We start from the raw sequence: 102,447 nt of genomic DNA, 5'->3' as shown, positions 1-102,447 counted from the left end.
AAACGCAGAAGGCAGATGCCCATACCACGACATCCAGACAGATCGCGTTGAAGGTGGCCTGATGAGCGGAAATTGAGGGACGTGTCCCTTTCTCGAAGCGCAGTTCCCTTTTCAAAGGGTTTGTTTGAACGATTTCGCGGCTTTTTTGACTCTGCTTTGCTGCGGCATTCGCTCCACACCCCATGCGGAATAAATAAGCCCAAAAAGGGAGCAGAGTGCTGCCCGCTTGTGCGCTAGCCGCGACTTCTCACAATGTCGGAGTCTCCGGTACCTTCTGCGCCACGATATCGAATGAGACTCAAAAACAGGGCTGGATTTCCTGCGTTCTTTGTAGACAAAGCAATTCTCTCAAAAGGAGAAGAAATCCCAGATGTCCAGCGCTGCCTCAAAGCGCGACAGAGGGCTGCGCGTGTGCCGCGGAAGGAGACTGGCTTCGTCGTGTCAACGACAGACTCGTGAACGACGAGTTGGGCGCGTTCTCGGCGCCGAGAGGAGACGCCCTGCTGCGCCACACACTTTTATCGCTTAACTGTTTGTTGAGTCTGTTCTGGGGCGCTGCAGCTTGCTTCTGCCGCCCTACGGTTTCGAGAGTCATTGCCAGTTGCGAACTCGCGGCGTTCGTCACATCCGAGAAGGTATCACGCACACTTCGTGTCTCTCTTCCCCCCCCCCTCTCTCTCTCTCTCTCTCTGCCTCCCTCTCTCTCTCTCTGCCTCCCTCTCTCTCTCTCTCTGCCTCCCTCTCTCTCTCTCTCTGCCTCCCTCTCTCTCTCTCTCTGCCTCCCTCTCTCTCTCTCTCTGCCTCCCTCTCTCTCTCTCTCTGCCTCCCTCTCTCTCTCTCTCTGCCTCCCTCTCTCTCTCTCTCTGCCTCCCTCTCTCTCTCTCTCTGCCTCCCTCTCTCTCTCTCTCTGCCTCCCTCTCTCTCTCTCTCTGCCTCCCTCTCTCTCTCTCTCTGCCTCCCTCTCTCTCTCTCTCTGCCTCCCTCTCTCTCTCTGTCTCTCCCTCCCTCTTTCTCTCATGCATGTCGAATCATATCTGACGCATTCTTTGGGTTTTTTGCGCTGTATGTAGTTGCTGTTCTCCATCATGTTGCGCCGAATCCGTACGGAGCTCTCTGGAAGTGTTCCCGAAATTACTCGAACGGCGAGGGTGTTACTCTACAGGGCAGGGGCGAAAACGATTGTCTCACACTTCGTTCTGGAAGGGCATTGCAGGCAGCCATGCACGACGTAGCGGTCAGCGAGGCCCGGAGCACTGCTCTAGCTTCAAACCTCGAGAAGTGTAGCGATTCCAAGTTGCATTTTCGAGAAGGAGTCGCAAGAAGCCGTTTCTCAAACCTGACCGCCGCAGAAGTGTTAACGGGCGGATGGTTAGCTTCATCCCAGTATATTTGTTGACTGTCCCACATATACTCGCGAATTTATAGCTAGTATATATATACATATATATACGTGTATAGATGTGTATATTTATCCGGTAGGAGTGAAGACCTCGACAGGTGCGCAGCCTGCTACGGTGTGGTCGTTGGTCAATCATGCCATTCTCTGCTACGATTGAGCAGCGCATGCAGCTAGTTGACTTGCCTTGCTATTTGAGGGTATTTATGGCTCCAGTAAAAAGCTCACGTCAGGCCTCTTTCGTAGGTCGGCTCGCAGGCCCAAACCCAAAAAATGAAGAACACCCGGGCCCGCGCGGGATAGCGCTGCCCACGGCGCTGCGAACTGACGACGAGTTACCCCGGTATTGTTAGCTCTTGTGGCGCCTGCGACGCAAGCGAAACATGCTGAGATTCTGCGGGCATTCACTGACGCCAGTCTCGTGTTGCAGGCACCTCGCTCTGTCCGTTGGAAAGGCACAGCTTTTGTTGAGCCTCGTCGTGGAATTATCAGAGTGTCCGTTGAACACATCACGACTCAAATTCGCTATGGCGTTCGCCACGATTGTCGTGGAGGGTAGCAACACTGGATATAGGGCCATCTTTGTATATATCGCTCTACAAGACGAGCATCTCGGTGAAGCGCTTCCGATCTCGACACGTGCATCATGACAACTCTTCAGCACGGATCTGAATTATCATGTACATGCACGACGAGAGGCCCGCGAATAAAATGAGGTCAGCCGCCGGAAACCTCGGGGTCCTCGGCCGCTGAGCCCAAACCTCTCCAAATATGCCAGAGTCGCTTCGTGAGGCTCAGTATCGAGAATGCCTCTGGGTCTGCGTTCTCCAGACGTGGCATATCTTCGTCTCAACCCTGAGATCCGTCTTCGTCCGCTCGAGCGGGAATATGCACTATTTTAACGAACTAGGTGTAGCCACGCATACACTCGAGAGGGCGAGTTTGTCAACTGAGTAGCCAAGCATACGTATCCGAGGTTCGAGTGTGCCACAAATTGGAGGGACTTTGCTTCTCCGTTCCGGTGGGGTTTCGACAGGAGCGTTCGCCGCTCTAAAGCAACCGCCGACATGTAGGAGATACAGAGCGAAGACGCATGGGCAAATGATGGACTGACAGTACGTCAAGAGACAAGGGTGAGTGTACAGCGCCAGTGTGTTCGCGCGACAACAGATTTGCCCGAGTCGCTCCAGACGCCTCGCACGAGACAAGAGAAAAGACCTGCTGAATCTATCAGCGCTCCTCTGGCGTCGATAGTGCCTCCCTACTCAGCCACCTTTGCCGAGACTCCCGCCACCTCTCCGCTGCCCCCTCCCCCCCGCCAACGTTTCCTCGTCCCAACCACTTGGACTCCTTTTCGCCTGGCTCGGGCGGCGCGGCTTGCGACCTGACCTCCCAGGCCCGCACCCGAATCAACGCGGAAAAAGCCCGCATGGATGCACATGCCGAGAATAAAATAGATCCCCAAAAACCACGCCTCCGACGCACTCGAGGGCACGAGGCAGCGCGAGAAGACAGACAACTGCATGCAGGCAAACTGCGTTTCGAAATTCGCGGAAATGCAAAAACTTCACGTAAACGTCGAGAGACTCAGCACCCGGCCGAGTCGTAGCCCGAGGCCAGGCAACGGCCGCTCAGCTAGTAGGCCCCGAAGGACTCTGGCGTCACTGCAGCGACGGCAGCTGCCCGCGCAGCTGCGTTCAGTTGCACAAGTTTCTCAGCCGTGCGCCTTCGGCCTCGAGGGTAGAACAGCATCCTTTCTGCCGGCGAGAGCTTGGAGTAGTGATCGTCCTCCTCCGGCCCTGACTGCGACCCGCCGTCTGAGGTAGAAGAAGACGATCCCGGAAACTCGTCTGCTTCCAGCTTGCCTCTTCGTCGCATCGTTCGCCGTCGGCGATCTTTTTCCTCCTCGCTTGGCAGCGGCGTCTCGCCTTCCTGAGAATACAAGAAAGACGACGACGACGCGCTCGCCGCGGCCGAACGCTCGCCTTCGGCCGCAGCGAAGACCCGTCTTCGCCGCGTCGTCTGCATCCCATGCAGCGCCACGCCAGCGTCTCGGGCGCTGCGCTGGTTGCGCTCGTCGTCTTCCTTCTTTTCCCTCTCCATGCGCCACATTCGCTCTCGCCTCTCGCGCTCTTCCGGCGAGAGGAAAGCAGCCTGAATCTTTCTCCACAGTGCCAAAGCCGGTCGCGGCGCGCCAGGCGCAGCCTTTTTCCCGATAAGCATAGAGATCAGGGGCAGGCGGGCGAGCGCGTCGAGCAGTGGAAGCGACGATAAAAAGGAGGAGTCCGGCGTCGAAGCGCGCGAGGCGTAGACGCGCACACCCCGCAACAGCCTCTCTTCCTCTTCGCACACGGGATGCCGCCTCGGCCTTCGCACTTGATCCTCCTCTTCATCCTCCTCGTCGGGGAAGAAAAACGAAACGCGCGACGCCCGTTTCGTCTCCTCTTTTTGCCTGCGCTGCTCTTCAGTCTCCACCCACGCGTGGACTTTCTCGCGCAGTCGTCCCCACGCTCCCATGAGAAGAAACGCCAGTGCGTGCGGCGTGGCTCGCAGATTCGCACGGAGCTTCTTCCACGCAAATGCGGCCGCAAACGCTTTCGCCTCTTCGCCTGCCTTGACACCCTCCACGAGGCACGCCGACCGCCACAGCGCAAACAGCGTTGCGCGCTTCACAAAGCACGCGAGGAGAATCATGGCCGTAAGCGCGCCTGCGAGAGCGGCGAACCATGTGTGCGACTCCGCCCCCGGAGAAGGCAAGGCGCTCGATTCAGCCTCAGAAAATGACGCGGAAAACGCAGGCAGAAGGCGACCCGAGCGGCGGCGGCCGTGCAGCGTCAACATCGAGGCGCCTGTGGCACACAAACGGAAAAAAAGGCAAGGCAGCATGTCCTCAACAGCGCCGAGACGAAGACGGCGGCAAGAGACGCCATGCACCTAGTCACTGGAGCGAACGAAACGGAGACAGAACAGGACTCGTAATGTCGCAGCGGAATTGTACAAAAAGCAAGTATGAATCTGAGACCCCAGCTACCCAGCGCTGATGTCGTCTCTTCTGTTAGCAGATTCACAGCAACGATATACGTACATACAGATATAGAGATAAGGTTTAGAGTCGTATACACAAATATATATGTACATATATGCGCTGTGACCCCTGGAATGGCAGCTACCTTGGGTCTCTGCCTTATATATAAGGCATAAACCTGTCTTTATATTTGTCTATATATATATATATATATATATATATATCTATATCTATATATATATATATATATATATATATATACGGTGTGAGTCCCTGCAGACCTGGCCACGTTTCACTTACTGGCGTCGAGAGTCCCGTCTTCCTTGCGGTCTGCGTCTGGCGAGCCACCCGCAATGAAGGGAACGTACTCGTCGTCTGTGGATGCGCGGCAAAGCATTTTCGCACCCTTATTGCAAAACATTCGCCCCTCGAAGATGTTGAACCGCGTCCAGCCGCCGGTACAGTCCAAATGCCACAAGTTCGCCAGGCCGACGCGCACGAGGTAGCCGAATGGATGGAAGCGCAGCGCCTGAGATGACAGACGCAGCCAACACGCAGTCCGTGCGTTTTGAGCCACAAACCGGCATACCGGCGCTATCCACCAAAGACGGCGTGCTACGACACCTACAGTGAGACCCTACATCGATACGCAAGTATTGCTGCATCCATACATGGGCGCGGAGAGGACCGGACACCTACACACGCTTGTCTACAACGAACAAGCGTTGCAGTCTCGCTCTACAACGACGCGCTGGCGTCTGCTCCTTCGCCCCCTTCGAGGCCTGGCACAGCACTCGCCTTCTGTTTACCAGTGCATTGTGACGTCCAAGCCCGAGCATCGAGTGACAGTATTTGCGCAGGTGGGTTTTCCAGCTGTCCATCGAGGCGAGTGCCTCTTCCGGCGTGCAGGGGACCATGAGGTCGCCTTCTTCGAGGTCCGCCTCCTCGTCGCCACTCCCGCATGTGCAGCTGCCTCTCTTTTCATCGAATCCGTTGTTCTCGCTGAACCGAAACAGAGACAGGAAACGGCGGACATGTCGAGCGACCCAGAGACGCAGCATCCCCCGTCCGCGTCCTCTTCAGCCGCGCAACTTATTTACTGTGCGCAATGCAGGGCTTCGAGAGCAAAGCGTGCGCCCTACTCGTCACCGCAGCAGTACACAGGTTCAGGAGAAAGAGACGTCTCCGTAAGTAGGAATACCGACAGAAAGAGCCACGGAGCTGTGTGAACAGTTGAGATGTGTGCAAAGGCCGAGACGCCATGTGCCACAGCGGCAAAGAAGTGAGGAGTAACGACACGGTGAGAGCTTATTCGGATTTGCATTCCCATGTGCGCCTATCTCGTCGCTCACAGTCGCTCACACACGTCGCCAGAGAGTGGATCCCCACGACGTCTACTTTCGCGGTGAAACGCAGATACACATATACGTGGACACTCTGAATGCAAATCGGCAGTCACCAGCCTCTCCTGGTCTACGCACCCAAGCACTCCCTCCGCAAGCATGCGTCCGGAAGATGGATATAGCAATTTTCATAGACACATATATAACTACATATATATAACATATATATATATAACTATATATATACATATATGTAGGGAGAAGTCTCGTGTGAAGTCATGCATGCAGGGCTGCAGCGGCTGCACTCACTGGTTGACTTGCACCGTAGTCCACAAGCACTGCGTGTTTCGCACGGTTTTCGGGCACGGCCCGCGGCTGCATTTTCGTCTCTCCTCCATGTGGTACGGCGCACAGGCGTCTTTGGACACGCCGCGCGCACTCTGAACGCTCCCTGCCGAGTCGCTCGTCGCGCCGGCGGGAATGCGCCAGCGGTACTGGTAGCCCTCGCCACACGGAACAGAGCAACTTGTCCACGCTGACCTGAAAAACGAGACCAAACGCACCAAGCAACCTTCCACTGCGCCGCGGTATACACACTGCGAACCCTGCATATATATAAATATAGATACATATATTCAGTTAGATAGAATGACACACAGATCACACGACTGTTGCGATATCTATCTATCTATCTATCTATCTATCTATCTATCTATCTATCTATCTATCTATCTATCTATATATATATATATATATATATATTCTACGACTGACGAGAGCGAAAGACTTTGCGAGGCGGGAGAAGGCACATGAACTCAGCATGGCTCGCAGAAGGGCTCTGACTTCCCTCCGACTCGTATTACGTTTCACGGCCAGCGGCCTCTGTCTCTCGCAGGGGGGGGTGTGAGCGGCTCTCCCGCCTCCGTGAATCGTTCCTCGCGTCTGTAGAAGCTGGCGCGCCTCCTTCGGCGCATGTCGGTCGCGATCGCGCGTCCCGCCCCCATAAGGAGAGTTTTTTCGACTCCGTTGACGGAGTTGCACATCAGATTCTGGTTTCCTCAGCGTCGCTACTTTCGAGTCTCCAGCAGAGGAGGGGGGTGTGCGCGCCTACCAAGGGCCGGTGATGCACGTGGACTCTGCGGCGCGGCAGAGGACGAAGCCGGCGCGTCTGCACTGCTCGTTCCGGATGGTGACGTCGTTCGGCCCGGTGTAGTCAACAAAGTCTTTCAGCGGACAGGAGTAGAAGTTCATGTGCTCGAGCATGACTGCACCGCGCTCGCGCGTGCATCCCGCATCGGCGTTTTCTTCCCAGACGACCGGCTCCCACGCGGACACGTGCGCCTTGGCATCTGCGACGCCGCAGGGAATCCAGCCTCTGGGACACTTGCAGCTTTCTGTCTCCTCGTCGTAGCCGGGGAAGCTCTTAGGGTAGTCCGCGTAGCGAACCGCTACGCACTCGTTGACCGTGTACACACCCGCGGTCTCGCCGTCCTCAACAAGCGGCCGCATGCGGCCGAAGCGCAGGCTGTCTGCCTGTATATTCAGCAAGTGGCGCCGATTGAACTGCGCCGTCAGCGCCGCGCGCTTCAGCGCCTCGTGCTCTGTCGCAGTCAAGGGGCGGCCGCCGCGGACCCTGACGTGAGACCGCGACGCTGCAAAGGACGCAGGCGCCGGCGCGGGCGACGCCTCGGCTCCCGTCGCAGACACGTCTCCTATCGCCTCTGCGGAGCCTCGGTTCTCGCGGTGAGCCTCGCGCGCATGGCGATGGTGGCGACTCCGCTTGCCGAGGCGACCCGGGTACAGGCCGCCCCGCCCCATGGCGTAGAGGCGGACGCGCGCCCGCGCCTGGTGTTCATCAAACGAGAGGCCGAAGGCCCGCAGATGGATGAGCTCACGCGCGAGCGAAGAAGAAGAGAGAAAGTGCCGAAGCGACAGCGAGATCTCCGCAGGGTCGGGCCGGCGCCAGTGGCGTGCGCGACCTCGCAGCCCTTCCACCTCCTCCTCGTCCGCCCCCTCAGACCCTGTGGGCGATGCACGCAGCGAAGGCAAATCGGGCGCGGCTGCAGCGGAGTCGGCCGCCGCAGAGTCCGTTGCCTCAGAGGCGGACGGAAGAGCGGAGGGCGAAGCCCGCGAGAGAGAGGAAGTGTGGGAAGACTGTCGAGCGGAAGGTCCATGGCGGCCCCCAGGCGACGCGGACTCTGCTGCATATGTGTCTCCGCGTGTGCTCAGCTCCTCGTCGCTGGCTGCGTCGTGTCTCTGGTGCGGCTGGGCACGCGTCTTTTCTGCGGAGGGCAGAGATCGCCATCCACCGGTCTTCTCTCGCTGAGCTTCCGAAGTCTCTCTGCGGTGATGCAGGGACGAAGCGTGCGAAGCTGAAGAAGCAGCGGAATCTCCCGACAGAGAGCCGTGAGGAACCGAGGCATGAGCAGACGAGGCACGAGAAGGAGAGTCGAGGTCAGCGGCGGAAGATGAGGGCGAGGCCTCGGGCGACCGCGTCTCCGCGGCAGCTATCTGGGTGAAACTCAGAGAAGAAAACGAGCGTGCTGCGAATTCTTGATGGCTGAAACCGAGGGACAGAAGACCGACGAGAAGGAGAAGAGAAGCGGGCGACACGGCAGAGGGCATGTCGCGCCAGGCGAACCGTCGCGTCTTCCGGCGACCCCGTGCAGCGAAATCCCTCTGTGTCGGTTCTGTGGTCTTTTGCTCAATGGTAAGGTCTCTGTAGACCTTCTGTTCACAGATGCGGCTGTGATGCGTGTCCGATGCGTCTAACGCCGCCGACGCGGGGGCCTGGTATCCCCGCCCTTCTTCAGCCATTGTCGCACTGAAGGGCGTCGCAGGACTCTCTGGACTGAGAGGCATGCACCGCTGCGAGCGGCGTGTTCTGTTTTCTGTCGCCTGTCGCAACCGAGTCCCCTCGGAGCTTGCCATTGCTGAATGAGCTTCAGTGAAGCTCGCCCGTCCTCGAGCCTGCTTCTTAGGGAACCCCGACGGCTCGATGCCAACGCAGTCAGGAGCCGCCGGCGACCGCGGGAGCGCGATTGCCTTCTACGAAGGCTTTGAAGCACAGAGAAGAGATCTAAAGACGTATGACGACCCACGCACTGTGGCGCAGGCTGCACATACAGATGGTGATGAGAAGGGCGTCGAATGAGAAGAGGGGCGGCTCCGCGACGATATCGTGTCGTGCGTTCGCTCCCGCGACACGTGGGGATCCACAAAGGAAGAACAGGCGAGAGCGAAGGAGGGCGGAGACAGAGACGCGACGCCGAAGACCGGGAAGAAGGAGGAGCAAAAGGGAGGGGCTCTCTTCGCTTCCGCGCACGCGTCATGGCTCCTTGGAGAGAGACAGCGGCTCACAGCGACGGTGATGAGGCCCCCAGGAATACGGCAGTCAACTTGGAGAATCCTCTCTTACCGTCGCCGCAAAATATGGCAGATTAGGGGGCGATTCACGCGCCACTGGCGGCGTTCGCGCCGAGAAACCGGCGCTCAACTGCTCGGAAGCTGAGAGGTGGAGAGCGCTCCGCCAAAAGAAAGCGAAACGAGGGCGGCTCGCTGCACCACGGCGCCGATCTGTTGCGAAAAAGAAGGCGGTAGGGCCATGCCGTTGAAAGAAAGACCCGGCGCTTCCACGCATTCCTGCCGCCGCTTTCTCCAGCCGCCCCAGCTCTCAGTGCCGCCGGCCAAGCGTGGAGAAACGCCCAACGCAGGAGAGGGGATGGAAGCGAACCTGGTGAAAGCAAAGGAGAAAGCGATCCCGGCGCCGAAGCAGCGAAAAAGAGACTCGGACGGGCACCGAGAACCTAGGAAGCGAGGAGAGGCAAGCCAAGGTTGTGGTAAAGACACCCCAAAGCCGCTTAGCTAGCGCCTGAAATCAGCATCGATTCGCAGGCGATATCGGCGAACAAATTCTCCGTCAACGTTCATTCCATTCTCTTGTTCCTTTGCGCGATCACTCCCAGAATCCGGGCTCCGGTATGGTACTCGCTCTGTTCCGTTTCCTCGCCTCGTCGGGTCGTCATCAGCTTAGCCTGGGCTTAGTGAACTTTATTCAGAATCTCGAAATCGGCGCATGCCCAGTGGCTTGCCAGAGACGGAACAGAGCGCGTTTCTCCTCTGCGCAGAGACGGCAGGGAAATCTCGAGGCTCTCGCTGCAGTCACTCGCACTCTCTTCGCCGCCCGTTTCATGTGAGTGGTGTTCTAACGGCGCCTTTCTCTCTTAGAAAAACTCTCAAAAACCTTCGCAGACCACCATCTAGCGTCTTTTCAGATGATTTTCTACTAACTCAACCACGCACACACAAGAGATGGCAGCGGCGACGGCCCTGGCGGCACACATGTCCTCGCGAGCCAGTGGCATCCGAGTATAAGCCGCATGACGAGCGGCGCTGTCGTTTTTCAACGGCGTGCTGAAGGAGATTCTAACCCCGCACGCACATGTAAAAAGGCCAACTGAGAAAAAGGTAGGTCGATATCAGACGGTGAGGAAAAGGCTTGGCTACCACCTCAGTCTGTGTTCAGCCACGAATCGGCTTTATTTTGCTCATCGGTTGTCTCTGTGCAGAGTTTCTGTGTCTCTCCGTCCGTCTGGATCTCGGAGAACACACGGAGACTGGCGTGCCTCTTGACTTTGACTGCCACTGACGAGCTCCCGTAACTGCTCATCATATCTTGCCCCCTTTTCTTCCCTGATTCGTGTACTTCTCCGCTCTCTCTTCTCTCCCTTGTGTGTCTCTTGGGTTGGTTTTCCGACTCGCCTCCAGCTGGATTGAACGCGCAGCCGCCACCCCTCGCCAGTGTTCGCCGCTCGGCAGACCCCTTCTCTCCGCTGTTCTACTCAAGATGATGTTTCCTGGCATGATGCGCGAAGCTCCGAAGGAGTACCTCTCCCCGAAGTGGAGACTGGTGCTTCGCGTGGCGGGCTTCGTCGGCGCGTGCATCCTCATCGCCAAATACGGCGACTTGGTGGACATGCCAGAGAACAACCGCCTCGGCTAAGCAGATCACCTCAAACGAAGAAAGAAGGAGCTCGGTGGGACGCTTGGGAGAAAAATTCTCGAGAAGGCGCGCCCTCTCACACGTGCGGCTGACATGCCTGAGAGCCACCGTCCCCGAAGGTGACTGCGCAGCGGGGGGAGGGAGGGGGCAGAGGAAAATGGAGGGTGAAGTCTGCGCGTGTCTCTCTGGTTCGGGGTTCCGCAGCGGCAGACGAGAAGCGCGACGAGCGCGCCGCGGCGACTCCTGAAACGTCCCTAGTAGACCCGGAGACGTCGTCCGCAGCAGAGGAAGAAACGAAGAGGGAGACCGGGGAACGAGCGAGAACGTGGAAAGAAGGGAGAGGAGTTAGACGATGCAGAGTCCAGCGGGGCTCATCGCTTTCCGGTCTCTCTCGGCACCGGTCACCTCCTGCGGCACGACAGTGGAAACGTGTTTGTGCGAATCTAGCTTCGTCTGCTCACTTAGTCGTCAGTCATCCAATTTGTTTTTATGTACGTTAAGAAGTGTCAAACGACTACAAGAACATACGGAGCGTGTCTCTGATGTTTCTTCTCTCGTTTGTAACTCTCAAGGAACTGTCAGCTTCAGCCTCTCTGCGGTTACGGATTTGCGCGTAAGCGTGTAAAAGCCCCTACCAGCTTCGACAAGCGCTAAACTCACCGTTTTACTCGGCCGGGGTTTTCAAAGCACGACTGTAGGCGGCCTTCAACACGCTAGAGTGTTTCAACTCCTAGGTATGGTCGCGTGCGTTTGACAGTCATTTTCCTGTAGAGCAGCGTTTTGCAGAGTTGCAACCATCGTCAGATCACGGACACAATGCCTCCGCAAGGCGTGATGTCGCCGCATGCGCGTCTCCGCGTTCGATTCTGCGCTGTCGCGGACGTATTCCTTTAGTTGCCACGCAGTTGGAATGCTCTTACGCCGCTTGTAGTTTTATGAACTTCCTTGGTACCTGCGTTTTCACGGGTTCCTCTGCTGGTGCTAGGAACTCTATTCCATGCTTCTGGGCTAAGAAGATCTATTCGGTGCAACAACTGCGAATGCGCCAAGGCTTAACGCGGAAGCCGTGGGACGTATCCTGATGCGGTGCCTCGAACGCTGCGCGAGACTGTGACAAGATCAACTTGCGTACGCCTACGTGGTTCCGATTGTAGATCTTTACAGAACCATTCACTATTTTATACACACTTTGTAAAAAGATAAAAAAACTTTAAATAAGGGTAGCGCTCGTAGCGGGACTATTAATAATATATATTAGATATATATCTTCATTTTACCAGATATTAATATTTTAATTCCTTTAATATGCGTTTTTTTTTATTTAATATTAATAAAGAAAGCTATTTTGAAATTATAGTATTCACGCAAAATATCTCGCGCTGGCATTCTGGTGCTCTGAGCGTAATGATACGTGCACGTATACCGAAGCAGCGGAGAAAATCGCCTGAGAGATTCCTGCACTACCGTGTATAACCTTTCCCCCGATATTTCCCTTTTACCGTTTCTGTAGCATGGAGACTGCCACCGCAGTGTTTTAGATGCCTTGGCTAGCCATAATGAAGAAGAGCTCTCAAGCCGCATCTCGGCACGCCCGTTTAGCTGTTTCATGTATGTCCCCCTTGCCGGAACGGTTCTGCTCGTGGGTAAAAACAGCTCATTCGTTCCCTCCCTCGTACCATTTTGTCAAGAATGTGCATTTTCTTTAATGTATCTCATCATAATCGCCTCATTCCGGGTTCCTCCGGCTAGTTTGACGGCTACGTGGGCACAGCTTGCGTTTGAATACATGTTCGGCGCGCTGAAATTCAAGGCAACGAGAACGAAGTGGCGCAATCGCTCAGGCAAGTGAGTCGAGGACAGCAGGCTGGCGTTGTTTCAGCCGTCCTCGCTTTGCCTGCCAAAAGTCGAACTACGCCGACCACCAACGGCTAGGGTTGCTTTCAACTCCGAAACTGCTGCCATCTCGGGCGGCTGCTCCGCCAGTCTAAGCTTTCGTCCGTCTTTACGTCTCTACGAGCCGATCCAAGCTTGCGTTCGTCTTCAGCTCTCTATGGGGATCTATTCATGTGACAGGGGTCGTACACAAGAAAGGCGCGTCATCGGCGGTTCTTGGTTAGACTGCGCGAAGTGCAGAATCACAAATCGATTTTTTTCGAGGCACATTCGGAGAATTCGCAAGTCTGCGTCGAACGCCTGGAGGTGAATAATGTACAGAAGGCGTTTGTGACCTGAAGATTCACGTAGTTAAACCTCTCAGTCTGCCGACCACGTTTACATCTGCCGCTCCAGACTTCACCGACAAACCTATTGTCAGTGCGCGAGTGCGGCCGGAGTCAGCATAGGCGACGCAGTACGCAGTTGAAGGTAATCTGGGGTGTGCGCCTAAGCGTCGATTTAAACATAGCCCTTCGAGTACACATGTGCACCACAAGGCTAATTAGAGCTGGTCAGCTCGTTTCAAGCGGGGCTCCTTTCGCGCTGTCGATCCTTCCGTCCCACAATTGGGGACTCTCTTTTCGTCTGAAACCCTCACCACGCCTCCGCGCATTCTGCAGTCTTGCGTGGAAACACGCCCATTCCTGCAGCGTAAGATGTCACTGCCCGCTTTAGTGATGGAGGGCTCCTTTATTCCGATTGTTTTCGGAAGGCACAACCGAGTCCTCAAGCGTCCGTGAACAGTTTCATTCTGCCTGATCAACGCGACGAAAACAAGCCGCCCGACAAATGTATCCTTCAGCCAACGGAAATACAAGATGTTGTACACGATTTGTCACTTGCATTCGGGAATCACCGGCACACAAGGCCGCTCCGGCGTTTCTCATTTTGTGGAGAATGTACGCTGAGGAAACATCCAGGAGTCACTGTCATCTGCGTCGGGCACAGAGACTGAAAGACGTGCGCATGCGCTGGGACGCCCAGTTGGCTGTACAGTACCGCCCTTTCTGAGCTGTCTGAGTCGATACTCTAGTTCCTACCGCCCACGACGCACATCCTGAGGAATGTTGTCCACCTCCCTAGCTGCGTTCGGCAACACCTCGTGTCTTTCCTTCCTGTTGACTCTGTAGCCACTAACTCGCCCGCGGCAGACGCGGCCATGCCTCCTTGAGATGAGTCAACAGAGTATCAAGCTGCGTGCATCATGGAGAAAGGACGCGGCAGAACTTCGGGGCGGGCGGAGGCTCTCTGCCTGAGCTCTCCAGAAGCTCCGTTCGCCCCAGAAGTTCTCTACCTAGAAGAGTCCCACCACTCGCCAGTTCAGTTCCTCGACTGCAACACTCTCTGCTCCTGCGTTGGGAGTGCACTTTCCCTGTGGGCGCTCGACAGCGGCCGGAGGCGTTTGCTCAGCTTTAGCGTAGAGGGAGATAGAAGGCTGGAAATCCTCGCTGAAGACGAGGGCAGCGAGACCTCGCCTGCGCATCCATCAATTTCCGCACCTGCGCCGCCTGCCAGGAGGGTCACAGACCGGCCAAGCAGCGCAGCGACCGCGGCGGCGATTGCGGCGGAAAAAAGCGGCGGGCGTGTGGCGGCGCCAGGGAAATTGCCCTCGTCAGCGGCGCTCAGCAAAGACCTGAAACACAGATTTCCCGGCGTAGAGCTGCGGGCCACCGAGGCGGCGCGCCCTAGAGGCCGTCATCAGGCCACAGCCTCGCCGTATCGAGACGCCCTAGATCTCTTGCCTTGCCTTGCCACGTGCCCATCTCGAGGCCTCGTAGCATGCAGCGGGCGAGTGGCGCGGCGAATGCCGCTTCCGAACGAGGAAGAACCGACGAACTGCGTCAAAACTTTCCTGCTGCGCAGAGTGACTCGAAAAGACAAGAACGACAAAAACGCGCCGCTAGACTTCTGCCCGCAGGTGACCGAGCTCCAGCCAGACGCGTCGCCGGCAGCGATCGACGTCGTGGATCTCGCGTTCAGCGCCTGCGGCACAAAGCTGTACAGACTCTCTATCGCCCTCTCGCAAGCCCAAGGCGCCCGACGAGACTCTGGGCTCCTGGATGAGGCCGCCATCCTCGGCGCTCCCAGCCTCGTCGTGGAAACCTCCAGCGCCTTCTTGGCGTCGACCGCAGAGGCGGAAGATGTCGGCAAACCCGAGTTTCGCGCCGCTGCGCACATCACGGTATTCGACTCGACAACGGGCGCTCTGCAGACGCGAACGAAGCTGCACATCTCTGATATCTGTGAGTGCAAAAGGAATGGAGGGCCTCCCACCGCGCAGGCCTGCGCGTGCCCTACATTCTGCGAAGCAAACGTCGCCTCGGCTGTCGCATTTCGAGGGTGAACGTTGAAAAGGAATCCCTACTACATACGCATGCGAGCATTGCGGCCGGAAACAACGCAGGGCCCCGCTGGAAGCCTGACTATCAGTTCAGGCCGGAGGCAGCAGCGACGGTCATGAACTGCAGGAAACCCGGGGCAAGCACGGGCGAAGGCGCGGAGACCGTCCTTGACGAATGCCTCGCCTGCATCGCTACACACTCCCGCGAAAGTGTTGTCGTAGCCATGGCAACACGAATCTCGTATAAGAGGTCGTGGGTGTTGCCCCCTTCTCACTATGCATATGTATAAGATAAACAACCACACAGATAAAGAAAGACGTACCTCATACATACACACCTGTATATATACCTGCTTGTATGCCATCTGAGGAACCTTACGCTGGATACGTTTCAATGTTAACTTGCTAAATACCTTGGGAGCGAAGCTAATCTATGTACCTTCGTTCATGGAAGTCAAAGGGCTTGCACTGTTTGTATTTATGAAACGTGATTAGTTCACCGAGCCAATACGACTCAGTTGTTTTGGGACACTCTCCCTGTCTAAGAGATTGGTATGCGCTACAGTACCACTCTCGCAACAAAGACGAGACGAGGTAGTTGATGATGAACAAGCGACTGACTTTGAGAACCGCGTTACAGTGTGCGAATTTCAGCACGCTGTCGTCTGCTCTGACCGTGAGACTGTGAGTTGCCTTTCCTTTCTCTTGTCGGAGGCCAACAGACCTGCGCCTTCGATCCAAAGCTAAAGATGAGCAGATTTCGCAGACCAGCATGAACTTGCTCCGGCATTGTCACTGCTTACGCGGAAACGCGGCATCCAAACCCAGCCTCGTTCCTCTCTGTGGATCCTCACGACTGTCGATTGCGTCCTCGTGTTCCTTTGTTGTCTGCAGCGGCCAGGCCGGCGCGTCTCTGTGTGTGCCCTCGAAACTCGAATCTCGTCGCTCTCTGGTCTCGCAGCGCTGTGAGCTTCGTGGAACTCCTCGCATCAGGCGGCGAATAGGCCTCTGTGAACGTCATGGAGGCGATAGGGTGCGAGGCGGGGATCGTCGTTGCCGACGTCATTTGGTTTCCTCTGCTCCTGAAGAAGAAGGAGAGCCTGTGCTGCTGCGTGGCCTCGGCCTCGGTGAACTTTGTGTTTCAGTTCGCCGAAGAAAACAACGCGACGACTGCCAAGCTCCTATGGACATTTCGCACGCTGTCGCCCGTTACCTGTCTGCTCTGCGCCGACGCGTCCCTCGTCACGTTTCACAAAGACCTCTCCGTCCTCTTCTTGGCCTTCAACGAGGAATTCAACGCCCTTCTCAATCAGACAGGGTTTCTCCAAGCTGAAAAAACTGATGTACGCAGGCACACATGTGTGCCTCAGCTTCGCAAACGCAGCATTCGCTGCTTCGTTAAAAGCGAACTAGGCAGGCATGATTCGTCGAAACAAGCCTTCAGCTCACGCACGCGCTTCACAGTACACACTGTTTGACGCTCAACGCCGAGATGACCTAGATGCGCAAGCATACTGATACATGCATATACATGTGTGCTACGGAGATATATATATATATATATATATCTATGTATATTGCGTGTGTATATGCATATCTGTATCCGATGGGTATAGATAAGTATACTACAAATATACAGGGTATACACTTTGTCTGTCTTCAGTTTCAGTGCAGTGCTGTCACCTTTTTCGCTCGAACGCGCATTTTCACCTGCTTGTGCGCATGCAAGTGAATGTGCGTCTTTTCAGCCTCTCATGCCGTCGCAGTCTGCGCTTCGCGCGCTGACCTGTCAAGCGGTTGACAGCCGCATCCGCCATCCTCTCCTCGCTGCGGAGGCTCCCTGCCAGGCGGTCACCTCGATGCTGTTTCTGGTGAAGACCAAAGGGGCTCTTGACCTGGCCGCGAGAGAAAACGCCACAGACTCAAGCACCGCTTTGCAAGCTGAATCTAGCCAGCTACCAACTGATCTGCAGGTTCGGAGAGATGTTTCCACCCATTGTGTCGATTCGACAACATGGATGCAAGCGTTGGGGAAACTCAAAACTACGGCGTCCGATGCGGTGCGACAAACGCGTCAAGGGCTTTTCTAGCGCGAGCCACGCAATCAGCACGATTTCGGTTTTGCCTTCTGTCTGTGATTACCCATTGAGTAGCGCTAAACCTCTTTGCTGAGCGTTCAGCGGATGTAGCTCAGGTCCATGTGTGGCTCTCCTGAAGTCTAGACCGAGCTCGAAGTCCTGAGTATACATTCTCCACGCAACTCTGTCTTTCACGCCACCACACATGGAAGAAAATACACTTCCACTTTTTCCTGTGTCACCGTCGTTCAGCTAAGGCCGCCGACTCTGTGAACTCCTTCCATCGCGCACTTCGCCTACGCTGTTCACGAATGCGGAATTACACGAAAAGATGCCTGTTTGCGTAGGGCTTCGCACTCAGAGAAATTCAAATGTATACATGAATGTATGTAAATATAAATGTACATATATATATATATATATATAAGCATATGCGTACGTATAAATACGCATCTATACAAATATATATGTATGTGTATCCTTGTGCTCGTGTATAATAATGTGCGGTGGTTTCGGAAGCGACGACTGTAGCATTTCTCTTTGCGGGGAACCGTCAGTCTCTCCGTGGAGTCTCTTCTGTCCTGCGAAGACTGCAGATGAACAGGAAGCCGGTCGCAGAGATCTCTCTGTGCTCAATGCGGCGATCTCGCGCGACTCGATTTCGCTCCTTATGTCTGACGGATCCCTGCTGAGAACTCGCCACCGGCCGGCGGAGGCCAAACCGCAGCCGGTGAGGTTACGTTCAAATGAGAAAGGGTGTCTTAACATGACGCTCGATCGCCTCGTGTGAGGCTGACGCTGAGCGAGAAAGAGACAGCACTTTCCACATTCCAGGGATCGAGTCTGAGCGAGACAGAGCAGCACAGCAAAGCATGATCTGTCCCCACTGATAGACGTATAACGCCACTTCGCAGCTACGTGACTGTGCGGAGGCGCCAGACAGCCTGGGCGCCCTCAGCTTTCCTCCTTGCCGCCGCTTCAGAATTCTTCTCAACTGCGCCTCTGATCCACGCTACTCGCGTGACGAGTGGATCTCCGCTCGCCATGTCGGCCTCCACCGTGCTCCAAACTCCTCGAGTTGAGCTTTTGGCGTGGCGATGGGCGCTTCTACAAGAGCGCGCCGCCTACGCACGCCAATGCTTCGGAAGTTTTTCTGCGTACAGGATCCCTCGCGATGCGCATCGCAGGGAGCAGCCAGCCAACGGGCTTCTACGCTGAGTCTGCAGGAAGGCGAGGATGAACTCGATGGCGAGGACGCAGAGTACGTTTGGGCTTGCCACAAGACTGCGAAGCCGAATCGCAGAGGCTAAAAGAGAATCGCGCGGCTCGCCCAAAGACTTCAGTGGATTCCACGATGCACGCAGAAACCGGTACTCACCAGCAGCGAAGCGCTCGAACTAGGAACCCAAGAACGACGCCCACCTGTGGAAACAGTTATCGCAATGATAGCTCTACATACGCATGCGCTGTGTCGTATATCTGAACACGGAAGGATGAAGATACATGCGGTGATTCAGGTTTTTGGGACGCAGGAGCGCGAGGCGTGGTAAAGCGCGATCTGTCTCCTGCTGTGAAGAACGCAGCCGCACCCACGCCTTGGGAGGTACGCGGAATCTCTTGACCGAACACGCTCTTCACGCGGCGCCCAAGCTCCCGCGCTTATATCCTGCTTCTGCTTGTGCAGAACTGTGAATCTGGAAACCGAGCTCGTGGGGATCGTCGCGGCTCGCCCTGTTGCTGGGCTGGTGCTCGAGGCGCTTCAGACCTCCGCGGAGACATACGAGATTCGCATCGTGACGGCGACGCGCACGGGGGTCGTCAGGTAAAGATCGGATAATGGAATCAATTCCCGCATACTTATCGACCAGTGAAGTCGCTTCTCGGCTCGCCCGAGGCGTCACGTGCAGCCGAGTGCAAGAGGGAAAAGCAGCAACAGGATCCTGGCATCTGAACACGAAGAAAAGAGATCGGCTGCGGGCTGGCGATGCCGATTAAAGGAGAGGCGGCGAGGCCTTTGTGGCCTTCGCCTCTTCGTCTCGAGTGTCAGGCACGTCTCTGTTTTTTTCCTGCGTCTGATTATTTTTCTTGTTGGCATCTGTTTTGTGCGAGCTACGTGTTTGACTCCCGAGCTCGTTTCTTCCCCGCTTTCGGTGCCGTCTTGCCTGCGGCGGCTGCCCTGATTCTCCTTTGCAACCCCCGTCCTCCTGCGCAGCTCGTTTGCCTGCTTCTCCGCCTTCTTTCCCTGTCTTTCGGCTTCCTTTTCTCCGCGCACTTACCTCCTCTCCTTCCAGTGAGCCTGCCGCATGCCTTCGCCCGATCTCGACAGGCTTCCGCCTCCCCCGAGTCTGTCTCTTCTTCAGATCATGCACCGTGCAGGTCCCTGCCACCTCCGGGCTGCCCGCGGCGCCCTCGACGACTCGCTGCGTCCTCGTGTCTCACTTACAGCTTCCCTCGAGCCTGAGCTGCCTCGCGTCGGGTCGGCATCCAGCCCTGGGCACGGTGATTCTCTGCGGAAGTGAGAACGGCGTCCTGCGGTGGCTGGACCTCGACGCGACGAGCCTCGTGAAGGAGATCAGGTTCGTCGGCTGAGAATCCTCCCACGTCATCTTTTTTCATGTGCTCTGCTTGCCTGCTGGGCGTCGCCCAACCCTAAACACTAAACTCGTCCTGGGCTTCGTCGGGGCGTATGGCGAGCGGGGGGGGGAGCGGGGGGGGAAGGCGCACTCTGCTCGGGGTGATTCACTCCCAGCCTGACGGACGTTGCCAGAGCGGCAGCACTTCTCTCGCTTGCTCTCGCCTTGCTTGCGTCGCCTCGCGTTTCACTCGTTTGCTGTCTGTCGGCGCCGGGGGGCTCTCTCCGTAGACTCGCCCTCTTCAGCGGCGTCCTTCGCTCCCTGTTGCTCGCACGGGGTCGTCTGGAGGCGCAGATGTCGGTGTGCGAATGGGAAATGAGTGGCGCAAAAACACGCCGCTCTCGCACCATCTAAAACCCTAACCCCTAAGCTCTATCAGCACTGCTTTTGAATACGAGACGCGATGCGTGATCTCGCCGGACGGTTGTCTCCCGAGCACGCGGCCGCGGCCGCAGCGGCACCACAAAATTATGTGGGAATCTCTCCATCGAAATGCACACGCGCAGGTGTGCATCATTAGCTCTACCGTGCGGAGTCCACGTGCGCGACTGCGTCTCGCGCCCGCGATGTCGAAGGGAATCGTTTGCGTCGCGAGCGCGCTGCGCCACCGTGCGCCGGCGTGTCTTTTTTAGGGTCGCCACGGACCCCGTTATAGCTCTTCTGGCTTGTCCAGAGCCCCAGGAGGCTGCGGAGGCGTCGCTGCTCTGGGCGGCGCTCTGCGGCGAGGGTACCCTCGTCTTCCTGCGTGCGGCAGACCCGCGAACTCTCTGCTCAGGAGGCGCAAGAGACCTGTTGCCTCTCGGCATCGTGTCTCTCGCCGCAGCGCTGGAAGGCGAACAAAAGGTACGCAAGCCAGCAGAAACCCGCAGACGGCGGCGGTCGCCAGGCGCCTTCTCTGACGCTCAGAGCGCGCTCTTCTGTCTTGTAGACCTCGCGAGACCGCTGCGTATCCTGCCTGCCGCGCCGAGCTAGGCGAGTCCTCCGTAGCTCGGCATTCGCCCCGGAGAGCGACAGGCTAGCACCGCGCGCAGGCACAGAACGGGGGGTAGGATGGCGGGAATCTCCACGGAGACGTGGGCAACAAAGCGATCGAGCGTGCAGGCGTTTGTCCACGCTTGCGGCACTTCGTCAGTTATGTTCAAGTCGTCGTATACGGCCTCCTGTCCTCAATACGCATCTCGACAGCAAGCCAAACCCCTACTCGAGGCGCTTCATGCCTCTGCTTTGCTGTCGCACTTGGCTGACTCGCTTTATAGGACGCAGGCGCCGAGGAGGCGGCAGGGAGACGCTTGTATTCAGAGGCGGCGAAGCGGCATGTGGGCAAGCGACTGCTTCTCACTCGCTCGCTCGGCTGGATGCAGCACGCGAGCCTTCTCAACGCGGAGCCGCCGCCAGGCTCCGCCGCTGGATGGATTGTTTCGTGCGGAAGCGTATTGAGGGCAGAGGCCGAGGAGGCGCCACTGAATGCACTATTTTTCATCTGTGCCCCCCCCGCCGCCTTCCTGCCGCACAACGCAGATCTCGCAGAAGTTGTGAGTTTCACTTCTGGACGCTCCCACCTCCTCGTTGGATATCACTAGCCCTTTCCGCCTCTGTGCAGGTCTGCTTAGGCGCGCGTCAGGCGACCGGCCCACTGTCGCGGCGAGCTCGCATTGCGTGTGCGCTCAATTGATTTTATATCCACACTAGTTGTCCTCTTAACTTCACTCTGCCATTCATTTAACTGATGAAAAGCCCGATTCCCTGCGGAAGAACCTGCGGATCGGTTTCGTCTCACTTGTGCACCACTTTCTCCCGGCCCTCTCTCTCTCGCTTTGGGTTGCAGAGGAGATTTCAGGGTTTCTTCCCCTTCCGCCATGTATGCATTTCTCCATGCCGCGCCGCGTTGTGCCTTCGAGTTTTCGTCTCTCCAGTGTCCGCTCAGGGCTGTAAGACTCGCCTGCGTGCCCTCCGCTCTCTGCGTCGTCGGCAAGGCGCTCTTCGTGGCGACGGCCGCGGGCGAACTCTTGGGATTTTCTGGCGCCCAGTTTGTCTCGGAGTTGAGTCACCCGCGTCGCGGCACTTCTCGTCCCCTCGCAGACAAGCCCCCCGCCGCGCCACTGTTTTTAGTCCGTGTAGCCTCGTCGCCTCTCCGCACGCTGGCGGTCGCGACTCCTCCCTCGTCGTCGGCATCGCGGCGTTCTTCTCATCCCGATTCCGCATCCGCGGTCGCTATTGCTACCTCGATGGATGGAAGCGTCTACGGGGTCCAGCTGCCGCTTCTGAGGCCGAGAAAGGCCGCGCAGTTCGAGGAGTCTCTTTCCGTCGCGGAACCCGTAGCTGGCGAGGGCGATGCGCCCCGGCCGTCGCGGCCGTCTTCCTCAGAGACGGAGTCTCGACACGCGCTTCCGCAAGTCTGCTGCAGAGTCCTCTGGTGCCGCGCGTCTCGCGCCTGTCTTCCGGAATCTCTCACTGCTGCCGTAGGAGCGGCGCTCCCTGCTTCTGAACGCAACGCCGAGGCGGTTGTTTTCGTGGCAAGCGCCGGCGACGACGGGCTCCTCCTTTGGCGCGAGCGAGGAGGCGGCGGGGCGTCTGAAACACACGCAGAGACAGAGCCGCCTTCCGGCGCTGAGGCCGCGCAGCGGACACGCGGGCGACAAGGCGGCATTAGCTTCCAGTCGCAGATCGCAGCGACGGTTGAATAGTACGTCGGAATCCCGTAGCCAGGGTTGACGCCAAAGCGACAGTTGCATGCTCCTGCGACTGAGAGCTCCGCGGCAACAATGGCGGGTGACACCAAAAATATTCCTTCGGTGGTGACTCATCTCCCGCAGACAGAGGGAGGCGCGCGCGGCCTGCAACTGTGTGTGGCGTCGTTTCGCGGCGGACCGCGTTTTTACTTTTCAACTCATTTGTCATTGCAGCTCGAGCGATGTCGGTGCGGCGCCCGCGGGGGATGATGTGGTGAAACGGCCGCGGACTTTAGGCACTCCAGATGCTTCTCTGGAGGTCTCGAAGCCTGTGAAATTGCCAGCCGCCTGGGAGGAGCTATGGGCCTGCGGCAGGAATGAGAGATTGGCGAGGGAAGTTCAACGCGACAAAGAAGCTTTGCAAAGCGAGATGCAGAGTCTGCGTAAGGCGCTGAGGAAGCTGATTGAAGAGAACGAGGTGCGTGGAAGTAGGCGGGGTTCTGTCAACATCGACGTCTCCCGCTCTCGCTTTCACCGCCGCTCTGGATTGGCCTTCGCTCATAGAAGCCTGTGAGCAGTAAAAAACAACTGCGAGAAGGCAGCGTGTTTAGGTTTGATAGGTGTGTCGCCTTTATTCTCCTCTTCCTTTCATATCTGCAACAACCTGCATTTTCTGTCCTTTCAGATTCTAATCGTGACTTTTGTCCACCCGGCTCCTACGATTCTTCATCGTTTGTCTGGAAGGCCAGCGACCCACGTCTCTGTTGCGCTTGTGCTTCCTCACTCTTTTGTCCTCGACGCGTCAAGGTTCCTCGTTTTTTAGGGATTCGCTTCTTGGCTTTCCTCAAACTGTCTGCTCTCTCTGTCTCCCCTTTCGCCGGTCTCTGTCGTCGTGCCCATATTTCTCTGTGTCTCTTGAGGTGCTGCTTCCTGCGGCGTTCCCGGCTTGCTGATAGCTCCTCCTCCGCGCCACCGCCGGCTAGGGGGTAGGTTTTAGTTTACGCCTCTGCATGAGTCGAGTGCCTTCTTTTTATGCCGTAGAGCCTCTGTCGCCTCTGCGTCCGTGTTTCCGCCGCAGAACCTCCTTCGCGCATAGTTGATGATTTCGGTTTTCTGCAGCGGCGGTCAGGCGCAGAGGCCGTCCCACGCGAGGCGTTCTGTCTGGATGCGGACGCCCGTCGGCGAATCCAAGAGACGCTAGAGGCTGACCTCGAGCGCTTTCAGAAGGAGACCGAGCTGCAACGGCTAGTTTGCAGCGCCCTCCGCGAGCGCTTGACTGAAAAAATTTGGAAAAAGATGCGAAGACCGGGGCGGGCCCTGGCGGCGATCGCAGATGCTGACAGTGCCGTGGAATTCGTCAGAGACTATCCCTTGCAGGCGACAGATGCGACCCGACTGGACGAAAAGCTTGTCTTTCTGAGGTATCGCCAAGGCACTGTAACCATGACATACCTCCCTCACGCAACGGCATGGTGCAGCGAGACGCAGTGCGGTCTCCTCTGCGCGCAGGCGTCGGAATACTTGCGCACTAGAGCGCTACTCGCAGTCATATCTAGGAATGTATACCCAGGTACACAGGTAGAAACATACATAGATATAGCTTCTGGTGTAGGTAGCCGGATGTGGATAGAATAGTGGATACATATATATTTATAAATGCGGGCAGTCTGATATGGACGGACAAGCACATACATGTATGTACAACCTTTGTAGCTTTTTTTTGCATGGGTGGCGGGCTGCTCCGTGGCGACGAGTTGCAGCCCTTCTCCGTGTCGCGCTATGCGTTCACTCTTCCTCGTCTTGTTCGTTGGCGCCGGAAGAACGAAGCGCGTGCCCTCGACAGCGACGTGAAGCCGCGCATCCCTTTTCACGTCTACGTGCTAGAACGAATCTCCATCTCTTGTTGGTGGAGACGCTGGGGCTTCTGGGTGGGGTCACTTTTAACACCGTATAATAGGCTGAAAGTGCCGTCCTTCAAATACACGCTGGAGATCGCTGTTGTCAATGTGCTCGACATGATGATCATGAAAGGCAAAGATAGTTTGGATCCGCTAAAAAAGACCTTCGAGATCGAAGCATGCCGCCCACACTCGCCCTACGTCTGTCTCACGCTTTAGGAAACTGGAAAAGAGAGAGGAGGAGTGGCTTCGCCGCGCGGCGGCCGAGGACCGTGCGCTCATGCGGCTGCGGTTCGACGATGCGGTCGCAACTGCGTCCACGCAAAACCTCGAGGAAGAATACATCACGCACGCCAGGGCAGGCGACGGTGAGCAGGCGCCGCTAGCCAGCGAGATAAAGAGAGAAGAAGAGAGAGAAAGAAAGGCAAACAGAAAGCCCGCGTTGCAGAGCGGGCGGGGCGGTGCGGGGTATTGAGAGAGAGGCGGGTAGACGCACGTGGCCGTGGGAGGCGGAGCTGCGTCACGGCGTCGGGCGCATTCGTGTTTCTCTTTTCCGCGTGCAGATTCGTTCCGCGCTGTTCTGGGCGAGGTCGCGGCGGGGGTGCGCGGCGCCGAGGGAGACTCTCTCGCTCGGTGCGGGGGCTGGCTGGCGAGCGCGGAGAAGACCTTCGCGCGCGTTACGAGCTTGCGTCGTTTGCTCTATCCGCCGCTGGAGGTTCTCTCGACGTCGCGCCGCCGAATTCAAAGCTGCTTGCTCAACCGAGTCGCTGGCGCGGTAAGCCAAACGCCTCCTCTCTTAGCTCCCGTCTCCTCTAAAGCGTCTGGGTTTGTCTCATCACGCCATCGTCCCCTGAGAGAGAGTGATAATTATACATATATATCGATGGATAGGTAGATGGATATAGATACAGATATAGATGTAGATATAGATATAGATAGGTAGACAGATAGATATATGTGAATATATGTTTGTATATACCAGTGTTTGTGTATGTTCATATACATGTTTTATGCCTTTACACGTTTGCATGTGTGACTGTAGTTAGAAGCGAGAGTCGGTACATGGACGTCTCTAACCCCGCGATTAATCCGTGCGAAGCGGTTCGCGCTCCACAGCCTTCTCCGGCCTCTGGCGTGAATGCGTTGAATTCTCTTTTTCAGTTGCGCGAGGCCTTCAACGCGTTGTTCGACGCTGCCGTGAGCGACAAGCGAAGAACTGTTGAGCAAATCAACCAGAAAGTGAAGCAGGCGCACGCAGTTGCGGAGGAACTCAAATGCGACCCCGGCGTCTCGTTCTACGCGGCTCCCAGCTGTGAAGACCCAGAGGCGATTCTCAAGGTAGGCAGAAGCCAGGCCTGGCTCCGTGCTTCACAGACACACGCGACGAGACGCGCAGGCGCCTGCTGCGCAACGAGAAATTGCTGCACGAAGGAGCTGTGGATTCGAGTCTGCGCGCAACGCCGCAACTCCCCCACCCTAAATGCAAACGCTTACCATGAGATGTGTCAAAGCTCGGAGCTCGAGAGCGCCCCGCTCAGAGTCTGACACAGAGAAAGGGTGATAAAGAGAAAGCCGAACTCCGGAAGTGGGAGATAACGGGCTACAGAAAGGACACCTGAGATTGCGAAAACGACTGCTTGTGAAAGACGGCCTTGCGCGCGCATTCCAAGTTGCTGCGCATGTTGAATATGCAACTGCCATCCGGACGCACGCATAGGGAGACTTCTGTGTCTCCCCATGCTCTTTGGTTATATCGCGCTGCCGCCCAGCACTCTGTTTAATCCTTCGCATCTGTCTCTACTCCGCGGAGCCAATCGCCTCCGCCGCGACTGACTATGAGGATTTGTGATCTGCCCGACTGGGGGCCGTGTCTGCAGACGCGTTTCCTGTCTTGCGGTTGCTTCGCAGGTCTCCGCGGAGGAAGTGCGCGCGGAGTTGGGCTACCTGCCCTCTTGGTTTTCTCTCGAGGCGCAAGAAGAGGAAGCCGAGCAGAGAGAGAGCGTCGTGGACGAGGCCGCCGCGCGAGCCCTGCAGCAGATGATGGGCGGGCGTCTTCAGAACAAAACGGACACGAGCACACTCGAAATGCAAATCGAAAAGTGCGTTTCGCCGGAGGCGCCCCGAGACGAAAAGGCTGGCGCGTCATGCTTCCAGGCTCAAACGAACGCCGCGCAATGCCGCCGCTGCTCTTCGCTTGTGCGGCCTCTCCGCTGAACCCGCTGTCGCCCATCGAGTCCGGCGCACACACACTGGGGGCCGCGTGCGAGAGGAATGGAAAGACACGTCGCCTCGCACTCTCGCTGAGACTTTTGACGCTTTCTGGGGGAGGCGCCGCCCAAAATGCGTCAAGCTCTTTTTAAGGGCGGTCGCTTGTCTGTCGGTCACTGGGGACTGAGTCGCCTTAAGCTGTCTACTGTACAGAACGTCCAGCTCCGCACCAGCGCGTGAACCACTGAGTGTGAGCGACCACGTCCCGGCCGCGACACGTTCGCAGCGGAGCCTGCCGGGTAGTTTCCTAGATATTAGGGAATTTACGCCTCATATAGCCACGCCGCGTTACCGAAAGAGAGATACCAATTGGCCTTAAGGCGGCTTTCGGGTCTAGAAAGCCGTGCGCAAGCCACGTCTGAGAGCGCATCCAAGGGGGATGAGTATCTGGGCGGCGCCCACATGTTGTCAGGACGCAGCGCCTTCGCTGCTGCCTGTCGGTGCGTCGCTCTTTAGAGAGAGGTGGATGAGCAGCGTCAAGCCGGAGGAGATGACTGAAGCCCAGAAGAAGGCGGTTGCCGACTACGAAGAGAAAGTGGCGCAGATTCAGGCCCTGCAGGACGCACACAGAAAGAAGCTCGAGGCAGACCTCCATCGGCTGAAGTGAGGGCTCAGTCCGATGAATACAAACGCCGCGGCAGACCGGAAGAAGAGCCCCTGTACAGACGACGCGCGGTCCTAAGGAGACGGGCACCATGTTTACACACATGCTGCGTGCCATATTCACATATATATACACATAGATAGATCCATACATACGTACACATTTGTCTGCGTATCTGTTTCAAGAGCGATTTCCAAGGCATCTGGAGAAGCCGCATGTGCCCACTCGGCCTGAAAACGCATAGAGAGGGTGGGCGACCCCCTCATGCGTTGACTGGCGCACCGGATCTCTCATGTACTGCAGTAGAAGCTCAATGCCGCAGCTGCCGGAGAGGCGCAGGGTCGCGGCAGCTGTTGGCGGCTGGTGGGCGGGAGCGCAGATGTTTGAGACCGAACCCAAGTCATACACCCTTTTTTTCTCGGTTGCCCCCTGTCGTTCAGAGAGGAGATCCGCGAGCTGAAGCAGACGTTCGGCGTGCGGTTTCAGGAGCTTCAGGCGAAACAGTGAGCGCCCTCCGGGTCGCTTTGAAGCCGCTCCTGCGCCGTATGCTGCGCGGTTCCAGTGCTTCGCGACTCCCTAAGATGGCGTGTACGCAATTTTGACCTGTCGCCCTTTCTCAGGAGACAATTCGACGCCGAGATCTTGAAGCAGGAGCTCTACAGCATGCGGATGGCAACCTGGATAAACTCGAGCTCAGATCGAGCAGAGTCGCTGGAACGTCTCTTGCGGCGCCTGCATCTGCACTCGCGGCAGTCCACCAAGACGCGCAAGGCGCTCGCGGAAGCCGCCGCGAAATGCCAAGCCCTAGAGAAGCAGCAGCACGAGCTTCTGCAAGAAGGAAAAGAAACTGTTGCGGCGCTGCGGGCCTCTCTGCTCCAGGCGCAGCTTCCGCCAGAGACCTACAGCGCCTTCATGGCGATTTTCAGACAGAGGTTGGGAGCAGCACCCGAAGCGGATTCTGCCCTTCAGGGTATAGGTGTGAACCGGCACCGCGTTCATGTTCGAATGTGTACGCTAGCGGGCACGCTGAGTCTGTGTGGCAAAGCTAAAAGAAAAGCTTCGACGCAAGGGGCAGGCACGCGTATGCATGCATCTACATGAGTAGATAGCTATTGGCATTTGAAGTTCCGCGGAGCGCGCGCATGTCTGCCTCTGCTTCCCACACTCGTGCAGCACACAGGCCAGCTCCAGGGGACCTGAGTAAGGATGACTCATATGTTTATTCATAATCGCGTTCATATCGATACATCTATTATGTATATTTGCATACGTTGATATCTGCCGTTCACCTGCGGGTGTTGCGCTTCAGACGGATGCTATCTGAGTTGCCTTCGTCGGCGTTGAGTAGGACGTCTGCCTCGGGAGACGTGACGCCGCGGAGTGCAGCGGAGCGCGAATCGCTCCATGGCGCTGAGGCGGCCTCTGACGCGCTGGACGTCAAGGTGAGGGAGCCGATATGCTGAGTGAGAGAGCCTTTCGCTGAGATTCCCGGTATTCACTCACATAGAGAGAGGAAGGGGGGGGAGAGTATGGATGCAGCTGTCTAGAGCGAGTCGCGAGAGCAGGCCGCGCATGCATCGCAGAGAACGTTTTTTGGATAGAGGGAATACGCGACACGGGCGCGCGGCGCTAGAGCCGAAGAGGCTTCCGCTGCCTCTGTTGGGATTTCCACGCTGCCCTGACTCTTCAGCGCCTGTCACACACGCCAGCCGGCATCGCTGCGATCGTGTGGTGACGTAGTCGAGCTGCAGCAGTTCCCCTCTCCCGCGAGAAATTCTTGTTTGTTTAGTTGATTTGCGCGCACCTCCCGCTGCGCCACTCGGATGGGCTGAGGCCGCACGTCAGCGGAGTTCCTCCGCAGCTCCTAACGCAAACGAGATGCAGTTCTTGAGACGGCCATTTCTGAATGGACGCAGCTGCTTGCGTTGTGCTCGAGGTGTATGCCGCAGTGTCCCGAGGGAGGTCCTGAGTCGGTGTTTAGGAACGTCCTCCAAGCGCGCCAAGAGAAGAGCAACGCAGAGAGCCGCTTAGCCGCCACGGTCGCTGCATTCGACGAGCGGCGGCGCTACATGAGCTACTTGCAACAGGTACAGCTTGCATTCCGAGTTTCACCCTCAACATTTCACGTTTGCTCACAGAATATATATGTAAAATATATATATGTGGCAGATATATTACATTCCACGCGTAGAGGCAGAGCTGTATGACTACCACAACCTCCTAGAGTGCCCTTCGTGGAACATGCTGGCGAGGAGGACACCAGGGGAACAGACAAGTCTAGGTATGGCTGAGAAGAGACGACACTGCGTAGACACAAATGCATGGTAACAAAACGTCATGCGGATGTGAAACAAATAATGGAGAGGAATTATGCGCAGGTGAATGGGAATACAGCCAAACCCATGATCAAATGGTAAAATTACATATATGCATATATATATGTTCAGAGACCATCCAAGGGTATCTGCAGGCATCTGTCTGCCTAAGCTCCTTTCTACTTTTGTGATAAGCAACTGCCTACGACACGTGTTGCCCTGGTCTTCCTCAGTGCCAGAATTCTCTGGTTTTTTGATGGGCATGACAGAAGTAGAAATGCATGCTGAACACGCAGCAGTTAGTTACAAGCATGCGAGATCCAGTACCGTATCGTTCCCTGAAATGAACATAAACATATGTTTATATTATATAGTGTAAACGTCTGTATAGTATATAGATATGTATATATATTTCTATACTATGCACGTGTATACACACATATCTAGATGGTATACATATATATACATCTATGTATATATTCATGCGTAGTTTCGCGTGGCAGGTTACGTCGGCAGAAGTGTGTGTTTTCCTGTGTTCAGAAACAGGAACGGGAGTCGCTGGTTGAAGCAGCCCTAGTTGAGAGAATCGCAGAGGAGCGGCAGGCACTCGAGATCCTCGAGCTCGACGTGAAGCTCCTGATGGAGCTGAAGCAGGGCCACGTGGAAGTGACTTCAGGGACTCCAGTGACGACGTATGAAGACGCATGCGTTGTCCATAAGGAAGCCATTGATCGCTGCAACAACGCAATTCTCGCCATAGGAAAACAAAAGATCCATACCCTTGAGATGATCAAGGTAAGCCGAAGCGTTGGCGGGACGTGTACATACAATTGTACCTGTGCATGCGTAGCATATATATATATATATATATATATATTGTTGTTATATATAATGATATATATAATATAAATATAATTATATATATAATATAGATAAAATTATATATATATATAATGAAAGTATAATTATATATATTAAAAATATAATTATATATATAATAAAAATATAAATATATATATAATAAAAATATAAGTATATATATAATATAAATATATAATCTTTATATATATGTCGGTGTATGCATGTATTCAGCGGATACCTGGAGAAGCAGCGTAGCGCTCATACCCCTGCAGCCAGCCTTCGGCGCAAACTGTGAAGTTTCCGTGTGTCTTGGCGATACACGTTTGCTATTCTCCTGCACTACCGCTGTCTATTCCCTGCATGTCGCTTTAGGCGTTCCGCAGAAAAATCGTTTTGCTCGACTGGGAGAAGCGTGTCCTCGATGCGGAGGCACGCGACGTGGAAGAGCGGACGAGGGATGTGCATATGCTGAGAATCACGAAAGCAATCCAGAAGTACCTGACATCTGCGGGTAAGCGCTGTGCATCACGTGCGACGATGAGCAAAACATGCTACTCACGCGCCTTCCTAAGCGCGCGCAACCGCCATTTATACACAGGCGCACCCAAGATGACGAGATATGACTCATGATGCCGCACCGCGGCAACAACATTCCCTTTGCTGCAGGCGACAGCATAGACGAGCAAATGTGCACCACACACTACTCCGTCTCGGCCTTTAAGCCTGCTCCCACCTCCAGATTTGCATGCATAGGGAAACTCTCTAGGCCAGCGTTAGCGCGCCGCAGATGAACGAAGAATCTGCCCTGAACCTGACTATCCATGCCTGCAGCTCAGCAGCGCGGGAAGAGGCTGCAGGACGAGAAGGAGAAAAACCCGAAAAAGAAGACTTCGGCAAAGTTCGCGACACCCGACGCCTCACGGGCTGAGCTGCCTCTTGTTCCGCCGCCCCCCGCGCCAGACGCCACGCAACGCAACTCTCCGCTTGATATTCTGGATAAGAAGATACGCGAGTTGCAGAAGGAAATCAAGAGAAAGGTAAACGTAAAAAAGAGCTAAGAGCTAGGGAATTCTCACACACGCATCCACGATGTCGGAACGACCGAACTTCTGCACCATACCCTCCCCCGCCCCCTCCCCTCGCCAGCACAAACTCGCACAGTCCCTGTGCGGAGCTGCGACAGCGAACTACTGTGTGATTCAAATTGAGCGTGCTAGACTTGTTTTCGCGGATGAAGGGAGATCTTCAGCGTCAACCTTTCTACGAATCGGGCACTGCAGAGCAGGTAGAGAGTCTCAGTCCGCCAGCAGATGCCTCGCCTCGCTCAGATGTGAGCAGACGGTGCGCCGCCGCAGCGCACGCATCCAGTCATGCCGCGACAGCGGGTTCATGCAATGTAGGCGCGAGAGTGAGTCACTAAAGCGTTGATCTCGTCTGTGCATGCCTCGCAAGAGGGAAACTGCATATGCTGTATAAGGTCTGTGTGTCGACTCGCAGGCATCTGAAAATGCTAGCCTCGAGCAAACCGCGAAGGAGCTTCAGCAACGCGCCCTCAGCAAGAAGCTGAAGCTTACGAGAGAGACTCTCATTCCTCGGACTAAAGAAGGCAGTCCTGACGAAGGTAAGAGTGCTCAAGGCGAACTGGCCCGCTCGAGCCCCACGCGTAGCCCCTCCCACCAAGTCGAGAGGCCTGCATCGAGCGACTCTGCCGCTCTCACGACTTTGTCTCAACCAAATCGGTGTTGAAGTCCGGCAGACGAACAGACTGAGGCGGCGTACAGAGCGGATCATGAGTCTTGTTTTAGGAAAGCGCAGGCGCGGGGGGTTAGGCATTTTGAACATGCATATGACTGCGGATTTCAGAGGTGACTTCGAGCGAGGCGAAGCCGCTCCCCTGCGTCTAGAGTTTAGAGCCATCAGCCGTCGTTCCCGCTGGCGCGAGTCCTTGCCGTTATATAAAGCTCGTACTCTTTCTTGTCGCACGCATTTGTCGTGTGTCAGCGAAATAGACAGCCTGGAAAAACTGAGGGCATTTACCTGTTGCCGGAGAACTGTTGGAAGCCGCCCAGGGCTGGAAGGCTGTTGGGGGGTCTAAGATCAGATTTGCGCTGCCCGGTTTTCTGTTGAATCTCACGCGGTTCCCAGGTGCGTCGGAAATCCCTCAGCGAAATTCTCAGTTTTGCGGCCTGCAGTATGTACGCCGGCTTGAGAATGCCGCCCGGCGTTACACAGACGAGATCGAAGAGCTCCGCGACGAGCTTAAGAGACTTCGAGCGCGCACGATTCCCATGTTTGAAGTGGAAAAGTAGAACACGACGCTTGTACCGAACCAGAGCGACGCGGAAACAGACCTGGTTCACGTTGTTTCGAGTGTTGCGTTCTGGGAGAATGGACTCGTGAACAAAACGCACGCGGCTTCCTTCCCAAGGCCGTGGGAGCAGTCTCCGAGCCCGAAACTGGGATGTTCCCTATTACTCGCTAAACATGCGTGCCGAGTGTCATTTTTGTTTTCCCCCGCAAAAGGTGATAGGACTCGTGACACCACAGTAGCCACGCGCAACGAAATGAGTGAAGATCACGAACAACAAAGGTCAACTTACGCTACGCAGACGCGGATTGGACACTTGAAGCCTCCACCAGCCGCCACTGAGCTATATAATATATGTATCATAATATATATATATATATATATTTATATATGCATGAGGGTGGGAAACACAGCTACTCATCGAATGCGCGGTTTGTAACCCCAAGTGGATAAATCAGAACGCCTTAGAATCCAGCACATGGCTCTCTAGGCTCTGTGCATTCTTTTTCAACTCCGTTTCACCTAGAGACCTCACTGCCGACTTTGGACTATGAACTGTAGAGAGCGACTAGAACGGCGGTCGTCAATACAAGACCCCAGGGTTCGGGACTAGCACTGCACGCGTGGCACACGGCGCACACACATTGGCGACCATTGCCGCAGCAGTGGTAGGAAGCAAAGGAACGATATTCGGGTTTAGATCTGCCAGTCCACGTTTTCCGTAAACCGTGTGACATATTGAGGCAGTTCTTGCATTCAGGATAGAATTATTCTCGTGGGTCATTCAGCCCGCTATCAGCTAGCAGAGGTCTTCCTCGTGACCACCAACGGTGCACAGCCTGTCCCAGCGCATGGGTGCGGACGACCTGCTGATCGCACCGCACCGGCTGTCTTTGCCGAACCCTCGCGCTCTTACCCAAGTCAGGAAGCAATAAACAGTCGTATATTTTCGACAGTAGTCGAGAAGAAACTCGTTCGAGAGTCACAAACGGTGACCAGGCTAAAACCGCCACATGCAGCGTGTCTGGAACTCGAGAAGACCCACCACGCTTTCACCACCCCTCCTTGCAGTGCGTGCATGCTGCCGGCCGCCGGCACAGTGTACGCTGATGACAAGTGGAGCAAAAGAACAACCTTCTTTTCCACGTAGCTTGTTAGATTCGATCCTCTTTCATGCTTCTCTACTCGGTTTCATAGGCTCTGACACCTGCCTTCTCGGGTGTACATACACCTGCGGGTGTTGGCAACCCTCAGTGGCTCCTTACCTGGCCAGAACCATCATTCAGCAATTATCCTTGGGCATCCAGCGTCAATCGTCCACCATCTTTTCGTTATGTTTGTTCTGCTGGGCCTTCTCTGTCCGTGTCTTCCCGTGGCATTAGTCAAGGCGAACACAATTCGTTACTCGAGTCCAATTTCCTCGTCTTGGCGTTCCTGATGGACCGACACTGGTCGTCGCCCGCCGCTCGACAGGCGGCGTCTGCCGCTCGGTCTCCCGCTTCTCGTCCCCCTTCTTCTTGTCACCGCACTTTATCACCGGGGAAGAAATTTCCTCAATCACCTGTTAGCCAGACGGCAGGCCTTGGATCTCCCAAAGCTACCGTCTTTCCGCAGCCTACGCTTTACGCCAACGGAGGTATCACGCCTGTGTCTTGCGAGCGGCCGAACCGGAGACGCACTGCTGGCAGTCGAGAAAGCATTTCTGGCGCAGGCCAGCCTCGATCGTCACGCACCTCTCCTGCTTATTCGGAGCTCCATTTTCCACTTTCTTCTCCTCACGCTTCGTTCTACCCCCAGGAGGAGGCATCGTCAGCCTCGTCTTTGGTGCCGCCCACGTGGAGCAGTCTCAGCGATACCGCCGCCGAAAGCAATACCCATGTGGCGATAGCCTCCGCCTCCCAAGCAGATCATTCCTCCCAGCCTTATACCATCGTTCAAGCACCGGCTCCATCTCATCCGCCGGGAGGAACTACACAGATTACAGTGGAGAAGAGGCCTCGGCGGTTGTATCCCACTCTCACTCCCCCCTCTTCTCCGCCTGCCGCTCATAAGCTAAGGACTTCACAGACGATTTCCGCTCACATCCGATCCCAAGATACTCTCAAAACGGCGTCCTCCAGCGGCCCTTCAGCGGCTCATAATCCAGGTATGGCCAGTAACTGGCGCGAGTGTGCAGCGCCTCAAACAGACGCAGTTTTGCAGCAGCGGGACGGCAAAGCGATGGGAGCTGTCGAGGCGGTGTGTGGCTCTGCTGTGTGTCAGTGGAACCGAGCGCTGGATGCTGACGATGGAAAGCACGAATTCAGTGCGGGGAACAAACACCATGGGGAACACGGGAAAATTCCGGCTCCAGGATCCCAGCAGATACCGGTTTTACCTGCCATCTTGACGGTTTTCCAGAATGCTTCTTCGCGGAGCCACGCGAGTGACAGAGGAGCCTGGAGCCAGAAACAGGGAGCACATGTTTTTCTCCCCTCCTCGCCGCTGTTCTGCGTCTCAGGAGTTCCTACGCCTCTGCGCGGAGATGGAGGTGAGGACCGATCAGCGTCCCCGGTGGCGCTTCCCGCCGCGTCTCCCTCTCCCTTCTCTGTTTTGAAAGACAGCCTCCGCAGGCTCTCCCCGACCTCTGCGGCTTCGCTGACGCCTGCTTCTCTTCAGCGTCCCCAGGCAAGCCTCGCAGAATACCAGTCGGCCTCAGCCGAGAGTTCCTCTTCACAGAATCCTCCACAATCGAGCGTCTCGCGCGCTGACGAGCTCACGCCGCAGCGAAACGGTGCCGGTCTGGACAAGGAAGAGGGTTTCTCTCCGTCTCGTATCCTTGCCGCAGCTAGCAGCGCGGAATCGTCCTCTCTAGCAGCTTTGCCGCGCGAGGCGGCCGCTGCAGAACGGCGCACGAATGACGCCGCAAGCACGCCTACTGGAGCCTCGTCCGCGAGGCGGCCGGAGGCAGACGAGGAGTCTCTTTTCTCGGTCCCGAGAGGCGTGACAACGCCCCTTCGTTCGGCAGCAGGAAGTTCGTTTTCCTCGTGCAGCTCTCCCCTTCTGCGTTCGCCGGTCTCGCTTCCGCAGGCTCCCTCTGAGTCTTCTGGTTCTCCCTCGTCGTCTCGCATGCGTCCCTCGAGCTTCTCTTCGCTTCCGCCTCCTCTCAACTCGTCGGCGTCTCTCGGAGCGCAGGAGGCGGAATCTTTGGCGGCCTTTTCGCAAGAAGACAGCGCGCGTCTGGCTCCTTCCTTGGGGGGGAATGAGGAGCTCAGACCGCTCTCTCAGTTGGCGCCGCCTGCCTCTGCGGGAGGCCTCGAGCGGCGGTCCGAGCCGCCCAGCGAGGATGCGCCTTCGCGCGACGCCTCGCCCGTTCGACAGGGTGGCGGTGGAGCCGAAGGAGGCCAGGGGGAGGGAGAGAAGACTAGAGACGAGGCGGCGTCCTGCTCGAGTCCGCACTACTGCCAGCCGGGGAGTTTGTCGGCTGCCTTCTGCCAGCTGCAAGAGAAGCAGGAGACCGCGCGAAGCGTCCTCTCGCCTTTTTCCTCCGCCTCTGACGGCAACTCTAGCGCGAGTCTTCTCCTCACGCAGCCGCTCTCTTCGCCGCTTTCGGGGGCAGACACCCCTGGTGGCGCGGCCGAGGCTGCGGAGGCGACTCAGAGCAAGGAAAGGGGGGGGGAACCCGCCCGCGGAGGAGCCGCCGCCTCAAATCTCGCAGAGGAACGCCGGGAAAAAGAAGCCGACTGGGAAGACGAGCAGTCGCGGGCGAGAAGAAACGGAGCCGACACAAATGGGGGGATTGAGGACGCCGGAGGCCAGGTCGTGGTAGGAGTTAACGAGGTCTCAGAAATGACTTATTTGCATGTCCAACTGGCGAGTTCCGCGCAGGCCGCAGACGGAAGCAGCCAAGTCTCGGTTGAGAGCCGCGGCGAACTGTGGTACGCACAGGAGACGACGGCCTTCTCTCCGCGCGTGGAGGGAGGCGATAAAGGGCACAAGGCGGAGGAAGAAACGAGGAGCCACGCGGCGCATGCAGAAGGCTTAGAGGGAGGTGACGCAACACGAGAGGGCGAACAAGCGGCTGAGATCGAGAGACGTCCTGAGGATGCATCGCTCGCAGATTTGTCTCAACATCTCGATGCAGGAAGAGTGAGAGAAGCACCGGCGACGGGCCAGTTGGAGGCCGATCTGCGTGAGGGAGAGAACGACGCGGCAGGGGGGGTTCGCGAGGGACGCGAGTTGTTTGATGACTCGCTGGACGAGACGACGGCGTTGAACACGCAGAGAAATCGATCGCCCTTCACGCGCAGGCGGCGGCATCTGTTCCTTCGGCAGGCCGGGTCAGCCAGCGGCGTGTGGACCCTGCACGCTCCGACAGCTTCTCTCGACGAGGCAACGCACATCGGCGGAAGGAGCGGCGCTGAATTAGATGAGGAGGAAATGGACATGGTGCAACACGCAGAGAGGACGCAGGAAGGGTCGCGCGGAGTGAGAGCCGAGGGAGACGAAAGCGAGGAGAAGCAGAGTGCAGTGACGCCGAGTCCCCAGGCTGCTGTCTTCGTCTCCAGGGGTGCTCAGACGCATGACAGCGAGGTTGACGCGGAAGGCCGTTTGGCAGAGCTGGAGCTAAGGAGGCGAGCGAGCGCGCCAGCAGACAGGCGGAGGGACTCTTCGTTGGAGATCAATCTGGCGTCGCCTTGCTCCTCCTTGCCTCTGCCGCCGCGCAAGCGACCGACCCCTGCGCTACCTGCCTCTCCGTCGCCTCTTTGTGCGCGAGAGGATGACGAAACTGTGGAGAGGAAGAAGAGGAGAACGGCGCCTTTCTCGCCTCTCGTGGCGCTTGCGCCTTCGTCACCTTGCAGGGCGAATCTTGATTCGCAGGATAAGGAGGCCAACCGGGAGAGGCCGATGTCTCCTGAGGTCTTCCTCACACCCCCCTCCCGCCGCAGCGCGCAGCAGAAACAGGCGCTGTCCAGCTTTGCCTCGCCTCTGAATTTCTCTGCCTCCGCGTCTGCCGTCGCGGGCGGCGATGAAGAGGCTGCGAGCAAGAAGACAGGAGAAACCGAGATCGGAGCCGCCGCGAAGCAGCAAGATGGGACCCCGTGCAGCGCGAAGAAGAAAGTCGAGTTTGGCTCGGCTTCAGTGGCAGTATTTGAGGACAGGTAAGGGCGATGCAGAACAAAAATGGGATGCCGGGAGTTCGTGCGGAGTGCATCTTCTCTGTGGCCTCGGACGGCTGCGATGACGCCTGCTGTTTCATCCATCTCGCTCTCTGTTACCTGCGGTGGTGCTTTCTGTTTTCATTCCTCTCACGCGGTTGTGTAGTCACCGGCGTTTTGAGCGGCCCTGGCGCCGTGGCTGTCACATTCTTTTCTTCCACGTCGCAGTATTCGCCATTGAGACGAGTAGAGAATTTGCTTTTCTTGCCTTCCTTTCTTTCCAGATCCTGCGTGTTTCTTTTTCGGTGTTTACGTTGTTTTGTCTGTCTGGCGGCTTGTGTGTGTCGTTTTGATGTGTCGTTTTCGTCTCTTCTGTTCTTCGTTTCCTCGATGTTGGCGGGATAACTTTTTTCTCTGCGTTCAGTCCGAACAGCTACCGCAGCCCGATGCTGCCGGATCGAGCGATGCCTCTCAGCGACCATGAGAGAATCGAGAAGAAGCACGCAGGCCTTTCGTCCCCTCCTTCGAAGGCTGCTGCCTCAGGGGCTTTCTCTTCCTCTTCCTGTCCTCTCTCCGCGCCGCCGCCCCGGCCTTCGCCCCTCGAGGAGCTGAAGGAGGCTGAGCGGTGTCTGCGGCCGGCTAGGAGTGCATCGGTGCCTTCTCCGCTCCCGTCTCCTTCTTCTGTGCGTTCGGCTCTCGCGGCGTCCGCCTCTGCGTCTTCTCTCTCCTCTTCCTTCACGTCCTGCATGTCTGCTTCCCTCGGCTGCGCCTCGCCCTCGTCTGCTGCTGTCCTTCGCTCGGCGCCCTTGGGGGCCGCCGCCGCGGCCGCCAGAGAAAAAGCCGTCCAGCAAATCCAGGGAGGTCGCCAGGCAGGGGAGGGAGAGGGAGGCGAAGTGGATAATGTGGCGGCGAAGGCGGGTGAATTTGCGGGAGAGGAGGCGTCCAGCCCGATGACGAGGAAGAAGGCGACACTAGAGAAAGGCGTACAGACGCCGGAGAAGATTCAGAAGAGCCTCGAGTTGGAAGGCGCGCGTAGCGCAGAAGGGATGTCCCCGAGCGCGTCTTGTCAGCGACTTCCTGTCATTGTCGTGCCGGCTGCTGCGGAGCCGGACCGGGTTCAGACTTCCTTTTCCTCGGTGTCGTCTTTCCTCTCTTCTCTCTCGGCTCCTCTCCAGGTCATTTCGGTCTCCTCTGAGCTTCTCACAGTTACAGACAAGCCGCAGCAGCCGGACAGCGGTCCATCGGCGCTCTTTCGGCCGTGCCCGCCCGTCTCGCTCCCTACCTCTCCTTCGCTGCTTCTCGCAGAAAACTCGCCGTTCTCTCTCAAAGCCGTGTCTGCCTCTTCGCCGTTTCGTTCTTCTTCGCTTCCGCCGACTACCTCTCCTGCGTGTCCCTCGTCCTCCTCCGCGCTCTCCCCTCGCAGCCCGGCGCGCGTCTCTGCCTCGCGTCCTTTGCTCTCGTCTTCTCCGCTGCGCGCCGCACCTCCTCCTGCCCCCGCAGGCAGTCCGCTGCCTTCTTCCGCTTCCGCCGCTCTTCCCGCTGACACATCGTCACCTCGCGCCTCGCCTCTGGCTTCCGAGGCGTCTCCGTCATCTGTCGCAGTAGTGGAGATCGGCACCCAGCCTTCTCCGCGCGCTGACACTGCGGGGGGCGGGGGCGCGGAGTCCTCGCCTCGCTCCTCTGTATCGTCGGCGCCGCTCTCTCCCTTCGAGGCCTTCGATCCTCTCAACGGCGACGAGCCGCTGTCTCCCCGCGTTCTCGTCTTCTCCGGCGAAGGCGGGCAGCGCCTGGCGACGCTCTCAGGCTTCGGCGCGTACCTGTCGTCGGTGCAGAGTCGGCTGCTGCTGTGCGGCGGCGAAAAACGAGAGGAAGCGAAGGAACACGACTCCCAAGAACAGCCGCCGCGCGGAGAGTCAGGGGACGCTGCAGAGGCGGAGACCGACGTGCTCACAGAAAGCGCAAAGCAGCCAGCTGGTCAGGGAAAAGACAGCATAGACGCAGGTAGGGAAGCGGAGGAAGACGCGAAAGAGGGAGAAGAAGTCGACGGCCCGCTAGCCAAAGCCGCAGACGACGAAGCAGGACTCGAGAAAGACGGAGCAGGCGCTGAGGAAGAAGAAAAAGATGCACCAGAAGAGGAAGCAGCGGCTGAGAAGCCGGCAGAAGAAGGCTCAGAGAAGGCAGAGGACGCCCGCGTAGAAGAAACGGAGATATGGGACACGGCGCTGTCGGACATTCTTGAGAATGCTGCGGAGGCCGCAACTCTTGCAGGTCTGCAGCCGTCGGCCTCGGACAGTGAGGCGGAGGCACGGCCTGCGGCGCCAGAGGAAACAGAAGTGAGCAGAGAAGAAGATGAAGGAGAGAACGAGTTGCAGCCTGTAGAAGCGCAAGCATCTCTCTCTCCCACGCAACGTCAGAATCCGTCGCGACTTTCACTCTCAGCCGCCTCGCCGCCTCCCCCGCCCGACAGGGAAGCTGACACAAGGTGCTCAACCGAGGAGACGCGCGCGGAAGGACAGCAGCTCCCGGCGGAGCGTGTGCAGCCAGAAGACGAGGCTCCGAAAGACAAGCTCGTCGGCGCCGCGGAGAGCGAGACAGAGGAACGCAGAGACGCCAGCGAGGCGGCGGCCGCCGAAAGCTCTGGCCAAGACGTGTCGCCTGCACGAGGCGTCCGTGCCCTCTCGGCGGAGGCGCCGAAGGACGCGCAAGCGGAGACTCCGCGCGCGGCTTCCCCCATCGCTGAGAGTCGTCAGAGTCGCGCTGCGGCGGCGGAAACGGCCGCGCAGAGTCCGCTACTGACTTTCTCGCAGCTCGTTGAGAAGACGCAAGTCGGTCAAGGGCTACTAGCGTGGCGAGGGCAGGTACGTGCGGCTCGCAGCCATGGGAGTGAAGTGTTGGTTGACAGGGACAACCAACACTTCATCGGAAAGGCCTGAGGACATCAGTATTATATGCAGACATTTAGCTGCATATCAGTAGAAACCTATACACATCCGTATTCTATCCAAACACTTATGTGCATTTAAAGAGAAGCGGTCTTGCTTGGCCTCGGAAGCTGAATGGAATTGACCTTTGGTTGAGCTTCGTTTCCGTGCGTAGATGAAAATGAGCGATTTTCTAGACACTGCGTCCGTATAGAAAACGACGCAGGCATCTCTGTGCGCACCGCTGGGCGCCTCAGCTGCCCTCTACGCGGAAAATGCTTCGGCGAATCGCGTCTTTTAATGAGAAGGCGAGCTCCCCACAGCGTCTATATGCATGTCCATCCTTGTTGATTGTACGTGTTTACATTCATATCCATCAGAATATATATATCTACACTTATATCTATATGTTATATATATATATGTAACTCCTTGTGGTTCCTATTCCGTTCGCATGTGAGGATGGGTACATCTGCTGTCTGTGCTTTTGCAGTTTTTTTATATTCGTGTTCAGGAAGCCGCGCACGCAACTCTGTCGTCTTCTTGCGCGAGCGAAGACTGGAGCGTCTGCATCCGGCGACTCGCGTCTTCATTGGCGCGCGAAGCTTTCTCGCGACAGAACGCGAAGAAAACGGAAGAAGCCTGGAGGGCGTGTTGTGCCGAGGCGTTGGAGCAGCTTCACCACACGGAGGCGAAGATCTTCGCAGAGGCATCTCGCCTGTGCGAGGTAGGTCGGGAAACGAGCTGAAGGCTGAGTCTAGAGAGCAAAAGGAGCTGTGTTTGCGACAGAATGACACAAAGGGGAATGGACACGTGTCTGATTTTCTTGCGGTCGTCTCTTCCACTGAAGTAGCCCTGTGCCTGTCTCTCGGCCGTTTTACGCGTTTGATTTGTCGTGTGGCACGGTGTCGACATTTTTTTCATTTTCTGTGTTCAGGCGTCACACGCCTTCCTGGATTCTGCCGCCCCGCGCCCCCCCCGCGAGGAAGACGTTCGGCGCCTGGCCACGGAGCCCTGGGGTTCGGAGATTTCGTGAGTTTCTTTTTGAAAACAAAACGTCTTTTCGTGCTTAACGTAGAGTGGTCATGTACATGCCCCCCTGCTGTGTTTTCTCTGTGTGAATTTGCGCGTAGATGCAGCTCTTTACCACGGCTTGTTTGCCTCTTTTCGAGTTCTTCTGTGTTGCCGTGCCCCCCCTCCGTCTGCGATGTTCCTTCTCCGCGGCTCGCGTTTTCTCTCTCGCATCCCGTGCGACGGAGTCGCTCTTGCTCGCCGCGCGTGGCGCCGTTTCTCAACCTCGTCAGGATGCTCGCTTTGCCATGAGATGTGCGTTTCGCCCTGTTTTCGATCGGAAGCGTTTCCTCCGATGCGGCGTCTTCCGCTTCTCTGCGCTGTTTTCGTCTCTGCTCTGGTGCAGACTCGCGGTTGAGGACAAGGAGAGGAAGCTTCAGGAGAAGGCGCAGCGACGCGAGGCGAACGAAGAAGAGCTCAGGGCTCTTCAGAGGCAAATTGAGCATGTGAGTCTTTTTTGTGGCTCCCCTCTTTCTGCGTGTCGTCTTCTTGAGTTGCCTCTGCAGTCTCGTCTCTCAATTTTTGTCGCCTTGTATCTCCTTTTGCGCGCAGGCTGAGGCGGAGACCGACGCGAAGGCTCTGGAACTCTCTCACTTCTCGTCTTCGAACCAGGATCTCCAAGTGAGTCGCGAATTTCTGCTTTTTCTCTGGTTGCTCACATCTCGCTTTTCTTCTGCAGTGCGGCGGGTTCACGGAAGCAAAATTTTTTCCAAATGCCACGCGCTGTCCGTATGCGTGGACGCGAGTGTGTACGCCCTTTGGAGTTCGGAGGTGGAGCGCGGAAGGTTTCTGCGGCTTGTCTGTCGCGAGGACGCGCTTGCTGTGTTCATTTTTCGCCTTTTTGTTTTTCAGCTTTTAGCTGAGATCCGGAGGAAGCAGGGCATCGTGTTGGCCTTTGAGCAGATGAGCTGCATGCGCATCGTTCACTTTAATCCCCGCGGACTGCTGGCCTCCCTGGCGTGGCCGCGCAGCGCGCCGCCGTCGCTCTCAAGCTCGCGTCGGGTCTACCTAGCCGCGGAGAAAGCGGCAAAGTATCCATTTCCGCTTTCATCTTCTGTGTTGAATCTCGCGCGGCTGGGGTCGGAGACGCGCGTTGACGACGCCGACGCGGAAGGCCCCCAGGCTGCGCGCCGGCCTGACAGAGAGCGGCGCCAGGCGTCGTCGCTCTCTTGCCTCCCAGCGAACTTCCCTCTTCCGCTGCTTCCGGAGGGCCTCGTCGCCCGCTCGCGCGCCTGTCTGCCGCTCTTCGCGTCACCCTCGTCGCGTCTGCCTTCCGCCTCTTGTTCCTCTTCTTCGCTCTCCGCTTCCTCCTCCTCGCTGTCGTGGCCGCCGCCAACGAAGATTTGCATCCTCTGGCGGGCGCCGGCGGCAGCTGGAAAGGAGGCAGGCGCGGGCGCGAGAGCTCCGCCGCCGCCGCTGGCCGCGGCGGGCGAGGCTCCAGCCCGGCCGAACGATGGCGCGCTGCAGAGGGCGGCGCCGAGCGGCATTCTGCGAGTGCAGAAACTGGGGGTCGCGAGCTGGAAGAAGCTGCGCGAAGCCGGGAGAGGCGACGAGGGCGCGGCGGACGCGCCAAAGGCCGGCGAGGCGCGCGACGACGCCGTTGGACCCTTCGCCGCGCTGGCGGCGCGCAGTCCGGCGGCCCTGCCCAGCCCCCCCTCGAGGCATAAACAAGAGCGAGAGAGTCTGCAGGGGGAGAGAGCCGAGGGCGAAGAATCGAAGGCGGCTGAGCTGTACGAGGCGCGCCTGGTCACGTGTTTTCCGTATCTCGCGGCGCACGAAGAAGAAAAAAACGCGATCAAGAAGCGCGGAGCGACGGAGGACGACAGAGACGCGAAGCGCCGACGTGGCCCGCGAGGAGGAAAACTCCTGGGGTCTGCGGGCTCCGTTTTCTCTGAGAAAAAGGTCGCCAGAAAAACGGAGGACACGCCCAGAGGGGTGCCGATCCAAGACCGATGGAAAGTCGAGATGGACCGATTCCGACGAAACACTCTGCGCATCGCCCAGATAGGCCTGACAGAGGTCTTGCATGTAAGCCGAGATCTTCACACGAGAAACGCGACGAACTCACGTGGAAAAAAAGATGCCACTTCAACACACGCATACACTTCTGCATGTCCTCTCCCCGTCTGCGTCGTCTGCTGTCCTCTCCAGTGCCTCTATATTCTTCCTCAGTGCCTCAACGTGATGGAATCAACTCGTTCAAGGCAGCGTTGAAAACGCTGCTCGTTTCCATGCAGGGTTCTGTGGCGTTGTCCGTTGCCAATGTGTGGTATGAGCGCTCGGTTATATTTGTTTGTCCGCTCGGAGTCTTTCTTTCTTAGGCTTTGCAGCCGTCGCTCTCTGCAGCGCTCGACTCTATGCGGGGGGGCTCAGATCTCGCTTCCTTCGTCGCCTGCGAGGGCCAGCGTTCTGCTTTGGCGCGAGACTTCGAGGAGAAGGAGAACTTTGATAGCGGAGGGCGCAGAGAGTCTGTTTCGTCGTCTCTCGCTGCGTCGGCGAGTCGGCGCACGAGTGTAGGCACAGTCGGGTCCTCGTCGTCGGTGGACTTGTCTGCGTCCTCTTTCGCTTCCTTGGCTGCCACCGCGAATCTGCCTCTCGCTGTCCAGCAAGGAAAGCACTCGCTTCCGGCAGGTTGTGGAGGTCTCTCTGCGTCTGCGCCGTCCTCTTTGGCGAAACAGAAACAGAGCTCTCCGCGGTTCTTCCCAGACATGTGGAGTGTACGTACACTGCTCCTGCATGCGCACACCGCCGTTGGCCGCCTCGCGCTGCTGCATGACCAGCTACTCCTGTTTCTGCGCCGATTCCGCACTCTGACGGAGCTCTCCTACTCCTTTGAATCACGAGGCTCAGATTCGAGTGCGTCGGCGGCAACAGAGGACCAAGCGAAGTCGCAACAGACAAGAGACAACGAGAACGTCGCTCTCGTCACCGTCCGCACTGCACTGACCCCCCTCCATGTCGAGCTGCCTTCGCTTCGGCTGAGCATCGAGGTATGCTTTCACCGTTCTTCTTCGCGTCTACTGGAGGTCGGCTCAGGCGAGTTTTAATCGAGATAGGGTGGCGGGGGGCGCGAGTAAACGCCGCGCGAATGCATGTGCGACGAGTGCGTAGCTAGCTCGACACCCACTGCATTCACTTCGTTCCAGCGGATGCCCATGAATCCGATTATTCTCATATTTTAAGCGCCAGAGACTGCTGGTAGCGAAGGGGTGTCTCTGTGTGCCGTGCTGCGCGGAGAAAATATGGGAAGTTCATTCAGAAAAAGAAAGTGATTTAGCCGGTCTACGGAGATGTGACAGTGTGAGGAGAAGCGTGGATGCAAGCTTCAATGCTTTTCGCGTAAATGTCTCGCCCTGTCTCGCGCAGATCGACTTGAACGAGGCGATTCATCAGGGCTCTTTGCTTCTCGGCGTGCGAGACGTCCGCGTGGATCCAATCGATGAAGAAGACCGGGCCTTCCCCGATACAGGCCGCGCTGCTGGTGCCTTGCTCCAGCGTCTGCAGGATTCGCTGAACTCCTTGTGGTAGGCGCACAAGACAAAGAGCGTGAAAAAGCAAAATGCAACGAGAAAGGGGGGAAAAGAGGACGTGCAGTGCGACCAGAGAGAGAGCGAAAGGCAGGGCGGTTGCATCATGCGAAGCATGTTGAAGCAGAGAACGAACATCTGAGCGTGCCGCGAACTCTTCTAGGCTCAGAGTGCTTCGCCTCTGGTGGAGAATGAAAAACGGCATCCCACGCAAAACCGAGCCCTTCTTTGTCTGTGTATTCCTGTATGGTCGTTTTCGCATGTTTCGAGGGGGGGGGGGGGGGGGTGGCGCGAGCCGCTGATGTGGGGCGGTGTACAGACAGAGAGCTGCTTCGTGAGCGTGTGGTCGGTTTCCAGCAAATGCAGGGTTTCTCGTCTCCAGGTTGTCCTGGGAGTTTGGCTCTTTCTCATATTATCTGTACTCGCGCGTCCTCCCTCGTGGATGCGTGTCTAGGCGAGACTGGAGGGCGTTGGAAAAAATTCTGGAACGCCGGTTTTCTGGCTGCTGAAAAGTCGGACGTGTTTTGAATCTCTCTTCTCAGGACCGTTGATGGAACGCTGTCTTCGGAAGGCGCGGCGGCGGCATTCAAGGATGAAATTTTTCTGCAGTGGATTCTCCACGCGGCGATAGAATGTGCGTGAGAAAGAAAAGGGCAAGAGAAACGCAATCCACTGGCAGGCGATGAAGAAGAGTGACTCGCGTCTAGGCGCGTGCGTCGGATTTGCTGTTGCAGGCAGGGTCCTGCTCACCTGAGGCGCTGGGAGACAGACGGGTTTGTTGCGTCGACCTATTGATGAAGAGCGGTTTTCCCTTAACTCTTGCTTTCCCCAGTTCGCCGCGAGACAACAGAACGTCCACGAGGCGTTGAGTTTTTTCTCCCCTCGCGCCGTTGTATTTCTTTTCTTCGCAGGTGGGTACGATCGCACACTGTGGCTCGACGGCGGGTTATCTGCGCTTTCACAGGGCGTGGGGCTTTCAGGCTCCTCTGTCTGTTCGCTCTTCGAGAAGCTCGGTGCCCTGGAGGCGCTGCAGCGGGAAAAGCGCAGGACGTGCAGCCTAGCAGTCGAAGGCCACGAAAGCGCGAAGAACCAAAAAAAAGGTTTTAGAGCGGAAAGGGTTTAGGAGGGAAAGGTGCAGCGTGGAGACGCGGCGAAGCGTGCCAAAGAGAAATGAGGCGCGCGATCTTCTCAGGCAAAAAGAGAATGAAGGCCCCGCCGCCAGCGCACTCCGGGTTGAAGTCGTTCGACGGCGAGGCTGTCACGCTGTGCGAGGAGACTGAGCGGCGAGTGAAAAAATGAAAAAGGAACGCAGCAAGGGACAGGTCTGCGCGAAAAAGTCTCAAAGAGAAGGGAGAGAGAGGAGCTGAGATGCGAAGTAGACTCCGAGATCGGGGGCGATGTTCGTTTCGCACGGGAGTGAGTTTTCGAGGAGAGAAATTCTCCTTTTGAGACGCTATGCCATGTTTTCTTTCTACAAGCGACTTGTATCGGGCATGCTGCGTCCGCTTTGAATTGATTCGTCTGGCGAGTGCATCGCTTTTTAGTTTTCGTGTGCCGTCTTCAGGTGTGTCGCGACGTCGCAGTTCAACGGGGTGATCAACGCGCCACGCGGCTACGCGCAGGCGGCGGCGGGCGGCGTCGTGAATCTCTTTGAGAATCCATCTTTATCTCGGTATTGGTGTCTGTTTACACACCCGTCTACAGATGTTTTTGTCGAATAGGGGTTTCTTTTCGCTGGAAGTCTCCGCGCTGTAGAGAACGGGGCCTCTGCGTCGGAGGCAGTCGCATTTGAAACGACACTGTTTTCATCGCATCGCATGAGCGCGGCGCAGGCGCTCTCTGAACAGCAAGAGTCCCACGAGCCTCTGAAAGCCGCTCGGCGTTTTGACCAGCGGTGGGAGTGCTTTGAAAAGAACGACTCAGCACTCTCCCTGGGAGGAGCTCCTTACTTGCATGTGCTGCCTCCTGTGGATGTCACGGTTCACCGTGACAGGCGCTCGCAACACGCCGCGCTGTTTCGCGATACGGAAACTCTGAGGGCCGAGGATGCGCACGCGAGTTTGGAAAGCAAACGTATCGCACTCGGCGACATGCGCCAGGCCACTGTCGTTGATTCAGCTTCTATCGAGCCTGACTCGCCTCAGCTTTGGGTGAACGAGTCCAAACGCGTATCAGTAGAGAGTCTGCAGACTAGCCCACAAGTGGATGGAATCTTTCCTGTGTGCTTGCTGCGCTGAAATCCCGCGCGAGCCTCACACGCGCCGAGGCGGACACGCGAGGGCGCTCGAAGCAGCGCATGATCGGTATTGAAAAGAGAATGTCGAAGTCTTTAACAAGAAACAAAGCGGCGAGGACAGCGGTCACTCTCCAATGTGCTCGATCACCCCACTCGTGGCTCAGGGCGTCCCAGCGGAGACAGCTGCGGTCACTGACTCTGCGATACTCTATAGAACAGTGAAAAAAAATTGGAGTCCATAAACATGCGACACGCATTGTCTCTCCGCTCGTCGCTCGCCTTGTGCCTCGTCGATTCCGCGTCCTGCGCTTGCTCCTCTCTCTTCTCTCTCGAGAGACACCTCTGAGAGGGATCTGTGCAGCTCTAGCCGCCACGGCCCCTCGTTGACGCCGAAGGGCTCTCTGCGGGCCTAGCTCGCGGGAGTCGCGTGTGCTTCGTCTGCAGATCGCAGGGACCGCACGGCGTCCGCTGAGTCGAGCTGTTCACCCTCCGCCGTGGACTGCCAAGCCTTCGGGAGGCGGAGAACTCTCAGCCGCGCGCCGGGCTGTCTCGTCAATTCCTGAAAACGAGGTGACACAGCGAGGAAGAAGCTGGCGGCCGCGAGTGCGGGGGCGGAAGAGAGCAGATACGCGGCGCTTGTCTGGAGGCTTTCCAACGGGATTCTCTCTCATTCCCTGAAGCTTCCTGCGTGCTCCGGCAGAATGCCCAGCGAGTTTCGCTCTCTGGGCCTGGCGCCGACTCCGCGCCTCCTCGGGGCTCGCCCTCAGGCGACGGCGGGGCAGAGGGCGGGGTCCTCCAGGGCGCCGTTGGACAGGCTGGCGAGGCTCGGCTCCTTGTTGCATTGCGTGTGCGGATTCGCTGGGTTGAATTTCGAGTTCAGCCAGCAGGAGTACGCGCAGAAGTGATTGTACTTGACGTGAAGCGGATTCTGCGCCTGCGGATTCGGCAGGTCGCGCGCCGCGAATACCACCGCGTGCGGGTAGTCTGCGTACCGGAGCGCGTTCGAGGGGGGCCCCTCGCGCCGCGAGCTGCCGTCCGCGCTGCGGTCCCGGAAGAGCCCAAAGAGAGGCACGAGGGAGTCGCCGACCCATTCGCGGCCCTTGGGCGTCGCCGAGGCGGAGTCCGAGGCGCCAGGCCCCCCCCGCCCCTGGGCTCGGCCGTCGGAAGCCTCGTTGCCGCGGTGGAGGGGCGGCGGGGTCTGTGGAGCCGGGCCTTGGGCCCCGGGGGTGAAGGCCGCGGACGCCGGTGGGGCGGCGGTGGTCGCGGGGGCCTTTCGGGCGCGGGCCTCTGCGTCGTCGCCGCAGAGGGGCATCGACTTGCAAGGCACCTGAGTGACGGCGTCCAACGCGAACCTGACCGCGCGCCCGTTGACGCGTCGGCTCCACGCCTGCATGAAGGGCTCGTCGCCGGCGCGCGGGGGAGCAAAGAGGACGGCGTCGACGTTCGAAAACGAGGCCGCGAGCGAGTAGGATAGAAGGCAGCCGACGGCCGCGCCGAGCGAGTGTCCCGAGACGAGGATGCGCTCGAGCTCTCCGCGCTGCTTCAGCTGACCGAGATACACCTGGATCGCGGGCGACATCGCAGCGAAGACGCGCGAGAAGCCCGCCTCCACCTTGCCGTCCCACGCGTCCATCCACCCGAAGGTCAACTCGTACTGCGCGTTCAACGCCCACTCGAACTGCGTCTGCGTGCCGCGAATCAGAATCAACACCGTCTTCTCTCTCCGCACAATCACGCACAGCGGACTCCGCGGCGTCGTGCCAGGTTGGACGGCGTTCAGAATCATCTCCGTTGTCCAGCCTGGCAGGAATTCGGGCGGCGCCGGCGAGGACGCGGGCGGTGCATGCGGCGCTGCGGCCGAGCGCGCCGCGAGGATCTCGGTCTCGCAGACACGAAAGTCAAAGTAGTCGTACAGACGCCGCAGGCCCTCCCACAGCAGCACGTAAGTCGGTCCTTCCAGCGCGACGAGCTCCTCCGGCAGCGCGTCCTCCGCCGCCCCAGACGCCGCAGACGCTGGGTGCGCGCCGGCAGCGCGGCGCGCCTGCGTCAAAGCCTGCAGCGACCTCAGGGGCACGAGCGGGAGATCACGCGCCGAGGCAGCAGCCGGCAGGGCGGCCGCGAGATTCCGCGGCTCGCGCGACGGCGCCGGCAAAGCGGGCACGACGAAGAGGCGGCTGCTGCCCACTGAAGACAGTGGCGAGGCGGCGAGATTCGCAGCAGCATTCGTCGTCTGATCCCCCGACGCCAGCAGCGCCGCAGCGATCGCCGCGCAGTTTGGCGGCCGTTGCCTGCAAGTCACCTCGCGCTTCATCACGTCGAGGAGTGCGCAGAAGGCGCGCGAGTCGCCCTCGGGCTCAGTCATCGCCTGACACACCGCAAGCCCTAGATTGCCTCGCTCCGACTTCACGAAGAGATTCAAGAGCCGCTGCGCCGTCGACGGCCCCAGCGCGCGTTTGGGCGGAGACGCGGTCTGAAGGCCCGCGTGACGCGCCGTGGCCTCAGCATCAATGGGCGCCAGACGCAGGTTTGTTGAGCTCTCTGCGGTCGCCTGCGCGTCGCCCGAAAGCACATCGGCAGGAGACGGAGGAGACGCTGCGGGGGGGGAGGAAGGCCGCGCGGGCTCTACAGGGCTTCTGGGCGGCCGCAGAAGCGGCGAGCTGCTGCGCGCCTCCGGCGAGGTGTCGTCGTCTTCTGCTTCATCAGCTTCGACTTCGCTGCGCCCTTGATCTTTTCGCTCTCTCCACCTGCCGCCCCTCGCCGCGGCGCGCCCGTCAACCTCTTGCTCAGGGCCGCGGGTGAGCTTGTGAAGCCGCGGCAGCCGTGCGAGCCTCGGCTCGCGATCCGTAGGCCCACCTCCCCCCGAGGGCGATAACGAAGGAGACGAATGCCGCGAAGGAAAGGACAGAACGGGCGACGACCCTGGGGACTGCTGCTGGAGCTGCTGGCGAGGCGCTGCGAGCGAGGAGAGGCGGCGAAGGAGCGCCACAGCCATAGGCCACCTCGAGAAGTCCGACGTGACGTCCACGAGGGACTGCAGAATGCCGCCCGCGTCGCCCCGCTTGAACAGGGACGAAACCGGCTCGCTCTCCCGGAGCCGACACTCGCCGTCGTCCTCCTTGTGCCCCAGAATGACTGAAATGCTCAGAACGCCATCCTCCACGATCGGCGACACCAGCGCACGCTCGGCGTCCTCCGGCGGCGGAGGAGACACAGCAGACGCGGAAGAGGAGAAGGCGTCAGACAGAGGCGTCGCGGAAGCAGCCGACTGCGACGTAGACGAGCCGAGAGGCGATGCACGCGATGCGGAGTCCGGAGAACACCCAACAGGGGGACTGACAGAAGAAGACGATGGGTGCGGAGACTCCGCGGGCGACGAGGAGGCCGCAGAAGGCGCGTCAGCAGGCGCGGAGGCCGCGTCCTCGTCGCGGGGAGATGGCAAGCCCGCCGGCGCCAGGGGCGGGAAAGGCGCCGAGTATGGAGGACGATGCGACGCTACTGCAGAAGAGGAAGTAGGTGAAGAGGCTGCAGCCGCTGTGGGCGATTCGTGCAGCGCCTCAGCTGCCTCTTCCTCCTCTGTCTGGCTGAGCGGGGTCTGGGGCGTGTTTACTTGAGCTCCCTCATCCGACTGAACATCGCCCGCGCCCTCTGCGTATGTCGCGCCGTCAGCGTCAGCGCTCTCTTCCTCGTTTGCGGATTTGAAGGGCGAAGCGAAATTCCACGCAGGCAGCGCGAAGACGTCCGCGAGGCTCACTGCATTTCTGCGATGGGGTTGCAAAAAGCTGGAAAAATCGGGGAAAAAATTGCTCTCCGCTCTCAGCGCGTCAGCGAGGACCCCCGGGGAGGCGCTCGCAGCTCCTGAGATGGCTAGCCAGGAGGGCGACAGGCAAAGGAAGAAGATAGAAAGACGCGATGAGACAGACGGCACGACGCCGCGGGCGGACGAGGGCAAAAAGTTAGATGGCAACGATGTCGGGGCGGGATGTGGAGTGACTGAGCAGCCGACGCGACAGGTTGCTTGCGCACACTCCCCCCCAGCGGGTCGTCTTCGCCTGTCAAGTCCTTCCATGGTTTCTCTACTCCTGAGACGGCGGCTCTACAGAAGGCATCGCAAGGCAGAAACGCCACGCTGCGGCTTCCTCAACGGCAAAAGGACGTGAGGGCGCGCCAGGCAGATGGACGCTTGAATAGGTGTGCGAGGGAGGAAGTCGATGCGATAGGGTCTCGCAGAGGGTGCCAGAAACGGAACGTGACGCACTTCTTTCAAGAGGCAGACTTGGAATTGAAGAGACGATCCTAGGCAAGAGCGATCTAAACGTGAGTGCAGCGAAGGGGGAAGGCGCAGACGACTCTGCCTCGCCTCTAGTATAGCAGTCGAAGCGACGGACACGCTCGAGAGGTATGAAGCGATAAAAACGTCATCTGAAGAAGGCCGGCACGGCTTCCATGGGCGCTCACACTCCGCACCTTTGACCGGCGCCGACAACAACTCGAGAGCTTTTTTTGTTGTAGACGTGTTTACAGACTCCGACGGCTGCACAGCGCGGGCCGCTCTCGACGCGAGAGAAGAAACGAGAAGGGAGAGGCAAACGAAAAAAAAATTGGGAAAGTGCGAATGGCCTCGGGAAATGGAGACTCAGAGGCGGAGCGCGAGACCCAACCTATCCAAAAACCGCAGCCGACAGACACACAGTGTCGCCGCCGAATCTATTCACTCGCGTTTGCCTTTTCGCACGCGTGCAGTTGCCGTCTCCGCTGCTCTGAGACCAACCTCACGAAAAGGCGCCGAATCTGTGCGTTGAGGCGCTACAAGCTGTTTTTTCCGCAGCGAAAAGGTTGCTTCCGGTGCTTCCAAGCGCCCTTCTGCGTCGAGGGTGGAAAAAAAGCAGCAGGTAGAGGGGGGTTGCCCGCGAAGGGAGGGCGGGGGATCGCAGGGAGGCCTAGTCAGCACTCATGGGAATTTTAGAAGAAGTAAGACAATTGAACAAACTGTGTACAGAGGAGGCGACATTGATTTATCCGAGCAATACAGCCCCAAAACTGTTGGTCACTTCACGCGCTTGGGTTAGCTGGTTCAACTGGCTGTCGGCCGTTTTCTCGAAATTGCGCTTAGAACCGAAAGATAGGTAAGGGCGCACATGTCACAGCCTCCGGCTGTCGCTCAGAAGGAATGCCTACTAGAACAAAGCGAAAAGCAGAGAACGCGTTCGACGCCTAGTCCCTACCTAGGTGTCGAACTCAAACGGCGGTACTCGAGACTAGGCAGGGCTCCCCCGCAGTGGTTTTGAAGCAGCCACTCCGCATTCTAATGGACACTCGGGTCTCGGCGGTAAGCTGCGGGCACTTTCGTAACGACCCCCGACTCGCAGATTGAGCGGAAGAGTCTTGGCCTTCGTGAAGCTGCACTTTTGTTTAGGACCAAGAGGCAAGCGGTATATCCAAGAAGCTCTCGTTTGGCGACTGTAGCGGTGGACAGATGATCAGAGAGGGGCGATCCCTGCCAGAGGGTCACTTCGGAGCGTTATCTATCCTGTTTTCTGTCCTTATTCCTCTGCATATGCCAGGAGTTATCTTTCTTGACAGTTCGGGGGCGTCAGCGTCGGCGGCATGCTGCTCATCATTGGCGTCGGTCTTTTCGTCGGGTTGTGTAGTCTCAAGACGATGAGAAGCGACCAGATCGACGCAAAAGACAGTAGCACCGAACACTTCATTCTCCTCGCCGCCTCCCTCCGGCTCTTCGCATCTAAATTGAGCTCGAGGAATACGCTCGCCTCACTGCGAAAAACAGGCGCCGGAAGCACAGGGAGCCGGCTCCGCGCGACCAGCAGCTACATGGCAGCACCACACTTTACACGACTTTTTTCGCCAGTTCCCCCGTGTTTGTTCTGCTTTCGTTTCGCGCTACTCTCCCGCGCTTCCATCTGAACACCAGCCGCCGCCGACAGGGTAGCGCAAGCCTGAGGCCTTGCTCACAGAGTCGCTCCACTCAGGAGTTGAAAGCAGCTCTAACTTCGAAAGCAACAGGCTCGGGAGACAGGAATGGAAAACAGCACAAGCCGACAGACAGCCCTGGGAGGCAAACAAAGCCCAGTTCGCACAGGGAAAGGCGACCGAGGAAGCTTCCAGAGGCGTCAATAGTCCAACGGTTAGGATACCTGCCTTCCAAGCAGGTGACCCGGGTTCGACTCCCGGTTGACGCACACTTTTTTTCTTTCTTTCGTCAAGTAGCTCTTGAAGCAATTTGATCTTTGTTGACTTGTTCTTGTTGATTTGCTGGTGTAGTCCACGCACTCGCTCAAGCATTCTTCTCGATCTACGCACGAAAAGCGTCGTTGCTCTGTCTCTGCGGCGGGCTCGTCTCAGCTTCCGACTCTCCGCGCGTCGGCGAGGCGAGGCCCTCTGCTGCGTGTGCTGTCTTCTCGCCGCTCCCATTTGTTTTCGCAAGCTGCATGACCGCCTCGGCTGCGTTGTCTTCTGCATGCCCTCGAGCTGACGTCTTTTATGTTCTCCCTTGAGCTTTCTTTTCTTCCTACACTGGCGCGTGCACAACTACTAGCGCGTTGCGTGTTTTTTTTCGGAATCTCCATGCTCTCAAGTTGCGGTTTCTAGACGAGATAAAGCCCTTCGCCTACATCGCCACGCGAGAAGGACTTCACAACGATTGTTTTTCTTCTCCCGAGCACCTTTTCTTCCGGTTTTTCACTCCGTGCCTTCGTCTTCCACTCTGCTGGTGTACGTCGCCTTGCTTCTCGCTTTCGCGCTTTCTTCACTCGGCGGCGGTTCGCTGTTCTTGCCCTCCTGGTTCGGAAGGCAGCGCAACGCTTCCACGCGCCGGGAATTTCCGCAGAAACGTTTCTTCTGGCTTTATCTCTCAAGAGACTCTCTCTTTCCTCTCTCGCATCTGCTTGTCGCCTTGTGCTGCGAGTTGGAACGAACGCACAGTCGCCGGCTTTGCGCCTGGTGTCCCGATTCGGCCTCTCGGTTCGCGGCCCTTTGCTCGTCGTCACGATGGCGCGTTACTCCGTCATTCTCCCGACTTACAACGAGAAGGACAACATCCCTTACATGATTTGGTTGCTCGTGGATACCTTCAGAAATAAGTACGCACGACCCACAAGGGTTTTTTCTCTCACCCGGCTCGCCTTCTTCCCCTCTCTCTGTAGTCTGTTGTATCCGCTCCCGTTCTCCTCATCCGCTGTTCTTCGGGTACGCGACATCCTTTCCTCCGAGCTGCCTTGCCTTCTTTTTTCTCTCTTTCCACTTTTCTTTCCTCTCTCGCACCCGGTCGCACACTCGAGATCTGCGCTGCGCCTGAACCTGAAGTCGACGCGCGATCTCTCTGCGATTCTCTTTTTACAGCAACATCGACTTTGAAATTCTCCTGGTCGACGACAACAGCCCCGACGGCACAGCGTCGGCGTACAAGGAGCTGCAACGAATCTTCCGCGGGGAGAGACTCGTGAGTGCCCTCCATCTCCCTCGTTTCGCCTGCCTCTTTCGTTCTTCTTCTCTGGCCTCACGGCCAAGTTCCGCTGTCCTGCGCCGACGCATGAAGAGCTTTATCTCACTTCTCGGCGTTCATCTGCCTTCTGCGCTCCGTATCAAAATCGCTTAGTTGTCTGGGTATTTTTTTCCAAGGTCCTCCGCAGCGGTTATTTGCGAAAGGCAGATTGCTTCTCGTCCGCCGGATCTCGCGGCTTCCTCTGTCAAGTGCGTTTCTTCCGCGCGGATTTTCAGACGTGTTTTTTCGTCAAAATCTTTCTTTCTTCGCCGATCTATGCCGCGTTCGCATATGCTTGTCCACACGCCTCTTCTTCTCCGCAGGAGGGAGGCACTCTGCATGTTTCGTGGATATTGCAGGTGCGTCGACGCCCCTATTTGAGACTTCCCTTGCACGAGCTACGCGCGTGTATCTTTGCGACTGTGGCTGCGAAGTACGAGCAACTGTATGAGTGAAAATGTGTATGAACATCGCGCGATATGGCGTGTGTGAGGTCACCAGCATCCTTCACTTCTCCAACTTGCAGCGCCTGTTTCGCTTCTCTGTCCTGTTTGCCTCGCAGCTCCTGCTCGAGAGACCTGGCAAGCTTGGTCTCGGTAAGACACCTCGCAGAAAGAGTGAAGAGAGGCGAGAGATACAACTCACAGAGGAGGCTTTGCGAGGCACACATGACTTCCTCCAGCTCCGCCTTGTCTGCATGCCCCCTCGCGTCTCTTCGTCCCTCTCGGAGGCGGGGAGGGGGAGGGGGGCTCGCGTCTTCAGCGCCGTGGTCATTGCTTTTTTCCCCTTCACACTTCATCTTATTTACGTACATGTGACAGGAAGAGAGGTGTGTCTGGATGCCTTTTGTTTGTTAGCACTTTTGTAAGTTCTCATCTATGCAGTAGTTTTCGAGCTGCAGCTGGATGAGCATGTCGTCCTCCATTTTGGATTTGCATGCGCGTAAACGTCATTGTGAACGAACGGGGCAAATCGGCATCTCTACGAATCTCTCAGGCGTGTCTCCTCTGCGTGGCTGCCTCCACTTCGTCTGTTTTCTCTCGCCTCCCTCTTTTATTGCGCGTGCCGGTTGCGGTGTACGTACACTGCGTCCCTATCCCCAGGAGCCTGGCCGCACGGATGAGACGCGAAGAAGAGGTTAGGGTCCTTTTTCGGGTTCTCTGTTCTCCGTCGTCGCGTCTTCCCGTGATTGCGCGCCTTTGTGGGTTGGATCTGGCTCAAGGCTTGAGCGATGTCCGACGTTTCGAGCGGGCTTGCATGCGCGCGGATGTCTCTCAGCGGTGATCTGCTCAGGCTCGGCGTACATGGACGGACTGAAGAAGACAACGGGCGACTTCATCATCCTTATGGATGCCGACTTCTCGCACCACGTGAGAGAATTCGTGCTCTGGACGCCGTTTCCTGCGTTGAGACAGTCGCGCGTTCCGTGCCAGTGCAGCTGTTGCTGAAAGGTGCCGTGAGAAGAGCGACGAGGGGGGGCAAGCCAGGCAGTGCGAAGTCATTTCTTTCGCGATCGTCGGGTTGAGAAACACGGAACGGGCGCGCCTCGTCGCTGTGGCTCGACGCCCGTTAGTCTTTGCGCTCTCTCTTGCGTGGGTGCCTCGCGTCGCGCCGACGCCGAGGTGCCTGACCGCGAAAGCCGAGATTCTATAGCGGGGCGCTTCGCTGTCGCCATCGATGCATGTGCACGCGTATCGGCTGCTTTCTTGTTTTCTGAACAGCCCAAATTCATCCCCGAATTCATCAAGTAGGCGCGGCCAGCGGCGGGGTCCAGCAGAGGGCGAGCCGCGCATCCAGTTTGCGAACGCTGACGTTTCTAGGCAATGCAGCACCCGCTTTGAGACGAATCATCTTCTCGGCGCCTTGACTCGATTCTTGTTCTTCGTGCGGATCTCTCCGCAACGATAGGCTCGCCTCTTTGTCCGCGTGGTCGCGCTCGCGTCTGTCCCGCTGCACATCAGCCCGTCCACCACTATCGACGTTGTCACTTCTTCACTTGATACCCGCAGTCGCTTGCCTCCGGGTGGATGCGAGTTCCGTGGATTAACTTACCTTCACGTCTGTAACATGATGTATATGTGTAATTGTGTGGAGTTCGATCTAACGCGGGTGCGCCGAATTTCGAGGGGACTTGAGGCGCGTAGATAAGTCTCTCCCATGTGCCTTGCAGCGGGAGTCTGTGTTCCTCTTCGCAAGAAAGACACTCATTGTGCCCTTCAGATAGACGCAGCGGGGGAGCCTCCTTGATTCATGCGTCTCGGCATACCGTTACGTGTGTCTCCGTATATGTGTGTAGTTTTGTCTCTTCTTTGCTGCCTTGTTTTGGCGCTTAGGAAGCAGAAGGAGGGCGACTTCGACGTTGTGACAGGCTCGCGGTACATCCCTGGTAAGCTCTTTCGCGCCTGAGGGCCCCTCTCCAGTTGTGTTGCTTCGGCGCTTGTTCGCTCCGTGGATCCCTTCTTTCTTTTTAGACTCTCTCTTCGCCGGCGGTGTTAGCTTGCCCCGCTCTCTACTCCCAGATGCCGCGATACTCATGGGGCGCCTTGCGGCGCCCGTCGTCTGCATCTCTGCCTCGCCGTTGACTGCAGAGCTATCGCTGCCTCCCCTCGCAGCGGTGTGGGATAGAGAGCTGCAGCCGTTTTTTTAGCAACTCGACAGCATGCAGAAACGCGTCCCTGCCTCGTGCTGCGCTGGCGCTGCGACATAGTCAACTCGAGGTGCGCCAGCGAGTTCGCGGACTCCGATGGAATGCCCCCGTCTCCCCTGCGCGTTTTCTCGCTGCAGGCGGAGGCGTTTGCGGCTGGGATGCCAAGCGAATCGTCATCAGTCGCGGCGCGAACTTCCTCGGTAGGTGAAAAGAAAAAGGAAAAAGCGGGGTTCGCAAGCCAAGAGAAAAACGGCTATGCGCCATATGTGGAGTGAACACGCAAGGCGCTTGCGAGGTCACTGCTTCGACGCCCCAGCTTTCGAGTTTTGCTTCCATTTCCCGCACACCAACCGCTCTGTTTTGTTGGGAGGGGGGGGATGGCTTGTGCTGCTGTTGCGCGATTGCGTACTGCTGCGGTGTTGATTCCCTTCTCTGTTTCGTGGCGTGGGAGTTTGCGACGCGGAGCCTCTCTGAGTCCGCCTCCGCGATCTGCTTTCTCCTGTGTTTTGTCACTGGAGTTGTCGTCCGCTGAACTGAGTTTTCTCATATTCGCTCTCTCGTTCGCAGCCCAGACGCTTCTGAATCCCCGCGTGTCTGACCTCACGGGTTCCTTTAGGTACGTGTTCCTCTGCGATCGACTCGACATTTCCACGTTGACAGCGCCATTTCTGACGTGTCCTTGTGTGGAGTCGTCGAGTTCTGTCAACCCGTGTTTCGTTCGCACCCCCTTCCACGCGTGTGGCGGCCTATATATGTAAGCATATGCCTCTATGTGAGAACGTATACATTTAGGTGCATATATATGTATATCTACGTGCGTATACGTGTATAGGTATATGTATATATATGCGTGTGCATGCCATCATATATAGATGCGCCGTTCTTTGTATTTGTGGGTTTAGGTTCAGGTAATATATAGTTGTACACATACGTTTATATATGTGTATATTCTTCTACGCATGGATCTTCTTTCCGACTGAGAGAAGGAAAGCTTCGGAGGATGCATGTGTTTATGAGGACGTCTGTGACGCAGTGCCTCGCAAGTGGGTATGAGTTTCAGAGTCTCGATGCCTTATGTGCGAGCTACAGAGTCATATACAAATATTTGTATAGAGATACATATATTTATTTTTATGCATATGAATATTCATATATGTATTTGTGTACGCTTATGGCGGTGAGGACTGTCGGAAAGTCGTAAGGATCGTCCCCCCGAGTGTGTTGCTTCCTTCAGTCTTTTATTCCCAAGTAGTTTTCTTTTGAGGTGATTGCTTCGTTTGCAGGCTGTTCAAGCGCGATGTCATCGAGGATATCATGAAGCGGATGATCAGCAAAGGTACGGGGAAGGGGCGAACGAGGCCTCCACGAGTTTTCGCGCGACAGCCGCAACGAGGATTAGAAGTACGCAGATGCGCGTGTGCCTTAGTGAGAGTGCTTCTGTGCCTTCTGCATGTGCCTCTGTACGTAAGCGTCCATTTTTGTGCATCTCTGTGGACCCGCTCGCTGCCGTCTGTCTTTCGTCCTCAGGCTACGTGTTTCAGATGGAAGTTGCGGTTCGGGCGCGCGCCCTGGGCTACTCCATCGGCGAAGTTCCAATAATCTTCGTCGATCGCCTCTACGGGGAGTCAAAGCTAGGTGAGAGCTGCGCGAGCGCTTTCCTCGCCTTCTGCGTGTCGTTTCGAAGATGGAGTTTGCTCAAGCAGCGCGCTTGGTGCGGAGGCTAAATGTGGAAGGCAGTAGAGGTGCCGAATGGTGGCGCCCACGACCGTGCGGCGAGCGCCTTCTCTCTCTGAGCAGGCCGCCGAGCAAGGCTTTCCATGGGGCTGGCTTGAGGCGGCCCTGGAGGAGAGGGAGGTGGGAACGCGCACGCTTTGAGTCGTCAGGGGTCGCTGATTTAGGGTTGGGGGTTGCGCCGGAGAGAGAGAGGCAGCGCATGATGAGTGTGTGCGCCCTCCGGCTAGATGTGAGTGGTGCTTTCCATTTTCTTTACATTTTTTTTTTTTTGGCAGGAGGTCAAGAGATTTGGCAGTACCTGAAGGGCCTCCTCACGCTGTTTTGGACGATCTAGGCGCCGCGGAAGACGTTTTAGAAGGCAAACGAGATGGAGAGATTCGCAGGCTTGGACGCAGGTCCTCGAGGAAGGACAGCCCGCCCTGGGGAGTCACGTAGAAGCGGAAAGAAGTTCTTCGTGAGCGGAACTGCCTGCGAGCTACAAATGAGTATATGGGACAGCGAAGCCTCCGTTGAAGCGTGAATGTCATTTGAAGTTCCAAAAAGTCGTTTGGTTCTTGACGGCGAGGCGCCGGCGAAACGAGAGGAGGGAAACAAGGACTGTGATGCTAGCGGAAGCGATGAAAGACGACGCTCAGAAAACGAGTGAAAACGAGAGAAGCTCGAGCGAGAGCCGTTCACAGTGCGAATGTTGAAGGGGGTGTCCGTCTGTGGCGGACTGCACGGCTGCAGTTTGTGAGACCTTTTTTAATCTACCTTAATCTAGTGATGTCAGTATGTGGGCTGTGGAGGGGGGGAAGGGGGGGTGAGAGTGGCGCGTTGAAGCGGAAACTGTTGTAGAGTTGCTTCCTCAGTTTTGAGTGCGTTACTTATTTATGGAGTGCAACATTGTTTTGTACGCAGCCACTGTGCGTGTTTCCCGGTTCCGCTGACGAGACGTCAAAGCGTCTTTGAGTTATCGTTTCTGCGGTCGACGTCTCGCGTGGGAGAATTCGCAACTGTTTTTCTCAGTTTTCGCGTGCATCGGCGTGTATCCCGTGTCATAATGCTGCCAGCGTTGAGTCCGGTTTAGATATATGCACAGAAATGCATCCTTAACCGATTTTATTTGTCTAAGAGCCCCAGTGGAGTCGTGCAGCGCTGCCGGCCTCGACTGGCGCTGCCTAGATGTGCTACCCCGTGTGAATCTCTCCTCGTTCAGTCTCGGGCACGTCTCTGGTCACGGGGGCCGTCTCGCTACTTTGCAGACTTCCTAAAAGTTTGTTGAAGACTCTTCTCTGTGACGCTTGCGCCAAAAGGTGAGACGCCACGAGTTCACGTGTTAGCTCCGCGAGGCGGAAGAGAAAAAAAGGAGAAAAACGCCATTAGAGAGCAAACAGTTCGCTTGCGTGGCTCTCTAGGACTATCGTGTACGCCTAGGTTGACTCCGAGCAGGCCTCTGCAGTTGCAGATTCGTTTCGCTCTGCAGCTCTAGGCGTCTCCCATCTCTTCACACACGCCGGTGGCATTGACTCTAGTAGTCGCCTTCTCGATGTCAGTATGTACGGAATACACGGACGCGTTCACTGCCTGTATCTCTCTTCTCTGGGCTCGAAAATGGATCTCGCAGTCCCTCTGCGAAGCTAGACTGGGGGCAGAGGCATTGCTCACGCAGCCAAAAGAGTCTTATAGGCCCCCAAGGGGTGTCTCTTCGGGTAAGACTGCCGCGCTTGGCTAAAGGCGTCTCCCTTCGGCGCAGAGAGTTGAACAGAGAAAACCCCTCCAAGCCGCTAGCCGGGCAACAGTCCATCAGCCCCGAAAGCAGCTTCGGCTCTGGTCGTTTCTTCATTCCTCTTCGCTCTCGCGTTTGGTTCACTGGCGTGGAGTCCCCTTCGTCCTCGTCTGCTCCTGACTACGGCAGCCGTCGTGTCGCCTCGTTTTCTCCTGTTTCGCTGAGGCCTGTTTCTTCCTGCGTCTTTCCCTCTCGCTTCCTGACTCATGTCAGAGTCTGGAGTTTCTCACGCGCTTCCGCGTATGTTGCGCCCCTTTTTTCATCCGTGTTTGTAAATGAGAAAGTTGACGGCGCCGATGGAGAAGTAGATCATTTGCTGCGCCTCGTGAGTCACGAAGGCCCCAAAGTGCTGCCCAACGACGACGTGCCACGTTCCGTCGAACTTTTTGTCGAAATCTTGTTTCAGCATCTGCGCAACTTCCTGCCAGTATTTTAGATCGTTTTTCAACAGCGACACGTAGCCCTTCTTTGCGACTTCCGCGGCAAAGGCGACTCTCTCCGCGCACATGTCCGCGCCCTTCATCACAATGTCGGGAATCTGATACTCCCGCAGAGAAGCCGCGTCTGCCATCGCTGCTTCGGCTCGAGTTTCGTCCCTTCTTCAGGACTGCATCTGCCTGCTATTTTGCGGTGCGATGATGCGCCGAGACCTGCTCGCCTCTCTGTCTCTGTCTGCGTCACTGTGCTGTGCGGCAGCTCCGCGTTGTCTGTCGGGCCTCTCTCTGGGATCCTCAGGCTAAACAGTGAGTCGGCGTTTAAGGCACAGCAGACGACTAGATCTCCAGCCTGGAAACGCTGAGATAGCTAGCAAAGCTGAGGCACAAGCTTTCAGTTCGGGCCTGGGAAGAGGCTTTGTTGGTTCTTTTCTCGGCGACTATTTCACTGCGTTCGCCTGCATCGGCCTGCTGTCGCTACTCGCTTCGATCTAGCTGTGCAGCTGTCGTTGCATCCCCCTTCACTTCAAAGCTCCTACAAAGATACACAAAGTTCTTAACGTTGCACCCGGGACAGATACACGAAGTCCGAGTCAAAGACTCTACCTCTCAGCCTTTTTCGCAGCTGCACGCGAACAACACAATCTTGGAAGTGCGTTTCTCGTGTCGCCTCGAGGCTGCTGTCTAGCGACGAAAAGATCTTCTTCACATAAGAGGGAGTGAGCCGTCAAAGGGTTCCTGTGTGCGTTGCCCATTCCTAAGCAGTAGCTCGCTCGCGAAGCGAGTTACTTACCACATAAAAAGCGAGCTGAGGCGGATGACACGAGGGAGCTCTCGACCTTGCATGGCCCTTTGATATAACAGAAATTACTTGGCGTAACAGTTCTGTTTTCTCTAGGTTGTTCCCTCGTGTATATGCCAGCATTGGCACGCAAACGAGTGAATCGGATTCGCCAAAGGCGAACCTGAGGACTGTCGCAAGAGTTCACATCCAGTTACGGTCCTCTAACTACTTTTGGGAAGGTGCGAAAAGGAAACGAACGGATAAACTTGCTCTGAAGGTGAGAAGAGGGGAGTACTCTCGCGGAGCGAATCTTCCCGAGCTGTCTTCGGGGCGGGCATTGGGAGCGACACGCTCAGCGCCGAAAGTCGCCTAGATCATTCTCGCGTTCCGGCGAGGAACCCGAGGGATCACACACATGGGGAGCACAAACACGGGAGTGCCTTCGAGCTAACGTAGAGTTCGTTTTACGCTTAAGATGCAGCGCGCCTTGAGTCGCACGCCCTGAACCACAGTGCAACTTTTCCAGCTGAGGTCAGCACAAAATGAGAGAGAAGGAGGTGACCCGATTCGGGTTCTAGAGCCATTCTGGACGGCTCTCTCTTGTGCTTTCTGACGCCACTCTCCCGATTGACACTGACCCTATTACTCTAGTCTGATTTACGCAGGTCTCTCTTTACTCCTGGTGTGATCTCAACGGGGCAGCCGAGCAAATATCCGCATACCGCGTAGAAGAGAGCGCTTTTCGAGGGTGATTTTCGGTGTCGCGCAGTCGTTTGCCGGCTGGCGTGGAACCCGGCCTTGTGGGAAAAAAGGCGCCTGCGTTTCGCTCCTCCCTTGTCTTCTGAGCGGAAACGTCCACTCTACTGCTCACCGCCCCTCACGCAGATGAAAAGAAACGCGTTAGCACCGCGAAAAAAGCATCCGTCCTACAATGGAGCGTGGCTTGGAAATCTCAGCGGCTTCGCGAAATGCCGGCGAATGAAGAATCGTAAGCGACCCCTCTGGCGCTTTTCGTTTTGCTGCGTGTTGGGGAGACACCGTCCACGTGACCGCGTTACCGCGTTTGGGGGAATGCGGCAGCTGGAAGACCGAGACACTGCCGCGGCTCTTCTGTTCTCCCGTGCTGAGAGCGGTGGCAGGGTTAGAATCGTCTCTTTTGAGTCGTCTTTGTGCGGTTTTCTATCTATTTCCGCTCGCGCTTTGCGATGACAAGAGAAGCGAAAACCGCTGGAGTATGGTTTCAGATGTACCTACACACCACACGTCACTTTCCCGCCCGCCACAGAGCGGGTACCGCCGTTGAGTGAGTTGTATTTCCTGCCGTTTCGTTTGACAGGCGCAACAGCCGTCGCTTTCTTCCCGTGTTTTCCCATCGGTTTCGCGGCATTTGCGTCTCGCGCTTTAGTTTTCCGGCAGCGATTTCCCTGCTGTTGTTGTCTTTGTCTATTCATACTTCACCTCCGCTCGCAGAGGCGCTGGCCTATGCTGTTTCGTGTCGTTTGCGCGTACCCCCGCCCCCCCTCTCTTCTCCCCCTTTAGATTCTCTGCTCGTTTACCCCCTGGTTTCTGCGTCTCTTCCTTTGTGCTTCCGCCTTTCCGCCCATTTCGGTGCCCGTCGCTCTCCGCTGTTCTGGCGCCTTCGTCTCTTTCCTTGGAGCACTCCGCGCAAGCCGCGGCTACTTGGACGTGTGGAACATAGCGCCGATCTTGATAAGAAACATACGTCTTTCCGCTTTTTCGCGGTCCCTGCCCTTGATACGCTCTCTCGAAAGTAGCAGGTCAACTTTTCGCGCAGAGGTATACACCTTCATTTGCGTTTCACGTCGGTCGCTTCTGCCGACTCACATGCATTTTTTCTGTTCATTTATCTCTCCTTCGTTTTTCGGGGCGCAGAGTCTGACGTCCCTCGCGCAGGCCTCTTGCGGTTTGTTCTGCGGTTCGATAACTCCTTCCGGACTTCGCCGACCGCCGCTCGCTGCTCTCCCGCCAAGATGGAGGTCATTGTGCGGTGTAGCAACACCCGCCACCGCGTGACGCTTCCCATAGAAGCAACGGTAGAAGATCTTCTTCTGCGAGTTCGCGACCTGACGGGGTTGAGTCCCTCGCGGCAGATTCTGAAGATTGGCTATCCGCCGCAGCCTGTCGCGTTGGGAGAAGAAAGCGAGTCGCGGTCGCTTGCCGATGCCGGAGTCAAGTCGAAGGACCTCATCATCGTCGAAGAGCGAAAGGAAGGGATGCCGTTGCCTGCAGGACGCAGAGACCTGTCCAGTGTGCGCGCCGCGTCTCCCCCACCGAGCGAACGGAGCCACGAACCGCAGCAAAGGAGCGACGCGGCAAGCGCAGGGGGGGACCAGCGAACGCGACTGCTGAGAAACGGTGAGCCTTCCTTGCGCGAACAGCGCGACCGCGCGAATTCGACGGCGGACGGCTGGAATAGTGCCTTCTCCTCAGGTGTACGTACACCTGACTGCTCGGCGTCTGCCGCGTTAGTCCAAGCGCCGCGCCCGCCGGCCTCGCTTTCCGCGTCCACGGCAAGTGCGACTCCTTTGTCTCCGCCGCCTTTGTCGGCGTCGCGTCTGGCGGCGTCTGCAGAAGCCGGTGGAGGCACGCCAGGAATCGCTCCGCCGGCACATGAGACGCAAAACGGCGCGCGAGCAGGGGGGGACTTCGGCGAGGCGGCTAAGAGCGGCGTCGCGAGCGCGGCGTTCGTGGGGGAGGCGTTTCGGTGCGTCGTGCCGTCAGACAACAGTTGCTTGTTTACGTGCCTGAGCATGCTGGCGGCGCGCGACAAGTCGCCGCAGGATCTGCGGAACTTGGTGGCGGCTGCGATTGAGAGCGACCCGGAGTCGTTCTCTGACGCGATCCTGGAGCGCCCGCGCGCGGCGTACATCCAGTGGATCACGACGCGGACCAGTTGGGGCGGCTACGTGGAGCTCGCGATCTTGGCGCAGGAGCTGCGGCACGAAGTGGTAGTGCTTGACATCGAGACGATGCGGAAGGACGTCTACGGCGACAGGCGAAGCGGACGGCGTGTGTACCTGCTCTACGACGGCGTCCACTACGACGCGGTGCTCGCGAAGCCCGTCGCAGGCGTCTTGGGCGCGTCCATCCGAGACGTGCGAGAGGACGAGAGGCGCACGGGAGGCGCCTTCTTCTCGATCGACAGCAGAGAACCGGAGAGCCTGTTCTGCTACCACGTCTTCGCTCCCGACGACGTCCAGACGGAGGCAAAGGTCGTCGCGCTAGCCGCGGAGCTGCACAAGCAGCGGAGCTTCGTGAGCATGAAGCAGATGTCGTTCCACTGCCTCGTCTGCGGGGCGGGCATTCGCAGCCAAGAGGAGATGCGGGAGCACGCGCGCGAAACAGGCCACGGGAACTTCGGCGAAGCTCGGCGCTAGGGCGGGCTCCTGAGAATCGACAGAGCCTCCCGCGCATGGACAGGGGCGAGGAAGGAAGCCAGGCTGCATCCCACGGCGAGAGCGGGACGCGAGCTACGGCGAGAAGGAACTTGCGAGGGAAACTCTGTTTCATCTCGCAGCGGCGAGGAGTGGACGCATTCGGGAGGAGGCGCGTATCGGTGAGAGGCGCGGCTTACTTGCACGCGTTCGTTTGACGTCACGTGAGTGGCACGTTGGAGGCGCGCGGGTATCGGCCTCGCATGCCGGTATCCGCATATTTATCTGACGGTTTTTCCTTATTCGAGTGGAGCCGTGTATGTGCCTACGTGTGTGTATTTGACAGTGCGCGGGATTATTACATTCACCGGGTTGTGCGTGCGATGGCCTTTTGACGTTTTTCTCCATCTGCGTCAACTTCGAGGCCTTGACCGGGCGTCTCCGCTTGCGCTGGGGCGCCTTGTTCTAGATCGAGGAGAAGAGGGGGCGCAATCGGTCGGGGCTGGAGTCTCCTGGTGTTGCTGACACACGCGCCTGAGGCAGGCCGATCTTCTGCGCCGTGCCTTGTGTATCCCAAAGTTTTGTGAAGGTCGCGCACGCGGAATGCTTCCGCGTGACAAGCATCCCGGCGGCTGTGGCCTTGGAGCCGTCGCGCAGCGCTCAGGCAAAGCCACCGCATCTATGCGAAGCGCGTCTGCGGCTTCGCGCGCCTGAAACGCTTCTCTCTCTCTAGGTGATCAGCCTTATCCAATCGTGTGGGTCACCGCAGGTGACCCGCGTAGCCGCAGCGATGCTCGCCCAGGCACGAGAGACAGCAGCTGTTCGCACTTCTCACACTCTCGAATACTTGTGTTAAAATACGTGCGTCTGCATTGAGCAGCATGGAGTAATCTGAAAGGCAGTAAACCTGAGAAGAATTTTCTCTCCGTTGCTCAGCACGCGAGAGGCGTGTTCAGCGGACCCGCGCGCTGGCGTCGCGCCAGCCACGAAGTATGCGTACAGTCTTCTCCCTGACTCCATTACTCTTTCGCACCGCTCCTCAAGCTAAAATTTCGAAACAACACGCTGAAGGGGAGATCACATGACCGTGCTCCCCGCGGAGGGCGGACCCACAGCCCCGTTTAAGGCGATACGCCATCAAACTCCCGCGTTTTTTAACTGCCTCTATTCGCAGAAGAGTGACGCAACACACTGAGGTCTCAGTCTTCGAACCTCGCAACTGAGTCAGATTCACCCTGTTGCAGGATGCATGCGTGTGTGCTGATTCGATTTCTGCGAGGCGGACCCCTCTGAGCGGGATCGCTGCGCTCTCTTCTGCAAAAGTGTGTGTCTGAAACTCTACCTGAGGCGTGTCTGGCAAAATGCGCCTGTGGAGAAGCAACGCGCGCGTGAGTGTATGTGTGAACCGCCCCGCGAGGCAGCATGACATTTCCGCGGCGGAAAAATCGAGAATTTCACTTCGCTCGTTAGAGCGGCCTCCTATGGGGAGCCAGACCACGGCGTGTCTACCGGCAATCGCGGGGGAGACGGAAACGAGGGTGAAAACGTGGAAAGGACTCAGAAAGAACTTCGCGTCGAACAAGAGATCTCGCTTTGCGAGAAGACAGAGCCTCCTACGAGCATTCAAATCTGCTGGGGAGGTCGTCTCTCCGCTCTCAGCTCACTGCGTACTTAGGATCAGACGTTAACAATAAGAACCTAATGGTACTAGAAAATATTTTAGACGCTAACTTCCAGGCTAAACTTTGACGTCTCTGTACAAATGATCCGCGATCCAGACGCCGCTGACACATTCGTCGGAGAAAGCAAAGAGTCGAAGCCAGGGGCGATAGACTCTCTGGGAGCGGGGGACGGATGAGTGACAAGAACTGGCGAAACTCGTAGCCGGTCCGCTGCGGTGTACGTACAGAGCCCCGTTGGCATTTCTGGACGAGCTGCTTCCACTCGCGTTTTCTGCTGGTCTAGCGCCTTTTCGCTCGAGATTGCGCCTGCAGGTGGCTGGTTTGGGCTTCTGAGTCGCCCGCCGCTCATCACAACGAGAGACGTAAGACTGAGGAATTTTAGCTCGCAGGCTGCGAGGCCAAAGTAAACAAGGGGTGGTGGTTACCCGGCACACCTGAGAGACTGGCAGGACAAGGCGCCGACGAAAATCCACTTGAAAAATACAAAGAGGAACAGCCATAACTCGCTGAGTTTCCGTTGGCAGGTTTGCTTTGCCGTCAGAATTTTTCACTTGTTCTGCTATCAACGTCGCGCAGCGTGTCTGCTTAAGGGGGGTTCGGCGGGTCGCCACCCTCCAGTTGAGAAAAGCAGGTGTGCGGTGTCTTAACTCCTTTATTCCTGCTGAGAAAACGGCGCAAGAAGGATGGCGGAGCCGCGTGCTCGAAGGGCAAGACTCTTCCTCCGCCTTTGCCTTTGTGGTCTCCGCTGAGTTTTTTCTTACTTCTGTATTGCAAGACTCCAGGTGGAAGAAGCGGAAGGCCGCCTGGTTCGCGTTTTCGTTCCCTGTGCCGGTCACGCATGCAACCTTTTCCCTTCGCTCCAGCGACACTTTTTCACGATTTTTTCAGCCACAAGACGCGCCTCTGACCTTGCCGTTCTCTTCATCAAACTGGAACGAGCAAGCGGAGCTTACCGAGCCACTTTTGTTCTCCTCGCTCCCTCCTCTTCGCCCCCTGGTCTTCGCCCTCTCCGCCCCGCCCGACAAAGCGGAGAGGACCCGCGGAACCGCGCAGCTTGGAGAAGGCCGAGTTCTTCCAAAGCCTCGAAGGACAACCTCACCAGCAGACTCAGCCCTCGTTTGTGCGCTGCATGGGGTTTTCGCTCCTCTCTCGCGTCCTCATCATAAACGAGGCATGCCTCGAAGACGTCCTCCTTCCGCCGCGGGCGGGTAGACAGCCTCTGCCTGGTAGGATGCCTACTTGCGCGCATCGAATGCACGCCGCTGTATGCGCCGTCACATTGCGCCGCCCTCTTCGCTTCCGCGCGGTATCGAAGCGCATGGCGCCTGTGTCTCTCGCTCTCTGTCTCGGTTGCGACTCTTTCTCTCGGCCTTTACTTCACCACTACGCATGCGCCAAGTCTGTGAGACGTGGAACGAGACCGAAAAAGCCTCGAGACGATGCTCGTTTGTGGCTAGTGAAACCCAACTGTCATCGTTTGTCCTCTTCGTCTGCCTCTCGTTGCCCCCCTCCTAGGCGCCTCGTCGCACTTTCTCTTTCTCTCTGCCTGCCCATGCTATCGCAGCTCGTCGCGCCTGGGCGTTTCCACGATGGCATTTTCGCCGCGCGCTTCCTCCTTGGTGCCTCCCGCTTTCTTATCAAATTTCGATTCTTTCTCTTCCTCTTCTTCGCTGCCGCCCGCGGCCGGGTACCCTCTTTACGAAACCGACGCAGATCTTCTTGACTCGTTCTTCTCTCCGCCTTCGCCTCTCTCGACGCACAAGCCGCTCGAACCTCCTTCTGCCTCAGCGCCGCCCCCCTCCTTCCCGTCCCACACTTCGCCCGCATATGTCTCCCTTCCTGTTTCTTCGGCGGCGTTTTCCTCTACGTCCGCTCCTTCCTCTTCCTCTTCTTCCTCTTCTTCGTCTTGTTGCTCCTCCTCGTCTTCCTCGTCTTCCTCTTCGCCATCTTCGTCTGCTCCTGTCTTCTCTTCTTGCTCCTGCGCACCTTCCTCTTCGTCTGCTGCCTCCTCCTTATCGTGTCCTTCTTCGTCCTCCTCTTCTTCCTTACCGTCTGTGCCCACTCCTTCCGGCGCGTGGCAACCCGCCGTCGCCTTCTCGTCGTGGACCTCTCCGCTTCTGCCGCAAGTGAACGAAGACTGCGAAGTCCGTCTCGCTGCGCAGACTCGCCCGTGGGGCGTGGAGAGCTCGCGGCTTGCGGCAGAGGACGACTCGGCTTTCGACTTCTCTGCTGCGCGCGGGCTGTGGACAGGCGCGACTCCGCGCAGCCTCCACGAGAGCGAGGCGCCTGCAGAGGCTGCTGAGCTGCAAGGCTGTGAAGACGAAAACCAGGGATGCCCCAGGCGAGCCGAGGAAGTTGACCGTCACGACGAAGTCGCGTCTCCCAGCGCGCGCGTTTGCTCGCAAATGGGCGCTGGACATGCGTCGATCTGTGGAGCGCTGCAAGCAGCCCCTCAGCCGTGGAAGAATCTTCGAATTTTGAACCTGCATTGCAACCGACTGACATCGCTCGCCGTAAGGGTTGAGACACCTTTCACAGTGCGTCTATCCCGTAAGCGTCGTTTCCTTGTGCCTACGTCGCCCTCTCTGTCTTCGGTTTTCGCGTCTGTCGCGCCATCTCCCTCTCGTCTTCCAGTGTCGCGCAGCCGGACTGTGCGTAGAGGAGGCCCCATGTCTGCGGCAGACTATGGGCACCTAGTTGCAACCCGTGGCGAGATTCGTCTGTTTTTATCTGGAGATGGGAAGCACTTATATGTACGAATACGTGTATAAACATCTGTTCATATATAGGTATGTTCAAACATATATATGTGTATATACATATGCAGGCGTATGTCTGTGTGTATCTCAAGCGTTCAGTGTCCGGTGTGTGGGCTGTGTGGAGGCGAGAAAGAGGGCAAGGAGTTGGAAAATGCGGCTCGATTTCTTGCTGTTCCTTCCCTCTCCCTGCGCTTTTGGCTTCCCAGGGCATTGAAAGCCTGCAGCTACTTGAGGAGCTAGTCGCGTCAGCGAATGAAATTCGTCGCTTGGAAGGTCTGCGAGGGCTCAAGAAACTCCGGGTGCTTGACCTCTCTGCGAATAAGGTGAGGCAGCTTGCTAATAAATCGCGCCGTTCGCGTCTCGACGCCTTCGAGAAAGGCGTCGAGACTCGTACTTCATTGGGTCTTCGTTTCCTGGCCGCCGTAGCAGCTCTGTCCATTTCGCTGGGCGCAGCAGTGCCGCTGCGTCTGCTTCTTTTCCCTTGGTAGTCTCCATGAGGTTTTCGCCCCCTTCTGTCGGGATCCATGTTGCACGCCTTGCTTTCGCAAGACGTTTTTATCAGCACCCAGCTGCCCGCGCGGCTCCGCAGAGGGACTTGCGTACACAGCATTGACGCATATACATATGCGTATATATTCATATGTATATGTATACTTATGTATAATATATATGTGTATGTATGTATATGTGTGTATGTATGTCTATGTATGTCCATGTATGTATATGTATGTATATGTATATACATGTATGTATGTATATGCATGTATGTATGCATGCATGTATGTATGAATATGTATGTATGTATGTATGTATGTATGTATGTATGTACATGTATGTATATGTATGTATATGTATATATATGTATGTGTGTACGCGTGCATGTATGTATGTAACTGTATGTATATGTATGTATTTGTATGCATGCATGCATATATGTATGTAGGTATTCATGTGCGTCTGTATGTATCTATGCATTCATCTATCTCTCTCTCTCTCTATCTCTCTCTATATTTGCATCACTCTCTATCGTCATCTCTCTCTCTGTATATATATATATATATATATATATATATATATATATGCATCGACAAGGCTGAGCACATGTGCGAGTTTTCACGTGGAAGTTGTTGGCGTCCTGCTGATGTGTCGCGTGAGGCGGTCGCCTGCCTTGTGCAGAGAGATTTGTACGTGATGTGAGTCGTGTGGCGGCTGCAGCTCTCGGATGTCGTCGGCCTATGCGGCCTCACTTCGCTTGTCTGTCTGGCGCTGGCGTTCAATCGCATCGAGACGCTCGACGGGTTCCAGCACGTAGGCGGCAACAAAATTTGTCTGCGATGATGGGGAGCCAACCTTCTGCTAGATAAGAGGAAGCTCCAAAACAGCGCACGACTGGCGGATGACTAACCCCGATTCGCCTTGTTGTGTTCCTGCGAGACGCGCGTGGCACGCAGTCAAATGAGAGAGGGTTGATCGCTCCTGAAAAAATGCGTCCGCAGAAGACCGGTCGTCGTACAAATACGCATTCGTATTAATGTATGAGCACACACGTGTAACGGAGGCAAACAACGCGGCCGCTGCTGAGTTCTCCGTGTATACGTACTTCACCACGTCTGGTAACCGAGTATCGAGCTGGACTGCCTCTTCAAGGCGCGCAAGTACATGTGTATATATATATATATATATATATATGTCGGAATATACAAGTATATATATGTATATAAATAAAAATACATATATAACTAAATGTGCGTATATTGAATTGTGGACTGTCCAGCGTGTCAGTCTGTGCTCTCCGGTGCGTGCGTGTCAGATCTGGGGACCGGGCTACAGGTTGGAGCGTCTGGATCTGCGCGGCAACTGCGTGGGCGACTTCCGCCAGCTGCTTCACCTCGCGGGGCTGCATGCGCTGCGCCGCCTTCGCCTGGGAGACGGGGAGGACGCGGCGGCGGCCTTTCTGGGGCGCCTTCCCGCGTCCGAGGACGCGCGCCGGCGGGCGCTTCTCGCGGGGGGAAACCGCATCTGCTTCGGCCGCAGGTACCGGGAGTGTGTCTTCTTCAGCTGCCCTTCGCTCTCTCATCTCGATGGGCGCGAGGGGCGTGAAGCGAGGCGCGCAGAGGGTCCCAGCGAAGAGGCCGTCCTCGCGGACTCGCTCGGCGTCGCAGGCGGCCCCATCGACCTCGCGGTGGAACAACTGGCGCTCGAAAACGCGCTGCGTCTCGTAGAGCCCGACGCCGCGCGGAACTCGCCAGCTAGCGGGTCGCCTTCTTTCAGCTGCGAGGGCGCTGGCGACGTGCCGCGGCAGCTTCGCGCTGTGCAGGCGCCTGGGGGAAACCGCGTAGAGAATTCGAGACCGCCCGCGAGCGTCTCCGCCCCAGCGCGCTGCGAGAGGGCGCCTGAGACGGCGAAGCGAAGATCCGAAGAGGAGGAAGCGCGAGCGGCCCTCCGCCGCTCTCTGCCGCTGCCATGCATGCGACAGAAACAGAAACTTCAGGGCCCGTCGGAGACTGTGCAGGAAGCCTCTTCTTCCGCCTCCTCTTCTTCCGCGTCCGCGGCGTGCGCGCGGAGTGCGTCAGCGAGTCGAGGGGGGTGGGCGGAGACGCAGCTCAACGCAGAGAGGCGGGCAGACGCGCGCGACGCAGACGCCAGCGCGAGCGGACCGGCAAAGCTGCAGGAAGGAGGCGCCGACTCGGATGCGCGCGGGGTTGAAATATCGAAAGAGACAGGGCGGCGCGCGGAGGACAGAGACGAGGAGAGAGCGGAAGACGGGCGGGCGCCTGAGGGTCCTCTTGCTCCCTTTCCGGTGGATGTAGCTTCCCTGAGTCACGCGCTGCATTCACTGTCCCTTGCGGCGGCAGCGACCACGGCTTCGACGCCGCCCGCGCTCCTCTCTGCGCTTCTCGCGGCGCTTTCTCTCCATCAGCTTCCCCTCTCGCCGGCCTCAGCCCCCGGGGCGCTGCCTCGCATTCCAGCCGCCTCCGCTCAGTCTTCACTCGATGCCCGCGCGGCGACGGCAGACGAGCGACTGAGGCTCTCCATGCAGCTTCTTCTCCCCGTGCTGCAGAGCGAGGAGACGCTACCGGCGCTCTTCGCTCTGTTTCAGCGGGCTGCGTGCGCGGGTTCGCGGTGTGGGGAGGGACACGGCCTTGCGCCACGGAGCACTGGCGACGCGGCGCAGGAGCGGCTGAGGCGCGCGAGCGAGCCGAGAAGAAGTCGGCGACTTGACGGGTGTATGCGGAGAGCGCGAGACCGCGGGGCGAGTGGAAGGCCGCGGCGGGGGAGCGCCGAGGCCGAAGGTGACTCTAGAGATGAGGGGGTGAAGACAGACGCGGAGGCGAGACCCTCGACAGTGGTGGAAGAGGACGCGTCGCGGATGTCCCGCGCGAAGCCCCACAGAGAGCAGGACGGGGGTGGAGATGCCTCCTGCTTCGAAGAAGAGTGCAGAGGCCGCCAGCGGCGCAAGAGAGACGCAGCGCTGCTCGCGGGCCTCGCACGCATCGAGGCGGAGCTCGAAAAGAAGGATAAAGAGCGAAAGGCGCTGAACCTTGCCCTCGAGGAGACGCGCGCCGCGCTGAGAGACGCGAACGCCGCGCTTCTCCGCAAGGAAGAGGAGAATCGAGAGAACCGCGCGTTGTGTTCGCAGACGCGGCGTATCGACTCTTCAGAGTCGCCTGACCGTTCAGGAGCCGCGGCCGAGTCTCCCTCCTCCCAGGGGCGATGGGCGCGCTCTCCGGAGTCGCGCAGCAGAAGGCGAACGCGCAGAATGCAGTCCGCATGGGCGGAGAGAGCTCGAAACTTTAAACCCGCCCGAGGGCGCGCCTCGAGCGTCACGCAGCCACGCTGTGCCGTATCGGATGCCACGAGCGGGTTCAACAGGCCGCGAAGCGAAAGCTGCCCAGCGTGCAACATCGACATTGAAGTTCTCCAGGCCGCAGGCGTCAGCGCCGGCGACGCCACAGCCTGTCGCCTGCCCCTGTCCCTTCTCACGGCGTCTGAGTGGGGAGAGGCGGGCGAGAGTCTCAGTCAGGAGCGAGAGCAGGGCGAGGGCGCATGGCGCGCGGGCTGCGGAGAAAGCCAGAAAGAGCGGCGCAGGCGGGAAAAGGCCCCAGTTCGGACTGTCGACCGCATGCAGCAGACCGAGGAGACGCAGGCGACGCGAAGCGAGTGGATGGAGCGTCTTCAGGCCGCGGAGGAGTCCGCGAGGACCTTCGCGCTCCAGCTGCAGCGGAGCAAACAAGATGCGCTGGAAAAAGAGAAACTCGAAACAGAAGTTGCGGCGCTGCGCGCGCGACACCAAGGTCTGCAGTGTACGTACACCGCGCTCGAGGAGAGGCTGCGAGAAAAGGAGAGAGAAGAGGATGCGCGGAGACAGGCGAAGGACGAAGAGGACAAGCTGCGCGAACGCGACAGAAAAGAAGTAGCGGCTCGCGCCGCGCATGCGGAGGCCAGGCAGGAATCGCTGGAGAAGGAAGCTGAGTCTCTGCGCGAGGCGCTTCGGGATGCGCGGCGCGATGCAGAGAAGGCTAAGGAGCGAACAGACAAAAGAACGCGAAGCCTGATGGAAAAACACGAAAAAGAAAAGACGACGCGTGAGCAGGAGTTCCGTAAGCAGCTGCGACAGCTCGAAGACGCCTTCAAGGAGACACTCCAAGTAAGCGAGACTCAGAGAGGCACCCGACAGCTCGACTCCATCGTGTAGACGAAGATATATCAATGTTGTGCTGTCATCTTTCCTCTGTAAAATTGAAGATTCCTCGCCATGCTTTTTCTCGATTCCTGGCCGCTGAGTATCCGCGGTCATTTGTGCGGAATCCGGGCAATGAGGCGCCGGATACGCGACCCTCGACATCATCTCTGCTTGCGTCGCATGATTCCTCTATGAACTGTGCTGCGCCTTCTCCATGACTCTTTCTTTCTTTTGACCGTCTCAGCAATGCCGCAGGGAGCACCTGGCTGCCGAGGACGCTTTCCGCGCGCGGTTCCGCGAGAGGGAGCGGGAGGAGGAGAAAACGCTGCAGATGCTGAGAGACGAAAAACGCACCACCGATGAGCAAGAGCGCCTTCTGCGCGCGGCGGCGCGACAGGAAGAAGAGGCGAACCGCGCGATTCAGAAACTCGCTGACAAGCTCGAGGAGGCTTCGAGGGAGACGCAGGCGCTTTGCAGGGAAAAGGAGCGCCTCGCAGATCGCCTGGCGCATGCTCAAAGTAAGACACAAAGATGAAACAAAGGGAGAATGAAGTGTGTTAAAATCGAATTAAGGCAGCGACAGACGGATTTTTTGGTTTTGCATCTCGCATATCTTTGCTCTTATTTTGCCTTTTCCTAGGCGAGTCGGCGAGGGATGACGAAGAGCTTCGGCAGGCGCGCGTCCTCCTGCAGCAGCTGCGCGGGGACTTTCAAACGTTTAGGGAGACCTGCGTGTCGCGTGAGCGATTCGAGCTCTCTGAGAAGGCCCGCGACCAGGCGGAGAGGCAACTCATAGGCGTGAAAGCGAGGGATGCGCAGCACGAGGAGACGGCGAAGGCGCTCCGCGAGGCGCGGGAGAAGGAAAAGCGGGTCGCGGATGCGCTCAGGGAAGCGAATCTGACGCTGAGCTTGAAGGAAAAAATGTTTAGAACGCAAGAAGAGCAACTTGACAACCTGCGAAATCAACTCAAGACGAAGGAAGAGGCCCTCGAGGAGATGGCCGCGCGACTCAAGAAGAAAGAAAAAGACACAGAGAAAAAACTCCAAGAATACGCCGACCGGTGAGAGGTTGCGGCTGCGGAGCCCTGGCGGCACGTACAGAGCTGCGCAATGCTCAGAGGCGCCTTTCAGAGTCCGCAGGTATGCGTGTAGACCTGCAGCGGGGTTCGTGCGCCTACGGGAGGGCACGCTTGCAATTCCATTTTGCGAGGGTGAAGGTCGACGGGGCAACCTTTCGCCTTTTTTCTCATTCCACTGCCCATCTCATGTTCGCAAGAGTTGCCGACTGGGTGTTTGGCTCGCTGTCGCTGCAGAGCGCATGACTGGCGAGGCAAGTACGAGGAGGAAGTTGCGCCTTTGCGTCGGGCGCTGGAGGAGAGAGAGAAGACGTTTGAGGAGCTTCACAGCGCACACGCGGAGCTGGAAAGGAAGTTCCTCTCGCAGCAGGCGGCGCTCGAGTACGCACAGGAGGAGCTGCAGGCGCTCACGGCCTCCGTCGCGGAGAAGCGTGAGCGCGAAAAGGCTGAGCTGGAGCGCGTCTGGCGCCTGGAACACGAAGAGGCGACCCGCGCGCTGGCTGGGCAGCTGAAGGCCGCCGAGGAGACGGTACTGCGGCTGCGCGCCGAGGCCCGAGAGCGCGAGAGGGAGGGCGAGCGCCTGCGAGAGCGGCTGGAAGAAACGAAGAAGAAGAAGAAGGAACGCGACATGGAGATGCGGATTCTACTCGAACTCGAAGAAAAAAAAAAGGCCCACGCCGCCGAAACCGTCAAGCAAATGGACGGCCTCCTCAGGCAACTTGAAAAAGAATGCAGTGGAAAGCGAACCGCGAAATAACGAGTCCACGCCGAGACACTAGAGAGAAAAGCAGCCTTCGCGAAACAGAAAGGAGGGCGATCAGAAGGAAGCACCTTCGCACGAATGAGGGAGAAAAGCGGCTGGAGGAGGCTGCTGTCTTGAGGGCAACAGGGAGCTGACTGGAGTGCATTCTTTGCGCCACGATGAATAACCTGGACACATACGGCTCATGCATATGGACTACGGAACTTTTACACACACATAAGTACATATACATATATATATATATATATATATATATATATATATATATATATATATATATATATATATATATATATATATATATATATATATACATGTGTATATATATGTAGAAATATATGTATAAGTATATTTATAACGGCGTTTACGGCGCCCACCGCGAAGCAGACAGTGGGTGCGTTTGTCGGTGGGAGACTGTTTAGCTGAGTTGTAAGGCTCTATATTTGCAAGAGGAGAGATGGGTGTCGTAACCCTCTTCAGAGTGGTTGTTTTTAATTTTTTAAAAGTCTGAAGGAACTTTTTGAACTTCTTGTCAAAAAGCAACACATGTCGCTCGTGGGGAGGCCCTTGGTTTTCTACAGACTCGCTTTCTGCCGCCTGGCGCAGAATTTTCACAAGCCTTGTTGCAGACTGGCGACTCACATCTCATTCTCGCACGCGAGCGGATACTCCGCACACAGATGAAACATAAAGAAATATAACACAAGGAGGGCAGGTTTCTGAGGCGAGGACGCGTGCTCGCTCCTGGCTAGAACATTTGTTTTCCCTCCTTAGGCGCGTAGCCGCCGACCCGCGGGTCACCCGAAGACCGAAGAGAATTTCACTCAGGACCAAACGGCCTGTCCGCGGCGGCGCACACAAAACGTGGTCGGCTGCTCACCTCCCACGTGGACATATCTACATCTATATATCTGATTTATAGCTTTATATATATATATATATATATATATATATATATATATATCATATCATATCTACATCTATACATATATATATATATATATATATATATATATATATATATATATATACGTATGAAGGTGGACGTTTTTCATACATACATTCTTGCACTCGTCTACGTGTGCTCTCGTGTCTTTGAAAGTGGCATATAGTGTGCGAATATGTATTTATATAGTTGTAAATATATATGTATCAACGGCTCCGCATAAGGGACACTCCACAGAAACCTCGAGAACTGCGGAGGCATCTGAAAGGGTGGCGCGTTTGCACTGTGGGACCGCCTTGGCCGTTACGAGAGAAAAGACGATCTGCGCGGCTGCTTGCGGCACCCGAGAAACCGTGCTCTCTCGTTCTCTGTTCCGAATGCTGCGGGCACACCAAAACCCTAAACCCTTGGACGGCACGGCGCCAGCTCGAGAAGAGAGACCTCTCTTCGCAGCCGCAGCACCCCGAGTACCACGACGCGCCGTAACCCTACCACCAGCAGAGTGGTGCTGACACACAGTGGCTACCATACAGCCGAGCCTGGCACGCCGCAGAATCAAAAACTCTCGTCCGTATCTAAAAATGCGCTGTGTATGTATCTGTTTACCTTTCTCTGCCTCGATACACGCAAACCTGTACACGTCGAGCAGCTCGGAACGAAGACACGTGAATGTGTAACCCGCAGGGGCACAAACGCCAATGCCTGCGTATGCTTTGCATCCGCAACAGAAGGCAAAAGGCGACAAGACTGCGAGATCTCAAGCGAACATGCCGGCGAGTCTAGGCGAGACTCGGAGCAGCACTCAGAGAAGAAGAGAGGAGGAGCGATTCTCCACTCACACGTTTTCTTGGCGGAGGAAAAGTGTTGGATTAACAAGGCAACGACGAAGAAGCGGAACCAAATCCGATATCCCCTCCCACAGCCTACTCAGGCTCCCACGACGCGCACCGCCTGCCCCCGCATACGCCACGGCGAGACGGCACGAAGGCTGTCTCGTCGCGGATCTTTATATAACAGGAACATGCAGGCCTACGCGAATGCAGACAACCGTTGACTCGAATGCGTCCACCGGGCATTCAGCCATTACCGTTCACACAAAAATTCGAATAAGCTGCGAATTGCATGCACGCACCTGCGCGGCGAGAGCCGCAAGCCGAAAACCAATTACTCGCAACAGAATACGCAGAGGCGCAGCCACGCCGCGCCTCCGGACGAAAGAGGCGAACCCAAAAGCCGCCGGCGCCAGAGAGTGAGAGCTCCAAGCACCCACGCCGCCTTCTATTAGCCGCGTGGAGGCGCTCCGCTTCGCTGTCGAAGCGATACCCCTACCTGAAATCGTGGAAGCAAAGATGTCGCCGGAGGCCACACAGTGTAGCCGAACTGAACGTGTCTTTTCCGCTCACGAGGCCGCGCCCTGCCAGCGGGTGCCTGGTCGCAGCTCGTCCTCGGTCCCGCAAGTTCAAAACGGTATCCCTATCACCACGGTCTACGTGCCTCCGCAAAGCTCCGCGGATGTCCAACGAGCTGCATGTAGCGCTGCAGCTAACGAAATCCAAGTGCGGCTACGCGGATCCGCGGCGCGGAGAGAGCGTCTCTGACGCTTGAACACCCTTTGGTTCAACGCTTCCCAAAGAAATGCGAGACGCCCGCGGGGCGACACGAAAGTCGCGTTGAACGTCAGTCACAAATAGCCCTATAATAGCGGTCACAGACATTTACAGTCCAACAAATCTACGCAGGGCGACACATACGCACCCACCGTCAATGTCTCCTTTCTCTCGCGCTTACGATCGCGAGCGCAAACCCCGAGTTCACTGCCTTCTATGCCTTGAAAACCTAGACTTCGTGCACACTCATTCATAGATAGACATGCAACGCAACCGAAACACGAAACTCTCCCGCGCACGTCGATGGCAACCGGCGGCGGCCAACAAATTCCCTGAATCCCGCGTTACACGAGAAGACGAAAATTCACGCCCGCCCTACATCTAACTCCCACAGGACTTGCTAAATAAAAACGGCGCAGGCATACGCCGCTTCGCGGCCGCGCGAGCGCCACCGTGGAAGGGCGCAGGCCATTCCAACCAAGCTCTGCAGGAAACCCCACAGCGCCGTCGCTCCGGCCGCGTAGTACGCCCCCCCGCCTCGCCGTCGGCATTCTTCAAAAAGTGCTATCGGGCGGCGAGGAGCCCGTCTCTGCGCCGTCGCGGCTCCTGCAGATGGCAGGGTGTACCAGCTTGTCGTAGTTTCGCCTCTCAACCAACGCCCTGGAGAGCGGCGACAGCGGACTCGACGGTGCACCAGGCGACCCCCGGCGCTCCCCACACTTTGCTGCGGCGTCCAGCACCCCGCCGCCGCCCTCTTCGGGTCCCTCGGCGTGCGCGCGCCGCGCGTCTCCCCCCAGTCCGCCGCAGGAGGCCGGCGGTGCGCATGTGGCGCCATTCTCAGCACGCGCCCAGGCGTTCTGGGCGGCGCCCCCCTCGGATGCGTCTGTCGATCCGCGTCCCGCGGGATGTCCTGAGAGCCGCGGCTTCGCCGGCGAGTAAAACGCTTGGGCGCCTGCCTCCTCGCGACCGCCCCCCTGCTGACTCGCCCTCCGCCCCTCCGCCCACGCGCTAACGCGATCCGCCGCGCAGTCTAGGATGTCCCTCTCGTCCTCACTGGCTCCGACGCTGCACTGCCTCACCAGGCGTGCAGGCGCTGCGACCCCCGGCGGCGCAGGCGAGAAAGCAGCGGGAGCAGGGACAGCTCTCGAGGAGACAGCGGCAGTGAGTGTCGCGAGGGCCCCCCCGTCAGGCGGCCGCGTGTGGCCTGTTGCACGCGTCTCGAGTGTGGCGCCGCTGTCGTTCGCACCACCCTCCTGTCCCCTATTGAGGCGCGTGGAGGGCAACGTCCCCCCGTCGAGTCTGCCCGCAGTTTTTCCCCCGATAGGATGCGCGCCGACTCCGTCGCCGTCGGTCCGGTTCAGAGCCGCTGGGGGTCGGCCGCCTCCGCTGCGGCCTGCCTCCTCCGCAGTCGCGTCCGCGTCTGCGCGCGCGCCCGCCGCGCCGCGTCCATACAGTCGCTGCCGAGCATTCTTCGCGGCAAAGATCTCCGCGGCGGCTGGGAAGCAGAGCGAGAGCGGCGGAAGGGAGGCTGCGACGGAGGCGTGCCCGTGGAAGCGTTTCTGTTTGTTTCGCGCGCCTCTGGCGTCGACGTCTGCGAAAGTCGCAGACAAGAAGAAAGGCTCTGAGGCGCGCTCGACGCAGGACAGGGCTCCGCCCCTGCCGCCGCCGCGCATCTCGTGTGCCCTCTGTCTGTCTGGCGACGAGAAGAGGCAGGACGAACCCGAGGAGAACGACACCGAGGAGATGCGGCGGAGCGCCGCAGTCCGCGTGAGGGCTGCTGGCGGATCCGTCACCCCGGTTGAGGAGAGCGAAGCGAGGTACTGCGGCGTAGACGAGGAGGCGAAGGAGGGCGACGACGGCGCGTTCATGCTGTCCTTGCTTCGCTTCTTCTCGCCGCCCTTCGGCGTAGCCCGCGACGGCGACGACCGCGTGCAAGACGACGTGGAGCTCAGCTCTTTCGTGGGCAGGAAAAAGAACGAGCCGCTCGTCTGCGCCTTCACGCCCTCGTCCTCGGGGCCGCTGTCCGCGCGGTTGCCGCAGAGACTGCTCGCGTCGCCCAACTCGCTCCTGTCCACGACAGCGAGCCCGGAGAGCTTGTCGTGACCTCCCAGCCACACGCCCGACGACGCCACTTCCCGCCGGCCTTTCAGACCCCCTGTGGGCGCTCGCGGCCCCTGGGCGTCGCCCTCTGCGGCCGCCAACCCCCCCACCGCCGGACGCGCCTCGCCACCATGGAGCGGCGAGCTCTCAGCGCCGCGGAAGCGATCGTCCGTGGACCTGTACTCCATCCCGGTGGGCGATGCCAACCGAAGGTGGTCGCCGGGAGTATCCTGAGCTCCGCATCCGTCTGCAAGCAGCCGTCTGTCGCCATCGGCCGTCAAGTCCGCTCCGTGCCGCAGTCGCCGACTCTCTTCGCCTCGCGCCGCGTCGGCGCGACTCACCTCGCGACCCTCTGGTGGCAACAGAGCCCAACCCTGCGCCGCGCCGCCTGCCTCGGGCTCTCGTGGGCGCCCGACGCGCCTCTCGCCGCGCGTGCGGTCGTTCGAGAGCGAGCGGCGCCGCGACGTCGGCGCCGGCTGCCACACAGACGGCGCTGGGGACGGCGAAGCAGGGCGGCCCCCGTTCGCCCCTGGATCGCCCGTGTAGGGCGGCGACGGAATGGACGGATTCACCGTGCGACTCTCGACCGCCTCCTGGAACGTGACGTGTAGGTCGCGGAGACCGAAGACCGCAATGCTCGGGTCGGCAGGGTCCGCCACCGCCGTCAGCGCCATCACTTTGCTCTGGTTCAACTGCAGACACAGCCGCAGACGAACGCCACAGCGCCGCTCACGCGGAGGCATATTTGCAACTGTATGCTTCGACATGCAAATGCGCCCACACAGCCACCCCTCCCCCGCTACTCCCTCGCCTCCTATGAATCACGTGAATCTACTGGACGCGCATGCCTGCGTATAGGGCCAGGATGGAAACGCTCGACACGCCGTCAGGACACACCCCACACGCGCGCCCACACGTGTGCGCAAACGCACATACATGTAGACATAGATATAGGGATACACACACGGATGGGAGGTAGAGGGGGGGGGCTTCATGCCCTCACGGACAGTGGGCGGCGCCCGAACTCGAGCTTGCATTGCCGCGCATCCTGCTTGGGCGCGTACGAAGCCGCGCCGCGATCAAGGGCGGCGTTTGTCCGTGTGCAAATGCAGGTTCGTTCCCAACAAATGCGAGTCTGTGTGAGTCCCGGCGCGCGGCCCTGCCTCTTGCGGTCTCTCGGGGTGTGCGTTTACCTGCTGCACACAAGGGCACGGCCCATCCGCCGAGTCGCGCTGCAGATCGTCTCCGCCAACTTGGCGGCACGTGCGACGGCCTGCGGAGTCGTCTCCCTCCCGCGTCTCGGCGTCTCTGCGCGACCGCTTGTCGTGTACGCAGGCGCCACCGAAAAGCACCACGGCGTGATCGATGCAGTACCCGTCTGCCTCCAGGTGCGGCACGACTGCGGGAGGAATGACGATCGAGTAGTGCAGCCCCTTCACGTCGCGATTCAGGAGCGAGTTGAGCGACGGCGAGGCCTCCACAATCTGTCCCAACTCGCGAATGTCGGCAACGCCCCAGCCGTCGAACTGGCACTCCGTCAGCAGCGTGAGCAACGCGCGCCGACGCTCCTGCTCATTCAACTGCGTGCGGTCCCTGAAGCCGCACACAGAAACACAGCAGCGGGGAAACCATGGAGACCGCGCACAACGCAGTCTCGGGGCGCGAGCAGGCGAGACAGCGGGCCGCCACGAAGACTCTTAAGGCAGAAAGCCTTGACCACGGCAGCGGCGAGCATACCCAAACAGTGGGAGTGAAGGAGCCGGAAGCTCGCGATGGAGAGCGCAGCGCCGTTGCGCGAACATGACGCATCGCAGCACCGAAGCAGCAGACAACACACCCAGAGAGGCGGACTGTTTCCGTTCGCAGTGAAATGCATGCTAGGCCTTACGTTGTCGCGTCCTGTATGAGCCCCCAGAAGAGCGACGAATCGCTGGAGGACGCGTACCCTGCGACCTTGAACCATCTGAAAGGACTCGCTCACAGCGCAACGGGAAGACAACGAGTCGCTTGGGGAGACGCCAAACGCCGCACACCACGCCCTGGTGCACAACATACACACGGACTGAGACAAAACACGCAGGCGAATGCGTACAAGTCAGGGCCTAGACGCGAGGACGGGTGAAGACCGGGAAGCCGAGGAGAGCGGCCCAGGGCTGCAGAACCAAGGCAAGCAGACAGCAACAGCTTACCTGACTTGTCCGTCTGCACGTTCGTACGGTAGTTCCAGCTTGAATGGTTTCTTGTCACGAAACAGCTTCTGAAAAAAGTAATTGCATACCACCACACACGCGCGCGACCCGCTACACATGTCCACGCCAACTAGTGTTCACACTTCCAGAAAACAAAATTCCCTGCTCTGCTTGATCAAGGACCGAATCTTTCTGCCCCGCCCTCCACTTCGCCTCTGCGCAACCCTCTATACGCGCGGCTCACGACGCCCTCTGCCTCGCCCCATTACCCCTGGGCTGTCCTCCACTCGCGCGTCTGCTCGTTTCTGCGCCTTCGGTCCATCGTTTCTCTGCGGCGACTCATGCGTCCTGTCTCTTCAGTCCCTCTTCTGCGCTGTATGCCTCTCGTGCGCGTCGCCGCCTACCCGCAGAGCTTCGATAAGTTGGTCTCTGCCAGGCTCCATGAAGTACTGCAGCCACGTGCCCTGAAGCGCAGCCTCGTAGTCGTCGTCGGTGACTCGGGCATGCTCCCCGTTATCTGCCACCAGCACGTCCTCCTCATCCTCCTCTCCCTCAATGGACCCGTCGCCACTGAACTCTCCTCTCCAGTCCCGCTCGGCGCCCTCATCACCCCCCGCGGCGCCTCCTCCGCCCTCTCGCCTCGCCCGCTGCGGCTGCGCGCGCCCCCCCCGCTCGAGCCCGTTTGCGCTCTTCCGCGGGTCGCCGCGCCCCCGCGCCTCGCCCTCTCCGCCTTCTTGCGTCTGACAGGCGCCGCTCGCCCCCTGGTTACCCTTTGTCTCGTCGCCGCGCTGCCGGTCCACACGTTCGCCCAACGGAGGCCCGGGGGGGGCAGAGACCCGGTGCCCGCTCTCTGCGGCCCGCGCCGCCTCTGTCTGTGCTGCTCCCAGAGGGCTGAGCCCGCCTGGAAGAGCCGCGTCTGTTCGCCAGTTCGAATCTCGCGGCCGGTCATCTTCTTGTACGCTTGCTCGGTGAAGATGTACGAGTACCGGCTGGGCGAGCCGTACCCCGGAATCGACGCCCCCGTCGTCCCGTGCGACGGCGGAAGCGACGACGACAGCAGAGGCGAGGACGGCGATAGCGGCGAGAGCGGAGACCCAGGCGAGGGGCCAGCGGCCCCCGCGGAGGGCGACAGGAAGGCGCTGGGGCCCGACCCTGAGGGGCCGTGGCTTCCGCAGGCATGCAGCGGCGACCGCGGCACGGACAGACCAGCCGGGTCGGCGCCCTTCTCGCGGGCCGCCCCCTGCCGCCCACAGGCAGCTCTGGAGCTCCGCGGCTGAGTCGCAGCCGCCGGCGAGGCAGGCGCGAGGGGCGTCTGCGCAGAGCTGACTTTGACGCCCCTGTGTACGGGAGAGACTCCATCGACGGCCCCATCATGGCTTGATGTTTGAGGCGACGCCTGCGGGACCTGTCTGAGTGGCCTCCCCTCGCCGCCGCGGTTGACGTCACCCTCTGCGCGGCAGCTGTCGGAAACGCAGGGTGTCGCGGCCTTGCCGCGCCGCTGCGGGCAGGTCTCCTTCGCTTGCACCGCGTGCGTGTCGAAGGCCCAGGCGGCAATGCCAAGCGTCTCAGACATGGCGAGGACGAGGGACTCGAGCTGCTTTTGGAGCCTGACGCGCTCGTCGATGTTGTAGAAGGACACGTTGTACCGGGTCAGTCTCACGCGGCTAGCAGTCCACGGGTAGCGGCAGGGGGTGACCAGCACCTCGTAGTAAGTGTAGTTTGCATCCGACAGCACACGTGCCGCAGCATCCTCGCTGAACGCGGGCTCGAAACGCGACGCCGCGCGCCCGGAGGCCGAGAGAGTCGACACGCCGAACGAGGCGGCGGACATGGGCGAGGAGACCAGGATCGACCCCGACGGCGACGAGAAGGGAGACAGGCCCTGAGCGTCTCCGCGCGCCCGCCTCGCGCCACCGCCTCGCGCGGCGCCTGCCTCCTCGCCCTGATGCGAACACGAGCTCCTGGCCTGGGGGCAGAGGACCCGCACGATGCATCGGCCGTCGTCGGTCTCGTCGTCCTCTGCCTCCTCGTTTGCGCCGTCACACTCGGGTCTCCGCTCAACTTCGAATGCGAGCTGCCGCCGAGAGAGCGACGGCGACGCGTCGGGGGATGCGCCGCGGTCTTCGCCACGGAAGAGTTTGTCCGCCCTCTCGAAGGCGCGCGCAAACACGCGCCGATCCTCAGGGTGAATCCACGAGTCGAGCGACAAGCCGATGAGCGCGGCGTCGTCCTTTTCCTTCTCACTTCGCGAGAGACTGAAGAGCGAATTCTCGCCTCGCTTGCTCTGGAAGGAGGAGCTGGGCGACAGCGGATGGAAGTAGCGCTTGACGGCGTCCCTCGAGCACATCAGCCAGTCGCGGGAGCTCTGCACGAGGTTCGCTGGAGAGAAGAGGAATCGCGCGGCGGAGACAAAGAACGTGTTCGTCTTCCCCTCCCGCCCCACGTCGTCCGACAGCAGGTGCCTAACGCAGTCGCTCTCCAGCGAGGCAGCTGCTGAGGAGAATCCGGATGACAAAGCGGACTCGTCGAGGTCCTCCGCAATAATACCGTTCCTCGCTTCGTGAAGAGCGTCTGGCTTTTTGGTCTCCGCGTCGCCTTTCCCTCTGCCGTCGCGCGCGGGGGCGGGCTCGTCGCCGCCGCCCTCGTCTTTTTCCACCGTCCGCTCGCCCCGTCGGTCGTCGGCTTGCGTTTTGAAGACGAGTCCGGCGTTTCGCGAAATCCATGTGCACTGCCGGTGCCGGTCTGTGAGCGCGACGACGTTGATGCCTTCGGGAGACCAGCCTTTGAAGAGCTGTTCAAGCATGAAACTCCAGGCTTCGTCAGCTTCTTGCATGCAGGACAGCGCGAACAATTCGGAAAGAAAAACGTCGGCGCAGAAGAAGAGCAAGTGGAAGCTCCACCAGAAGACCGCGCCACAGAAGGCGCGCGAGAAGCAGAACGAGAAGGCCGCAGAAAGCAGCGAGAACGGAAACACGCCACGCAGCGGCAAGGGGGCGTCGAAGAGCGCCTCCCACGCAGGGGGCACGGCCGTCGCGGCCGACGTGAGCGAAGTCGCGACGGGCGAGGGCCCAGAGGAGAGCAGCGAAAAGCAGACGTAGAGGAGAGTCGAGGCGAGGTGACACAGCAGGCGCGTGTGCGTGGCGAGCACCCACTGGTCAGTCTGGGGCAGGACCAGCAGCAGCGCAGACGCGACAAAGATGTGGATGGACTCGGGAAAGGGCAGTGACTCGCGCAGCGCAGTCAAGTTTGGGTGTCGAGACACCATCAGAATCCCAAAGACCGCCGTGAGCAAGTTGGACACCCACTTCAGGCTCTTGGAGCAGCACATCGTGGCGCCAATGCCAAAGATCCAAAACGCGCTGAAGAAAAGGCAGACCGCCGTCGCCTTCAGAGACGCGTGAAACAGACCCGAAACGAGCGCGAGGAGGAGAAAGAGAAACGCGCGCTGTCTGCACACCCGCAGGACCTCGGGAAACCGGCAGCGCTGCATGTCCCCGGAGGGCGCCATCTGCCAGCGCTGGTAGAGATTCGCGACGGGCGTGAGAAAGAAAGAGAGCGAGAGAACTTCGTTGTTCTTTGCCATGAAAAAAAAACGGGAAAGATAGTCCGACAGCGTGTAGCAAATCGCGCTCTCCACAGCCGGCGCCCTTTCCCTGTACTTGTGCCGATTCAGCCGTGTGCGGCTGGGGCTTCGAGGCAGCGGGGAGAAGCGTCCTGTCGCCGCTTCTCCAAAGAAGGCGGAACTCCTCGCTCCGCGGCCCTGCGCAAAGTCTGCGGCGCCTGGAAGCGGAATCGAGAGCGGCAACGGCCGGCGCCTCCTCGATGCCGAGGCGCGTGGGTTCACCGCCCCGGGGCAGCTCGAGTTTCGAAAGCCCGCGCGCCCCTGCTGCGCCGCGCATTTGCCTCTCCCTCGCCTGGCCGCGTCCTCGTTCTCCACGTCCCCCATCTTGACCCTCAGCAGCTCGTCGACGCCGGCGTCCGCCGCCGCGCCTCCAACCGCCCACTCGAGCCCGCGGGCGCCCTCCTCTCGCCGTCTGCAGGCCTCGCTCTCTCGCTCGCGCTCCCAGCGCGCGATCTCCTGGCGACAGGCGCGCGCGTTCCGGCCGCGGATCCAGCCTGGCGGCAGCGAGGTAGGCGAGCGGCCCGGCGGCGACCGCGGCTGGCCCGAGGAGACAGGAGGCGCAAGCGGCGAGGGGACACTTGGGCCTCCAGGGACCCGACGCGGCGGCCCGGCAGCGACCGGCGGCCCGGCAGCGACCGGCGGCCCGGCAGCGACCGGCGGCCCGGCAGCGACCGGCGGCCCGGCAGCGACCGGCGGCCCGGCAGCGACCGGCGGCGACGAAGCCGGCAGCTCGCCGGAGGGACCCTTGAGCAGCGGCGCCCGAGGCGCCCACGGAGCGGGCTCAGGGGCCGCCGAGCGCGGCGACCGCGGTCGAGAGACGGCAGCCTGAGGCATCCCAGGTGCCCCCGGAGGGCGCATGGTCGCGTGAGGAAGCGGCTCGGGGGGTGGCGGCGGTGCCGGAAGAGCGTCCAGATTTCTGTGACTCTGAACTCTCAGAGGGAACCAGAGAAAGCGGTTGCGAGCAGAATACCGTCAGGGCTTTACCAGCCCGTCGCTTAGGTCGATGGCCGCGGAGCTCCTCGTCAACGGGGCGGCTAGCAACGCAGCGCGGCAAACCGCAGATGCCGGCGGAGAAGGACTCGTGGGGAGCAGGCGGACTGCTTGGACCAGGCAACCACGGGAAGTTTTGAAAAGCGTCCTCTCGAAAGCAAGATGTGCACCGCGAGAGACAGTCCGCCCGCGAGGCGCCGCAGGCCGCCCTACGCGCGGGGGCGAACACACATTTTGGCGAAGGAGGACTCGTCACGCGCCACGCGCCGCTGAAGACGAAGGAGAACGCCGAGGAAGAGGAAACGCCTGGTCAGTTGCATGCGTCTAGGCAGAGACATGGCTGAGATCGCAGGGAGTGTCAAGTAGACACGCGGTTTGCGAGGCCACAGTAGCCGTCGATTCTCGGCGCTCCCTGGCAGGAAGGTCACCCGGTCCCCAGACTCCAAAAAAGTCACCAAGACGTCGTTTACTTCGCGTAGACGCAACGAAAGTCCGACCTTACACCTTATGCATTCATGTGTCTGGAAATGGAGATCCAATTGTCGCGGAAGTTTGGTCCGTCTCCGAGGAATCGTCTGCAGGACCAGCGATGCGTGGCGGCAGCCCTCGGCCTCCGGGAGAGCGGAAGGTCTCTCAAACCCGCTAACCAGCCGTGCAAAAAGGGAAAACCTAAGCTACAAATGCCCGCACACCGAGGGGGAATGGCGAAACACGGCTCCAAGCGCGGCAAGGGCGATTCAGGGTCTCGATTTCTCTCCACCGCCGGGGCTGGAGGGACGAGGATACTCGTGTCGTCCGCGAGTGTCCTCGTCCCGCCGTAGATCTCTTCAGCGCGGGAACAGAAGTCGCGCAACCGCGGCTCTCGACGCTGTCTCTCTCCGCACAAGGTTTCTGGTCGCGCTGGCGGCGACGTTTCCCACGGAATTTGAGTGTGGAAGAGGAGTTTTCACAGCATGCGCAGGGGCGCGGGATCGCGAAGAGGGGTTCTCTATCCCGCCAGCCGCCAGCTCCTCTGTGTCTCTTCGCTCTCGATACGGCTGAGCTCGGGGCTCTCTTCCCACCTTTGGCTGCCAATCGAATGCGCCTCTTCAGATCCCCCCGTGGGCAGCGCCGCCACAGCCTTTGAGTCTGGCAGAACGAGGAATGCAACGCAGAACTGGAGAGCATGGCCGCATACGAAACACGCGAAAAATGTGTTCAAACCCAGGATTGTCAACGCGCGTCGCCGCCCGCCCGCAGTTGTTGGAATGGAGGGGCGGAAGGCAGCACATCCGCCACCGCTTTTCCATCGGGGGTTGCGCGCGCGGTCTCACGCGGACCTGCCCTCGCCGCGGAAGAGACTCTCGATGCTCCTCCCTTGAGAGAGAGACGGCACCAGAAGAGACGAGAAATGCGCGCGCGCCGCAATTCTCGACACAGTGGGGTCCCCGTGTCTGTAAAACGACAGAGCGTAGCAGCCGCGCTGCTGATCACCAGATGCAACTGAAGAGTTGCAGGAAATCACATTTTATGTCCTCTCTTGTGGACTAGAGGGCCGGTACTCCTAACTCGCCACCTGTTCCGGCTTCGGCGGATCAGTCCAGCGTCGAGCGCGTACGAGCGCATACCCGCCAGAGAGCTGCGGAGAGTGGGCGTGCGGCGACAGGAATTCTGGAAACAGTCATGTAAGAAAGTCACTCGGTAGCCAAAGGAAACGCGCGAAAGCGACACAACCTGAGAACCGCTCGTCCACGTCGCGCGAGGCCCGACCCCGCGCTGTACCTCGGCGGGGGAGTATGCTGTTCATGCTCCTCCCTCGCTGCGAAGCTCCATCTTCCATCCACTCTCCTAATACCGTAGAGACTAGGTAGGCAGTTGGAGGCTAAGCGCTTCCTTGTCGCGAAACAAGTCATTAGGGGAGTGTAGCGTGGAGCAGCGGCCGCCTCGCTCTCTGCCAAGCAAGGGATCTCTTCCGCGAGTCTCGACTCTACAGGCAACTGACTCACTGACTGCGCCAGTAGCAGTCTCTCCATCTGTGTGCGGCTCACGGGGCTGCACAAGTTGCCCTTCGCAGGATCATGAAGCAGCAGGCGCAAGGGGGCACCGCCGCTATGCGGCGGAGGCACCTTGAGTACTCGGCTGCGCGCTGCAGAAGTGAGGATGAGACTCCACACCACACTGGGCCTGCCTAGCGTCGAAGCAGATCGCACCAGTACATGGTCTCCCTCTGGATGACGTCCTCCGCCTCGTTTGAAAGGCGGGGCTGCAACCTCGCCTGCATGCGTGAGAAGGGTTCAGCTCACACGGGCAGTTCGTGCTGAAGCATCGAGCACGGGTGTATTCGCCAAGTGTCTGCGCTCGCTAGGTGCCCACGGTGCCAGGGGCAGATCTCGAGATCCGGTCGATTTTCGCCTAGTGCGAGAAGCCTGGACGCTGAGTGCGGAGGCCGTCGCGCGCCGCGCCTCTCAGCGCCGCACGCTCCGGGACGTCGGTTGTGTCTGCAGAGGAGAGCAGACGCACCTTTTCGTGCCTGTGAAGGCAGTTGCGGTGACTCCTTGCTAGCCCTGCGAGCCTGAGAATCTACACACGATGCAGAGTACTCGTACGCCCCTCCCACGTCTTGGTTCCAAGTGCGAGGATAGGTTTGGCAAGCATAGCGCATCTCTATGACGGCGCCGCAGACGGTAGCGGGTTTCTGCGGACGCGCGACGCGCCTTATTGACTCCTGCGACCGCAGCTCTCAACGCCTCTTCCAGCAAGTGTACCTCAGGTGAATGCGAACAGAGTTCAGGCCCCACCCTTACGGAGTCCTCGTCGCCGCTGCGCGAGTTCTCGCCCGCACTGGAAAGCCTGTCTCGAGACGGTGTTTGGACTGCTCGAGTCCGGCCTGCCCGTGCGTGCTCACCAAACTGCCAGCTCCCAATGCACAGCAACTGGGTGCCTCGGCGGGACGAGGCCGCGCAGCTGCGCGAACTACGCCATCCCCTGAGTCGCTCAAGTTCGGAACACGTCAGAGGATGCTTCAGGCGTCTGTCAACCGCGTGCCGCTGACGGCCTACCCGCGAGGAAACCGGCGCGGTGACGGCCACCGGGGGCGGCGGCTCGCCAACTAACCGCTCGGGCTGGCGCGGCAGTTCTCGAAAGGCATGTGAGCAGCGTTCTGTCGAAAAGGCGCCAACTTTCTCGCACAAACATCAACAGATCCCTGTAACCCTAAGTATATGTATATATATATATATATATATATATATATATGCAGCACGATTGCCGACAAAGCCGCGACAGTAAAAGTCATGTGGGAGCGGGCACTGCTGCCAGAAGCGGGATGCTAGACTGCGCCGCCGCGGCGAGTCTCGTCCGGAACACGGATATTTTTAGAAGGGCTGTTGAGCTTCGGGTGCAGACGAAAAGGAGAGGAAGAAACGCAAGGCAGCATCGGCGAGAAAGCAGATGCAGAGGAAGCAGAGAGATACTCCAAAAAACGAAAAGGCGATAAAACAACAGGACAGCGAGAGAGAAAGGAACGCACGACCAAGAACTTCTCAGCCTCGAAGAACTCGACGGCACCGCGATTGAAGCTTCCCAAGCTCCCCGCGCCTTTGAGAAAGGTCGCGTTACTCTCAGCTGTCGCTTTCTCTGGTTTTCTTTCTCCCGTTCTTCTTCTTTTCGACGTCGCCGCATCCGACCTCGGCGTCCGCCGCCTCAGCCACGTTGCCCGCATCTCTCTCCTTCTCTTTCGGCGCTTTTTTCTTCTTTTTTTCACTCGCGAAGTCGCCGCGAGCCGCTTCATCGCACTCGCCAGAGTCCGCCGAGCGCGGGGTCTCGCCTTCCAGAAGCCCTTGCGCTCTCCTCTTTTTCGATTTCTTTTCGCTCCGTGCCTCCTCCGCCGCGCAAGGCGTGTTTGCGCCTGCGTCCTCGTCGTGTTCCCTCGCCTTTCGCTTTCGTTTCTTCTCTGCTTTTCGTCGGTCGGCCGCCTCGTCCTCCGCTTCTTTCGCCTCGCGATCCCGCGAAGAGGACAGAGACGACGCACTCGAGAGACTAGCGGACGCAGCCGTGGAACCGTCTTCAGAAGACGAGGACGACTCCGAGCCGTCTCCGTCGCCTGCCGCTTCCTTATGGCGTGCCAGCTTCTGCGAAACGCGCATGAGAGAAGGTCCGCGGAACTTGCCGAGGCTCGGGGGGGCGTCGCGCTCGTCGTCGCTCGAGTCTGAATCCGAAGATCCGGGGTCGTTCTGCGAACAAAAGGACAGGGGCCACGGCGCAAGTGAGAAACGCAAATGCCGCATGCATGCGGCAGGCAACGCACACTCCCCCACAGAAGCAAGAGTGCGTGAGAAGGAACTCTAAAGAGCCAGCCCCCCCCCCCCCCCCCCCCCCCCCCGCCGTGAGGAGAGCAGCGACAACGCCAGGCAAGCTGCAGCTGAAAAACTAAAAACACTGCCGACTTGTGAGGAAAAAAGACGAGAGGACCGAGCCCAGAGGATCCGGAACCTATCGAGTGAGAGTCAAGCCTCAAAGAAGAAGGCGACCTCGAAGAGACAAAAGAGGCGATGAGGCACCCTGGCGGTCGCGCGGGGCCTCGCGACCCACGCCTTCCCGAGAGACGGGACGGGCTGCATGCGATGAAGAAAATCAAAACACATTGAACGGCGAAAACAGCTGTCGCGAAAAACACTCCCGCCCTTACCGCGTGATTGTCCTTCAGCTTCGCAGCCATGGAGTTGTAGAGGCCATCCCACCAGTTCCTCCACTGCTCTTCGCCCTTCGCGTCACTCGAGTCGGAGTGACCCAGCTGAGAAAAAATAAAAAAAAGAAACACGATCCACGTGGGCGGCGGACGATACATGCGTATGCCCCCCCCCCCCCTCCCGCAGACGCATAGTTATGTAGAACGCCTACCCCGCATGCGCGTGCACGCAGATATTGCAGACAGATACGCGGCTGCGGGTCCGGCGACGCAGATTCGCTCCGCAGACCAACTCCAGGGCGTATGCGTCGCGGACGTGGGAAATCGTAAGTCGCCTCGCGCAGGCGACACGAGATACAAGAGATACGAAAGTGCGACAACTGTAGAGAGATCATGCTGCGTAGATGGGCTTCCGCCTTGATAGTCGGCCTTGCAAAGGCAAAGCCTACATATATATCCGCGCGGACTTCGAGCGCGCCTCGATTCTTGTGCTGAGAGATTCTCAAGAAATGCGAGTTAAATATTCCCACGAATTGACTTTTCCACTCACTCCGACATTCTCTTCGCGGCGGCGGATCTGTAAACAGTCAGTGCGGCCGCTGTTTTCTCGTCCGAGGCCCTGGCCCCTGAAAACCCAAAAATTCGAGAAAAATGAGGCCCTGCGGGCGACCGGAAATCACCCCTCAGACTACCGAAAAAGAAGACTGAAGCAAAAAAAGAAACTGTGCACCTCAGTTCGTCATTCATATATATCATATATATACATATATAAGCATACAGTATAGCATATCTCTAGTGTATATACAAACGTGTGCGTCATAGATACATATATATATTGTACATCTATGGAGGGGTGTATATAAATACATATACTTATACGGAGTAAAGATATATATACGTATACCGATATTTAAAGTTACATCGCCATGGATCGGTGCTTATGCGTCGCGGAGAGTGCCGAGACAGCGTAGGCCGCCTCATGTATATACTAGACAATAGATGCACAATTGTGCCTACATACGCTATATAAACAGATGTATGAACATAGAGAAATGTGAGATTTAGTGAGTGCATCGCTTTTTTTCAGACAATAATTATTTTTTTAAAGACACAGGAGGAGAATGACGTCGCCGTGAACGGCACACAGCTGAAGAGCGAGAAGACTTGCAGAGCTCCCTTGTCTCAACCCGGAAATCGAGAGCAATCGCCGAAACGGGGCGAGCAGAAGGCGCGACAAACCGCCGCACTTTAGGGAGACAACCAGGGGAAAAAAAGAAAGTACCACTTACTCCTCCCAGCCGAACTTTTTCAGAATGGCGGCGCCGAAGGACGAGTGGAAGGGGCGGGACTGGACGCCGCTGCCCTTGAGAACCCGATCGTAGAATTTTTTCGACATTTTCCTTGCTGGAGATCCTTCGCAAGACCTTTTCTCTTCTTCCTTCTCCCTCCGTTGGGATGCTAATCGAAGCACCGGGGACCCGCAGACGAGAAAAACCACGAGAGTCAAGAACGCGAAGCGAGAGCTCCACGCAGGGCAGCCCAGGCGAACCGCGGGCGGACAGGCGCGCGTGAACGAAGCAGGGAAAGAGAGAGCCGACCGTGGAGACAGGAGAACGCGTGGCAGCGTGGTGAGAAACCTCAGAATACCGGGAAAAAAGAAGAGACAACAGATGCGAGCCGCGAGGCGCTGGTGAAGCCACAGGGACGCAGCGGAACTCTAGAAAAGAAGGATTGTGGGCGAGAAGGAGCCGAAGGCAGCCGAGTCGAGAGAGAAGGGCGAATCGGTGAGAGGAGGCTGCGCCACGATTCAAAGCTCTACGCAGCGAGAGGAGCGAGAGGCGCAGAGGAGGCGTGAGCAAACGACGACAGGGAGGTAGAACCGTGGTTGCTGCTAGCTACCACGCGATCGCAAACAGAAGGAGACGCGACTCTTTCCGCCTAGATAGTGTAACTCAAGAAGGCTTGCCACCCCACAAGGCTTTCTTGGTTTTGCCTCCAAGGAAGAGGACGAACGGAGAAAAGAGCACGAACCTTTCTCTGACGGAAGAAGAAAGCTCTCTTCTTGCGCTCGTCTTGTTGCTTCCTCTCTGCCTTCCTCATTCCCTCTCTAAGTCGTCCGTTAGTTTCTTTTTTGACGTTGTTGCAGACTACGTTTGCAGCTTCTTTACGCGCCACAGTGACCGCGCGTGCGCACAGTGAGAGGAAAAGCAGGCACGCTGCGACAGCGCGGCGCAACGATTTTTCCATGCGAGCTACCGCAGGGCGGGGTGACAGGTGCTTCTTAATGGCGTAGCAGCCTCACCGTAAATGGAGGGTTGCTGTCCCGCGTTGCTTCCGATGTCCCTTCTCCTCTGGTGGATCACCTGTCTTGTGAAAACTCCGCTTTTCGCCTTCGGGAGACACTGAGAAAGCGTTCATTTCGTCTTAACGCAGCCTGTGAGAGACTCTCTCAGGTGTAGAGACACACCAACACACACACCTTTTTGTATCCAAGAAGGCCAAGGGGAAGAAGTAGCGTTTGCTTCATCTTTCTTTCTCCATCGTCCTTCGTCTCTTCTTTGAAGCCGCAAGCCGGTTTTCCCTAATTTCTGAGGAAACGGGGGTGGGTATTGCCTTTTCGCGTCTTCGGCCACGCTGTCTCTGCCATCCCTGCGCGCTTCCTTGTCTTGGCGCCTCCGGTCCCTGCAGTCCAGATTTCCTCTGCTGTTTGCTTTGTTCTCGACTTCTCGGTTCTCTCTTTCTTTGCTCGTCAGTAGTCTCTGCTTCCTGCACCCGTCTGGCGCGTCCTCTCCCCGCGACTTGCCGCGCTCGCCGAATCCATCCCGCTTTTTCGTCTTTCCTTCCGCCGCCAAGATGTATCGCAACTTGTATGACACAGACTGCATCACCTGGAGCCCTCAGGGGCGCATCTTCCAGGTCGAGTACGCGATGGAGGCAGTCAAGCAAGGCACCTGCTGCGTCGGCCTCCGCTCAGACAACCACGTCGTAAGTTTAAGTTCTCCACGATCTGCAGCTGCCCTCTCTCTCGTCTTCGTTCCTTCGGAGTCTCTGTTCGCCCCCTCTCGCCCAGGTCGCCGCGTCTCTCCTATTTAGAACTTCTGTTGCCCCGCCGCCTCCGCTTCGTCCGCGGCCGCCGGATTCTGACAACTCCCTCTCCCTGCGTCTCTCGCGACTTTTGTTCTCTCTCTGCTCTCTTGCGTGTGCCTCGCCTGCGCCTGAAAGGATTCTTCTTTTCTTCTCTGCTTCTGTTTCTGCTGCGCTTCCGATCTCTGCGGCCTCGTTCTGGCGCGTGCCCCGCTTCCGTGCCATAGAGTGGGTGATTTACTCCATTGGTCTCCCCCTCGCTGAGCTTGACAGCAGCCTCCTCACCTGTCACCGCGCCGGCTTCCGCTCCCCCTATCCGTCTTCGAATTTCGCTTCGTTTTCGATTTCCTGTATAGCCGCTGTCTAGCTCCGGCTTGTGTGTGTTGCATCTTCCGCGTAAGCCTCAATGTCGCTTTCCTCTCTTTTCTGTGTGTCGTCTAAAGCTCATGACCCCTGTGCGTCCGCTCCGCTTCTTCATCGTTTGTTCACTCATGTCATTTCGCATTCTGATCATCCGTCGCCTCCTCGTAGATCTCTGCTCTCGTGCCCTGTCGCTCGTCTCAAGTCGGCGGAAATGGCTGACGTGCCTTTCTCCGGCGTGTGTTTCTCTGCGTCTTCACCGCTTGTAACTGGTTCCTGGTTTTGTATCGCTGCCTGCTGGTCTCTCTCGAGCTCGGATCCGTTGATTTTCAGCCACCCGCGGCGCTTCGGTCCGCCGTGCTTCTTAGTCGTTGCGTCCGCTCTTTCCTCTTTTTCTGCTCCCCGTTCGCCTCCCGCCCTCGCGTGCTTTATCCTCCATCGCGCCGGCCGTCTCTTCGTCTCTCTCCTCGTCCTTCCTTTTTGCTTGCCGCCGTTCGCTCGTCTGGTTCGCTTTCAACACTCCACGTCGGAAACTAGTGGACATCTCCCGGTTCTGTTTGCGGCTCGCGACTGTGGATGATCCGCGAGAGGGCTTTATCGTCTTCTTTGCTCGCTGGCGAGCCCCTGGTGTCTTTCCGGTTTGCACCTTCTCCTCGTCTGTTTCCCTCCACTTTGCCTGGCCTTCTGCGCGCCTTTGTCGTGCTTTGGGTTTACTCTGGGTGCGTTGCCGGGGTCGCACTTGTGTGTTCGCTGCGGAGTTTCCGAGCCTCTTTCTCTCGCCGCCTGTGCAGCTTCAGCGGCGTTGCCTCGGTTCTGCTGTCTGACCGCCTCTGTTTTCTCTCTTCAGGTCCTCTGCTCCCTCAAGCGCTCGGTCTCGAAGTTCGCAGGCCACCACCAAAAACTTTTCAAAATCGACCACCATGTCGGCGTGGCTATGTCTGGAATCACCGCGGACGCGAGTGAGACCTGCGCCTCGAGGGGTGCCGCGCTCCAGTCTCCTCGACCCCCCTGGAGACGGGCGCCGAATCGCAGAAAGTCACCAATCAGTGCTTCTGTTCGTGTGTCTCTTCATGCTGATCAATCTACATCTACCTGTATCTATGTCTTTATATCTATCTATCCACCTATCTCTACGTGTAGATGTGTAGATGTATGTAGGCAGGTACGTGTGTTCCTGGCAGCTTTTTTCTGCACATGCAGCTGCGTATGAGTGACGCAGAGCTCGTTGGTGTGCGGTTGCTGGCCTGCAGAGGTGATTAGCAACTTCATGCGCAACGAGTGCTTCCACCACAAATACGTCTACGACGCCCCAATCCCTGTCGGCCGTCTAATTCTCATGGTGGCGGACAGTAAGCGAAGCACGAACTGGCCTTCGTCTGATGCAGTCGCAGCGGAGGCGTATCTTACCCGCACTCCTATATATGTTTATATATGTTGTGTCTAAATTGATATGGTGCATTTTTTTCTCAAGTCTCTTCGAGATGCTTTTCCGTCTCAGTTTTCATGTGTTTATGTGTGGCTGTGTCTCGAGTCGCTCTGCTTCGGGAGGCGTCAAGAGCGTAGTGATAGCGTCTTCGTCCTCCGAATGGCTTTTTCAGAGTCGCAGGCCAACACGCAGCGGAGCGGCAAGCGGCCTTTCGGCGTGGGTTTGCTCGCGGCGGGCTACGACGAGGCGGGTCCGCATCTCTTCGAGACCTGCCCCTCTGGAAACTACTTTGAGTCCTACGTAAGGCGACTGCTTCTGAAGGCGCGAAGAGAGCTTTGGGTTTCGCGAGATCCTTTCCTGAGACGGTGACCTTTGTGTTCATCGAGCATTTTGCGGGAGTGTTTCTCTTGTTCTGCCCGCGGGCGCCCTCCACGCATTCGCGCTCCTTTTTCTTGCCGGTGACAGTTAGAATCGGCATGCGCTTCTCAGATGTGTTCGCGGCGGCAGGGGAGTGAGACGGCGGACGCCCGCTATGGGGAGCATCTCGCTTCTTCGGTGTTTTTCATGCTCAGGCGATGGCGTTCGGCGCGCGATCGCAGTCCTCCAAGACGTACCTGGAGAGAAATTTCGAGGGGTTCCCGAGCCGTAAGTGCGCAGCGCAGCGGAGACACTTCGTTCTCCTCATCTTGTGTTGGATCGTGATGCAGGTGCACGTGATCTCTGCGACGTGGGTTCGATGGCATTCTGTCTTGTGACCTGTTTTCTTCCAATGTGTCGCGGCGCCGGAGGACTCTACGCTTCCCCTCTCCCCGTCTTGCTCTCGCGTGTGTGTCTGCCGAAACTCTCTCACTATGAGTTAGACTGTGCTTTTCTTTCTGTTTTTTGTCCCGTGCTTTCCTCCGCCTGCGTCTTTTTCTCTTCACGTTCTCTTCTGCATCTCGCCTGCCCTCGTTTGCCGCAGTCTCCCTCGAAGAGCTCGAGCTGCACGGTCTGAAGGCTCTGAACGCTTCGCTGGCCGCCGACGCAGAGTGAGAAAATTTTTTACACCCGAAAGGATTTTCAACACAGAGCCATGAGCGGAGCGATCACAGCAAACGTCATCTATTCGTATATATTTATACATAGATATTGAGACAGATAAATGCGATTGCAGACGTCTCTGCGTCCACGTAACAACTTCCCTATATATATATATATATTTATATATTCGGCGTATTTGCCCTTGCTGCGTTGCCTGCGTACCCTGTCGCTGCCTTGCCGTGTAAGTGCGCGCTGCTGAGTTTGTTCCTTCGGATGCAAGGTCGAGAACTACATGTTTCGGCGTATGAATGTGCAAGCGCCACGCTGGGTGCGCGTGCGTGAAGTTTGTGAAAGCCGAAACGCGTGGTGGACTCATAAGCGTCGGTTTTTTTGAGTTTTTGTCTCGTTGCTTCGCAGGTTGACTGCGGACACTGTGTCGATGGCGGTCGTGGGCAAAAACCAGCCCTGGAAAGGTAAAGAGTTGTTTCTTTTTCTACTTCGACTCTGCGCTTTTTAATGTCAGAGCGCATATTTGTTGCATGCCCAGGCACTCCCAGGCGGCCGCGCGGGGGGTTTTCTCAGACTTTTCAAACAGCTTGTCTCTGATGGAGAATTCTATCTAGTTTTGGCTCGCACGCCACGAGCACAAGCATGTCGGACGTTTAAACCCTGAGCCCTAAACACTCACGCACGTAAAAGTATTTAAAATAGTTCTAGTCACCCCCGATGTTTTATATGTAGACATGTCTCTCTCACTCTAGATAGATAGGATAGGATAGATACGATAGATAAGATAGGTAGGAGAGGTAGGATGGAAGCGCATGGAGCTCTGGGTGTTGTGTAGCACTGGCCTTTGCGTGTGTCGAGTCTCAAGGCATCGACGTGTTTTTCTCCTTTTCCTCGGCGTCTCGCTTGCTGCGAGTGTGTCGCGGAGGCTCATGCTCGGTGCATTCTGCGTGTATTTCTCTGCTGTGTGTCCTGCAGAGCTTTCTGAGGACGAAGTCCAAGCTCTACTCGACAAAATGGGGGTAAGAAAGCCGAGTTCAAATGCGCCTGTTTTCTCTCGTCTCAATTTCTCCTTCGTGAGGTCGTCTTTTTCGTATGTCCTCTGTCTACTCTCTCTGCCGACTCGATTTGTTGCGCGCCTGCGTGTGCCTGTTTCGCTCTCCACGCTCGCGGCTTCTCTTGCTGTTCATGCCCCTCGCGCAGCTTGCGGCCTGCTGCATCTGTCCTAGCTTCTTGTCTTCGTCTGAATGTTTTTTTTTCTGTGTCGCTCGCACTCTGTCTGCCGCGGCGTTCGCCGTTCAGCGTGTGCCTTTCTTTATTCGTTTTTGACACCTTTATCCATGTGCGACTGCTTGCAAGTAATTAGGTGCAGGTATGCTTTCGTATGTGTATTATGTACAGATGGATAGAGCTGGACGTGCACGTATAATGCACTGACGTAATTTGGTCGTTATGCGGATTTTTTTTCAGGGGGAGTCCGGCGGCCAGGAGGTTCAGATGCAGTAGGCGGGAGTCGTCTTCTCCAAGTCGAGAGAAGCGCGCGAGCGGCGATAGTGTCCGCAAGATGATTCGCTGTCTTTCGAGTGCGCCTTTTGTTGCCCTGAGTTTCTGAAGAACATTCTACTGTCTCTGCGTCTGGTCGTTTCGGGATCTGCTCTCCGCTGAGGCGTGTGGTCGTTACATGCACGCGGGGCCGTACACAGCTGTTCCTTCGCCTCTTTTTGTTTGTAAAAAAGACAAAACGCAAAAGCATGTTGCAAATAGCAATGCGAATCAACGGCCGAGCTGTGAGGCGCACCTCTCTCTCTCGCCAGTTCACCTCTCACGAAGCGACTCTTTTAGGTTTTTGGGTTTCACAAGCCTTCGACACAAGCGATAACGAGTGCGTTTAAGAAGCGACTTTCAGTCTCTTAGCTCCAAAGCAGTCGGATACGACCGCGAAGACGCCCGGCGTTTCGGTTTACGTCGGATAGGCGAGGATCGGTTCCACCCGAGGCGCGGGGCGAGCCGCAGGTCCTCTAACATGCCATCAAGCGCGTAGTCTCTGACTCAGTCTACGCGGAAGCGCAGGATTCACGTCGCGTGAGAGGGTGCCTTAATTCTGAGCCCTTTCTCGCTCACGTGTCGATGTGCGTTCATCCTGCTCATCCACGAAAAGCTAGGCTACTTCGACTCGCCCTCCTCTCCAGGGCTTGACCTCGGGGCTCGTCGCGTTGCCATCCCAGATGCCGATCGATTCACAACCGTCAGCTGCTCAGCGCACATTCAGGGTGAGGGCGGAGGAGTGAAGTTTCCATGTACAAGTCTCGAGATGCGTTCCCAGCCGGTAGACCTACTCTCATTTCACGTGGGGACAATGACAGGCTTGCTGGGCGCGTCAAGGCGAAGAAAAGCATCAGCAATCGCAGAGCTGCATTGACAATCAAAAGCGTTTACAGCAGCATGTAGAATGCCGCGTAGTTTCCTGGGAGACTGCGCCTTTGAACCCGAGTCAGCGCTGCGTGAGTGGGTGAGCGTTTGTTTCTTTTAAGATAGTCGATGTGTTGTGCATTTTTTCTCCGCTTGCGTGCCGCCGCGAGGGAGTTCTCCGCTTGTGAGGCGGTACAGGAAAGCTAGGGAAGAAATGTAAAATATTGTCTCGTTATTCTGACTCAGCTGACATCCTGCGCCACTGCAGTGAGTCTTTTCTTTGAGCAGCGTTCATCGCTCGTTGCATGCACACGCGGAGCCTCGACCGAGAGACTTCTCGCTCTCGCTTCGCTCTTTGCGAAGGTGTTAAAAGGAAATTACAGCACCTAGACGATCTATAGAGCCTAGGGCGAGTTTTAGCTTTCCATTCAGGCGGGTAGGCAAGGAAATTGCGGGAGCAAAACAGGATGTCTCTGCTGTCTCTGCTCATGAGGCAACCTTCGCGTGTCTCGCCGCAAACATGTCTCGACCGCGCGTCGAGGTGTGCTGAAGAACTTGAAGAGATTCCTTCTTTCCTTTTCAATTTAAACTGCCGAATGCTGTGCTTCCTTTACCCTTGTCAAGAAAGGGTAGCGATCCTCGTTGACTCGACGCGGCGAAATAACTCCCCTGCCTTCGTGAGCTGTCACTAAACTCACTGCCCCAGCGTCACGTGATTTGCGGCAGTTTTTTGTGAAATCATCACCGTTCTTTTCTTCCTTCTGAGCTCTTCTTTTTCCTCTCCCCTCTCGGCTCTATCTTGGATTGCAAGCTTCCTTATGTTGTCTCTTCGTTCACGTTCTACTTGAGCGCCGGATGCCCTAGCCCATCCGCGTGCGAGCGATAGGAACGGCTTCACGTTTAGAGCCGCTTGCGTCTTCTACGTCCTCCATCTCGTCTGTATGTGATTCATTCTCCCTCTTCTGCCTACATTCTTTCTTCTCCTTTCTGTTTTCTCTGTCTGCACGTTGCTCTCTCCTCGCTGCTGGCCTGTCAACCCGAGTCTCCGGTCTTGCTTCGTTCGTCTGTTCGCCCGGGTTTCTTTCACTTTATTTTCAGCTCTCGCCTGCCTCGTCGACCCATTCCTTGCCTCCGCCCTTCTTCTAGCTGCCTGCTTGCTCCAGGCGCTGAATGGACCTTTTGGTCTTTTTTTTTCTCTCTCTTCTGCACGTGCCTTCGTCTGTCGCCGC

The 102,447-nt window shown here is 57.9% G+C and overlaps 13 protein-coding genes and 1 non-coding gene across 14 annotated transcripts; 9 read left to right on the top strand and 5 right to left on the bottom strand.

The window, feature by feature from the left end:
- Positions 1-3,031: 3,031 nt before the first annotated feature.
- On the bottom strand, positions 3,032-8,581 carry BESB_028110 (thrombospondin type 1 domain-containing protein; the record flags this gene model as incomplete). Its single annotated transcript, XM_029361485.1, has 5 exons — positions 3,032-4,245; positions 4,722-4,950; positions 5,231-5,423; positions 6,074-6,304; positions 6,876-8,581. The coding sequence occupies 5 exons, from the start codon at positions 8,579-8,581 to the stop codon at positions 3,032-3,034; spliced, it is 3,573 nt and encodes a 1,190-aa protein (XP_029215385.1).
- Positions 8,582-8,762: 181 nt separating this feature from the next.
- BESB_028100 (uncharacterized protein) lies at positions 8,763-10,766 on the top strand (the record flags this gene model as incomplete). The annotated part of the gene is made up of 4 exons (XM_029361484.1): positions 8,763-8,851; positions 9,204-9,360; positions 9,730-9,956; positions 10,532-10,766. The coding sequence occupies 4 exons, from the start codon at positions 8,763-8,765 to the stop codon at positions 10,764-10,766; spliced, it is 708 nt and encodes a 235-aa protein (XP_029215384.1).
- Positions 10,767-13,905: 3,139 nt separating this feature from the next.
- Positions 13,906-15,045, top strand: BESB_028090 (uncharacterized protein; the record flags this gene model as incomplete). Its single annotated transcript, XM_029361483.1, has 1 exon — positions 13,906-15,045. One exon carries the CDS (start codon positions 13,906-13,908, stop codon positions 15,043-15,045), a length of 1,140 nt encoding a protein of 379 aa, XP_029215383.1.
- Positions 15,046-16,061: 1,016 nt separating this feature from the next.
- On the top strand, positions 16,062-32,677 carry BESB_028080 (uncharacterized protein; the record flags this gene model as incomplete). The annotated part of the gene is made up of 24 exons (XM_029361482.1): positions 16,062-16,385; positions 16,791-17,015; positions 18,308-18,381; positions 18,805-18,942; positions 19,481-19,696; positions 20,386-20,596; positions 21,010-21,285; positions 21,667-22,436; positions 22,657-22,910; positions 23,552-23,843; positions 24,540-24,705; positions 24,910-25,095; positions 25,482-25,658; positions 26,229-26,419; positions 27,045-27,191; positions 27,633-27,695; positions 27,813-28,124; positions 28,502-28,634; positions 29,142-29,279; positions 30,048-30,302; positions 30,741-30,879; positions 31,200-31,405; positions 31,866-31,989; positions 32,514-32,677. The coding sequence occupies 24 exons, from the start codon at positions 16,062-16,064 to the stop codon at positions 32,675-32,677; spliced, it is 5,181 nt and encodes a 1,726-aa protein (XP_029215382.1).
- Positions 32,678-34,113: 1,436 nt separating this feature from the next.
- On the top strand, positions 34,114-46,456 carry BESB_028070 (uncharacterized protein; the record flags this gene model as incomplete). Its single annotated transcript, XM_029361481.1, has 11 exons — positions 34,114-37,817; positions 38,239-40,672; positions 41,250-41,462; positions 41,673-41,767; positions 42,153-42,252; positions 42,359-42,427; positions 42,659-43,834; positions 44,128-44,796; positions 45,173-45,330; positions 45,876-45,967; positions 46,245-46,456. The coding sequence occupies 11 exons, from the start codon at positions 34,114-34,116 to the stop codon at positions 46,454-46,456; spliced, it is 8,922 nt and encodes a 2,973-aa protein (XP_029215381.1).
- Positions 46,457-48,332: 1,876 nt separating this feature from the next.
- On the bottom strand, positions 48,333-51,635 carry BESB_028060 (uncharacterized protein; the record flags this gene model as incomplete). Its single annotated transcript, XM_029361480.1, has 1 exon — positions 48,333-51,635. One exon carries the CDS (start codon positions 51,633-51,635, stop codon positions 48,333-48,335), a length of 3,303 nt encoding a protein of 1,100 aa, XP_029215380.1.
- Positions 51,636-53,694: 2,059 nt separating this feature from the next.
- On the top strand, positions 53,695-53,766 carry BESB_029500. The gene has a single exon. It is a non-coding gene; the product is annotated as a tRNA-Gly (tRNA).
- Positions 53,767-54,574: 808 nt separating this feature from the next.
- BESB_028050 (dolichol-phosphate-mannose synthase family protein) lies at positions 54,575-59,782 on the top strand (the record flags this gene model as incomplete). The annotated part of the gene is made up of 11 exons (XM_029361479.1): positions 54,575-54,666; positions 54,926-55,025; positions 55,630-55,663; positions 56,361-56,437; positions 56,789-56,814; positions 57,401-57,453; positions 57,852-57,914; positions 58,282-58,330; positions 58,998-59,050; positions 59,242-59,349; positions 59,724-59,782. 11 exons carry the CDS (start codon positions 54,575-54,577, stop codon positions 59,780-59,782), a joined length of 714 nt encoding a protein of 237 aa, XP_029215379.1.
- A 1,693-nt stretch (positions 59,783-61,475) lies between these two features.
- Positions 61,476-61,787, bottom strand: BESB_028040 (dynein light chain; the record flags this gene model as incomplete). The annotated part of the gene is made up of 1 exon (XM_029361478.1): positions 61,476-61,787. The coding sequence occupies one exon, from the start codon at positions 61,785-61,787 to the stop codon at positions 61,476-61,478; it is 312 nt and encodes a 103-aa protein (XP_029215378.1).
- Positions 61,788-64,425: 2,638 nt separating this feature from the next.
- BESB_028030 (OTU family cysteine protease) lies at positions 64,426-65,832 on the top strand (the record flags this gene model as incomplete). Its single annotated transcript, XM_029361477.1, has 1 exon — positions 64,426-65,832. The coding sequence occupies one exon, from the start codon at positions 64,426-64,428 to the stop codon at positions 65,830-65,832; it is 1,407 nt and encodes a 468-aa protein (XP_029215377.1).
- A 3,268-nt stretch (positions 65,833-69,100) lies between these two features.
- On the top strand, positions 69,101-76,787 carry BESB_028020 (uncharacterized protein; the record flags this gene model as incomplete). The annotated part of the gene is made up of 7 exons (XM_029361476.1): positions 69,101-70,024; positions 70,477-70,593; positions 71,486-71,578; positions 72,081-74,918; positions 75,199-75,472; positions 75,595-76,015; positions 76,268-76,787. The coding sequence occupies 7 exons, from the start codon at positions 69,101-69,103 to the stop codon at positions 76,785-76,787; spliced, it is 5,187 nt and encodes a 1,728-aa protein (XP_029215376.1).
- A 3,113-nt stretch (positions 76,788-79,900) lies between these two features.
- Positions 79,901-88,115, bottom strand: BESB_028010 (uncharacterized protein; the record flags this gene model as incomplete). The annotated part of the gene is made up of 6 exons (XM_029361475.1): positions 79,901-82,138; positions 82,640-83,039; positions 83,335-83,409; positions 83,636-83,703; positions 84,040-84,526; positions 84,640-88,115. 6 exons carry the CDS (start codon positions 88,113-88,115, stop codon positions 79,901-79,903), a joined length of 6,744 nt encoding a protein of 2,247 aa, XP_029215375.1.
- A 3,731-nt stretch (positions 88,116-91,846) lies between these two features.
- BESB_028000 (G-patch domain-containing protein) lies at positions 91,847-94,309 on the bottom strand (the record flags this gene model as incomplete). The annotated part of the gene is made up of 4 exons (XM_029361474.1): positions 91,847-92,458; positions 92,902-93,018; positions 93,464-93,539; positions 94,203-94,309. 4 exons carry the CDS (start codon positions 94,307-94,309, stop codon positions 91,847-91,849), a joined length of 912 nt encoding a protein of 303 aa, XP_029215374.1.
- A 1,457-nt stretch (positions 94,310-95,766) lies between these two features.
- On the top strand, positions 95,767-100,315 carry BESB_027990 (putative proteasome subunit alpha type 1; the record flags this gene model as incomplete). Its single annotated transcript, XM_029361473.1, has 9 exons — positions 95,767-95,898; positions 97,205-97,316; positions 97,608-97,706; positions 97,956-98,083; positions 98,356-98,428; positions 98,745-98,811; positions 99,221-99,276; positions 99,788-99,885; positions 100,280-100,315. The coding sequence occupies 9 exons, from the start codon at positions 95,767-95,769 to the stop codon at positions 100,313-100,315; spliced, it is 801 nt and encodes a 266-aa protein (XP_029215373.1).
- Positions 100,316-102,447: the final 2,132 nt, after the last annotated feature.

This window comes from Besnoitia besnoiti (assembly GCF_002563875.1).
Source record: "Besnoitia besnoiti strain Bb-Ger1 chromosome Unknown contig00015, whole genome shotgun sequence".
Lineage (NCBI taxonomy): Eukaryota > Apicomplexa > Conoidasida > Eucoccidiorida > Sarcocystidae > Besnoitia > Besnoitia besnoiti.
This window is presented reverse-complemented; position numbering and strand designations above follow the sequence as displayed.